Genomic DNA, 105,316 nt, shown 5'->3' on the forward strand with positions numbered 1-105,316 from the left:
TTGATCTAAAAAGATGTTTTACATTTTCGATCAGTTATTTTGTATTATATAAATTTTTCGTCTAAAAATCATTAGATCTAGGGATTCGATTTAATTATTCTCTGATTGAACTGTGTCGGTCGTATTTTATTCGATGAGATGGTGTATATTTCTGCGGCTCGCCACAGCAGTTCCAGTTATTCGGGAATACTTAACTGAGAAATGCACAGGTTTACAGTCGAACACGCTAACAAAAAGAGACGTTCATTACGGTGGGTCGTGGTTTTTGACAGATATTCCAATACGCGTTCGATAGTCGGTCCGATTTGCGGTCCGATTGGAGAGAGCAGGAGCTATCACTTCTGTACACATACAGGGTGTTTCATGTAAACGTGATTAAATTTACGGAACGCAGGATATGCTCCAAAACCATGTTCTTTTAACGATGGACATATCAAGGAAAATTATCATTTGTCTCAAAGTTTAATTTTTTCCATCATATATCTTCATAATTAATTAAGAAATTCTGAAATTAAAATTCTATTAAACTAAATTCAATGTGTAATTAATCGAGAAAGTTTTGTCTCCACGACTTCGCAAAGTTTACTTTACGGAAAGCCGTATATATATTCAGCCATATTTCCTCCTCTATCATTTATAATCGCGCGAAAATCGCCGAGGAGAAAAAAATTCCAAATTAATCGAGGAATCTGGCCGTCGTGGAAAAGCCATCCAAGGATTTTTGGAACGCTTTATATAAATATATAGAGGGAGACGCGCCCATATAGAGAGGGAGAATCGCTACCGATTCTCGGCGCTGGTTACGCGGATACGTAAACTTTATGTAAATCCAGCGCCGTCTGTCACATTTTATGCTCCGCTTTCACAGGAATTAAAATAGACTATTGAGCGTCGAATAAAAGCTAAAATTACCCCCTGGCAGCGATCCAGACGTATGGAGATAGAAAACCGGGTAAAGTTTTAGCCTACCGACACGTTTTCCCCGAAATACCGATCGCCGCGAAGCGATAAATCCGCTTCTGCGGAGGACTACGCGGAAATTAAGGGTGGCTCTTCGTTAAGGGAGGACCAATCTTCGTTCTCTTCGCGACGGAGCAACGATCGAACGTCTAATCACGCGAGCCACGAACGCTCGTTTACGTTCGAGAATCTCACACAAAGTCGCAATTAAGGGTTGTAACAAAAGGAGCAGTTTTCGATAACCGCGCTGTTGTAGAAGATCAAAGTTTTTTCAATCAAGTACAGCGAGAAGAAAAGAAGGAAATCTGTAAGGTAATAGTATATTGTGTATCAAGTGCGGAAAGTTGACAATTGATCACGAGTGCGGGGGATGGACGCACGAGCCGAAGGCGAGTAGCCGTAGGCAATGGCTTTGAATGCGGCTCATTCACTCACCGCGTCGCCGCTAGATGGCGGCGTGGGAAATCGGCCGCTTTCTGCACAGAAAACACGCACACAAAGTGCCACTTTGCCTGCACGTGTAATACAAAATGATATATACGTATGTATTTGGAATATTATTTGGACAATTGTCTTTCCACGATTTTAGAATTGAAAAAGTTCAATGGAACAATCTCGGCATTGCAGCGAAATATCGATTGTCCAAACACCCTTGTTTGTAATCATCCAATAATTATTGTACTATGCTAGAAATCCAATGATTAATATACTATATTGACTATTGATTAATACATTATTGAAAATTCCAGTCTCCATTTCTCTCTCGGGCAATCGCCCTATATATATATATATATATATATTGTGTAATATGTAATGTTTGACGTTCAATATATTAATGTTTAATGTTAAATGTACAGCTTTATTTCGAAAGTTCCTTCTACTTCGATTGCTCGTGTAGAATCGGAGCGTTCGATCGATTTACGATTAAAATTCCGATTGAAAGATGCTAAACTGAAGCGGGATTAAATCGTATGCGGAAAAATTCGCGGGAGTATATATATTTTCCATGAAAAGTCTCTCGCGCGCGTTTGAAAACTGCACAAAGGTGCGCGCACGTCAAAGTGCACACACCAGTATATAATGGATATCGCGTGTCTCTCTCTCTCTTTCTCTCTCTCTCTCTCTCTCTCTCTCTCTCTCTCTAGTAAAGAAAACCAACACAGACCCACACGAAATAGCCTGCACACATTCGCGCGCGACACGGACTTCTATTAAAATCCCATCCGAGCAATTCCGCAGTCCCGGTACCTGTCAGAGGAGACAAGGCCAATTATCGTTAAAAGCGGTTATTATCGGACGTTAGAGAAATCCGCGAGATGAGAGTGCCCCATCCCTTCTTCCTACTCATCTTCACCCTCCTACGTTTCAAAAACGACTATATATATATATATATATATATATATATATCTCAGGATGTAAAGACGCGACCTTCCACTCTCTCGCGCCCTTAAGCAATCGCGTGAAAGTCCGGAGGCTCCGGACTTCATTTTTCATTCCTTATTCAATGGTACAAACTCGAAGACCTACATGGGAGAACTCGCGCATTCCCGCATACCGTACAAATACATACACGTACACATCCACATATATACGCAGCCGAGACGCGCATTCGCAAACACGAGGGGGTAGTTCTCCCTTTCGCACCCTTTCATCGTGGAAGCTCGGGACGGCTCGGATGTGCTCGTCTCTCGCGCCGGGGCCGAGAAGAGGAAGAGAAGGAGCGAAGGAGAGGGGTGGGGGGAGGGGAGGGAGGGAGGGAAACGGGAGAGGATCCGCGAGATCGCGCGAAGAGTACAACCCTTAGGAGCGAGACGCAAAACGGGTCACTCTCTCGCCTCCTTTCAGGATTCGGCGGCTGGCTGGGATACCTACATCTGCCAAAGTTCACGGGAGGGCAATGCCTCGCCCACTTTTACGGGGGCATCATCGTCGGAGCGATGTCTTTGTGCCGTGCGGCCCGCCTTTTTACCCAAGCGCGCGGATTTTTGTTTTTCGAACCAATTTTCCGGCATCTTTGAAAGCTCGAGCGAGAGCCGGCAGAAGTAGTGGTAGGTAAAGTGAAAAATGTCAGTAAATTTTTGTTAGCGAGTGGAAAGTTGGTAGAAGAAGGACGAAGACTTAAAAGTGTTTCGAAGTTTCTCTTTCTCTCATAAAAAAAAAAAAAAGTAAATTTTTTTTTGTCAAAATTTTAAGGTACATTTGTGAAAGTGTATTTCAATATCTGAGAAATATCGTTATTATTATAAAAAATATGGATCTTAATATTCGAATTTTTGAAATAAATTTTATTTTTCTTTCAATTTGTCGTTATTTTCTAATTAATATACAACATGATACAATAATCCGGTAAAAAATTGTTTATATAAAATTATACATATAATAGCAAAATTATATATAAAATATGTCCATACATAATTAAATAAAAATGCTTTTCTTATATATAATTATGTAAATTTATAAATAATAAATAAATATTTCTTCATATATAATTTGACATGATTATATATGAATCCTAATATATTTATGTATATAAAAAGACATATTTCACATATAATTTGACGATTACATGTATATAAATATATAATTATTGATAATTCTATATAACATTTTTTCCGGGAATATAATCTATTTTTTGTCAAAATTTTAAGGTACATTTGTGTGAAAGTGTATTTCAATATCTGAGAAATATCGTTATTATTATAAAAAATATGGATCTTAATATTCGAATTTTTGAAATAAATTTTATTTTTCTTTCAATTTGTCGTTATTTTCTAATTAATATACAACATGATACAATAACCCGGTAAAAAATTGTTTATATAAAATTATACATATAATAGCAAAATTATATATAAAATATGTCCATACATAATTAGATAAAAATGCTTTTCTTATATATAATTATGTAAATTTATATATAATAAATAAATATTTCTTCATATATAATTTGACATGATTATATATGAATCCTAATATATTTATGTATATAAAAAGACATATTTCACATATAATTTGACGATTACATGTATATAAATATATAATTATTGATAATTATATATAATATTTTTTCCGGGAATATAATCTATTTTTTGTCAAAATTTTAAGGTACATTTGTGTGTGTGTGTGTGTGTGTGTGTGTGTGAAAGTGTATTTCAATATCTGAGAAATATCGTTATTATTATAAAAAATATGGATCTTAATATTTGAATTTTTGAAATAAATTTTATTTTTCTTTCAATTTGTCGTTATTTTCTAATTAATATACAACATGATACAATAACCCGGTAAAAAATTGTTTATATAAAATTATACATATAATAGCAAAATTATATATAAATATGTCCATACATAATTAGATAAAAATGCTTTTCTTATATATAATTATGTAAATTTATATATAATAAATAAATATTTCTTCATATATAATTTGACATGATTATATATGAATCCTAATATATTTATGTATATAAAAAGACATATTTCACATATAATTTGACGATTACATGTAATAAATATATAATTATTGATAATTATATATAACATTTTTTCCGGGAATATAATCTATTTTTTATCAAAATTTTAAGGTACATTTGAAAGTGCATTTCAATATTTGAGAAATATCGTTATTATTATAAAAAATATGGATCTTAATATTCGAATTTTTGAAATAAATTTTATTTTTCTTTCAATTTGTCGTTACTTTTCTAATTAATATACAACATGATACAATAACCCGGTAAAAAATTGTTTATATAAAATTAAACATATAATAGTAAAATTATATATAAATATGTCCATACATAATTAGATAAAAATGCTTTTCTTATATATAATTATGTAAATTTATATATAATAAATAAATATTTCTTCATATATAATTTGACATGATTATATATGAATCCTAATATATTTATGTATATAAAAAGACATATTTCACATATAATTTGACGATTACATGTAATAAATATATAATTATTGATAATTATATATAACATTTTTTCCGGGAATATAATCTATTTTTTATCAAAATTTTAAGGTACATTTGAAAGTGCATTTCAATATCTGAGAAATATCGTTATTATTATAAAAAATATGGATCTTAATATTCGAATTTTTGAAATAAATTTTATTTTTCTTTCAATTTGTCGTTATTTTCTAATTAATATACAACATGATACAATAATCCGGTAAAAAATTGTTTATATAAAATTATACATATAATAGCAAAATTATATATAAAATATGTCCATACATAATTAGATAAAAATGCTTTTCTTATATATAATTATGTAAATTTATATATAATAAATAAATATTTCTTCATATATAATTTGACATGATTATATATGAATCCTAATATATTTATGTATATAAAAAGACATATTTCACATATAATTTGACGATTACATGTAATAAATATATAATTATTGATAATTATATATAACATTTTTTCCGGGAATATAATCTATTTTTTATCAAAATTTTAAGGTACATTTGAAAGTGCATTTCAATATTTGAGAAATATCGTTATTATTATAAAAAATATGGATCTTAATATTCGAATTTTTGAAATAAATTTTATTTTTCTTTCAATTTGTCGTTATTTTCTAATTAATATACAACATGATACAATAACCCGGTAAAAAATTGTTTATATAAAATTAAACATATAATAGTAAAATTATATATAAAATATGTCCATACATAATTAGATAAAAATGCTTTTCTTATATATAATTATGTAAATTTATATATAATAAATAAATATTTCTTCATATATAATTTGACATGATTATATATGAATCCTAATATATTTATGTATATAAAAAGACATATTTCACATATAATTTGACGATTACATGTAATAAATATATAATTATTGATAATTATATATAACATTTTTTCCGGGAATATAATCTATTTTTTATCAAAATTTTAAGGTACATTTGAAAGTGCATTTCAATATTTGAGAAATATCGTTATTATTATAAAAAATATGGATCTTAATATTCGAATTTTTGAAATAAATTTTATTTTTCTTTCAATTTGTCGTTATTTTCTAATTAATATACAACATGATACAATAACCCGGTAAAAAATTGTTTATATAAAATTAAACATATAATAGTAAAATTATATATAAAATATGTCCATACATAATTAGATAAAAATGCTTTTCTTATATATAATTATGTAAATTTATATATAATAAATAAATATTTCTTCATATATAATTTGACATGATTATATATGAATCCTAATATATTTATGTATATAAAAAGACATATTTCACATATAATTTGACGATTACATGTAATAAATATATAATTATTGATAATTATATATAACATTTTTTCCGGGAATATAATCTATTTTTTATCAAAATTTTAAGGTACATTTGAAAGTGCATTTCAATATCTGAGAAATATCGTTATTATTATAAAAAATATGGATCTTAATATTCGAATTTTTGAAATAAATTTTATTTTTCTTTCAATTTGTCGTTATTTTCTAATTAATATACAACATGATACAATAATCCGGTAAAAAATTGTTTATATAAAATTATACATATAATAGCAAAATTATATATAAAATATGTCCATACATAATTAGATAAAAATGCTTTTCTTATATATAATTATGTAAATTTATATATAATAAATAAATATTTCTTCATATATAATTTGACATGATTATATATGAATCCTAATATATTTATGTATATAAAAATACATATTTCACATATAATTTGACGATTACATGTTAAATAAATATATAATTATTGATAATTACCTATATATAACATTTTTTCCGGGAATATAAAATAAATTGTTTGAATTCAGAATCACAGAGACCTCGAGAAGAGCAAAAGTCTGGGGAGAGAAGGATTCGTGTCTGATGAAAAAATATAGGGGTTGAAGGAAGCGCTGTTAACAGGCCGTCCTCGCGTTGGCAAGGAGACGTCCTTTCGCGCCGCCGCGATGTAATCCGATGTGACTCGGAGCCGTCTTGAATTCTCTTCGACGTGTATCGCGGCCGGAGCCTAGATGCCTCGGATGATTCCGAGCGTTGGCCAAAGCCTCGAGAAGGTTGCGGCGCGACGTCGCGCAAGCCTCTCCTCGAGAGCTTTTCCCTCCCCCTCCCACCCCCTTTTGCCACCCCTTGCCAAGCCTTCGTCAGGATAATCTCGTTGTAATCACGCAAGCGCCCGTTCCCCGTCGTTCGGAATAACCGGCGACGTTGAATAGTTGTCTTTATACAGGATAATGCCTTTAACAGGAACGACGAAAACGGGTTACGAGACCTCGAATAATAAGGCGATCGAGAATAAATGGATGAGAAAGGGAAGCTCGTTTTTTTTTTTTGTATCGCGGTAAAAAAAATACAAAAATTATGATGGAAATTAAATTTTTATTTTATGCAAATTTTTCTTAAAATAGAATGTTAAAGTATAATCGAAATTTCATATAATCTCTGATACATGTCGAAAAATTCCGCTCTCGCATTTTATCTCCAGAATAGGAAAATTTACATCACATGTCCCTCAAGTTGTGTGATTCAGGGAACGTGTCCCAGGGTTACGGGTTAATCTAATTTGCATTTTCCAAGGTTTCTTGTATTTATGGAGATGAAATTACTTAGTGTTACACATGTGACTAAATATATGATGTTCGTTGTGGGATTCCGTTTTGAAGAGATAAATCTAAATATAGAATTCTTTACACGAGAATTAATTTCATCATGATTATATGCTCCCGCTTTAATCGGATTTTAATGTTGATTCGAGACATGTTGCATATATTTTATAAATCTGTATCGTGTTTACAACATTTTCTATATAGAAAATTATATGATGTAGCGTGACGCGTAATATATAGTTGTTTTTCGATTATTTTCCAGCAAATTGCAAAATTCTAACATCTATTTAGATAATGAGAGAAATACATTATTTATATATTTTAATTTCGTATTATAAAAACTTGAAAAAGCATTATTAAATATATATATATATATATATATATAAAGATTTTTGAAATAGAATTTAAAAAATTATAAATAATTCATATTTTACAACTATAAAATCATATATTATTAATTTTTACACAACAAAAAATAAAAAAAGTTTTTTAAATTTATGACTCGAAAGATTTCTCGTTCGTGTTCTGAACAAAGCTAATTCCTATATTCGCATAAAATTCATTCGTAAATTAGAATATATTATTAATTTTTACACAACAAAAAATAAAAAAAGTTTTTTAAATTTATGACTCGAAAGATTTCTCGTTCGTGTTCTGAACAAGGCTAATTCCTATATTCGCGTAAAATTCGTTCGTAAATTAGAATATATTATTAATTGTTACACAACAAAAAATAAAAAAAGTTTTTTAAATTTATGACTCGAAAGATTTCTTGTTCGTGTTCTGAACAAAGCTAATTCCTATATTCGCGTAAAATTCATTCGTAAATTAGAATATATTATTAATTTTTACACAACAAAAAATAAAAAAAGTTTTTTAAATTTATGACTCGAAAGATTTCTCGTTCGTGTTCTGAACAAGGCTAATTCCGATATTCGCGTAAAATTCGTTCGTAAATTAGAATATATTATTAATTTTTACACAACAAAAAATAAAAAAAGTTTTTTAAATTTATGACTCGAAAGATTTCTCGTTCGTGCTCTGAACAAGGCTAATTCCTATATTCGCGTAAAATTCGTTCATAAATTAGAATATCATATAGCGTATCGTGTGATAACGCGAGATTACTCTCCGATGCTCGCTTAAAGTTCCGTTAATTAGGGTTCAGATCTCCACGCGTCATTAACGCCTGGATAATCTTCTCCTGACTCTCCCTCTCTGTCTTCTTCTACTAAACAAGCTTAATCTATCACGCATACGCGTCGAGTGTTGCATATATTTAGACCACTAGTCACTTTTAAAATGAACATGTTAAATCCACTAGTTTTAACTCTTAGGTTTTATCTCTTCTCTCTACATTTCTCCCCTCTTAATAAAATCTCTTATAGCTCTATTTTCGCCTTAGAAAGAAATTCTATTAGCTCCCTTCCTATCTGAAAAAAATCTTTATTTTATAATACGCAAGCTATGCATATTTCCCACGTTAATCTGTGCCTGAAATGATTATTTCGTATAGTATTTTTATTTATTTATTTTTTGTTAAATAACTGCATAAATAAAAATTTTAATTTATTTTTTAAATTGATTTCTAAAATTCTTGTACATATCTCTATACCTGATCGTATTTTTCAATCTCTTTGAATTTTAATTGATCAAAATCAGCTGATTTCAATTTAAATCTCATTCTTATGTACATACATATAATTATCATTTAAAGTATTCAACCATTCAACAATATATCATCTCGGCAATATTCAATCTATTATACGACGTACTTCACAATATATACATCGCGCTCTGTATCGGATTTATTACGAAGTGAGTAATGTGCTGCCATTACTTATATATTTCTCTTCTTGCGTAATATATCGAACTGTTACACTCTCCGATTCTTCTTTTGCAAGTTTGTCCCCTATATATATATATATATATCCCCTATATATATATATAGGGGATCTATATATATATATTAAAAGTCTTATCAAATCAATACGAAATTTTTCGCAAAAAGCTTCATCTTTTGTGCCGAATACAGGCTGGCGTAGAATAATAATATAACTCGCGTATATTTTTTTCCCGCCAATTTCCCTGGCGTCACGCATAGTTTCACAGTGATATAGGTCTCTGTATCGGAAGCCCTTTACGCAGAATAACACGTTATGCATAATAATTTATGTGCAACGAGAAAATCGCTTTCTCCGACGAGCTATCCGAGACCAGGGCAATCTGTCCTCTTCTCGTTTGCATTCGTCGGGGATGAGACCGCGCCACTTTTCCGGAAAGAAGCGACTTTTATTGTCGCTTGTACTTAAACGCCGACATCTCGATGTAACGATAACGTGTGTCGCTAAACGTGCCCGCGGCAAGATCCATTAGGCTTTACAACCGCCGAGCAGTAAAACTCTGAGAAAACGCCGCTCGTGTCGTTTGACAAGGAGACGAAACAGCTGACGCGTCTCGTTGGGGTGTATCTGTCACAGCGCTCTCTCTCTCTCTCTCTCTCTCTCTCTCTCGCGCTCGCTCGCTCGCTCGCTCTCTCTCTTTTCACCGAGTCCCCGAAGCACATCCGGAGAGCAACATCCGCGCGTTTAATCCTAGATATCGAGAATATCATGTCCCTCGGGAGATGAGAAAGAGCCACCCTCCGTACGTGACTCGGTGCCCGCACGAAAATGGTTTGCGTAAGGCGGAAGACGTTCCAGCGGGACAAAAAGTTGACGTTCCGGAGGCGAAACGTCGTTAACAGCAGATTACAAATTCTCTTAGCGCGATATATTGCGCGATTTTCCTTTATGTCGCGATATCTCGGTTCTTTATCCTTTCGCGGAAATTCTGAACACAGAGGGATGTGTTTTATTCTTGTTAAAACTTAACGGTCCCTGTTAAAATGTTTGTGTCAAATGTATTCATGTATTAATTTAACATATTGCTGTTGTGTTAATTGAACTTACATTTGAAATTATTAAAACAATTAAAAAGGGATGTGAAAATAATACAGCGTGCATCTATTTTCAATTTTATACAATAAACGTGTTCTGCTTTATTAGTGGCAAGATTCATTTGTTAAAATTTACGGAAAAATATGTTGAGTGGGGATGATAAAATCTAAAATTAACATATTTTTAGTTAATTTTTGCATTCAAATTAAGTATGTTAATTTTACACAAAATTTATTTTAAATTACTTCAAAGTTTTGCATGTATTTTGCTTTTATTATATATCCATATTACGTTAAATTAACACAAAAATTTCTGTGGATTGTTTGGAATGTGATATCTGTTAAATTGTAACACGCAATTGTAATCGTCGTAAGAAAGTATTGAAAAATGGGAAATTCTCCAACACCGCAGTTCAAATTTTAATTTACAACTTATAACTAATTAAAACTTTCACGTGATGAAAAATCGAATATTTCTACTCGTCCTCGGGACAGACAAATAAAGCTGCTTAAACAGAAAAATTTCATTTGCACAGAGGGCGAGTCGCTAAATATTTTCTGGAACGCGAAAGATTCAACCGGTGAAAATTCACGATTACAATTTGCCGCAGCAAAGGCTACAAAAGCGTTCATATCGGGAAAAGCGTATTTTAATTTATTTTTATCGCTACACAGAGACTACCATGTTCGAAATGTTTGCCTAGACCCGCTGGTCCAGAGTTATTGCCCGCAGCTTCCAATCGCGTCAGCGCGGCAAGAAAGCGTGCACTGAAAAAAATATTTATGTAAAATTACGATTAAGCTAGGTTTTTTTCCGATCAAGAAATATTCGATTTTTCATCACGTGAAAGTTTTAATTAGTTATAAGTTGTAAATTAAAATTTGAACTGCGGTGTTGGAGAATTTCCCATTTTTCAATACTTCCAGCATAATCATGCAATATTGATACTTACATGGAAGATTACAGATTATATGTAATTTTATATGAAATATATTCTTAAATATTTTCAAGATTAAAAATATTTCACTGAACATGTAATTACACATAGAAAATGTTAGGAATGTATAAATGCTATAAAATAATGTCATAAATAAAATAGATAAATACTTATAAAATAAAATTCTAATAAAGTAAAAATGGTAAATTTAAAATTACATATGATTTTTGCATAAAAATAGTAATTTTACTTATATTTTATACATGTATTTTTACATTAATATGTATTTTTACTTTAAAACAGATGGAAAAAAAAAATTACAATGATAAGCAAGTAACTTTTCCAGTTCTGAGCTAGTAATTTCCATGTAAAAGTACATGAATTTTTTTCAGTGTGTATCAACACAGATCCGAGATTGGATGTATAAGATGAAAATATTCTGTCCGACAGGAAAGAATAAGGGGTATATACAGGGTGTCCGGTAACTAACGGACCAATGATTAAGGGCGGATTCTCTGGCCAATTTGAAGACGATTTTTCCTTAGCAAAAATGTTGAGAAGTCAATAATTTTCGAGTTATAAGCGATTGAAAAAAATGGGTTTTTTGAAAACTAAACGTTTTGGAGTTAAAAGTCTAACATAATTACATTCTTCAGTTAATTTCAGGTAGAGTTTACTATAATAAAATTTTAATTTGAGGCTTAGTTATAAAGATACATAATGACAAATATTGGAAAGTTGTAAAAAATGATGACCTTTTTCGACATTTTCGCTGAGAAAAAATCGTTCCCAAATTGACCAAAGAATCCATTTGCAATCGTTGGTTACCAGACACCCTGTATACAAAGACAGATCTCAAACGCGAGAAATGAAGGCAGAGAAATCTACACACAGAGGGAAAAAAAATCGCGATTAAATATTTAATCCTGTCATTTGTAAACCTTTCATAGAAGACCGAAACATAATTTTCATTATTAGAACATATCAAAAATTATTCCCGACCTTGACCTTTTTCCACATTTTCGCCGAGGAAAAATCGTTCCCAAATTGACCAAAGAATCCATTTGCAATCGTTGGTTACCAGACACCCTGTATACAAAGACAGATCTCAAACGCGAGAAATGAAGGCAGAGAAATCTACACACAGAGGGAAAAAAAATCGCGATTAAATATTTAATCCTGTCATTTGTAAACCTTTCATAGAAGACCGAAACATAATTTTCATTATTAGAACATATCAAAAATTATTCCCGACCTTGACCTTTTTCCACATTTTCGCCGAGGAAAAATCGTTCCCAAATTGACCAAAGAATCCATTTGCAATCGTTGGTTACCAGACACCCTGTATACAAAGACATAATCTCAAACGCGAGAAATGAAGCAGAAATGAAGGCAGAGAGACCTACCATACACACAGAGGGAAGAAAAATCGCGATTGAATAGGGGAGGAGAAAGAGAAAGACTTTGGCGAAAAATCGAAAGAAGGGATGAACGCGGGGGAAAAGAAAGGGAGGGACGCGAACGCGCGGAGATAGAGTGGAGGAAACGGGGGATGGAAATGGGGGTTGGCGGAGAGGATCGGTCGGGTCGTGTGTTGCGGGCTGCTGCGGCTCGGGCGCGACAGTTCTGCTCCGGCCACCGGCGGTGGATTGTCGCGGGAGCCTCGGCGCGAGAGGACCAACCCTACAAGGGAGGGTAGCAGCAGGGGGTGGAGGGAGGAGGGTGGAAAAGGCGCGCGTTCTCTCTCTCTCTCTCTCTCTCTCTCGTTCTCGCGCCCGTAACCTTCTCGTCTCGCGGCCTCCGGTTGTCCTCGTTGCGACCAAAACGTGTTTCCGCGCGCGAAGAGGTGGTAGTGGTGCTGCTGCTGCTGCTGCTGCTAAACAGGGGTGGTGGTGGTGGTGGTGGACGGCGCCGAAGGACGAGAGAAGGGGACAAGGCCGGAACGCGGCTCGGAACGACCGGACCAGGGGATCAATCGGCGACGGCATGAGGAAACGCCTCGAGGCGCGCACGACTGCTGCTCTGCTGTTGCTACCGTTGCTGCTACCGTGTCATCCCTGACGGGGCCGGAAGGGTTGTCGCGACTTACGGGAGAAGGAAAGCGATGAGTTCGAACGCTGACAGTTGTCGTCTTCGGGAGCCGAGGAAGGTTTAAGCGCGTCTCGTGTCGAAAACACGGATCAAGAGGGTTCTTAAGGGAATTCTCTTAAGGGAGAAAATTCACGCGAGGCGTGTTGCATAGACAAATATATATATATATATTTCAACAATAAGTATTTATGCGCAAGCGAACGAGGAAAGACTGTCGAACCCTGATGGAATTAATGAATTGTTCCAATTGTGTAAAGGGAATTCTCTTAAGGGAGAAAATTCACGCGAGGCGTGTTGTATAGACAAATATATATATATATATATTTCAACAAAAAGTATTTATGCGCAAGCGAACGAGGAAAGACTGTCGAACCCTGATGAAATTAATGAATTGTTCCAAGATATAGATAATCTGGCTGGAGCCAGAGGAAGAGGAGACATTCTGCGTGGAGAGTCTCGCTTGGAACGCGAATTCGCGCCCTCGGCACCGTTTCTCGGTAGAGGGGCGGATTCGCCCTTTCCCTCCACCCTGTAGAGGGGGAGAAAAAGCGCGCCAGGGGTCACCAGGACGGTAACTGGGACACCGCGGGTCGACGCGATCCTAGTTTCGGGGACTGCGCGTCCCTTAACCTTTGCGGGTGCCGAACACGCGCGTCGAAGTCGAAGTTTAACCCTTTAGGAGATCACAAGGGAGAAAAGAAGGTCGAAGTCGTTCTCCAGAGACTTCGCGCAAACATTCGTTAATACTTAAATGGTGGTATCGATATAATTGGGTGATATATATATATATATATATATATATACACACAATATCGTACACGGTGAACTCCTCCATCCCTATATAAAACAAAATATATATTAATCTCGGAGCAGCGGAAAGGATCAAAGAGCGATTTAAGCTGAAACAAATCGCGTTCCAGCACCGTCCGACACGCCGGAATAAATAATAAAAATATATATATATATATATATTATATTGTATAATTCGGAGAGGCAGCCCGAATTGTTGTCGCTAAGAGTACAGGCAAAAATAATTAATGCGTTCGATAATTAATGAAAAAGATGCGTACGCACACGCATATACGGGTACACACAGACACGCACACACAGACGCGGATCTCTATTATATTAGATGTACATACATGTTGCAAATCTATTTAAATACATCATAGATGTATATATAATATATTATATATGTGTGTTGAACCTTCATAGGTCTAAATCACAACGTTGAAGCGTTACATAGTATATCACGTTACGCGATTCTCGATAATCGAATAATTCGAGACACAAAGAGAGAAAAAGAAAGAGAGAAAGAGATAAAATAAGGATTTTAGAGGAACAACACTCGCGAAGAAAGTTGTTCAAAATTGTACAACTAAAGAGAAAAAAAGAGACGAGGAAAAGTTATTTATGGTTACAAAGCAGTGAGAGTGCAAGATAGAGAGTGAAAGAGACGAAAATAAAGTACCGTGAGACTCGAGCGGTCGTCTCTGTTAACCAGGGAACCAATCGAACCAATCTTTATCGATCGATCGGACGATCGAAGAAACTGCCACGAAACATTTGCCAATTACGTTAATTAAAAAAAAAAAAAAAAAAAAAAATAGAGAAAGAGAGGAAAAAGAATAATTTACAAGATTCTCTCAAACGTCAATGCGCGCGAATTCTCGCGCGAGTCCACGGTGCTCAATTAGGCGTAATAAGTACAAAGACACGCGGGCCTGCAGAATTATTTTTTTCTTCGACCGAGGTGTGTGTGTCATCCCTCTGAAAACACATTAGTGAATAAGCGCATCGAGTCTGTCCAAATCATTCCCCCTATTCGTGGGGGTAAAAAGAAATTCCCCCCGAAAGACGATCCTAAAATCTACCTCAACAACTGTATCGGCAAACAAAATCGAGTCCCGTACACTTTCGAGCACGTATAACTTATTCCTTAAAAAAAAAAAAAAAAATCACTCGTCCAACTGAAAGTCCTAGAACTTAAAAAGAATCCTCCCCTTTCGAAGTCTCCCTATATACTTCTCTCGCATCCTGACTCTACGCGCGGGATATTAAAATCGCAGCTTCGTACAATTTTCGCGTCGTTCCCTTATTTTTCTTTCGTGAAAAAACGCCGGAGGATCTTGAAATTCCTAAGCGATGATCGGATAATGCAAGCGGCTGATCGTCGTTCGATATAGATAGTCGTTCGCGAAAGACAATCGTATATAACACGCACTATCGAAAAGGTATCTGTCTTGGTCCTCGGGATCGATATCGGATGCGGACGATCGGGCTGTCAAGTCGGCGCACGTTGTGACCGTCGCGAAGCAAGGTGGTGATATGCTCCATCTCACGCGGGTGCGCGCACGGGATAATGCTGGCGGCGAGAGATGAGATGTTAGACCGCCCGGGAGAGAAAGAGAGAAGAAACAGCTGCACCGCGCCAAGAAAGACGCACAGCCATGTCATGGGAGTCTATCTCGTCCAGGGATTACCTCGGGTGAGTTTCCGTTCTGTCGTTCGCCAATGGCGAATTTTCAATCACAAGTATATAATCATTCATTTACCCAAAGCCGGCGAATAAATGTTGGGTGTTTCAAAGGGGAATTAAAAAATTCATTTACGGCTAAGCTTATAATACACTGTGTAATTCCAGAAAATTAATCATTCATAATTCTCGTATTTTTTTCGATGTAATAAGATTACATTCTGTTTTCTTTTTTTTTTTTTTTTTTTTTTTTTTTGCATATCCGGATTTGCAATTTCAATATTTATTTGTAATAATTGCGAGAAAATAATGAAAATATATATGTCAGACGTTAAATATTTTGTTAACTTTTCTCACTTTGACTGTATTTAGTTATTTAATTGCGGTATTGTATATGCCAAATAAACAATAATTGTATATCGAAAAAATTACTGTATATGTATTTAGAATGAGTATTTACATAAAACGCTCAGAACTACTGAATGTATATTTGCTTGAAATATTAAAAGAGGTATCACATTTTTTCGAAAGAAATAAAAAATAAATTGTTGGCTTTCCGCACATATATACATTTAGAATAAAAACGAGCATGCTAAAAGCCCTCTCAGAGTTATATAATCCATTGAAGTCGAGTGTTTCTGTTCCCTTTTGCCGGGTTTAAAGTAATTTTTTTATACAAAAAATTAAAACGCAATAATATGTAATAACAAAAAGTAACATATTTCTATTTATTAACATTTAATAGCATATCTTTATTAATGGGAAAAAAAGTGTAAGAGAATTTTTTGATCAAACAAATTAATAGCATTAAGATCTAATAAAACAAATCGCTCTACTCAATAAATATAAAAAAATAATTTAAAAAATACTTTTTCGTTTATTTTCCCAAAATCATATTTGATATTTCGAGAAATTACTCAAATGGAACATGATGATATGACAATTATTTACGTTACAATGATAATTTAGATAATTACTCAAAAAAAAGTCCGCGCTTTTTGATACATTTATCAGAAGGTAATAATGTAGATCCGCTCTACATTTCAATAATGATCGTAACAATGAAGTATAATAATATTATAATTACGAGCTACCGCGGAATAGATAGGTCACGATGGACGATAATTGCCGTACAGCTCGTAACATAGTTACGCAATGTAAAAAGCAATCCATGCTTCTCGTAACAATATTCTCACATTTTATCCAACAAAAGTTTCATCACCGAATTGTAATTTGCTCCAGTAGCTGGGATTTAGTTAGATATATTCCAGATAGTATACCTCTATATTATATATATACATATATAAAATACCAAGAATAAATTCTGCGAGAAAAAAATGTCCCAAGATTAAATATAATTATATTCGTTCCACATTTTTTTTTCTCACCCAATTCTTGGATCGACGTTATTACGACATTAAGCGAGGGGATGCTTAAGGAAAGCGAAAGATGTACGATAAGGGGGTAGGTTTGCGAGAGCAGATACGCCGTGTACACGTATTTCGTTGATCGACCTCGACGCGCGGAAGAGCCAAGGGATGGTTCGATTTTCCACTTAGAATCGCAACGCCGTACCGTATCTCGTAGCTCGTAAATGGGTCAGGAAAAGAGGTCGCAGGTGCCTCGCCCACCTAGCAAACGTGGTGGGAAAGCGATAGAGTGTCGTATACTCTTCGCTCTACACGATACGCGGACTTGTATACATACATATGGAACAAGAGGGAGAGAGAGACAAGCGCGCACGCATATATGCGCGCGCACAGGCACGCGACTGTTTTGGGGAAAACTTTAACGAGGATAGGGAGTGTGTAATTTGCGACGGGAGGCGAGATTCGCCCCCACGGGACTTCCATCGAGGGTAGCCAGAGAATATAGTCAGGCACTTTTCCCTCGCAATCGTCTACTTTAATCAATCCCAACATCTCGAAGCTGGTCGGAGCAATTAATTTTCTTCCTTGATGTAAACGCTTCATCTCGCCAGGAAAAGAGTGTATGAGCTTTATTTGATAGATTCTTCGCTGAATATATTAATTTGACTTTGTCAAGCGAGTTATTGGTTGCAAAATGTATTTTTACAGACGCGGTTATTTATAGGAAAGGGCATCTCTCTTTAGAACGAGCTTGATGAACGGAAGGAATGTTGATTAAATGTTCTCGTTGAAACGCAATTGTGCTATATTTCTGAAACAATGTAAAAATATATATATGTATTTCGCTCGGTATTCCAGTTTACAAAAGAGATCCGACATAGTTGATGAAAGGGCGAGTCAGTCTCCTGTAGTAGAGAGTTTTGCGATGTATCTCGAACGGAATTGGAAAAAAAGCAAGAAATACAAGTGGATTTCAGTTTTCTCGGATATAGAGCAACGGTCGCATTGCGGTAGGACAAGAGTAGATAGGTAAGAACTCGTGATTCTATACACAGGGTGACCCAGACTTACATATCTCGTTACATCTTACCGCGAGAAACTTTTGAATACGTAATCAATTTTTTCTTATAAAGGAATAATGAAAAAATCTGTAATTTTTTTATAAGCAGTGCAAGGTTGATTTATTAAAGAAACTTAATCGTGGCTACGCAAACGGGTAATAAAAGCTTGATTGTTATATTTAATTTCTTATAAACGCACCTTTAACCAGATTACTTCAAAGCTTGGATATATCAGATAGTTAATAGGGAGCTCGCTTTGAGAGAGAAATGTGTAACGTGTTCATACAATTTCCAAGAGATTAAAGAGACTGAAAAAATGGATTTAAATATACGTGAGTGAAAACTGCTGCGGTAAAAAGGTGGATGTGTAGGATACCCTGTATATACCTAGTAACTTCTATAATGCGCAGTTTGCAAACTCAAACCTCCGGGATGGCAGCCAAAAGCGGTTTATCTCGGCGCGGTTCTCCTTCCGTTCGTCCTAGAAATAAATTAAGAGCCTGCGCATGGAACCTGCGAGAGGTCAGTTGCCCACATCCATCATCTAACATAGACGTTTGACGTGAGCTGTGAGCTTTCAAGATATTGACCAGAATGGGAACAGGATGAGAGTTTTTATCTACAGCTATGATTTAGTCATTTCGCAGAACGTCAGATTGCGTAGGATGTTGGTGGTAATCTTGGACAAATTTTCGACAATATTACTTTAAAGATTCATCGTTATTCGATATTAACGTCTTTTAGCCTGAGATGCAAAAAGGAATTTGAATATACACACAGTAAATGTAAAGAAAATAAAATAAAATAAAAATAATTAATAAAATTAAAAATTAATGAATAATTATATGTATCTTTTACAAGAAACTAAGAAATATAAATATGAAGAAAATAAAATAAAATAAAAATAATTAATAAAATTAAAAGTTAATGAATAATTATATGTATCTTTTACAAGAAATATAAATATTGAAGAAAACATATATACATTTCAAGTTTTCTTTCTATCGCGAGATAATATTAAAGTTTCTTTTTAATTTAGAACTTGTAACGTAATTTTACAAAGCACACTAATTTACTTTATATAAGCTTGTATCGTATTCTTGCGCGAATATCGAAAAGAGATTATACTGTTCCACTTTATACATACCGCAGGTATAAATCACATTCAAGCGAGAGCACAATTTTGGAATTTCTATAGAACTTAAGCGATCAATGTTGTGAAAATATCGCATCGCGCTCGGTTACGTCTTCTTTAAATTCCTCTCATCGGATTTCACGGCGAGCATGAAATTCCACGAATATTCGAATCAAGCACCCTTAAATAGATAACGATAATAATCATCGTCCGATATATAATAATATATATGCAGACAATGACTGCTTCTTATATTATTAAAATCGTGCAAATTAAAAAAATTGTATCAGTCGAAATAAATTTGATATCGGAGTATAAATTACGAGCATTATAATTTCATATATTTGATATTTTTCAACGAAATAAAATATCACTATGCGTAGTCATTCCATAAAATTTATGAAAATAATTAATACACTTTTAAGCGAATTTTAAAGGAATATATGAAAGCTGCATGAAATTGATTCCTCTCGTCATGCGTCACTGGTATCAGACATGAACGGGCTCGAGTGATTAAAGCGTCGAGCGGCTAATATAATTGCGCGATTTAGCTCACAAATAAAGGATTAATATAGATTATGCCAATATATACATTGAATAGCGCGGATTATCGAATGTTTGCAGCGGATCGGCGAGTCATCAGCTCTCGGCGACCGCGCTGCTGGGGAGCCCTGATGGATCGAGACATCCACTCGACGTCTGCGAGTTTACCGAAGAGGATTACCGCCACCAAAATGGCAATGGTAGTAATGGCCATTACCAAAATGGCAGATCGGGCACTGGTATATGGGAATGTCTCATAGGCTGCAGGAGACGGCTCGATCAACAATTAGCCCGAAGGAGGGTAAGTATCCCACAACATGCATATATCCGCTCTTCCTAAGCCTCTTGGGAGGCATAGGAGGATCTTCGAAAGCAGTTGGTTTCAATTTAACAGAGATCATGCGTTCGGTACTTGAGAATCTTATTATCAATAAACAATTCTAAACAGTTATATATTCATTATATGTATTAATTAATCTTAATGTTGATTTATAGCAATTTACAAATGGGGGGTAACAACATGAGAAAAATAGAAAACATATTTTTCTTAATTTATTAGGATGTTGATCGATGAAATAAAATATTGGAGATGAGACAGATATAATGTCGCGGCAACTTATTACGTTCAAAGATATTTTACTGCACGCTTCTCACTTCTATTCAGGTATTAATTTATTAATAAAGCTCTCACTTGGAAAGGCGCGTGCCAAGTATTATCTCGAAATCGCGATCATAATTTTAGACAAACATCGCGCTTAGAAGCGAAATTGGCCGGGCGCCACAACAACACTTACCACGTAATATTAATGGTCCTACAAATTAATTTAATCAACCAATTCTTTAAACCGTTCCCTCGCGGGCGCCGAACGCGGTTTAACGTTCCCAAAGCAATCGGAGGGTCGTATATTAGTGTGTCAAACGAGAGCAACAGTATCTTGGTGGTTCACTTGGCCTTTCAAAGTAACCACCGGTTAGGAATGACGGTTGGCTGCATAACGAAGCATATTTCGCGGACGAGGAACAAGCTTTATCGGTCACTGTCAAGTTCACGATGTGCATGCGGTAGTTCTGGTCACGCTATCCACCACTAAAACCTACTGCACTAGGTGTTTATCGTTTCCGGTGAGAAACTTATGACTTCGCGTTACACATCCGACAGTTTATATCCACGACATTCTCTTTAAGCGATGACAGACGTAATTTGTGCTCCCGTCTTCGCCGACTCGAACGACGACAACTCAACCGAGTTTCGATTTTAACGAGAGATGATTGAAAGGAACACAGAACTTGTGCATTGTTGATTTGTAGAAGAGACTCTACATCTTTTCTCTCTTTTATTTTTTTCCGAAATATGTATATAACTGCGAGAAAGATTAATATTGGCGTATTTATTTTTCAATTATTGAAAAAATTGCTAGCTCCTATTATAATGAATTGTATTGGACAGATATGACTTAACGTGAAGGAATAATCGAGGCTGAGTCCTATTTTCTCGACTATAGTATTATATGTTAACGAGCATAAAGACTGGGGTTTATTCACACGCAATCTCGCATGCAACGTTAAGTTTTCGTTGACACAATATTATTAATACCATTGCTCTCAATATTTCTTAATGCTTTCCCTCGCAGGAAATTATCTTACTCTGTTATGATAATAACTTCATTATGATAAGTATGTATAATAAGCAGACGGTGCATCATAAATATTCTCGTCTCATTAGAATTCTAAAAAAAGTAAAAATTGTCTCGCTTACACGCATCTGGGTACATTTTTACGTCCCTTAAGAGGCTATTTATATTTTATCATAGAATTTAATCTACTACATACACACATACATACACAACAGGGACAAAGTTCATGGGCGAATCGATACGACCTTCTACCTCTGCATCGTATTATCTACGTTAAGGCTTATTGCTGCGTAACAAAGACCACAACATGTAATGTAACTTCTTCCTAGTAGAATCATCTATCATTTAAGGCCCGTTTCACAAGACACATAATAAAACCATTACGACAACATTTATCCAGCACAAACAAATTTATTCGGTACACAAGCAATAATTTTAAGTAAATGGAATTAAAAATGCAAAATTATTCATATACATGTTTTAAACGCTGCATCTCTCAACTACGTAAAAAATAATTTATTGTTAGTGCTTTTCAATTTTACGAATTATTACGCAATGTCATTTAATATTAGATCGTTAAATCAAATAGTGATTTAAAAAGAAAGTTCGTGGAATTGAATCACTTATTTATGTGATCCATTTAAAATCCGCTTAATTTGTAATATCTCTCTGACTTTGTGGAAAGAAAATGCGAAATTAATATTTTAGCTTGAAAAAATAATTACAAAGCTATGAAAACCAAATTATATTCAAATTTTGCAAAATTTCATACAACGAGCTTTACATGTATGTACACACATACAATATATAACTATCATTTTATAATTATCGTCTATTAAAATATTGTTATATTATATTAATAGCGCGCAATTTCCTCTTTGACTCGCACACGCGCTTATGGACATTGCATTTTCGCTCGAGAGAGCCTGAGATTAATTCAATTTCAAGGCTGATTGTGTCGTAAAGTCCACGGTTGATTACGAGAAGAAAACCGTGGGATATTGAATAATAAATAGTCCAGGATGCAAGGGCGTGTGCGATCGGCGGAAATTCAAGGACTCGCGAAGATAACGAGATGACACATTTCAAGCACGAATCATTTTAAAGAAGAGCGATAAATGTGATTGATTAAAAATTTATTCGAGATTATAATTAAAGAAAGACTTATTTAAAGGAAGACTTACGTCAAGTCGTCGCGTCGTAAACACAATTTATTATACACGCGCGATAAATTAGACACAGTATTAAGTGCGAATCGAATCCGTGCTATTTCGTGTGTCTCAGGTGGAACAGGGTTTGAAATTGTATCGGGCTCATAAACAGCAGGCCGCGGTTAGAAAGTGGAGAGGTGCCCTGAAGAGCATCAGACACCGCGAGGATAAATTCGCCCTCCTCGGATATCTGTACCAGGCGTACATGGATTGGGGCAAATACAGGTAGATTGTACATAATTTAGCTGTAATATACGTGTGCCAGAGACTGTGCTTCTTTTTCTTCGTCGCAATTGTTCGCGTGTGTATTAAATTAAAGTGAAACAAGTCGAGAGTTACCCTGTGCGCGTTATTAAAAGTAATCTAGAGAAAAGTAGGACGGAACGAGGTAAACGGGTCAAGTCATGTGTACTTGTTTAACTTCGCTAAAGAAATATTACACAAGTGTATTACAAGTGTATGAATTGAAGATTAATATCTATATTTAAGAATAGTGACAAGCATTCGAATTTTCTCGTTTAAATTTATTAAATTTGATCGTATAAGGACTCGAGAATTGGTTCGTATATTATTGCTCGGTAGAAGAAACTCTTCAAAGAAATCTTGAAAATTTTAAATACTTTGAAGGTCTGGAATATGACCTAGATAATCATTCCTTATATACATACATATATGTGAATAATATTTTCTCTGAAATGTTCAAGATTCTGGATAAAGTCAAGAGAAAAAATATATATATTGTTTTATGCGAAAAAACAAGATCTTATTTTTTACTAAATTTATCTCTTCTTTTATATTTTTCATTATATTCTTTCTTCCAAAGAACTCTTTACATCGTATCTAAAACTGATGAGGCAATTTATTTTCTAATTTTGCAACACTTTAAAAGATTTTTATAATTTGTAGATTAAACGTAAACCAAATAGAATCATATATTTAAAAAAATGTCTATTTTAAAAATTCCATTAAACATTTGAGAGAAAAATATGAATTTTTTATATAACATTTTATATTATATTACTAGATTGTACGAATAATATTGATTTTTACAATTTTAAAATCATTCAAGAGAGATCTTCAAGATTTTTTCAAAAAATATCTGAATAATTTAAGATATTCGTTATACATACATATATGTGTATATTCAAAGTGATTTTACGTGATTCCATCGTTTTCCACATCTTATCAAAACAAAATGAAATGTTAGCTTATGCAGTTTTTTCATCTTCACACACATTTCTCTAAAAAAATATTTCTCTTTTCGATAATAATTCCGCGATTTTTGCATCGCCGCGATTTCTCTCCCTTCAGGGACAGCATCGAATTCGGGAACAAGCAATTATGCATCTCGGAGGAGCTGGATTCACCGAACATGCGGGCGGAAGCATATTTGAACCTGGCCAGGGCACACGAGAGATTAGGCGCTCTGGACAGAGCGTTAGATTACGCTCGGCACAGGTTTGAGAGCCTCCTTAATTCATTACACAGCTTATGTAAATGACGTCATATAAAACCTCAAAGCGGAAAGAATATTATAGATCGAATGCACGCGTACGCGCGATTAATATTTTTTTCGCTATATATGAAATATATCGGTAATTTAATTAATAAATTAGAAAAATACAAATCGGAATATGTCCAATCATCGTATCAATTTTCTAAAAATTTGTCATTTGAAGAAAAATAAAAATAGGTATCAATTTCGAATCGATTAGGCTGAAATGTAACGTCCCTTTGTGTTGACGATAATTTTATGGACTACTTTTATTGACACTCTGTTGTATATGTGTGCATGTGCATTAATATTCATGATTTTGCATTCTCGCAGCTTGTATAACGAGTGCGATCAGTGCGCCACTGCTGGATTAGTTCACTTAACCGTAGGCAGAGTCCACTTGGAGTTAGCGGGATTCTGTAAAGCCCTGGAAGCGTTTCAAAGAGCCCACAAAATCGCCCACTCCATTCAAGATCCCTCTTTAGAGCTTCAGGTAATTAGGTCCCTTTGTCTGTTGTTTTTCTTTCTTACAACGAGTATAAGCACGCAGTATCGTGATGTTTTATTAATTAGGAGACGGAACATAAGAAAAACAATTAAGAGGGACAATGTTGTATCCACGAGATGTATTTTTCGTTTTGCCTTCTACCTCATTCAATTAATCGCCTAATCCCAAAGCGACTCCTTCACTAGACGCAGTCGATCGCTTAATCGCTTAATCTCAAACCCATTTGTTCGCTTGATACTGTCGGGAGATTTATTCGAAAAAAAAAAAACCATTTTTTCCCGCGATTATATATTCATATCCCAAGAATTTAAAACCATATGGAAAATTATTTTTCCCTACAAAATGGATGACTTTTCTCTATCTCGCATCTCTAGCCTTTCTAAATGTTTTATTTATTTGTTCCACATCAATTACGTTTCGTTTCATTTTCAGGTGTATGTCGGCCTGTCGGAACTCTTCTGCAGATTACAGGATGCGGACAAGAGTGCGAGATACGCCGCGAGAGCTTACGATCTCTCGAGAAGTTTACAACTGGGAGATCTGAATTCGCGTCATCACCGAGCGGCGTTATTACAAATGGCCGCGGCGCTTCGAAAAAAGGGAGAATTAGGCGACGCTCACGATTACTGCTCGGTAAAGTTTCAGTTGAGAGAGATATATGTAAAGGCGGGAAAAAAGTTGGTCGCTTTGGTCAAAGCGAGATTTAAGTAAAGCGAAATGTCTTCCCGTGACATTTTTTTTCCTTTTAAAGATACTGCCAATCTTTCCTCGAACGTACATTTTTAATCTCTCGCGATTTTTTCCTTCTTAATTACGCGACTTTATTTCCACTTCGTCAAACATCCCTTCGAATATTTCCAAGAAAGCTTCTCGTAATTGTGTAAGAAATAAAAATATCAAAGATGTTTCATCGAAGAAAATTGCAATGACTAATCAAGACATCACAATATTAAGATTTAACAGAGTATATAAATTATTATTTATCACTTTGTGCATATGGGAAGATTTTTTCTTTTAAAGATATTGCCAATGTTTTCTCGTACGTTCATCTTTAATCTTTCGCGATTTTTCCTTCTTAATTACGCGACTTTATTTCCGCTTCGTCGAACATCCCTTCGATTATTTCCGAGCAAAATGCTCGTAATTGCGTAAAAAGTAAAAATAAAATGTATCAAAGACATTTCATCGAAGAAAGTTGCAATTAATCGAGATACCACAATATTAAGATTTAACAGAGTATATAAATTATTATTTGCTTTTTTTCTTTTAAATATATTGCCAATCTTTCCTCGAACGTACATCTTTAATTTCTCGCGATTTTTTTCTTCTTAATTAAGCGACTTTATTTCCACTTTGTCAAGCATCCCTTCGAATATTTCCGAGAAAAATGCTCGTAATTGCGTAAAAAATAAAAATAGAATTTATCAGACATTTCATCGAAGAAAGTTGCAATGATTAATCGAAGTACTACAGTATTATGATCTAACAGAGTGTATAAATTATTATTTATCATGTTGTGCACAGGAAGCTACGCGGTTGTCATTAGTTTCTGGCGATCAAGCCAGTTACGCCCGAAGCATCCGTATTATGGGAGACATTTATAGAAAGAAATCTGATATAAATGTAAGTAATTATATATCCACGAATAGGTTGAATTGTCTTGCGCCTCTTGCTTAGCTTCTATATAATTTTTTTTTCTATAATCTTTCATATTTTTATACCATTACCTATTAATTATCGCACGTTAAAATAGAATTTTGAGGTGTATATAAAATTCAATGCAATTCTCATATAAATTTATTCTAAAAGCGCGATTGATGGTGACGTTTGATGGCGAGAAAAACTTTCTCTCCCTTTTTCTCTTTTTTTTTCTTTGATATATTCATATAAAGACTTAAAACCGCATATGAATCGTATAATTGGAAATAAAGCTAATATATTTACTTGCATATTGTGCCGTTTGTAGAGATAAATCTTTTTTTATCAACGTTCGCGGCAAGCATTATATATTAAATACCGATACTATCAAAACCATTCACAGCCTTATTGTATCTTCTAACATTGTTACGTACGGGTATTGTCATCGGCGATGAAAAAAAAAACGTGATAACTGAAGCGTTCCTTTGCATGTCACGCATGTTACAAAAGCGATTTTAACGTCGTGTCACGCTTGGAACGCATGCCGCTTTCATTTTATTTCGCTACGAAACCCTTTACAAATTCTGTTAAAAAGTGAGCAAAAGTTATTTATAAAATCTGTCCATTTATTTTAAAATGGAAGCAAAATTTTGAGAAAAGTGATAATTCCTTTATTAAATTTTAAAATGTGTTTTTTAAAAATAAGAATATATATATATATATATATATATATATATATATAATATCACTTCATAACTTTCATCAGTTTTCAATTCAAATATATTTTCTCATTTACGCAAATTGTTAACGATAAAAATATTCAATTTATAGTTTCGCGTTTATTAGAATTTAACTATATTTAGAAATTTATATATTAAACAAGGTAAAAAATATGTTTTTATAAACAAAAATAAAATCAATAATAGATAATAAATAACTACATGAAGGTTATATAATCTTTTACCACAGACACATTTGGGACTGTAAATTTTAATTAAATTTAAACTAAGAATATATAGCAAATTTCAATAAAAGCGAAATGTTTGTAATCAATCTAATAATTTATGAAATTATACATTATCGTGTTTACATATGTATGCACGTCATATATATATACATAGATATTAAATTTATATTTGCTCCGGCACATATTTGCGTAGATGACAAAATGATATTGTATCGCATGTCAAAGATATTTCGAAATAGAGCAGACGACCCGTTTGCGTATGCGTATATACAATTTTCTCTTAGAATTTACCCTGAAAATCATGGTATAATCGTGGGATAATAAGATGTTGGAAGAATTTTACAAGAGTTTCTCTGATTAATATTTACCACAATAAAAAATATTAATATGTACATAGTAAATTTTACACTATGTACACAGTAAAATTAATCGAGTATATCTTATTGTAATATAGATATTAATATTTTTATTGTGGTAAATATTAATCAGAGAAACTCTTATAAAATTCTTCCAGTGCCTTTTATATATATTGTCCCACGATTACCATGATTTTCAGGGTAAATTCTAAGAGAAAATTTTCTCTGTGATACATATTATATAACATCCTCATTTGCTAGCTGCACGGATGCACGTGTTACTGCGCTTCAGCAGGCGCGATAGAGTAAAGGAATACGCTTGTCGAACTTAAAATCTTTTAGTCTTTTAGTTGGCGATCGCGCGATGCACACACAATTAGCCTTTAGTTCATGCATCGCGCACGCCGGCCCGTACGTCACGTTAGAACGATAACATCGGTGAGATAAAGATGGACATATTGCAGAAAGCCTTTCGGCAGTACGAGAGCGCGATGGGCTCGGCCGCGGCAACCGGAGATCGGTTGTGCCAGATGGAGGCGATGGACGGTGCAGCGAGATGCCTGGAGGCTCTCAGGCTGCAGCACAAGATATGCAACTGCCGGCCCCTCGAGTTCAATACCAGACTCCTGGAAGTGGCAGGATCAGTTGGCGCTAAGGTAAACCTGCCAATACAGATTCGCTGCCCGTGTTTCAGAGAAAAAAACAAGAGAGAGAGAGAGTGTGTGAGTGGAGTGACGGGAGAGACGAGAAAGGGAGAATGAGCCCCGGAAAAGCGCGATGTACTGTGAAATCAATTTCCATTCTTCCGTCAGACTTGGAAATTTCTCTTTTTCTTTTCTCTCCGGTCTCCGAGAGATCGCAACGAAACTTGAAGTAAACGCGAAAAAGTTCTTCGCTCGTTGAGTATGTCGCGAGAATTGGAACGTACTGTCAAATGAACAAAGCTGAGTTTTTTTATTTTAAGAATTGACTTGGATCTCTAACGTAACATGCACATCTATCTGGTATCAACTCGTCACCCGATTATTTTAATCGAATAAAAAAATAGATAAAGTATAACGTCTAGTAACAAATTGTGGAAATTGTGTAATCTTTGATATACTATCTATCATCAGTTTGTCGTGCTTCTTTTGAATAAATATTAAATCGCGATGATATTTTAAAAAATTTTTAATGTTATTTGCCTAAAAAAAGAGAGAGAGAGAAAGATAAAAAGAAAAGAAATAATTAATATAATATACTGTTATATTATAATTGTAATATGATATAATATTGTAATAATATTATTATATATATTAAATATTACATATTATATTAAATTATTATATTATATCACAATTATTAAATTATGTTATATTATAATGTATAAGCTATCTCTTCTTTTCTAATATCACTTTACCCGCGATAATCCGTATAAGATATATACATTTAAAATCAAATTACGGAGACAATATAATTAAGGATCTAATTGTTTATAGCTCTTGGTGCGGACAGTCAGGTCCAGACTATCGCGGATTTACGGATCTTTGGGAGATGAAGAACAAAAAGGACACCACGAGAGATTAGCTATCGCGATGGAGGAAGATCTGGAGTTGCGATGTGGAAGCTGTAACGAGCCTTTTGGCCTGGAAGCTGATTCCCTGGAGGCATTACCCTGCTCTCACATATTACACGCTCGGTAGGATACTTCGGAGATCTCGAAAATTATTTTTTTATTTTTTTCAGAACAGTAAATGAAATTAAAACGCTTGAAAAAATTTTTTTCGAATAATATTTCTCCTTATTTTTCGGCGTAAAACGTTTGCAGATGCGCGTACGATATTTTGAAGAGACGCGACAAGAAGAAGAAACGTTTATGTCCCGACTGCCACAAATCTGTCAGTTCACGGCTGTACCTGCATTGCGAGGATCCACACGGCATGAATACGTTAAATCATAGTTCCTTGAGCCTGGCGTCGTTGAGGGCCAGCAGCCTAGCAACACTTGAGGACTGTCACGCGACGAGTAGCGTTTAAAATAACACACAGTGGGATTTCTCGTTTATTTTAACGCGTTGGTATCCGCATGCGATTAGAGATAATTTTAAGGATCATAATTCGGATGGTAAAAAAAAGTCAACGGAAAGTAGTACGATGCAAAAAGATTTAATGGCAATAAAAAAGTGCACGCCTCGATCTACATTGTCGAATATATTATATATTTTCCTCCCTTTTCCAGAGCAAATCTCATGCATAAAATAATATAATTGAAAAAATTGGAATCGACATTATTTTACCGATTTCTTATCATTCTATAAGACGATGAATTATTATTTGTTTTTTACCTAGACAACATCATGTTCAAAATTGGCATCTTTAATAAGATATTATTTTAATTAAGATATCTTTTGGATATAAATTATAAAGATTTCTTATTGATGTCTTATGTATTTTATTTAGTTTTTGTTATTAATTATTGCGTTATATAGTTATTTGTTATTATTATATATATGTGAAATGTTATTATACATAAAAATAAAAGTTTTCGCGTGTTTCTCTAAACAAATAGATATAGAAATTAAATCATCGTACAGATTATTTAATATATATAATTGATTAATTATATATATATATATATATATATATATATATATATATATATTGATATATTTTTTAATAAAAAAATCCTAACTATTATATAAGACGCGGTTTTCTGCGATTATATCTTCAAAATCTTTTAGTTGCACTTTCTGAAAATCATTTATATATATAATCAAGAGTAATAATATATCGTTGAAATATGTAATACATATTTCTTTCTGTCTACATGTATCGAGAATGTTACATATAATCATTTATTTTATTTAAAAAAAAAAAATATTTGTTATTGCAAAATACTGGTTTTACTATATAAATCTAAAAAAATATAAATTTATAACGTTGAAGAAGGATAAATATTATAATTGAAAATAAAACAAAAGCGGTGCTAAACGAGATTGTTGACAATATGAAGATATTAACACCGCGTGCATATGACAATTAAGTGACAGATAAGGACCACGTGCGGACCAGTAGCGAACACGTGGTATATGACAGTTCGCAGTTCACGAGATACCTTTCACTATCGAATCTGTTCGCGAATGCGAATTAAATGCACTTTAGGCGAATTACACATACACACCTTTCCCGAACAACCACGACGTCCGATGATTTGATTCGTTCATGTATACCCGCCTTAAGCCGTGACTGACGTTAGCCGCCACCAGGAGTTACGGCATGGCCGCCATGGCAGCTGATGCTCGTCGTAGCACTTGACGTTTAATCAGAACATGTCATTTTGCAGATTTCATTTTCACAAATGGCAGACTCGTTTTTCGGTTTCGATACCACGCTCGGAGTAAGTATGACCCTTGTGATCCCGCGGATGCGATTCGCGTCCGCTGTGACGACATTCCGGGTTCCAACGAGGTACGCGAGCGTGAATCCCTTTCCCGATAAACAGTCGCGTCGCGGCATATCTGTACCTCTCGCGAAAGATTAAAGTTTTCGATCCACGAAGATCCGTCGTCTTATCCGGCGACGTTGTTCGAGGCGATGCGGTTGTTGGCTCTCGTCTACGTTCTTTTTCCCCGAAAATAATGAAATTATCACGCAAGTGACCAAGCGGGGTTACCTCGGGTTAACCTCATTTCTATTTCCCTTGCCCTAAAGGTCATTAACATCGAGCACGCCAATTCTCAATCGAAACTGCTGAATGAACGTACGCGTTGCGCTTTAATTAATCGAGTACAATTTGCCTAAACATCTCGCATTATGTAGGAAACATCGTTTCCAGATGTAGCTTTTACCCACTTACAGTTTTCTTATCAAAGATATTTTTAACGATTTAGTTTCTTATATAAATAAAATTGAGGTAGAGATAAGTTTGTGATTTCTCTGTTAACAATTATTGTTTATTCGGTATTATCAGGATAACAATTTAGAGGATGGACTGGATTGTCCATTGGAGGAAGAGGAGCTCGAAGAAGAGGAGTATGACGCCTTGAATGACGAAACATTTGGTCCTGACGCAACTATCGGTGATTGGGAGGAAGATCATGAGAAGCTTGCCGAAATTACAGAATCAAATCGCCCACATAATCAGAATGCAACAAACAAAAAGGTATGTTGCAGCATTCAAGATATATAGTTCTTCACTATATTATAATACACAAAATTTTGAGAATTATGGAAGAGCCTAATGACCACAGATTAGATTTAATTCTACAATGTCATCAACAAACAACTTTATAGCATATCCAAAGTATATTGTATATTGTTATATACAATCTGTAGCTTTAAACAAATAGACAATTTCATATATCTTATATGTCTTCTACATTTCTTTACAGAATATTTCTAATATAGATATCGAGGATAATTTGTCACATTTGGTATTGGATAAAGAAGGAATAGTTCCACGACCTGGTGTATGGGGTAGCCCTTTGAATCTATCCCCTCCTAAGGTTCAACCACGGTTATCTTTGCCAACTCTGAAAAATGCATGTACTGTGGAAGAACTGGAAAGGGGGCTTGTTGCAAATAAGCCACCTCCAGGTCTCAGTAAACCACAAGCGCAACAACAGCAGAGGAAGTCCGAAGGATCACTTCTCTTTGAGGCCCTATCATTAAATGAGAAATTTCAGGTCAATGGCCTACCTCCGGCACGTTTCCCACCGGGGTTAGGCTTACCTGGGGCCCATCCTCTAGTTATGCCCAACATAAGAGTACCGCATCCTCAGTTGATACAACCTCCTAGACTATTAGGCTTAATTAGTAAGTATAATATTTACCATTCTTTAGTATATACCTATATAATGCTATAGTACATATTAATATATACATATATGTGTGTGCATATTATTATATTTGTATAAAATATGAGTCAAATAAATATTTAGTTAGAAAATTTTTGAAATTAGGTATCTTCAATCATATTTAATTATATAGCTTTATAATTTGTTTGAATTAATTTCTAAATTATATTATTCTGGTATTAAAAGACGTATATTTTACATATTTCTATTATCTCTATATATCTGCTTTAATTTGCTATATAATTGTTTGTATCAGTATAAAATATTACTTTATAATATTTTATAATATTTTACACAAATGCACACACATAAAATAAAGAATGATAAATAGTTGTGATGAAATGAATGCAATGAAATATTTATTAGAAAGTACTAATGTTGGAAAATTTATTGATAATAATACTTTTATTTACTAGATCAACCAGGCAATATGTTACGATATCCTCTACCACCGCATTTAATGCTATCACAACCAGTACCAAGGCAAGCCCTTCATGGCTCCTATAATTTTCCCGTAAGTTTCTCTTTTTCAATAAATATGCAAATACATTATTGCAATTAAATTATTGTTGCATTAAAATATTTTGTAAATAATTTCATTGCAGCAACCACCACATCCTAATTTAGGAGGCCCACAATTTCTTCGGCCAGATCACATGATGCCTGCATTTCCTAATAACCAAGCTAATCATCAACAACACCAACATTCTTATTCGCATTCAGGAAATCAGAGAAACCAAAACAGATCTTACTATCATAACGACCAACAAGCTGGACATCAACCATTTTTTAAGAACAATCAATATCCTCATCGCAATCATGACAGACCTAATCAGAGACACTATCATCAACATTATTCTCATGGCATGAACGGTAATGCTTCGGGAGAGTATGAACACGCAGGAAAACTTGCTATAAAACCTCATGAGAAGCAATGGTTAATCAATATACAATTGTTACAACTTAATACAATTCAACCATATGTTGATGATCACTATTATATTGTATTCTGTGATAAACGGAATAAACGACATGCAAATCAAGAACAAAAGGATAAAAAACACCATAATAATGGATATCATAGGGATCATAGGTATGTGTTTTTCTTTTTTCTTTGTAGAATTATATTATGAGATATTATGAGATATAAAAATATAGCACATAGCTTATATTTTTATATAGATTTTCCATATGTCATTCATATTATTTAGATTTGTTTTTACATATTTTTATGATAGTATCATTGCAAAATGTATTTTGATCTAAACAATCTACATGTTAATTATAATTATAATAAATTGGAAAGGTTCTGATATATAAATACAAATTTAGGATAGAAACAGAGTTACACACACTGATAAGAGCCAGCTGCAGAAATTAAGCTCAACAAGCTTGTTATTAACTACTTCTATAACAAGTGCGCCTAATTTCTGCATCTAGTTTTTATTAACTTATTTTCATCCTGAATTTATATTTAATTACAATAGTCTTTCTATTTTCATAGAGATTGGGAGCCAATATCTCAAGCTCCTTCAAGATCAGCATACACACCGGCTCAATTTGAGAATTCATTAGGCAAACTACATTGCAGTAGTGTAACGGCACCGCGAAAACTTATTGATATGGATGTCGTGTCAAATAACGATTCTCAGTCTAATCCTCAATCACAACAAAAGGATACTAAAAAAACACGCCAATTACTCCTTGAAATCGAAAGGGTACTAAACTTTTAACTGTGATAAAATAAAAAATATTTTACATTCTGTATTAAAAAAAAAACATTATTCTTTAGCTGTATACACTGCTATTCAAACTCGAGGATATAAGCAATCCTCTTGCTTCAATTCCTGAGCCACAACAGCAGCAGGAAGGAGAAGCTGAGACAAATACAACCAAAACCGAACCAGAATTAATTTGCATGACATTGTCATGTTTACAGCAATTAATACAAGATGATAAATTAGCTAGTATGCTAAGTATTCGAAAAGGAAAGGTAAATTGATATACATATAAATATATGTGATAGTTGCTGCAATGTTGTAATAAATATATTACAGTATTTGTATGTGTATACACACATACACATACCTATGCATATATGTATATATTTGTATGTTACAGACATTATTACTGCGTTTTTTACCTCATCTGAATGTGACAGAATATAATAAGCAGTTAAGAGAATTGTGGACTGCGATATTTAAAGGATTAGCCGTAATAGGCCGTAGAGATTGTCATTTATTAACGGACTTTTACTCTGAATTTCGGAGATGGCTTAATGCTGTGAAAGATTTTGATACAGTACTGCGATTAGCAAGAGCGTTATCGGACTCGGCTACTCATCCCGTTAAAAACAACAGTTTAACTTTTGCTCTTATGAATAAGGTTACTCAATTAATTATTACGTGTTATAATAGTCACGAATCTTTCTTAATAATCTTAATATTGATACATGTAGTGCAAATACATTATACAGATTTCTGTGTGTATGTATATGCAATGTGTGTATAATGTAAACTAATGTTTTACTATATTTTTTTCAGTTCGGCGTATCTGCGATAGCAGCAATGCTCGAGCAAGCAGAACAATTATGCGCCACAAACGATTCCCTGCCTTCTGAATGGTCAACTTTCATAGAAACGATAGTTGAGATAATTGGTGACTCATTGCCATCCTGCGTTACACCTTGTCAACCGATTGCTGCAAATACGCTCAATAAACATCTGAATCGGATTTCCAGTTTAAAGATAGAAAGGTATACAACGCTAGCGCGCTTATTGACTGATACCAATTCTTTACGATAGTCTAACATTATAAAAGTTACATTTGGCAGTTTTTTTTTAATTTTTCTTTTCTTTTAACGTATGAAAAAAATATATATAAATTATGCTAAAAAAAAATACATACAGACAAATATTTTAATATAATTACTAATGTTATCGCGAAATATTCACTGTGTATCATAATATTTCTAAATAGATGCCATGATTTTACAAAGTAGATTAAGTATCTGACGAGAAATATTAAAAAAAAAAAATTTATATATATAAATAGAAATTCTGAGCATTCTGGTGCACAATGAAGTTTCTTACTTGTATAATATATATCATCTTTCATTGTATATTTTGTACACATTAATCAGTTTTAAAATGAACTGATAATCGGTAGCATCGGAAGAAGTCATATAATATCAGAAAAAAATAAACGTGCATCAGAGAGATATAGTAGAGTTGCATGCCAATAATCATTTTAGAATGATTTTTTAAAATTATATAGTATTCTTGATTCTACTCTGTGTAAAATTGGTATCTAATATATTACGTAAAGCAATTGAAATAATCATCTTGATTTATTTTATTAATAATGCATTGATTTATTTGTCATCATTTTCATCACAGAGACAAATCAAGATGGTAATTTCGAAAATGCGTTTACTGTATAAAACTGCACATCCTATCTTTCCATGTTAATTTCATATTTTTTTTAATTAACACATATTGAAGCATTTTTATAATATATATTTTATACATCTATAAAAAAGCAGAGTATAGTAAGTTCCTTTGCCATCTAAATTATTAGTTATAACACAAATGTATCTAATTTACTTGTGGGACATATAGCTTTTTTTAAAGAATTTTAAATTTTCTAACTAGAAATATGTAGATAGTTTTATACGCATTAAAAATAGTTATTTTTCTTTATTCCTCCAGAAACTAAATTATTTTTTCAATTACTTATTTTATTATCTGTAAAAAAACACATTAGTGCTTATATTAACAGCCTTGTGTAAAACTTATGCTTTTAAATGTATTTTTTAAAGTTCAGTTTTATGTTTGTACTGCAATTAATAAATATATATGTATGGATGTGTATTATTCATGGAAGATGAGGCATGGGATGTGTACGTTTCTACTCCTATTTATATAAAAAGCAAAATGTACGTTATTACGCATCGTTATGAATGAAATTAATAGCGCTAAAAGAGAAAAAAAGTTGCTATCAGTGTACAGATGACATATTTTGGAAATAATGACAGATAATCATTTACATTGCACTGTTAAGATATAATTACAGAGACGAGATTCAGACAACAATTGCATAAGTTAGTTATCAGCAGTAAAACTGTAATAGTCTTTTTATAAAAGTTTGTATTATATATTAAGTACCAAAATTAAATTCCTATCGGTTTCGACATCAGAAGCATGTGATAACATGAACTTTAATCTAGTTATAAAAGACGTTATAGTCTCATCAGTTTAGGAAGTGTGATCTTTTTTTTTTCTCTTGGATATGATAGTTGCTGTTAGGTCAATGGCGACTTTGTGATTATGTAATGAGAGGAAAAAAGAAAGGTAGAGGCGATCCTGTAATTGCAATGTGTGTTTTTTGGCAGTACCGTAAGAATTTTAAAAATAATCTAAAGTATATGACGACATGGCCTTTAGAGTATTAAATAAGGTAATTACTTTTTATCGCAATTTAACTATGATCTTGTTTGTGTACTTCTAGCTTGTACATAGAGGGATATTGATGCGTGAATGACTGGATACATTTTGTAATCAAAGAAATGCAGAAATATTTCGGTTTCTGCCATGTCGCATGACGTAATATTATATTTTGCAAAAAACGATTTTTAAAGTTAGCGTTCTTGTTATTACTTTGTAGTTTTAACGAGTATAATAATTTATGTAATAATTTATCGGAGCGATATTTTTGAATAGCATTGATGCTTTGTGAAGAAGAAATTATTGAAATTCATAAATAATTATTAAACATTGCAGTTTTAATTTTGCACAATGTAAAAACATAATTCGTATCATTTTTCAATTACAAATATTTTGTTGCATCAACCTTTTATAATAAGACATTATTTCAATCTATTCGGCCACTACAATTAAAATATTAAATTGAGATACATTTCAATTTTATTTGTTACATTTACATAAATTAAGTTATATTAGAATATGAATAGCTGTTTATAATAACAGTTTATAATTACAGTTTTATTTCAGTACGATGATTAGCTGTATGATTTAACTGATATATATAATAAACAACGTTATGATTTTTTCCATTGCTATTATTAATTACATTACACAAATATAACTTTTGCAATTATAAATTATATGATATTGAAATGACAAGTTTTGAAGCTATATACTCATTAATATATAATTCAAAAGTTATTCAAAAATTAATTAATATATAGTTTTGCTAATAAACGTTTTTATTATTTTGTAATAAGCTGGCAAAGAGAAATAAAATTTATGTTTTTACATAAGCAATGCTAAGAATCTAAGGGGTATATGATGAATCCCGTTAGTTTGTAGAAGTTGACGCATGTCAGAAAAGTCCTAAAGTTACATTACATTCTTCTTACTACGTAACTGGGCTTGCAGTTTCTGAGAATAAACTTAGTTGTAGACGCATGTTTATTAATTTTTTTGCAATTTCGAATTGCTACGAATTTTTAAATAATTTTAAGATTGATAGAAAAACATATGTTTTAGATTTATTTTATAAACGCTTAAATTTCACTATCAATTCATATGTTAGCATGAAAAAAAGATTGAATCTTTTGTTAAGCGCTACTAAAGATATACATATTTGAAAGCAATATGCTCTTATCCCCCATTCAGATTAACAGTCGAAAACAGTAGAAATTCTTTTTCCATTGTCATTATTTATTGCAATAACTGATGTGTATTGCTTTACAGTTTTTTTCGTTATTGTTCAATTGTTGCGGAAGTTTAATGTTACATTGCTGTTGCTAATACACTAATTGTATCAAAAATTTATACTAGCACAGCATAACAATAAAATGGATATTCAATTTGTATAGCGACAAAAGAATTTTGTTGTTTATAATACCGTACATTTTAATACTAAAGTAGATACATATTTGTTTCTCCTTAATATGCATACGGATACGTATACAAATAAGAATATTATCGCGATATTGTAACGATTTGTAAGTGATGTTCTATATTTTTTGTTTCTCACTGTCATCGAAATCGAAACTTTTGCCAATGGAAAAGAACATGCAAACATGTCTTCTTGTAAAATAGATAAAGTGATTAAAGCGAAAAAATTGTGAGGTTTAATTTTTGATTAAAAATATATTTTTATAGAGATGCTACGTTTATTATGTTTAAACGAAACATGTAATGGAGTGCTATAAAAGTCGAGATCGTTAAATTAACTTAAAAGATCCTACATAGTTTATTATCTATATTACCTATATATTATGTACCCCGTGATACGCGCCTGTACATTAAAAGAAAAAAAATTGATTGTAAATTTATAACACAATCTGTGAGGATATATAACTGTAGCTGTTGTGGATGTACAGAATTGATCTAATTTGAAATCAAAGTCTTAAATAAATGTTTTGCATCCTACTTATATGTAAATAATTTTTATACTTTTTATACTTTTTTATAGAAAAAAACCTTTAGATAAATTTTTTTATAACATATCCAATTTCTATTCAAAATATATGAAGATATACGAGTTTTTCAAAAAAATTCGAATTCGAAAATTATTTTCTATTGAAATATTTAATAATCGGAGCTACGGTCGCGCGAAGTTTACTTGTAGAATTTGTCGTACTATCGGTAGGATATATTGCACATTTGGCATAATATTGAACGAGAACTCCATCCTTTTTGACTTTGCCAAAACTTTACAATATTATGTATCTTTGGAGGGGCGGACTTTAATTACAGATTCGTGTTTCACACAAAATATATTACTCAAAACTTAAGTAAAAATTGACGAGACTCACCGATACGATGCGCCGCAGCAGAGTTGTAAACTATAAATATAAAAATACACGGAATTATATATAGTGAAATTAAAGAATAATTGATATTTTTCGAAAAATAAAATTATTACAAAATAATATAGTAATAATATAATCACCATATATAATTGTCCCGACGTTGCCCGATGCCGCCCCGAGTCTCCTTCTCTCGTAGAAGCTTCGAAACACTTGCACTCGCGTTACTTTTTTCGTTCGCGACGCGCGGCGGCGTCCGGATTTTAGTCATCACATTTTCGACACGTTTCGGTAAAATACGAGAATCACGAGAGCTTTTCGCGCGCGACCGATGCTCCGTTTTCGCGTCGCTGCTTTTTTCAAGGCCCTTTTATCGAAGGACATCCTAGGAGTCGCCGTATTTCCAAATTGACACACTACTGCGAGAAAATTTTAACGAGCAGCGCACGATATCGATATAAAAGAATAGCAATATGGCGCGATCGTACACCGTAGTCGACCTGCGATTTTTACGCGATAAATTACGAGGCTAATTCGTCGCGGAACGACACGATGACGCGACCGGAAACGCGCAATCGCCAACTTAGAACACGATCGACAATGTTGAAAAATTCGAAAATTTTTGTACTAAAGGTGCCCGGTACTTTTCGCGATCCGTCCCCGTAAACTCGCGCGCGCGAATTGTTGGCGGCTCCAGTCGCCACTGTGACGTCACGCGTCACGTGACAACGCGCTTTCGAGAGGACAACAAAATCCTCGCTCTCCGATTGGTCGACCAAATTTTGTCCACCAATCGGAGAGCGAGGATCTCTGTCCTGATTGGTCAATCGCGCCAGGTGAATATATTTCGAACACAATCTGATATGCTGCTGCTCTCTAGTGCACTTTCGACTTGTTCGCGGTTACATTCGCACGTTCATTTTCAGGCCGATCCGCGAGAGTACGAGCAGAGAGAAAGATGAGAGCGGCCAGGCCGGCGTTTTGGCTGTTACCGTTTTTACGGGACTGCTTGAAGCGCCCCTCGCACCCGTTTTTAATATCGGAACTAACTGCACACCCATTTTCTGGCAGGGTCGATAAAGTTTGTATTTGGTGCGAGTCCGTGCTACGCCCATAATTTTCGTGTTAACACAGTATCACGTATTCATTCTGTATATGTGCGATCTTTTCTCTTTATTTATATATATATATATATATATATGTATTTATATAATTTGTATAAAAACTAAAATATAATTATTAAAATATATATATATATATGTATATGTGTAATGAAATATATAAATCTTATTTTAATTAAAATAAAAAGAACGATTAATTGTTCGACCACCTGGATTTTGGAATGTAATTTTTAATATATATTATATTATATTTAATATTTATCGCCGCTTCTATTAATATGAAGTGCAATGTCAACGTGCAATAATGTACAATTATTTAAAGTTTCCATGCCTAATGTATCATGCCGGTATAAAAGAACGTCAAGTAGCATGCGTAGCCGAGCAACTAAGATGACGAGCTGAAATCGTGGACATTTCAAGTTCAAACCCCTGCCTTTTTCAGATTTTTTTTTCACTTTTTTCAAATAAGTTATTATGTGTATAAATGTGTAATAATCAATATATCATTATTTGATAATTTTTTTTGTAATGGAACAAAATAAATTATTTTTTAATTCTGCAAGGAATTTAATTATTAATGCAAACGCCCACACACATAATTTAGATATTCAATTTTTTTTAGTTCAAATGTTTCTTGCAATCTGTATACGACAATCAGTCCACTCGCTGTGCCACAGATTGCATCGCATAATACGCTCAGAGTTATAATACGATAGAGATCGCTTTACGCTGTTTTTCCTTGAAATAAATAAATTTTACGTGTTGTGTACGCGTGTTTAGTATATTTGTTTCTTTCATATTAATTTTAACTATAATTAGTTTTTTAATTAAGATTATTTTAGTGTTAGTTGTTTATTTGTTAGTGTCCTGTTTTCTTTAATTTCGCATTTTTTAATTTTCTTTTTTTTTTGGTGTTGGTGCTAATTATTATTTTTATTTTACAATGTCGAGTAAACACCGGTTTTACGATAAATGTGTGTATTTAAATTGCACAAATATTAGGACAAAAGATGGAAAACGTTTATTTCGATTTCCATTACAAACGGGTGCGAGACATGATTTATGGTTACGCAATAGTGGTGAGTTTATAAAATTGATTTACTTATTTATATCAATATATAATATATATTGATATGATATATGAAACAAATATATATATATATTCTTTGTTTTTTTTAATAAAATATGTCAGATATTATGTATGTTTACGTATGGATTACGTTGAAGTGTTTCTTTGCCGCGTTTTTCTGATCTCGCCGAACGGTTCGCGAATCCTGTGCGAATAAAAAACGATGCGCGTGTGTGTGTGCGTGCGATTGTGATGATCAGTTTCAGTTCGTCTTCAACGCTTGACGAGAGAAGAGGTCCCGAACTGCTGTAAGTTTATAAAAACATATTTTTGTATAACACATTAGAACGATTTTATATTATTTTTTTTGTCTAGAAAACGTTATATTAATAACCGTTATGAAAACGATCTCGACGACGGTCGTCACCGGCATCGTCGCCGTCGTCAAGATCGTTTTTATAACGGTTATTAATATAACGTTTTCTAGACAAAAAAAATAATATAAAATCGTTCTAATGTGTTATACAAAAATATGTTTTTATAAACTTACAGCAGTTCGGGACCTCTTCTCTCGTCAAGCGTTGAAGACGAACTGAAACTGATCATCACAATCGCACGCACACACACACGCGCATCGTTTTTTATTCGCACAGGATTCGCGAACCGTTCGGCGAGATCAGAAAAACGCGGCAAAGAAACACTTCAACGTAATCCATACGTAAACATACATAATATCTGACATATTTTATTAAAAAAAACAAAGAATATATATATATATTTGTTTCATATATCATATCAATATATATTATATATTGATATAAATAAGTAAATCAATTTTATAAACTCACCACTATTGCGTAACCATAAATCATGTCTCGCACCCGTTTGTAATGGAAATCGAAATAAACGTTTTCCATCTTTTGTCCTAATATTTGTGCAATTTAAATACACACATTTATCGTAAAACCGGTGTTTACTCGACATTGTAAAATAAAAATAATAATTAGCACCAACACCAAAAAAAAAAGAAAATTAAAAAATGCGAAATTAAAGAAAACAGGACACTAACAAATAAACAACTAACACTAAAATAATCTTAATTAAAAAACTAATTATAGTTAAAATTAATATGAAAGAAACAAATATACTAAACACGCGTACACAACACGTAAAATTTATTTATTTCAAGGAAAAACAGCGTAAAGCGATCTCTATCGTATTATAACTCTGAGCGTATTATGCGATGCAATCTGTGGCACAGCGAGTGGACTGATTGTCGTATACAGATTGCAAGAAACATTTGAACTAAAAAAAATTGAATATCTAAATTATGTGTGTGGGCGTTTGCATTAATAATTAAATTCCTTGCAGAATTAAAAAATAATTTATTTTGTTCCATTACAAAAAAAATTATCAAATAATGATATATTGATTATTACACATTTATACACATAATAACTTATTTGAAAAAAGTGAAAAAAAAATCTGAAAAAGGCAGGGGTTTGAACTTGAAATGTCCACGATTTCAGCTCGTCATCTTAGTTGCTCGGCTACGCATGCTACTTGACGTTCTTTTATACCGGCATGATACATTAGGCATGGAAACTTTAAATAATTGTACATTATTGCACGTTGACATTGCACTTCATATTAATAGAAGCGGCAATAAATATTAAATATAATATAATATATATTAAAAATTACATTCCAAAATCCAGGTGGTCGAACAATTAATCGTTCTTTTTATTTTAATTAAAATAAGATTTATATATTTCATTACACATATACATATATATATATATTTTAATAATTATATTTTAGTTTTTATACAAATTATATAAATACATATATATATATATATATATATATATATATAAATAAAGAGAAAAGATCGCACATATACAGAATGAATACGTGATACTGTGTTAACACGAAAATTATGGGCGTAGCACGGACTCGCACCAAATACAAACTTTATCGACCCTGCCAGAAAATGGGTGTGCAGTTAGTTCCGATATTAAAAACGGGTGCGAGGGGCGCTTCAAGCAGTCCCGTAAAAACGGTAACAGCCAAAACGCCGGCCTGGCCGCTCTCATCTTTCTCTCTGGTACGAGTGTAAATATATGAATTAGTGTCTTTACGTAATTAATAATTGTTATATTATCGTATCAATCCGATCGCGATGAAAGTCGCGATGGCAGGCGGGAGATTGATTTCGTCGACCGCGGGCATCTCGCTGAATTTCACTTTCTTCCTCGCATTCTTGACGTGACGTCACAGCTTCGAGCTCGTCCCGCCAAAAGTTCGCGCGCGCGAGTTTACGAGGGCGGATCGCGAAAATTACTGGGCGCCTTCGCCGCGAAATTTCCGGAGTTTTTCGACGTTGTCGATCGTATTCTAAGTGGATAAATTAACGGAATTTTCGATCGTACTTTCGTGTCCTCGTATCGAAGTATATCATTCCGCGCCGAATTAATTTATAATTTGCGTAAAATTCGATTAGACTACGGTCGGAGCAACTATATGGTGATTATTTTATTTATTTTTATTACACTACTATTATTTTGTAATAATTTTATATTTCGAAAAATATATTTTTTAATTTTACTATATAATTCCATGTATTTTTATATTTGTAGTTTACAATTCATCTGCTGCTGACGCGCATCGAATCGGTGAGTTTCGTCATTTTTTATTTAAATTTTGAGTAATAATAAAACATGAATCTGCGTAAATTAAAATCCCCCCAAGATACATAATATTGTAAAGTCAAAATGGATGGACTTCTCATTCAATATATGCCCAAATGTGCAATATATATCCCATCGATAGTGGGAAGTGCGACAAATTCTACAAGTAAACTTCGCGCGACCGTAGCTCAAAAAAATAATATTCTCTCCAATTTTTTTTAAAATCGCATATCTTCGTATATTTTGAATAGAAATAGAATATGTTAAAAAAAAAAAAAATTATATCGTAAAAAATAACAGAATTAAATATTTTGTGTGCTTCCAACAATTAATTATTAAATCGAAATAATAATCGTGATCATACAGCAGAGGAGTCGCGATTTGTCATATGACATTGAGCAGCAAGTTCAAGGTTTCGCGATTATTCCCGGAATAGTTACGAGACTTTGTCCACGCGGAGCTGCGAGTCTCTTAATAATATACTTTATTGATGGTCTTGCGCTTTACTGCGAGACTCGTGTTGATCGCGTCGCGTTAAATAACCTCGCGAGTGTTTCCACTGTGGTGTTTCTAACCTCAAACATGGCCGACTCGGAGCAAGACCCGGGAGACCGGGTCGACGGCGATAACCAGAAAAACGACAAAATGTTCACCCTGAAAAAGTGGAACGCCGTGGCAATGTGGAGCTGGGACGTGGAATGCGACACTTGTGCCATTTGCAGAGTTCAAGTTATGGGTGAGTTTTGATTAATTCAAAGTCTCTCTAATTTACTTCTATTTTCGTTTTTCCCACGAAATTATACGTTTTCCCCGAGGAAAATGTTATGTATCAGTTGTAACGTTGTAATGAATTGTTACGTTGACATTTCGCACGATGACAATATTTGTGCCTGTTTATTGCAAAATGTTTGAAACTTGAGTGTCTCACATGCTGTTTTGGACCTTGTATCCATTTGTTTTTGATACAAAGCATGAATTTATATCATTTTATATATGTTTCGATACATATTTATCATTGATGACTTGTCATTGAGATACAAAGAGAATATTAGTGTATTTACACAGTTATTTACCACTCATGCGGCAATATTTATGATTTGAATTGCGCATGATTTTTAGGTGGATATTATTTTGTGTTGTCAGATCATAGTTAAGAGATTACTAATTATTTAAAAATATTGCATACAATTTACATCAGTAGAAAATTAAAATGAATTAAAATTAGGATTAAGAATCTGAAGATACTTTTTGTTTATTGCAAAATATTTGAAATTTGAATATCTCACATGCTGTTTTAGACTTTTAATCCATTTGCTTTCATTCGATACAAAGTATGACTTAATTTATATCATTTTATATATGTTTCAATACATATTTATCATTGACAACTAGTCATTGAGGTAGAAAGAGAATATTAGAATATTTAATGTCATTTACTACTCACACGACAATATTCATGGTTTGAATTGCGCATAATTTCTAGATGGATATTATTTTGTGTTAGATTATTATTAAGAAATTAATTATTTAAAAATTAAAATAAATTAAAATTAGGATTAAGAATCTGAAGTTGCTTTTTTTCATTAAAAAGATACTATAGTAGATAAAATAGTTTTGTATTTTCAACGATGCTGTCACATAGTATTACATTACTCATTGTCATTTACCACTCAAACGACAATATTCATGATTGCTTAGTCTAGATGGCTGTTCTTACATCATTATATATATATATAAATTATTAACAATTTTAAAATCTTGCATATATTTGACATCGATAGAAAATTAAAATAAATTAAAATGAAAATTAATCTGAAGATACTTTTTTCCTATTAAAGATACCAGTAGATAAAATACTATATAAAATAGCTTTGTATTCTTAACGATGATATTACATAGTATTATAGTATTTTCATATTTTATACTCTTATTAATATCTATATTTACTTATATTAAAATAATATTGCTTGAAATGTTAAAACATTATACAAAAAGAAAAGGGAAGGTGTATAAAGTAAAAGTGACAGTTTTACATAAACGTATTTATATATAGTTAATCTTAAAATTATATCATATAATAACTTACAAATTACGTGTAAACTTAACATGAGTATTAAATTATCAAAAATATTTCACCATCTTCATTGTGCTTTGGCAAATATCTTATAAATAAGCGGCAGAGAAATATCACCTACATATAGCAATATAGAAATATAAAGAGGAAATATGAGAAACTAAGAAGTACAGCGATTGATCATTGGTACAAAGAGGGGGAAGAAATATAATGTAACCGAATTTTTTGATATCAGGACAAGGCATCGCACACTTATTGCTTTATACAATATTAGACTGAGTCATACATTAAATCGCACAATAGGAATGATCTTTTGTTCGAACTTTTAAAATATAATTTCTCGTAGCATTCTGCATAAACAACACTTATTTTAACGTTATTTAACATGTGGACAAAAAAATTATTTTTAAAGTTTCACAAATTCTCTTTTACGCTCCTGTCTATAAACTAAATGAGATTCGCTGCTAATGGAATTTTTTGTCCTCGATTTGGACATGCACAGCTACAAGCACGCTTGCGATCACAAATTTAACGCTTCTTTAAGTCGTTAATTGTCGATTATGATATGCTGAAATTTTAATATTACGTGTCAAAACACACTGTGAGTGTACCCAGTCGAATTTAAAATACAAGATATACACACTGGATATAATTTCTAGAACGTTTTATAATTATAATTAATTATAATTGCAATTAATTGCAATTAATTATAATTACAATTAATTATTATAATTACAATTAAATTTACAATTAAAACTATTACTTATCGAACTATTTTATGCAGATAAAAATTTGAAAAAATTTTAAAAATTATCTGAATTTTTAAAATGTTCTTTAGAATAAAATTTTTCAAATGTCTCTTTTATACTTTGATTTCTGACTTCTAAAAATGTTTTGTCATGAAATCAGATATTTAATAGTAATACTTAAATTTTTTTAATTTAATGCTCTTGATTGACGTAATGCTTTAGCACGCGACTTGTTGAAAACATAATTCTCTCTTTATACAATTAAGCGATAAATTAATAATAAAAATATATATTAATAATTTAGACAATATATACAAATTCATTGCTATCGATATCCTTTATATAAAAATTCGCTAGCGAATTTTCTTCCGATTACATTATTTGACCGGGAACACTCGCTAAGTATCGAAGCGCAGTTTTACACCTCAACTTGGGAACATTGGCAAATTTCGACGGGTTTTACGTCCGTCTGAGGCTCACCTCTTACATTACACTATTTTACATAATTTCCTTAAGATCTTTATCACAACTACGATATTACGCTCTTCTACTTTTTCTTAATTCCTTGCTTTAGAGAATATAAAATATATATCTGCTTGTCTTATGATACATACGTACATTTACAATCCTATTCACACATTATTACAACGATCGGGCTCCGAGTATCATTCGTTTAATATAAAGATTACAATAATACATGATCATGGGCTGAGAATCACTCCGTTTTTTAGGTTCAACCTCTCTTCAATATTGATTAGCTTCAATCGTTCTTTGATTGTCTCTCCCTTTCTCCCTCTAAATATATATTTTATCTAATTTCGACGAAAGAAAGACACGCGTCGAGCCACGATTAAAGTTAACGATTTTCGTACACGGATACATAACATTACTATCTAATGGCGCAAAAAAGATCTCCTGTTATTTACAATCATTTTCAAGGGAGATGACGAGCGCGGAAAAAGACGCTCAGGAACGATTGGTTTTTGAAAATTTTGCGCGGGAATATTTAACCTTTACTTGAAGGACGTATAATACATATAAGTACAGATTATGCTTTTCGTAAAATTCAAAGTACACTTGGCATTTAATCCCCTCCCTGTAAAAAGGTGTCGCAGCTTCACGCGCGAACCGCGTTAAAGAAAAAAAACGCGAGATCCTATCTGACCGTATACAGCATAACATTAACCTGAGGTAGGTCCTTTAGGACTGTCGTAGTAATAAAAATTACAATTGCAACTACACACCTAGTCAACAGCTGATAGCCGCGCGTATCGCATGTCATTCATTTTTCTCGACGAGGAACATCCATTTACACCCCCACGAGAGATTTAAAGATTAATCATTCAATAATAGCCTGGAAATTTGTATCAAGACCGATAACCCTCGCTCTCATTTCTCGTACTTGGACTGAATAATGTATTGACACTATATTCCGATCACATATCTCAAATATATCTTAATCAATAGAATCTGAACGGAATCCATCAAAGTTGCGTTTTTTATGAGGCTAGATTGAAGAGGCAGATGAACGAAGTCGATCGTAAAAATTAATCACTTGGAAAATTCGTCGAAGAATTATTTTATACAACCGACTATCTTGATTTCTTCAAGCTCTTGAGAGATCTCTGCTAAAATTCTTCGCTCAGTTCGCCCTTCAACCCTTCCAAATAAAAGAGCCTTACGAAAAAAATGCTTCGTCCATCTGTGTTCCTGCACATTCGTTTTTCCTTCTATTTTTTCTTATCGACTATCTCTTCGCGTTTGCCCAAATTCGTCGCGATAGACAGACTTCGCAAGAACGAACCAAAAATCTCGAAAGTAAGAACAAAGTAAGAAGAGCCGAGAGGGAGAGAGCAGATACGTTCCCCTCTTAGCACGGAAGAGAAGAAGCGCATCTTCGAAAACCTAGGACTTCCCTTTAAGGGAAAGCGTAAATCCTTAGGAAGGACGTCGTAGGAAGTTCTTCTCGCTTCGACGAGCCCGCTCGTCTTCGACGGGACCAGCAGGCTTGTCTGCCGCGACCTTCGGACTTTCCGCGGCTAGCACGACATCGGCATCGGCTTCAAATTCGCCACCGAGCTCATTCTCCTGGTCTTTCCGGTGAACCTCTTCTCGATCTCCTCGAGCGACCTGCCTCGCGTTTCCGGCACGCAGATAATCACGAAGACGAAACCTACGGCGACGATGACGCCGAAGAGCCAGAAGGTACCGTGTGCTCCGATCAGTTCTATTACGTCCTCGAAGGTCTTCGTCACGATGAACGTGCACATCCAGTTGAAGCCGGTCGCGATGCTCGCGGCCGAGCCGCGGATCTTGGCGGGCAGGATTTCGCCCATCATCAACCAGGGTATTGGTCCCAAACCCAGGGAGAAACCCACTACGTATACGATCAGACTGACCAGCGGCAGCCAGCCAATGTTGGTCACGTCCACGCCCGATGACTTGGCGTAGAAGAAGCCACCGAGAGCGAAGAGAGTCACGGCCATCGAGACCGCGCTTATGTACATCAGCATCTTCCTGCCAAGCCTGTCGATCACCGCCGCCGCGACGAAGGTGGATATGAAGTTCACTATGCCGATGATTATGGTCGACAAGTTCTCGTCGATCGTGCTACCAGCGTCCTGAGAACAATCGTTTGTGCATACGTTACTCATTGAATTCTATATGTGTCTATATATATTTTTTTTTACAAAATTCAGAGATTTAGTACACTGGAAAAAAATTGTTACATTAACAAAAATTCTGTTTGAAATTAGACGAAACAGAATTACTGGTTGAATCTACCAGAATTCCTTTTAACGCGACAAATATCTTGCTTGCACAAACAACTGATTTGTTGTGCAAACAAGATGGTTGTAGCATTAAAAGGAATTCTGGTTGATTCAATTAGTAATTCTGTTTCGTTCATTTTTGAACAGAATTTTTGTTAATGCGACAAAGTTTTTTTTTCAGTCCAGCACTCTCAGGGTGTCTAGCGTTCAGGGAAATCTGGAAAACCAGGCATTATCAAGGAATTTTATAAATCTAGAATTGTCAGGGAAAAGTCAGGAAATTTTATTATTTATCTGGATTTTTTTCACATTATTCTACATTTATCTCAATAATTTGAAATTTTTTATTAAATAAAAACTTTTCCTTATTGATTAAAAATCGATTCTACAGCATGTTCGTTTATTTATATTTTCATTGTCGTTATTTTATTTCAATGTGTTTAATGGAGATGCAACTAAAAAATTTGATATAATATAAATGAAAAAAGTGATTATTTAAATATAATAGTTTATAGTGACATGTTTGATTATCGTAAAATTTTTGTTTTTTTAACTTCCGAACTTTTTCATTGTTGACTAAAATCTCAAGGATTTCATGATTTAACATTTAATTGATTTATCATATATATATATATATGCAAATTATATTTTTGCAAGAAATAATACTAAAAATTCAGAGAAAAATGAATTTCTGGTCTTATGGAAGATCTGAAAAAGTCAGGGAATTTTTTTCATTGAATCTGCTGGACAGCCTGACTCTCGTGCGATTAAAAAATATTACGCAGTTGAAAAGTTGTCGAGATATAAATAATATAACAGAGACATACCTTGAAAATCTGCACCGTGTAGAATATTACTGCATTGATGCCGGACATCTGTTGGAACAACATCATGCCGAGGGAGATGAGAAGCGGCTTGAGATTGTTTCTCTTCAATAATTCCGAGAATGTGCCCTGCGGAGAAGTTCGTTCGGTTTCGAGGTATTCTTGATGTACTTTCTCGATCATGGACAATTCCTCGGTTATATCCGCGTTCTTGCCGCGCAGCCATTGAAGGGATTTTCGCGACATCTTCGCTTTTCCCTTCGAGATGTACCATCTTGGTGTCTCCGGGATCATGAACATGAGTATCAAAAATGGTATCGGCATAGTCGCTCCTATTAGAGCCAGGTTTCTCCAATTCATATACATGCCCGCCATGAAGCATAGCAATATTCCTGCGTATCGAAATTTTTATAAGGTTTCCCATAAGGGTAATAATTTCTTTACAAAGTATGTCAAATATAACGCTGTTACGATCGAGTAGGTCGATTGAATTTCATGTTAATTTCTCTATTCAATTACTTTTTAGTTGACAAATAATATATATTCAATTTATAATATATAAATCATTTATATAATATATTTACATACATATATAATGTATTATATATTGTATAATTATTTTATATATTATGTATAAATATATTTAATATTTTTATATGTATAAATATATAATTTATACATAATAAATATTTACATATAAAAATATTAAATATATTTCATATTTATCGATATTATTTCTCTAATTAACACGTGTGAAATTGATACATTAATTTCTATACACATAAAAAATGAATTAACGAATGTTTAAATCGGTTAAGTGACACCTTTATATCCTAAGTCAACTTGAAAATTACATCATTAGCTGTTACTTACCGGTGTTACCGAAAGCGGTGGGCATCAAGCCGAGTGTACCGCGTACTTCCGGTTGTATCGTTTCACCCAAGTATACCGGTAGCGCCAAGGAACCGACGCCTACGCCGAATCCGCATAACGCTCGTCCAACCAATACCATCGAGACATTCTGAGCCATTGAGATTAAAATCCACGCTGTAACATATACGAATGTCATAATGTAATGAAAAAGAACTCTGTACAACAAATTTAAATAAGTTTATACGTTGAATTGAGGAAGTTCTCGTTTTACAATATTATCTTGTTTACATATATTAGCTCGCGTTCACTGTATCTATATTATAAAATTCGGTAATCTTACCTCCGATAAACGGAAACGCCGTGGCCGTAATTGTGTTTCTCCTTCCGATGTATTCGATAAGGGGTCCACCGGCGATGCCACCGAAAAGCGCGCTTAGCGGCATAATTGATCCAATCCACATACTCTGCAATACATTGAATTTGAAATTCAATATATCTTTTGTAAAAGTTTTTTTTTTTCATTTATTTATCCCTTTATTTTTTGCAATTAAAAAAATTTTTTTTAATTGTCTTAATTTTTTTTAGATTTTGTCAATAAGCCATTATTTTTTAATTCAAGTAAATATCAAACTAGAATAAATGTAAATAATTATTAATAATATTCTATAATTTATATCTATATCTATATTAATCTATAATAAAATTAGAATCTTTTGTAAAAGTTTATTTTTTTTTATTTATTTATCCCTTTATTTTTTTACAATTAAAAAAATTTTTTTAATTGTCTTAATTTTTTTTAGATTTTTTGTCAATAAGCCATTATTTTTTAATTCAAGTAAATATCAAACTAGAATAAATGTAAATAATTAATAATAATATTCTATAATTTATATCTATATCTATATTAATCTATAATAAAATTAGAATCTGTTTTGAACGTAAAATATTTTGCACATCATGTATAATAATTGTCGAAATATATTCACAATTACATGCATAGAGAAAAGCAAGTCCAAAACTTCTGAGAAAGGTCGATTGTACATGTCATATATGCTGCAGATATCGTGGTGATCTTGGTTTAAATTCATCTTTCAAATTACAATCGCGTACGCTGGAATGTAATCCTGACATAGTTTTGTTCGTCGCAGGTCCTTGGAATATAAATAAGGTCGAGAAGCCGGATAATATTCAAGGAAAAGAATCGCGAAGGGCGAACGACGATTATTTTGGTTGCTTATTCGGACGGTTGTGTGCGCCGTGCGTTTTAATTAAATTTTATTCCGCGCAACACGCGCAGAGAAAACGAATTACGAAATCTCTGCCTCGTGCTTGATTAGATCGTTAAATGCAGAGTAATTGATGCAATAATTGCTAGGACAAAATAATTGGTGATTTTAATAAAACATTTTTTCTTCAAGCATAATTGATGAGAGTGTCTTGTATATGTTTGAATTATTGAGTTGAAATTTATATAATAATGCTATAGATACATGCAGAAATATTATTTTTTATGTTTTTACAAAATGTTTTTCGCTATCTTCCTTCCTCAATATAGACTTATAGATAATATAAATTTTTCTTTACTTTATCGAGAGACCGTCATTAATCGCATAAATTTTGAATTGACAACTAAATTTTAAATAAATAAATTTTTAATATTTATAAATGTATAAAAATATAATTTATAAATATTTATTTATAAATTATATTTATAATATATTTATAATAAATATATATAGTATATTAAATGTACGTAGTACAGTATACGACTAAATAATTTTCAATTATCGGAGTGCATAGAATATTCTGCATAAAGAATGCATTAATTAAAATACTTAAACTGAAAATAATCTGAACACAAACATAGGATATATCTTTCCCGACAAAATGATCTCAATATATTGTTTGAGGGGATAAAAAATCGTCTTACAAAAATGTTTCGTTTCTACTTGAATCTTCAAGTATGTAAGCGAGCATCGATATATATATATATATATATATATATATATATGCATCTTCTGCATCGCGACTCGGCTTGAATGCGCCTTTCAAGCACGCGGAAGCGCATTGTTCACGCTCGCTTATATGTGTATCTTGAATGAATTTCCGGCGTGAAACGTCACGAAGCCGCCTTACAAAGTAGCCAATCGCTTTCGCGATCATTAGGGCATATCGGTTCCATAACCAATACCGGTCGTAATCGGGTCATCGTGCCCCTGACCTCGTGCCGATGACGCACTCGAGAGGTTAAACCTTTCAATTATCCATTGACCCTTCGAATGTGACGAAGGCCGTACCTTTTCAATCGTTCGCGGAGAGATCGCGATATAATTGATAACGTGACGTATTACGCCGCTTTAATCACACGTTCGCGTCATTCTTTGGTCACTTCTACTTTGCACCCGATGTCAATACAATGTGTCGCCCATAAACAATTCCTTTAATCTTTTTTCCTCAACATCGTAATCGAAATCTAATCAAACAATTTGCAATATGAAATACGACACATTATATGACACTTTGAGATACATAGTATTTGTGCAATATTTGTGATGTAAAGGAAGACGATGTTAACGTGCATATATCTTTGATTGATAGCTTTTTCAATATGGATAGAATAGAATAAAATTTATAGAAATAGAAAATATCGTTATATAAATCGATACAAGTGAATATTAAATTTAAATATGCATAGTAAAGATTAAATTTTGAAAAAAAATGCCTCGCAGATTTTAGTTTTAAAATTCCACAAGATACGGGAATCGCGAACACATGCTATCGTTTCTTTTATTAAATAAATCCGCGTACAATCGACAGTGGATGTTCAAACAAACGTGCTTGAAATCTGGTAACCGTACTCGATTCGAATTCTTGTGCCAGAGCATCCGAGACACGATGATACATTTTATCCCATCACGTAAAGAATGTTCGCTCAAAGATACATATACATAACACGTCTTCGTAGACTCGAAATCCTCAAGAGATTACGCGAACGCGCAGGATGCGTGATTGATAAACGCGCGATAATTTTTTGCGACATGGATTTTCATCTGGATCGATCTCGAAATATCTCGTACTCACCATATGTTTAGTAACCTCGAAGTCCGTCGTGCTATTGTCGCGCATAGATACCAGCGCCGGTGATGTATACGAACTCGCAAAACCGATCTGCATAGAACCCAGTGATACCGATAACGCAGCCAATACCTGAAAATAAATATGTCATTCAAAATTATGAATTACGATCAAACGTGAAATTTCACTCTTTAGATATGTATTTTTTTTATACGTTGCAATTGGGGATCATCAAATTCAACAAATTCAGTTGATGTGATAAGGCAAACTGTCAAAAATAGATGTCGGAATAAATCCAGTTCTGTTAGATATCACAAGAAATCTTGATCTAATTTTATATTTACAGGAAATGTTCCGAAATTCGTGAATTAAAATTTGACAGCAAGAAAGGTCCATAAAAAACAAATTAAAAATTATTTACCATTTTTCCTTCCAAATAATAGTTTTTGAGATAAAAAGATTTTAACGAGTTTTCAATTGCCTCATTACAGATTATGATTAAACAGACGCCTGTCCGTGAATTACACGTCGATAGTGTTAACGACCATTTAATCGTAATATAATTAAGCAGTTTTATACATTTTTATCTCAAAAATTACTGTTTGGAATGAAAAATGACAAATACTTTTTTTCAAAAACTTTCTTGCTATGGTATTTTGATTCGCGCGAATGTTGGGACACTGTATTATATACATATAATTATTATATTATAATTAATATATATAACTTTTTATATACAGTTAATTATATATAATATATATATATTTTTTTTTATACTATTCTATATTTATTTTGTATATATACAAATACACATGAATTATATACAGCATTATTTGATGAATATATTGTGTTGTGTGCTGTCTCTGTTCATTGAGAATCTATTTGAGACGTCTGAGAATCGAGATCGGACGCAATAATTTAATTGATATTCGATCAATTGTACGATTTGCGTCATTGAAGCCGCACCAAAAAATGTTTTCGGATCATGAAAAATATCATCTTACTCTCTCTCTTTCACAGTTCTTATAACTAATTGATCTTTATTTGGAATATTGTTCTTTAGTTGGATTATTTGTGCAATATAAAATTTCAAATAAAAATATTTAGTAAAATGCAGTAAAATAATATATTAAATAAAATTAAAATATTGTGAATAATTTTTTTTTTATCGATTTCGTAATTTCCGAGAAAAATGATTTTAAAAACATGAAAGACGATTTATAGTGGCTGGTATCACATAATGAGTAAATTGTTATATAAACAAGTCCTATAAGGTTAGACATAATACGTTTAATTAGTGCAACAACCTACACACACACACATACACTATTTCGATATGGAAAATAATTTTTCTTAAAAATCACAAGCAAGTAGTCGAAATAATTATACATATATTTTTTATTAATTTTCACACAACGAAAAATGTGTACACACACATCTACATTTTTACCCAATCGTAGTATTAGATCAACGATTTATAATTTTATCGCACGATCCTCTCTGCAAACGAAGTAATTTTCAATCTATTTATATTTTTCGGAGTAAATATATATTTTCGTCTGAATTTTTAAAATATTCAAAAAAATTGGAAAAAATACTTTAGAAAATCTCGAAAATCTTTAAATAGAATTGAAATGAATAATCTCGATGTAATCGGTTTTGTTACCTGAGTAAACGTGCATTTCGCTACCGGCGCGCTTTCCGGTATCTCGATGTTTACATGGGTGTCCGCTCGCAGGAGGAGCTTCATGATCGCGGAATAGATCGAAGATCAAGGCAACGAAGGAGACCTATTGAAAAACCGTTTACACATATCCGATCGAAAACTTGATTATTTTTATCTCGATCGACGAGATCCGACCCTGTATCGCGATTCTGTAACCTTTAACCGCGGTGTCTCATGAATATCATCGTTATAAAAGTTACAGAATCGTAATACTATTTTTTACGCAAAACAACCGATAACGATTCTCTCTAATTATGACGCGAAAATGATTGCAAAAATTTTTAAATTATTTATCTCGTCGTCGAAATTTTCATTTTCGATCGGAATCTGTAGATAGGAAGCCGCGACGATTTTAACAAACGCGTGGAAAAAAAATCGACCGATCCTTCCGCAGGATCGGCCGATTTTCAGGATGAGAGACGAGAAGTTTACTTTCGATTCTCCCGATATATCGATCCGACTTAATCCGAACGACCCGGGGTATCGATCACTGACGCGACAATGCAAGTTTTTTTCGATGTCACGATATAATATAAGCTATTGACACTCGTAAACCGATCCGCCGGGTCGGTTTCCGTCTTATATAGGGAACGATGCTGGGGGGTCTATCCCTTCCCTTTGCGATTCGTCTCCTTCATAGAACGCTATACTACTCCATAATATAATGATCGTATCAACTTTGTGTCTTTGAAGCGGTACGTGGCTTCAATTTTAAATAGATAAGGAAAGGGCCATCAGATGTTTATGACATTTTGTCTAATTATATAGTAATTTTGTAAGAAAAACAGTAAACACACGCACTTCGTTCAATAAAAATATGGTAAAAAAAGTGTATTTTTCTATTTTTTATATATGAGATAACTAATTCTATATAAAGATGATTAAAATATAATACAATAGTTATAAGATAATTAATAAAATATTTCGTGAATCACGAAAAGAGATAACATATGTATATATAATATTATATTTATATTTACAAAGTTGATCTACGTATAATTTTGGGAAATTTACATAAATTTATTTTAAATGTTTAAAATAAAAGCAATAAATACTACTCGGAAATTTTGACGGATTGCAAGAATATCAAAATATTATATACGAATTCTTTAATTCAATCTAAAATTTAGAATATGTAATTATAATACGGTATATAATTATCGTTTAATCAAGAGATGCACGAGTTCTAACGTGCTTACACAAAATTTCTAGAAACATAAGTTTTTGGAGATATACAATAAATGATTTTTTTTTAATTTTCCATATTCTGCGGATAAATATCGAGCACCTAAAAATTATTTCTTACGCCGTTTTATGCTGATACGCAATTGCCTCATTAAGTCTTTGTAAAAGAACCGGATGCAACGATATACTATAACCATACGTGCCTTAAATATCTAATAAGAATGCAGTTGCTTACGTGTTTGTTAATAAAAAGATAATTTCTTACATAAATGTTTCACGGCGTAGGACATTATTTTATTGGAATAATTTTTTTATCATTACTTCAACTTTTTTTCTCAGAAAGACGTGATATAAAATTTGATTTTTATCAAGTACAAATAATTTAAAGAGATAAAAAAATATTTCTGCAGAAATTGACTGAAAATAAATAAAAAAAACTCTCTAACGACTAAATATGTATTATAATTGAATCAAATATATAACAGCTGCTGGTTAAAAAAATTATTATGTAATGGAGTTTAATGGAATCTAAGAGCTTTGATTATACATTATACATATATTATCTTAGAAAAATCAAGACAATTCTTATTTTATCTTTTCGTGATTCACGAAATATTTTATTAGTTATCTTATATATAAAAAATAAGAAAATATTTTTTTTATCATATTTTTTTAAATGGAATCTAAGAGCTTTGATTATACATTATGATAGACGTTAATTTTTTTATTGTGGCGATATCTTTAATGTATGAAATCTCTATTTCATTTATCTAAGCACATCATTGATATAGATTGAAATTTACGTTCGCGTAAATTTCAATGTGATAATTCGATAATAATGCAATTGAGAAATTCTGGCGCCGCCCATGGAGACGCCGACCATGAATGTCACACGCAACACATAAGAAAAATAGTCTTTAGTTATTGCGTTATGCAAGATCGTGCAATATTGTATGTAGGGCTGCGTCTGCTCTCCATTTATGTCTTTTGTTCTCGCGTGCGATTGTTCTTGTTTCGCCGTGTTCACGTAATAATACACGCGCAGATCCGCAGGCGCACATTGATAGGGCAAATTTATTTAATATGACAAGTTGTTTTCGTTCGCAAATGTCTTGATACTCTTGTTGTTATTTCGGAATTTATTCTTTTTATTATAAGAATTATTTATGAATATTTTTTATTTCAATATTCATCAGAATTATTTATGAATATTTTCTTGAAAAGGCATCCTATTTTTTGAAATAATATGTTATATTAATTTTTGTTTAATACAAAATTATTCAACGAAATTTATTTAATATGACAAGTTGTTTTCGTTCGCAAATGTCTTGATACTCTTGTTGTTATTTCGGAATTTATTCTTTTTATTATAAGAATTATTTATGAATATTTTTTATTTCAATATTTATCAGAATTATTTATGAATATTTTCTTGAAAAGGCATTCTATTTTTTGAAATAATATGTTATATTAATTTTTGTTTAATACAAAATTATTCAACGAAATTTTAAATGCAATTTCAGTAGTAAATGAATAAGATGTTGTATAATATGATATTTTTTATTTACTTATTTAAGCATTATTTATTATATAAAAAGTGATTTCAAGAATTCAAATAATTTAATATTATTTTTTTCAGTTTAAATAGTAATTGTGAAAATTTTGCTTATTACAATTTATTGAAATAAAAGGAGACGATATATTCCATAGTGAATTTCGCATATATATGTTTATTTTTAATTGATTAAAATTCTCGGAGTTTTTTAAATTAGAATTTTAGACGAAGATTATTATAATTATAGATAGTATAGTGTATTAATATATCGCAATATAATGCGAGTTTCATAAAACGAATCGATGTCGCATCTGGCGGACTGCGCGTATGGTTATACTACTTGTAGGACTCGTGCATCCTTAAGTACGCATCGTTTAGCATTTTACTCTCGAAATTACCGAAAGGTAAAAGGAAGATGAAGAAGTTTTTTAAGTAAACGTGAATATAAAGTTAAATCGCGTTGATTGTATAAAAGAAATAAATACGTGAATTATTAATTTCTCGATTGCATGCATAGATAATCATGATATACAAAGAACGTGTAAAATTCTATCATAATTAACTAGTATCATAATTCTATTATAATTAACTAGTTGCATAACTTGAGATTATTTATTATAAGAATTATTAATGAATATTTTTTATTTCAATATTCATCAAAATTATTTATGAATATTTTCTTGAAAAGACATCCTGTTTTTTTGAAATAATATGTTATATTAATTTTTGTTTAATACAAAATTATTCAACGAAATTTTAAATACAATTTTAAATGCAATTTCAGTAGTAAATGAATAAGATGTATATAATATGAAACCATATAATTTTTATAATATAAATTAAATCGATAAAATTCTTTCGATTTATAACTTTTTAAAGTTAGAATTAGATATAGATATAAATCGAATTTTATTTACTTTTTGTGTGTGTGTGTATTTTTATTTATTCTACGTATCGTTTCAATGTCAGATAAATAATAAAAGAATATCAAAGCTTTTTAAGCGATATTGAAAACAATAGTCGGTTTAGTTTTCGGATATATCAAGACTTTTTAGTTAAAAATTAATAGCAAATAAATATATTATCGAGGTAATCAAAATAATTATCTTACAAATCAAATGATTCATGTAATTCGCCATTTTTTATTTCTTTTTCGAGTATCCCAATTAAAGTTTTTCATATCGATAATATTCTGTACCTTCTCAATTGAATATCATATTTCAAAGCAGAAAGAGAGAGAGATAATTTATTATTCAACCACATGATTTTACCATCAATTTACTAATAAGATAATCAAAGATATCCGCTCCTTTGAAATAATGGAGAAATTCCAAATAAAAACTGCTGTGCAGAAAAATAAAACAACTTACCTGAGTGGCGAATCGCATAGAGGATCGCTGCTTGGGGCTCTTCTTGTATTCCATGGAAGGTAATCGGATCACCTCCTGCACGTCCTTCGGTGGTTTAACGATCTCTTGGGAGTCCATGAGGATCTTGACGTCTGGACTTTGCTCGCTCGGTAGCAACGGATCGAGCTGCTTGTAATCGACGTCCTGATTCTTATCGAGTGGATTGTAGATCCTCGACCTGCTTAGGGTCTTCTGATGATTGTTCCTTAGATTCTCGGCATAATAATGATTTGTACTTGACGTTTTGCCGGTATCGCCGGTGTACTTCTTCTCGGCGATGAGGGCGGTTTGGCTGTTGAAGGGGCTGGCGTTTGTCACGAGGGTTGTGTTGGATGAACAGTCCAGGGCGGATCCAGAACTGGACGGTGTAGGTCTGATGACCGGGGACACTCTTGTGCTGTATTTGGGTAGAACGCTGCGCTCCTGCAACCAGAGTTATCGGCCTTTAATTATTTTTCTCAACGAGACATTCAAAGAATCTCTCGCTTCGATTTTTTAAATTGACAGAATTATCCAAAGTATCGTATTCACAATTGAAAGAAAAACCTAACGGTGCAGAGGTGCAAATCCAGCTAACTGCGATGAAAATCGTGATTATTTTTGTGAAATAATTGTAAAAATAAATTTATAAAAATTGATCGCGATCGGGAGCGCAATTTTAGACTTGTTTATTTTCGAAGTTGTTAGGAAATATGGTATATTTGAAAAATAGTTTTTGTAAAGATGGAAAGAACATGCGGGTTAGAACCAGAAAGATGCGGAAGAAAGGGGTCGAACTGGACGCAACTGGTCTTGAACTGTTTGCTCCTCTTTGCGATAAGATCCCATGTGCATAATAAACAGCACTGACAAAGAGATAAACAAAGAATACCGCGCGTTGTAAAAAATAATTATAGAAAATTGAAAAATATATCATTCAAATTACTTTGACCAAAAACGCACATTTTTTTTTTTTTTTTTACGAAATTTTATATTAGGAGATTTCCTTTTTTCAAATATATTACTTACATTTTTAAATATTAAATTTGACAAGGATTTTAAGAATTTTTTAATAAAATCTAATATTAAAGATTTGCTGGCTCGCGTTAAAGAATTGTATTTTCGAGCTTCTAAGGAATTTCATTTTCCTCGACACATTGATACTTCTCACAGAAATATATCACTTGGAAATTTTCAAAATCACTGGTTATTTTCGCGAGAGAGAGAGAAAGATTCCATCGTGCTTTAAGGACGAGGTCCATGAAAGGATCAGCGGAAGGAGTCGTTTGATCGAACTTTGATGAAAACCGTACACTTAAAAAAAAGTTACCACGAGAATCACGAGAGAAAGACGCGAAAAACGAAGGTAAATGAGGCGAGGAAAATCGCGTTACCTATCGCTAAGGAACGTCCGTTTGTTTGCTTCTTCGCTGTTCACTCAAAGGGATGAAACAAAGTTGGACTATTTATACCGTTTTTGATTATCGGGAATTGCGTTAGAGAGGGAGCTAAATCTTACGCGAGAGGAAGAAAAACAGAGGGCGATTAACGCGCTTGTAAACAGACGGAGCGAGAAGGAAGAAAAGAACGTTATAACGATTATATATTGTATATGAGTGTGTGTTGTGTATCAAATGAACCAATGACGAAAAGCGAGTGACACAGCGAGCAGTGTGATGTTCACCCGGAGATTAGATGACTTTTTACCCCTGAGAACTGATAACCCGTCTTGAACTTAAGCTGGCCATGCTGCTTTCGCAAATGTGTTGTCTCTCCTTCGAGTATTACGTGTCGAGAAAAGGCCGTCCGAAATAATCAATGCTTTCAGATAATGAACGATCAATCGAATCGCCGGAGATGAACTTTTATGCGCGAACTTTTTTTTCGCGAAAAATATCAGTCTCGATTTTTCTATTCTGCACACAATTGGTTTTTTCATCTTTCTCTCTCTATTTTTCTATATGTTCGTCTCTTTCTAATAACGTTCTAATATATAGTATTTATTTTTCTAACATAAAGATTATCTTCAATGCAGGTGAAAGTGAATTCTATCGATTTAACGAGAATAAAGTTTGAAGTCACGATGTCGTCTCTTATTTACGAAAGCGACTTAAATTTGATTCATATAACTTCCATACATTTTTTAAAGGATTTTCTTAGTCTTCGATCATAGAAAAGGAAAATTTCTTTACTTATAATTTTCTTTTAAAAAAATTTTGTTCGTTTCTTCTACTCCATAATAATTTTAATACTCGAGTTTAAACTGCAATGTTCAATTTTCAGTGCAATTTTATTCGCGACAATGCATTGTAAATTAATAATCAGTGCGTTAGGAAGATATACTTTAACTATAAGCTTTCGTTTCTGTTTATTCTATTTTATTTCACGGCGCTTAATTATTATCGTTCATGTGTTGCATAGAACAAAGCGATCGGAGAAATATAAAAACTGAACTGTTTTTTATTCAGTCACTTGAATCATATAATAAATTATCGCGACGCGGTGCTTTTTATCGGAGACTGGTTGGCGTAACCATTGTGTCGAAAAATCGTCTGTTTATCCCGTCTTTTATCACGTGTCTCCTACATGCGAGGTAAAGTTCATGCACGATGTTACGATATGGTCTCTGACGTCTTGGGGAGAAAACTCGGACGTTTGACGTAATTTATGCCAGTTTGTTCCTGTTACGCGCTGACTTGTGTTCCGATCCTTTGCGCTGGGAGAAAAAATTTTGACATACTTATTTATCGAAATACGAAAAATCACAACGAATCTTATCGCCCGTTTTAATTACGTAATATGCCGATAATTCGCGATGCTGTAGAATCTTCTTAGTTAGACTCGAGACGATGATGAGCTTTTGTGTGATAAGTGGACGACATTTCTGACATAAACCAATTGAGATAATGAAATTGTCATGTTTAGTGAGAGATATCTGACGGTTTTATGAAGATGTTTAGTCCTTAAAAAAAATTATATAAATATGTGTCGCTACTTAAACATGAAAAAATTGATAACTTGTTCAGTAGAATACTTCGATAATTCTTCTCTCTTTTGAGACGAAGAAGAAAAGATAAGAAATATCTGAAGATTGGTAGTTTTTGTATAATCTAATTATTACGTGATGATTTAATTGAACGTTGTGTTCCTGGGGAATTATTTTCGACGCGGAAGTACAGTTCTTCGACCTAATCGATCATCAGACATAACCATTCCTTGAAAGACTTTCGCTTTTGTAACGATGGAAATATCCAAGACGACTTCCGCGTTTATCTGGAATTTCTGTCTTTTTTCTATTTGCATCAAAGGTCATTTTTATCATGACAATAATGATAAAGTGCGCATACGAACAATTAAAAATCTATTTTTTTTTTAATATTAGATAACGTATATAATGCTATTAAGCCCATTAAATCTACTCAAATTAATGTCAGGAAAGAATTATACGCTATTACTTAATAAAAGTATTTAGTATAATCTGTGAAATTGCTGTGAATATTTTTAAATAAATAAATAAATAAAACAATTTAAACAATATAAACAATTTAAATAAATAACAATATATGTATAATAATACATATAATATAAATAAGTTTTCTAAAGCACGCACGTTTTAACAGCCTATGCTCTACACGTATTTTTAATCGCGATTAATCGATTAAACGATAATAACAAGGTTCTGATTTTTAACGTTGTTGATCAAGGGATAATTCCTGTTTTCGCATCAAATATTGGCTAAGATTTTACGCGATCATGATTTTGCAGTTTAATATAAACTTTCGGATCGATTAATACATTTCTTAGGAAAAATGCTTTTAAGAAATGTGCATCACAAATAATGTATTGCATTAGAAAAAGAGAATTATTTTTGCGGAAATTAAAATTGAGGCATTATCATGAAATTATTTAACATTATCAATTAGTCATTCATAGTTTATCAGTTAAATGTCCATTATATTATAGTTCTAATACATGTAAAGCCTTAATCTAATTCTTTCTAATTCGATTATACGTCAACAGAAATTATCTATAATTGTTTATATATTGGATTCATTCATTTATTTCTACGGAAGGTCTAATGGAAGTTTTGCGAAGGAGAGAGAGATTCCATGTAATGTTATTGTAATTTTATATTTTCAGAAAACGAGTTGAAAAATTCTCGTTTTTCTAGATAAGTCAATAAATAATTATGACTTATTGATATCATTTTTTAAAATAACGTTCTTAAGATTTTCTATTTTATCTTTTTTGTTCAAATCAAAGGAAAAATTAAAAGAATAATGAGAAAAAAAATAATATGTAACTTATTATATTTATACAGTGAAAAAAATTTATTAATTTGACTAAACCTTTCTCTCAACTAAATATTATTTTGTTAATTGGACATATAAAAATATTTAAATTAAATTAAATGCTAATATATATTCAATTAACAAAATAGTAATCTAGTTGAAGGATTTAGTCAAGTTAACAAATTTGTTTTAAATGTAAAATATATATAATATATATAATATACTTTTTAATACGCGTACACGAAGAGAAAAAGTTAGCTTCAATTTGCTACCCGTGTCCATCAGATTCACTTTTCTAGCTACCAATAAAAATAATGTAATTTGTCCCGATCGTGTAATTCCATCATGTAATTCTCGTCACGCGATCGAGCGACTGATTCGGGTTACAAACAGGAGGAACGAATTTCGCAATACATTGAAATGTATTGTTACGTCGCACATGTACGTAATTGAATCGCGAGCATGGTAATTGAAATGCAAAAATTGATGACCAGCAGATCACAAATTCCGAATCAGTGGAAACAAACGCGTATTTTTTAGATTTATTATATATTGTGTTTGCAAATATGTATTTGCTCCATTTCTGACGAATTGATGTTTTTGTAACAAAAATTTTATTATTCTGATTCCTACAACACGTTTTGAAACTCTATAAACATATATTATATTACATTCAGTTTTCACATTTATATTTCTCTATTTGGCGAATTAAAAATTAAATTAATAATACCGGAAATAATTCCATCAACACATATACACACGCAATTGAAAAATTTCTTCTATCGGACATTTACATGCAGTAGATGAAAAATTGTTCAGGCAACACGAACATTCTTAGCACACGTGTTGAACAGGAGTCTATAAACTAGATGATATCTTTGAAATTTTGTTTAGACGTCTCTCTGAATAATGTGCTACATTATCAAGTTCAATGTCAGAGATTTTTCTGCATATAAATTACGGCGGAAAATTTTCCTCGGTTTCAATAACCTTGAAAGCGAATTTTCAACCGCGTTATGCAAGTCTCGGAGTGCTTGCGAAGTTAGATCATTTTCTAAATGACATTTCTTTCTAAATCAGTTGCGCGGCCCACGCGAAATATTCTTAGTGCTTCTCAATGTGGAGCCTCTCGTCCAAATGATGCTATTTTTGCTGTGCGTGGATGCCTGCCAAGGAGTAGTACATTTTCGTCTTATGTTAGTGGATGCTTCGTCATTTTGTTCTCGGGGTGTTCACGAATGTGCATTCTTCTCCTCGGTGCAGAATAATGTTGAGCGATCTTCGCGCCTCTTATCAGGACTCGTAATATAAGATTTATCGGAGAATAATAGCACTTACGATTAATTGCGACAATAATATTCGCGGTGACAGCGTTATTCAAAAATGGAAATTATTAAAAAATCACATTATATGTGTATATTATAAAATCACACGAATTTATAATTTACATGTAATTTTTTATCATAAAATTTGTTAAAAGCTGATAATTCTATTATTAGGGAATATTATATTAATTCTAACTCGATTAGCACCGCCGCGATTTTATAGATAATTTTATTGGAATCAATTTTGATTTTGGAAATAAAAAAATGTCTATTGGCTATGAACAGATTACGATCAAAGTTATACTAAACTTTTAAAATAAATTCTTAAAATGATATTTTTTTATAGAAGATAAAATTGGTAGTGACAACTGTGCATATTATCGGAGCAAAATTGCGTTAAAAAGTGCTGGTGCGAATGCTTATTTAAAAATTATGTACATATAAAGCTAGACGAGATTTATGCATATATTACAATATGTATAAACCTAATGAAATATGTATATATATGTACATACATTTGTTCTCCGGAATTTAAAATTAAAAATTTTATTATTTATGTGAATTTTGTTACGTTGAATATTAAATATGAATATCATAAACATATTAATAAATTAGAATAGGTAAATGTTATTCGTAAATAATAAAAATATCTTCACAATGAATTTCGTGTACATATATTAATATTAAGTATTAATATAAATCGCACAAATATATATGTGTGAACGTATGATTTATATTAATATTTATAAAACAAAATTCATCAATTAAATATATATATATATTTTATATAATAATTAATTTGATATAAATTACAATAAATCAATATTATTCACGAATAATAAAAATAAAGCGCGACATTTATCGCGATTTCTTAAATATGTAACTTTCAAGCAAGGAAAAATTATTTATCAGTTCCGAGATTTTTCTCAATTAAAATAGCGATGATAATTAAAATGATTTATAGAAGAATTTTAATTAAATTATTATATTTTATATATATATCATATCGCGTATAAATGTTTTATATTACGTGTGTGTCAGGTGTATCTGCGATCGCTTTCCGGAAATAGCGATTTTTTGGCAAACAAACAAATATAACAGTCGACGGGATTCATGTGCTGCATGAATAGTAAAGCGTGAGAGCGAAATATATGCACGAAATATGCAACATGCACTCTGTGACGCATTTGTGTAAGGTGCACCGTGTCATCTCGTTGAGTCGAAACGCACGTGTATATGCTTTCAAGTTAATGCAAAAGCGCATTAAGATAACCGTATATACGATAATTATTATTTGTTCTGATAAAACATCTGTCAACAACAGCTGTTACGGAGAATAGAGATTTCGTAATTAAATTGTTTCCAGATGATATAGAAAATATTACGTTTAAATGCGTCGTGCATTTATTAAATTAATAATAATATATATATATATATATTAATATACATTTAATATATATTTAAATCTACATTTTTATCCACCCATCAACTTAATTTCGAATTAAAGATCATGATTTCTGTTAACATCCGTGATTCCGTTCATTGTCGCGACTCTGACCAAGTAAAAGGTGTTTCGACCCGACGATGTTCTCTCTCCTAAAATAGCTCGTTAACGAAGATTTCGAAGGAAAACGAATGCAACGAGCAACAAGTGTCGAGATTCGTGCGGACGAGATCTTTCGTGTTTCACCGTAAACTTTCTCATCTCTTGTCAGATTCCCTGCCAAGAATCGCAATTGTTTTGCGTTTTAATTGAACGTAACAATGTAAAAAATTTGTTTCGGTATTTTCTTCATTTAATTTGAACGTTTAATTCAATCAATTAACAAAAAAATTATTATCTTTTCGATTTCTCCTTATTATAATAAAAACGTTATAGATTAATGAAATATTTGATTAAAAATATTAAATATACAATATTCTACGTTGATTTTAAATTTCATTATTTTATTTTTTAAAAATTCTATTCATTTAAATTCAATTCCAGGGTGTCTAGCGATCAGGGAAATCTGGAAAACGAATTGTCAGGGAAAAGTCAGGAAATTTTACTATTTGTCTGGATTTTTTCACATTATTCTACATTTGTCTCAATAATTTGAAATTTTTTATTAAATAAATATAAACTTTTTCTTTTTAAAAATCGATTCATCTACAGCGTGTTCATTAATTTATATTTTCATCGTCGTGTTATTTTATTTCAATGTGTTTCATAGAGACAAAATTAAAAAATTCGATGTAATATAAATAAAAAAGGTTATTTAAATATAGTTTATAATGACATGTTTGTTTCGATTATCGCGTGCATAATGCAGATTGTATAATTGATGAAAATTTTTGTGTCTTAACGATTTCATGATTTAACATTTAATTGATTTATCATATAGATATATACAAATTATATATTTGTAAAAAAAGAAAATATTAAAAAATCAGGGAAAAAATTAATTTTTGGTCAGGGAATTTTTTTTTCATCGAGTCTGCTGGACATCCTGATATTATAAGCAAGTCTGAAAATTATTTTAAATTCCATTCTCTCGTCCGCACGATGCGATTACAAACAATTCCCTCCCCTTTTTCCCCCTTTTCGCAATGAGGATTGATTGATGAGCATTCCAAAAAAAAAAGTCGTCCAGTGATTTTTTAGAGCAATTGTTGACGTACCGGCGACGTGGATTCCTGCTGATGCATTTTCAATGCTGCGTCCGTGACAATTAACGTGGAGATAAGTCGACTGCGATTTCCGCGTCTTCCTGGCCGAAATATATTATTTCGCATTGAGAGAGAAGAACAGACAGCGAGATGCGATAGTGGCGATAGATACATAAAACGATATCTCGTCTGTCATTATTCGACGATATACGACCGACTTTATCGAGACGCGAGAAAATCCTGTTGCATTTATCATTTCCTAATATGTATTATTCGCGCACGCGGAATATAGCAGTGCAATTCGTATCCGGGTGTTTCCGAACGAGCAAAATGACCGAAACGTCATCGAGAGGGAAACGAAAGTTTATCCGATAAAAGCGTTCGTGTGTCTCGAACGCGAAAATCATTTTATGTCAAACGCTATTTTATATAATATTCACGGAAATCGATGAGTTGGTAGTCTTATGAGGTATCAATTTTGTGGATTATTTATTAGTTTCTTTCTCCCTCTTTTCTTGAGACTATTCATTTTTCAAGACGCAACCGCCGTATTATTATTGACTTTCCTCTATTCTAATTATTCATATACTCTTCGATCGTGGACGAAGCATTCTTATCTGCAGAATATCTAAAATAAAGGAAGAACAAATGGAGTTGTTTGGAAATTTCAAGCTAGATGTGTCTAAAATCGACTGTTAAACAGATTGTCATTATTTAATATTTAAATTATTTTTATCATGCATTGCGGAAAAAATGTGACGTTGTCAATTAACCAATTTATATACCGCAGGTATATCTATTTTTTCACTTTGATTCCATGGTTTTGTAACGCATCCGAATTCGCGTTCGCCTTCTTCCTCATAAAACAGCAACCCGTCTTGCGTTTGAGCAAACACTCGAGGTTTCTTGCCGATAGATCGACAAGGAAGACTAGATATGAATATGCATTCGCGCTTTGTCGGTAATAACGCAACTCCCGAATTTTAGCTGACTGTCCATCGGTATCCGGGAGTACACAATTAATTAATTCATTAATTAAAATCGAGCCTAATTAATCGAGATTTATCAAGATTTATGCTCATATTGCATCTTTTCTTCCGACAAATTTTTTCAGAAAAACGCACGCTTCAAAGACGAAGATTATTACAAGTTTTTGCGACGTCGCATTAAAAAAATATCCAAAATTTATTAGAAAGAAAAATTTTATCAAAGATTTTTTTTATGTCGGAAATTAAAAAATATATAATTTTAAAGGACATGATAAAAATCTCTTGCACTTTTTTGCTCGGTCTTTCGTATAAAGTGTGTCTCCTCGGACAATGAATATTTATACAAACGAAGCTGAGCGTTCATATGCAAATGAAAAATTTTGTATCCGTAAACTTGATTATTCACGATGCGCGATGTAGGTATTTTTATGGGATTTTTCTTCTCGTCGTCCTTGATATTTCCCAGATGCGTATATAGACATGTGGTATAGAAATGAAATTTATGCGGTGTGTATAAATATTATCTTAATTCTGGTCTACCTTGAACCACACCGAACATATACGCATATTTTATATATATATACAGGGTGTCCGGTAACTAACGGACCAATGATTAAGGGCGGATTTTCTGGCCAATTTGGAGACGATTTTTCCTTAGCAAAAATGTTGAGAAGTCAATAATTTTCGAGTTATAAGCGATTAAAAAAAATGGGTTTTTTGAAAACTAAACGTTTTGGAGTTAAAAGTCTAACATAATTACATTCTTCAGTTAATTTCAGGTAGAGTTTACTATAATAAAATTTTAATTTGAGGCTTAGTTATAAAGATACATAATGACAAATATTGGAAAGTTGTAAAAAATGATGATCTTTTTCGACATTTTCGCTGAGGAAAAATTGTTTTCAAATTGACCAAAGAATCCATTTCTAATCGTTGGTCCGTTAGTTACCGGACACCCTGTATATATATCGGTCGATAGTATAGTAGTGGCGATTAGACGCAATGTGTTTGAAAGTCGATAACATTTTCTAGTCGCGACACGGGAACGGGATCCGAGCAGTTTCGAGAGTTAATGACAAAGTCGGATTTTCATCATCAAAAATGGTTTATTGATGCTTTCCATCGGCGTTACAAAAGTATGAGATGAAGGTGAAAGATTCTCGAAGAGAAAGAAAATATCGATGTTTCATATATAATGTATTTTTTTTTTTTTTTTTTTTTTTGACACTTTGTTATGCACAATTTATGTCTTTTATATCGAGATTAGAACTGATAAAGATTGTCGAAATTAAATGTGCATAATAAGAAATGCAATCTTTTTTGTACTCTGTTTTTGCAGAAACATTGCTTTTTAAGTTAGCCAAAAATTAGCAATAATTCGTATGAAATATTTTGTATTTCAAAATATGTTCCAATCGTTAAATTGATTATTACTTATGATTCTGTTATCGTAGAAAAAATGAAAAAGACGTGAGAAAAAAGTATAATTTTTTCGAATATTTCTTGATATTATTCTTTTTTTTTCTCTCTCTTGTTACTATATCGATACTTTTCCGATATAAGTGCGATACATTTCTTCCGATAAGTCAGGTATCGATATTTTTCTTTCGATACTGTATCCTTAGGTAGATAAGCACCGAGCCATCTGGAAGGTGATCTATGAACACAATGACAGGTTATTCAATCCCAGAAAGAGTTTGAGATGAACGACGATTGGAATATAAACTTGATGATTGCTACAACAAGAACAGAACTGGGCAATTATTATTAGAAATAAACAATATACTTCAAACTTTTTTTATTTCGATTACGAAAACAAAAAGTAATGTTATTGGCAATTCGTTTGATTTAATATCTCTTGATATTATTCTAAAGACAATTATTTTAATTTATTATCTCAATAATAAAATTTTAATCAAAATTTTATTATTCTAAAAGTTTTTAATTTATTAATAATTATATGATTTCGTTGAAAAAATAAAATTATTTATAATATTATATATTTGACAGTAAATGGATTAAATACGAAAATATTACTTGATTAGAAAGAATGAAATAATTTAGAAATAGATCATTTTTTGGTCAATTTCATATAAATTAATATATGTATATCTAAATATAAAATTATGCTATAATCACACAAATAAGAAATGTAAGCTATATATGCAAAAATCAATAAATATTCTATTTACATATAAAGCCCAGGACTGATCGACAGGTTTCACCTAAGATTCAATCGAAATTTTTCAACTCGTTGAAACGCACAAGATTTTCTCGAAAATCAGTCAGATTTGAATTTAGACAGGTCCTGGCGCGTTTTATCTTTCCTGGTGAAACGTGATGAGAATTTTGTCATCTATTTTTAAACCGCGTGATTTAATTTAACAATTTTGCTGACAAAAAACCAAGTTTATCACTCGGTTTTACTTCAAACGCAAGAAATCTATGACGCTTTCTTTTTCCTACATTTTTTCTCGTCTCTTATCAAAATTATTCGCGTCGTCGCCTAACATGCTTTCGGAAATTTCCTCCGTCATCATGTACATACAATATTACGTAACGAAGTGCGTATCTCATGCACGTCCCCATATGTAAACACCCCGGGAATGACTATGACACTATACCATCACGATTTTTTTTCACCGATAAAATTTCAATGGTTTTTATTTTTTTAGTCGTTTCTCGACGATCTGGCCGAACTGCGATTAAGTAGCTTTTATTAAGTCTCCAAAGTTAGTCTAACAGATCTCTCGAGAATTATCCCTCTTCGTGCGACAGAATTGCTCTATGATTATCGAGATTCTTGGATTAGTCGAAATTTTGGACCGACAATTTTTACATTATTTAACATCTATGCATTATTTTTGTCTCGAATTTTTTCAACGAAAGGGAAGACAGGAATTTGATACCTTGTTTCTCGAATAATTTATTTATCGGTTCCGTTCGACTCTGGCTTCCGATATATGCACCAGTTTTACCTATATTATGCGCGCGCATGTTATGCGATCGATATTTCCGCGAGGAAACAATTTAACCTTCTGCAACAGCTCTCGTATGTCAAGAGAGATGTCACGTTGTTGATCATCATTTTCCGCGATCATCGATGAAAATCACCGAAAAGTAGCTTTTATTAAGTATCCAAAATTAGTCTGACAGATCTCTCGAGAATTATTCCTCTTCGTGTGACAGAATTGCTCTATGATTATCGAGATTCTTGGATTAGTCGAAATTTTGGACCGACAATTTTTACATTATTCAACATCTATCCATGCATTTTTGTCTCGAATTTTTTCAACGAAAGGAATTTGATGAATGTCGATATCTTCCTCAAGAAAGTCCCCATCTGGCTTCGAAAGTCAGATTCGAAAAATCTATAACGTCATAAAATCTCGGACGTTTTCTCGAAACATGTATAATAATATTGTAACGCGATATCGTGATCGGGAAAATCATTAGACCGTGACTCTCAACATGCCGATACGGCATGCGAATCTCGCTCATTTAAATATAGAGCCTTCCAAGTGATTTAATCAGGAATTACAGGCACGAAACAATAAAAACGGCGCAAAAAAATTAGCAGGAGGGAAAGGAATCGTTTGAATAGAAAATAAAATAAATCAATCGTCCTATATATACATCATCATTTCGCTGTCGCAGTTTTCATGGATTGATCGTATAATTTTAATTAGAAATATTCAATTAAAATTCAAAGTTTCTTAAACATTTTTTTAAATTAATGTATTAATTTAATAATATATTTTCTGTGTTAGATGAGCCTTTAATGTATAAACTAATGCAAATAGGACTCATCTCTTTTATACCCCACAATTGACTGATGATTTAAAATTTGCGAATCGCGTAAAAGGTAGGATTGGGTAAGTTAATGATTTTTTAAAACTATATAAGTTAAGTTAAAATTAGTTGCTTATAAAATTAATTTTGTTAAGTTAAAAGTTTTATGAACAAAAAATTAACTCAGTTAAATTAACTAAAGTTAAATCACAAAAGTTAATTTTTAAAAATATTATTTATACTAAATTAGAATTTTGTTTGTTAATTCTTTTGAAATATATAATAAGATAACAGATGACAAAGAAATTTTGATTTTTATATAGAAATATATTTTATGGTAATTACAATTGATGACAAATGAACATAAAAATTAATAATACTTTAATTTAAAAATAATACATTTATAACTTATAAAAAGACAATAATGGTATTCAGAGATAAAAAATGTAACTTGGGAAAAAAAGTTCATAAGTTTAAGGTGAAAAATAAAACTAGTTGAAGTTAAAAATTAATACATTTTAAATTAACTAAGCTAAGTTAAAAGTTATTAACTTTTTTTTAACTTAACTAATTAACTAGTTATTACCCTGGTAAAGGGACAATATCCATGTAAAAAGCTAGGGGAAAAAAAGGATTAAAGGAAAGAGAGCTGCTAATAACGGAGAGAAATAAGAAACGGGAAAAGAGAGTTCGCGAGGCCGGAAAGCCGTAAGAAAAAAAGCATGCCTTAAAGGCGGCAGACGCCTGCCTGCCGCCGGTGCAGTGGAAATTTCCACAGGTTTAAGGGTGGGGAAGGTGGTAGACGGAGAATGGGAAAGAGAGAGAGAGAAAGATCTGTCTATATCTATATATATATATATGAACGAGGGTGATCGTCGAACGGGAGGTGGAAAGCAGCGGCCGGCTTCTGGCTAACCAGACAGCGATCTGGAGCGAAAACCTAGAGAGAAACCGCCTCACGCTCGGGGTGGTAAAAAAGTGGAAGGGGAGAAATTATTCCACGCTCGGGGGTGGCTAGTCTTACCTTCGTTCTCGCGAAGGGCGCCAGGCACAGGGGCCATGGCTGCATCATCTGCCTCCTCTGGGAGCCAGGCATCCTTCTGGTGCGTAGGGGTGCGTTGATGACGTCGATGACAGGGGATGGTTCGGCGATCCACGTCCTCGCACTTTTTCTCGTGGAAATATTCTCGTTCGTCGACCGGTTTGTTGTTCCGGTCCCTCGTGGGCGACGCCGATGAAAACCCGGAGAGGTCGCGCCAACTCTTTTTCTCTCTCTCTCGATGCGCGACCTGCGGCTCGTGCAGTGCGCGTCGAGATCGCTCGACGGACGCGTGAGTGCACAGGCGATGATATACGCAGGTGCGTGAAGAATATATATGCGTGAGAGTGCGCGAGAGTGCAGGCGCGCGCGCGCGCGCGCGCTTTACGTCAAAGCTAGATCACACGTGGTCGTGTTGTGACAGCGCTAGGATTCCCCAGCTGACGCGGTTTGACAGCTCGTCCTCCAGTCGTTGCTCCAGTCGCGCTTTCACTGCTCCCCCGATCGATCGCGGTCGATGCGTTCTATATCACGTAGGTGGACTCTTTTTTGTGTTACGCACCCTGAAAAGAACGCGGGGGATGAAAGAATGTGACGGGTCGTCTCGGAGTATTTATTCCGGTGCTTTCGCCGGTCATCAGCTGTTCGTCGCCACGTCGTGCTCCGTTTTTTTTCGTGACTCGTTCGAGGGAAAAGAGGCTCCCAACACACAGATTTCTTCTCTTTTTCACTGCCTTATCTCGATATGCGATGTCTCCTTTGCTTAGTTTGCGATGACGCCAAACTCCTGATGATCTGGTCCCGGGTTCAAGGATCTCTGCTTTCTCTCTCTCTCTCCTTGTCGTTTCGGTACCGGATTTGTTGTAGTTCTCGTCGTCTTACGAGTAGGTCGGCATGGAAAAGTCTGCTGTGTTACGTGTGTTTTGGGGAACTTTGCTAATCGGTTCGGGGGGTTTGTCTCTTTTATATACACGTCGCTGCGAGCTGAGGCGCCGCCTTCTCGCTCTCGCGAGCGAACGGTGGGGATGGACGTCGCGGCGCGGCGGGATCAAAGGGGTAGAAGAGGGAGAGGGAGGGGAAGGGAGAAACGCGGCGCAGTCGCGAAATTATCGCGGCACGGTGAGACACACAACGTGTGTTACGTACCGGCGAACGCAATACTCGGAGATCCGCCAAGAACGAAGCGCCCCAGGTTCTTGCGTCAGCATTCGACACAACCCGGAGGGTTGCGTATTCGATCGATAGCTTGCACTCTCGCTCAAAAGTTCAGCTTTTTGCGTCAACTCACTGACGCGCGATGTTTTCTCACATTTCTACGATTTTTTTTTTTTTTTTTTTTTTTTTTTTTTTTTTTGCGAATCTATACTTGAAGAGAAAAATATATATGTATTTTTTTGAGTTGAGTAATAGTTAATTAGTTAAAAGTTAATAACTTTTAACTTAGCTTAGTTAATTTTAAATGTATTAATTTTTAACTTCAACTAGTTATTTTTTACCTTAAACTTATTAAGTATTGTTTTTTTTATAAGTTATAAACGTATTATTTTTAAATTAAAGTATTATTAATTTTTATGTCCGTTTGTCATCAATTGTAATTATCAAAAAATATATTTTTATATAAAAATCAAAATTTCTTTGTTATTTGTTATAATTAAATTTTCATAATTTAACTTTAACTGAGTCAAGTTTTTGTTCGTGCAACTTTTAACTTTATTAAATTAATTTTATAAGCAATTAACTTCAACTTAAATTAGTTTTAAAAAATCATTAGCTCACCCAACCCTGGTATTTTTTAATTAATGCGAATAAAACGAATCTTGATGCATTTTCTCATCAACTGACTTGTTTGACAGTTGTCAAACAACTTTGAATCCACTTTTGTTAGTAATCCTTAACTTGTCAATCTGATCAGTTTTTGTTGAACGAGAATCTTGATGGATTAATTTTTAATTTCTGATTTTATCTTGTCATTTTTTGAATGATATGTTTCTTTGCCGGCATGATAAAAATAAAAATTTTACATGAAGGATGTAACGTGTTTTAATATTTTAATAATATAAAAAAAATCAATTTTTTTATCATATTATCATTAGAAATAATTTAGAAAAATATGATGCGATGTGAATATTTTTTTTCACTGAAAAATTTTCCATATTCTGAATATTGAATATGTCGCTGTTAATATATCTCTTTACTCCGACAATATCACAATGGAACAGATTTGCTAAAAAGAATATTTTTTATCTCCTTTTCTGCGAACATCTGTGTTTGCATTAGAAACGCGTCATAAAGCACATTTCAAAGTATTACATACAGAGTGCTATATTTTCGTTTCTTCATACTTTTCGAGATACCATAAAAAAATACCCATATATGTGTAAAGAGAAATTAAAACAGATTTGCACATTATATATTTATAATTTAATATATTCAAGTAATGAAGAGAATTTTGTTTTACGAAATTGCAATTAATATTTGATACGTCAAATGCTACAAGGAATCGAATTTTATCTGCTTACATGTAGACATATTTTAAAATTTTGTTCTCCATAATAAAGATTTCTAAAAAAATAAAGACTGGAAATTTATTCTCCGACAAACATTCTTACTACTATATTATTCAGCAAAAATACATGACAAGTATTTCCATAATAATAAAAAAATAATTTTTACTCGGGTCTACATGTTTTTCATCAATTGACAATGAAATTGTAGTTATATAATACGCGTTATTCGATTTTACATTTTGCATGATATAATTTAATGAAATAAACCATACTTGTTTTTCTGACCTAATCTAAATCTATTCCGAACATTAATTAATATTATATTATCTATATCTATAGATGCTCATTTTTTTAAATATGCGTGTAAAATACGCATACATTTTCCAGAATATTAGTAAGAAGCAATAAATTTCAAAATAAATTCAAAAATAAAACATTTACAACACAGATTCTCCTTAGTAATTTATTTATTCGCGCATTTATTGATTCGTAACGATATATTCTTGAGGCAACCTTGAAAGACTACATGAAGACTTCACGGTATAAGCTTGCTAAAAAAATTATGCTTGGATGAATAATAGTCAAAGAATGAAAAATATCGAAAAGATGGTATTTGAAGAAAACGTCGTGTGCGATTACTATATAATAGGTCTGAAATATGAGTTGTTTGGTTTGTGAACATAATTGGTTACTGATTAGTGGATTGCGTCACGAAACGCAACAACCGGTGAACAACCGACGAAGCCGAGCGACATTCGTCGCCTCTTCCGTCCCGGAATGTCCGGTCGAGATAGGTAGGTTCAGACGGCGCAGTCTCGGTCGTCTCATCCATGGAAAGTTCGAGACGTTCGACCTCGTTGAGCTGTGTTCGCAGCAGCCAGTCCTGTCTTTCCTCCGCCTGCTGGTCTCACATTCGCAGACACAAGAGACTCGAATTTCTTTCCTCCTACATCTCTAATGATCAGTGTTGTGCTTATTGTTAGATGATTTTAAAATTCATTAGATAAACATGAGATAAAAATATATGTACCTAAATTCATCTTAGATAAGATGAAGATGATTTTGTTTTCAATATAGCTAGATAAAAATATGAATTAAATTAGAATTTTGTGTTTGTTAATTCTTTTAAAATTTACAATAACAAATAACAAAGAAATTTTGATTTTTATATAGAAATTTTTTTTTTTTTTTGTATTTACAATTGAACATAAAATGACACATGAACATAAAAATTAATAATACTTTAATTGTTAGATGATTTTAAAATTCATTAGATAAACATGAGATAAAAATATGTACCTAAATTCATCTTAGATAAGATGAAGATGATTTTGTTTTCAATATAGCTAGATAAAAATATGAATTAAATTAGAATTTTGTGTTTGTTAATTCTTTTAAAATTTACAATAACAAATAACAAAGAAATTTTGATTTTTATATAGAATTTTTTTTTTTTTTTTGTATTTACAATTGAACATAAAATGACAAATGAACATAAAAATTAATAATACTTAATTGTTAGATGATTTTAAAATTAATTAAATAAAGATGAGATAAAAATATGTACTTAAATTTATCTTAGATAAGATGAAGATGATTTTGTTTTCAATATATCTTGATAAAATATGAAATTATATATGACGATTCATCTAGGTAATTAATTTATAATTTTCTAGATAATTTTTAAAACTGCTTATGTGAACGCAGTTATAAAAAAAGGTATATTATAAATAGAAATATAAAAATATATTTATATTTTTATTTATAAATTTTCAGTGTTTTTTATATGCTATGACTTTAAATCAAATTAAACACAGTTATAAAAAAAATGTAAATTATAAATGGGAATATAAAAATATATTCATATTTTTATTTATAAATTTTCAGTATTTTTTATGCGCTATGACTTTAAATCAAATTATCTGAACATAATTACAAATTATTCTAGATAATTTAGTAAAGATAATACTTTTTTTCATCCAAGATGCACAGATATAGATAATACATATTTTTATTATCTATATAAAGATAAGATGACGCCAAAGTTTCATCTAGATGATCATCTATATAATTTTATTTAGACAACAGCAAATACTGCTGATGATTCTTTTACTCAGCATGCATTGAAAGTCCCAAATCGAACAATGGATGAACAATTCCTTCAATATTCGTTTTAATGGCTCGATGTTCAACATCGTTCATCATTAATGTATCAATTTTTTATATCCTTTCAGTTATTCCAATTAGTTATTCGATATTTTGTATTATGTAACAGAAGAGTAAAAAAGTCTTACGAAAGAAAAGGAATCTTTTTATGTGCTTGTGAATTACAAAGTATATTCTATATTTCGTTCGGGAGATTTGGAATTAAAGTTATAAGAAAGGACGATTTTAACTGTCATGTTTATTATATTACAACCATATATGTGTATATGTGTTAGAAAAATTTTTTCCACTTAAAATGAAATATATTGTTAAACTTTTTAATTTTTTAAAGAAGAAATCTATTGATAAAAATTGATGAAAAGATGTGAAAGGAAGGCATTTTATTTTTTGACAAAATGATTAGATAAGAATTATATTATTTTTTATATTATTAAATGTAAATCCTATATTAAAATTCATAAATTAAAATAATGGAATCTCTCTCTCTCTCTCTCTTTTTCTTTTAACATGATGGATAATATAATTAAATAAATATAAATAAATTATGTTTGCTATTACATATATACCTATATATATTTTGCAGAAGAAATTGAAATAGCATTTCGATAATTTTTCTTGCAAAACAAATTTTATATAAAAATATAGTCTCTATTTTTTTATTATTTATTATTCTTAGTCTGATTTTTTTATATTTTAATTTCGCGACTTTCGAGCGCGCAGAAATCATTTTCATATTATTAATGTCATTGAAGTTGAATTGGCACTCTTCTTTTGCCACAAATTATCGAGAATTCTCGGTACATTTATTTGCGCCGAATATTGAACTTTCTACAATGAATTATCGCGTTAATCGGCGATTTTGAAAGGTGTCTTCTTTTTCTAACGAGAGGACGTATAAAAATTTCTTTGTGGTTAGAATTCGCGACCGCGAATCTGACTGGTAGAAGAAGACTATGATTGCGCTTTTTTTGCGGATGTTTTAAATTTCGCACACGATTGGGATACGCTGATAATAGTATTTGGTAATTTATCAGCTAGTAGAAATGATCAGCTTATTTTCACCGGGAATATTATACGTTAATCTGTTGTCGACCAAGAATACACGGTCGTTAATCATACGATCATCAGCAACTATTTGAGGTAACTTTATGACCTGCGGGAATCCTTTGCAGGAAGAAAGTGATTGGCTTAGAACCGATATATGTGTAAATCATTTATACGCCGTCTGCAAACTAGCTGTAACATTAATTAGTTATTCGTAGCTTCGCACATTATTTCTTCCGCTAAAAACGAAAAATTACTTCTATCATGTATACATACAGAATCATTATTACACACGAGAAAAAAATATTCGTCCTGTAAAATATTGAAAATTAATAAATGCATAAACTTTATTAAAATGTTCACAAGAATATTTTGCGTTCATTAATTCTATTATTTAAAATTTATTTTATTATTTTATATTATTTAAAATTGATTTTATTATTTTATATTATTTATAATTTATTTTATTATTTTATATTATTTAAAATTTATTTTATTAAATTTATTTTATTATTTTATTATAAAATTTATCTTATTATATTTATTTATGTAGATTTATAAGTAGGATTTATTTATCGATGCAACCATGTGCGAGCAATTCGAGGTATTCGTTCCTGTGACATTTTATATTAATAAGGACGAGAACTCTCAAGTGTGAGAGCGCCGGTCAAAGGTCTTCAAACGACACTTGCAACCCCATCAGCTGAACTTGGAACGATTCCATTCAAAGACTATGTCTCACTTTAATCAATTCCGTTTACGATTTGCCCTGTACATATTACACCGCGAAACGTTGCGCATTGAATACGATATGCTTTGTTCAACACGTTTCGTTCAAATCGTTGAATTATTAAAATCTCTACAGAAGAGAACTTTGTTTTGCGAAATTACAATTAATATTTTATACACAATCTAAAATGCTATACAAGGGATATCATTTTATTTGTGTACGTGCAAGCATATTTGGGCAGAAAATTTTGTTCTCTATTATAAAAATGAGGATTGAAAAATTTATACTCCGATAAATATTCTTACTATTATATTATTCAAAAAATATACATGAGAAATATATATTTTTGTTATAATACATAATATAATTTTTGTCTCACAGAACGACTTATCACATCAGATCTCATTGTCAAATTTGACAATTGTAGAACTTATATTTTATTTAAATAATTTTATTAGAGATTCAGTATAGATATTTTAAATAGGATTTGAAACGTAATTTCAATTTCTAAATATATTATAAAATGTCCTTCGGCTCATTTATATTTCTAATTTAGCCCATTTTACCTCTATTCTAATTCTAAAATAACATTAAAACGTTTTCTGAACGACATCGATTTATCAATACAATAAAGTTTAAAATAAAATACTATTGAGGCAACGCGCGATTAATTAAATATATTATTTTTGATCAAAGAAATCGCGGTTAGAGAAAAAGTGTATTCAGTATAAATAAAAATAAACAATAATGCGTCTGATAAAATTTTGACGAGAAAAACATAATATATGAAAATATTAAACTGACGTAAATAGACAACCTCGTATTCATCAGTCATTATTTTTGAAAAAAATTGCTTATACTGGGACGTTAGAAATTATATTAAAAAACAAGATAAGCAGTTGTGTGAATATGTAAATTGTTATAACATTGATAAGCATTGAAACATGCGAATATTTGTCGAAATATTTAGAAAAATCTTACCATTTCCGCGAGATAATTCCAGTCCAAATAAAACGGAATTTGTGTCTCAAGATTCGATCACAGAAATATGAAATAATTCGTGATAATTGTGTGAAAAAATTCCCTTATCAGCGAGGAACGAACAGACATAGACTATCTCACGATTGTCACTGCCGTGTTCTATGCAAAGCACACATTGTGTAAAGCACACTTTTAAAGTAACTACGGCACATCTCGCGATAAGCTATTCATATTCATTCGTTTTTCCATTTCCCGCTTTAAAGCGCATTTGCGTCTGCTTAGAATAAAGCGTAAAAAGAGATAGATGGAACGAGAATTTTTAGGAAAATTCCACAATTTTAACTCTATTTCGACAAGCATGCATACACATTATTTTACTGCATTTGTTTGTCAGTCCAAAATATTCTTTCATGCTTTGCTACGTATTTTTCCTTGTCATATTTTTTTCTAATTTTCTTATCACAATTATCGTATCTTTTCTACATTTGAGCATACATACAATATTTTCCTAATTAAGTTTTTATAAATATATATTTTTTGCTATACCATATTTTTGTTATACCATATTTTATTATAATAACAAAATAATGATTCGCGTTAATTTGAGAACAAAAGGTGACGTTTATCAAACATTCCTTTAGAAATAAGGCAGCCAAACTTTCCGATCACGCGTGATTTTGCACCCCTTTAAGCACGAACGGAATATTCTGCTCTTCACTCTTCTATTTGAAGTAGTTGAAGCGAAAACACGATAGTAATCTTTTCTAACAACTTTAAATGACGTAGTACTCTGCGGGTACCTTTCCTATGTTGCTCCTCTATGTCGCGAAGGCGAAGGTCATAAATAAGCGCGTGCATAACCCGGAAATGCGTATAGAAACATTTGAACTTGACATTGGCAGAGAATCAACACACATATATTTCTTTTCATATTAATATCATTATCTGTAGATCACTCATAGAATTGGAATGGATTGATTTGACGTGTAAGCAATATTATATTAAAATATGACATACATGCAGCTGTTTAATTTGTATAAGTAAAATTTCAATGGAAAGCTTGACAAGTTAGCATGTTAACTATACGTTTGACATTAAATAGTGACCGCCGTCATTTGTTTAATGTGAATCTACAGATGGGAATGTGCAGATGGGAATTAATGTGCGCGATTAGAATCTTGCGAGCCAAGATTGCGAGAAAATATTCCTATTCAAGAATTACATGTATCGAATCGTAAAAAAATTACTAACGACATAAAAATAGATAGAGTCGACATTTTTTTTTTTTTTTTTTTTTTTTTTTTGTGATGGAATTAATTGTCGATTTTTCTTAGGCAAATTGTCAATTTGAAATTTTCGTTTATTAAAACATTAAAATATTATGATAATTCGATATAAAATAAAATATATAGAAAATGTAGTGTAATGCATATTAATAAAAATTCATATTTTTCTCGAATATCTCTGTAAAATATATTAAATTCGCGAAACATGATACGCAACAAAATGTAAAACGTACATATGTACATTTAACAAGTGTATTTTTCGCTCGTATTTGTCGTTCATATTTGCGCGTAATTACCTTCGCATATGTCATAAAGTGTTAGAAGTTAGAACCTCGCCTGCATATTGAGCGGAATTATTGAATAAACGCAAAACATTGTTGAATATGCGCAGTCTGCGTGGTGCTGAGTAACGTGAGTTAATTGAATATTAATTGCGCAAACTTATCTTTTTTATATGCTGCCTCTCTTTCTATTCCTTATTATAGCAGCGAGATTGTCCGCAATCATGATTGCTATATGATGAATTTTGATTCAATTCATTATTCAAGATATCACAAAGTAGCAAGACGGCTTTTAATAAGTCGCAGTTGGAAGAGATCAAATCTCGTATTGTATAACAAATTCCTTCTTCTATTCTACGAAGGAACAAAGTTGAAATTCATAGCGCACAATACGTGTCAAACAAATGGTCTTTGAAAGAATGTTCCTATGTGAAAAAAAATATCGGATTCCTTTTTTTCTCTCGCTCGCTATTTACTCCTAAATCACTCAATATTCTCAATATATTACGATTATCGCAATATTTTGCTTTAGTAAGAATAGATCAGAAAATGTGGTATAATAATGAAAAAGTTAAAATAAATAAAAAATATAAATTTTTTTGTAATTAATATGTTATTAATTTTTAAAGTTTTTTTGAAAATAAATTTTTTTTTTAAACAAAATATAAAAAATTCTGTTGTATACATTTTCGATTTATTTTTACACGAAGAATAACCTTTGAGATGACCCGAGGATTCTCTATTTTATATTCATTTGAAAGTAAAAATTTAACAAGACTGCATTTTTCCATATTTTTTAAGCTTTAATATTAAATATCTTACTAATATAACGTCAAATAAAAATTTTTCTAATTGGAGCCTACTCGATATTAAAGTGTTTCAAAAACACAAGAAATTTTAAATTTTGAAAGATTATTAGTCAGTGGTCTAATTATATATTATTATCAAGGTTGGGTAATAACTAGTTAATTAGTTAAAAGTTAAAAAAAAGTCGAAAAGTTAATAACTTTTAACTTAGCTCAGTTAATTTAAAAAGTAATAATTTTTAATTTTAACTATTTTTGACCTTAAACTTATTAACTTTTTTCCTAAGTTAAATTTATTTTATCTCTGAATACCATTATTGTTTTTTTTATAAGTTATAAATGTATTATTTTTAAATAAAAGTATAGGTATATATTATTAATTTTAAAGTTCATTCGTCTTCAATTGTAATTACCAAAAAATATATTTCTGTATAAAAATCAAAATTATTTCTTTGTTATTTGTTATTATAAATTTTAAAAGAATTAACAAACAAAATTCTAATTTAATATAAATGTTTCTAAAAATTAACTTTTGATTTAACTTCAGTTAATTTAATCTTAACTTTAACGGAGTTAATTTTTTATTCATGCAACTTTTAACTTAACTGAATTAATTTTATAAGCAACTAATTTTAACTTAACTTAGTTTAAAAAAATCATTAACTTATCCAACCCTGATTATTATATATCTAATTATTATACATCTATATATTTAATGACAAGTCTAATCATAATTTCCGGTTCACACCTACTCATAAATATCTGCATTGCATTATCGCGCATACTTCAAGTTTACGGTCGTGCGCGATTATTATTGCGAGATATTTCTTTCAAAAGAGCCGCGACACACGCCTCTATCTTTATCTAGCGCGAAGTAACGTCGCGCCTTATCAATATGGTAACCGTGAACTTGACCCCTTTCATTCTTGTATTGTTCCCCGATGAGAGAAGAAGATACTTCATAGTTTTCATTTCTTTTTTTTTTTTTATACGAACGACTCGCACGTGTCGGACATATCGTTTCGCGATCGTGTGTGAACATCTTCTCCTCCTTTTTTCTCTCTCTTTATTCAGTCGATTGTATCACGGCCGAATCATGGATTGATCGGGGTTAATTGACGAATTTGTGTGTTAGTGTCGAAAAGAAGCATCCGTCAAAATTTTGACAGGTCGTCTGACAGCGAACAGCTGACGTAAATCAGCTGATGACGGAATATACTTGATTCTGAGGTAGAACTAAAGTTTTGAAAGGTGAAATGCGATTCCATCGGCATAGTTCGATCGTGCTTCTCATCGGAATAATAAGGGGGTTCTTCAGTTAAGAGATTCCTCTGTCAATTATATTTTTTTCTTTGTGCGTGTTATGCAATCGATTTCGTAACTCGTGGAAGGATTTTCCGCGAGAATTAAAGCAATTTTTTGCCCGTTTATTCACGTCTGGTTGATACTGCGACGAATCGACGAAACAAAGACGATAATTGTATGTGTTTGCGGAAAAGGTGACTGGATTATTAACGCAATTAAGCTCCAATTCGTTGTTTCCCCTTCAGCTTGAAAATTTGAACTGTTTTAAATACCCAAGAACAATAATCACTTATGTGAAAATAACATTCAGTTAGATATATTTGTTACATTTTTTCCATTTATTCCACACAATTTTCTTTCGATACAATTACCGAATTGATCATCCTGATAATGACGATTCGAATATGATCTTCAAAAAGTTCCTCCCTTTTTTTGATAAAAATATAGTGTACACAAAACACAAATTCACAGAAAGAATTTTCTCTTAGAATACGAATATACTCCGAAAATTATGGGGCAATATGGTATTGGAAAAATTTTATTAGAGGTTCTCTAATTAATATTTCCACCACAATGAAAAATATTAATATCCACCACAATAAGATATAAAATATATTTTAAAATCATGATGATCGTGGAATATAATAATGAAAAAATTTTACGAATTTCTCTGATTAATATCTACCACAATAAAAAATATTAATATGTACATAGTTAAATTAATAGAACGTAAAATTTTTTCATTACTATATTCCACGATCATCATGATTTTCAGAGTAAATTGTAAGAGAAAATCCTCTCCGTGTAATATAAACGAAGAAACTGTGTTTGCAAATAGTTTCCAGGTTTTTTGCGATCAATCGTAATTGGACTATGATATTATCGAGTTTAAAAGGCTAATCTGACTCTCGGCTGAAGTCTATTAATAGCACGCGGCAATTAATTAAGCCGAGCCGGAACCTCGACGAGCTGTTCTCGAACGTTCAGACAATTAATACGCACAAAGCATCGCCATTCCGTAATTACGTGATTATACCACGTGCGTATTCCTCCGCAAATAGGAATATACCTTATCGCGCCTGTCTCGATGAGTTATATTTCCAGCAAAGAGAGAGAGAGAGAGAGGTCGTTCTTTTGATTTATATATCTCAATCCCGAATCTATTTCCGATCGTTCCGTTCACGAACGAAACATCCGCCATCGCCGTGAAAACGGAGCAAAATTACGTTTTTCAAACTGTGAACGTACGCAGTGCAGGGTTTTATTTCTATTTTCTGCACCGGAGAATTTATTTCCCGATGAACTTGAAAAGATATCGCAGCTTGGCGATAACGCGACTACTTTCCGGGAGTCACGTTTGATAACAAAGTACAATGAGCCAAAAATATACATGAAAGAGAACAATAAATACCCGTGGTTTTTTTACGCTAAATATACAATTCTAAATTGTCACATCACAATTTTTTTGAAAAATGTATTTTTAGTATGTGATGCTGTTGACAAATTTCATCATAATCCAGCATAAAAAAACTATGACAAATTTTTTGTTTCTCATATTCGAAAAAAAAATAATTTTTTATTAAGTTATGTAAATGAATAATATATCATATCACGAATAATAATGTATTTTATAATGACATATTTAAGATATATGACATTTATTGGAATAAATTTCGTCGTAATTCAAATTCAGAATCGTAAGTATTCAATATAAAAAAAAATATGGAAAATTATTACCTTTTTCTCATATTAAAAAAAAATGTTTTTTATTAAACTACGTAAATGAATATATCATATTACGAATAATAACGTATTTTATCGCGTCATCATATTTATGATATATGACGTTTTGAAGCGTCGTAATTAAAATTCAGAATCGTATTCGACGTAAAAAATAACTGAGGATGGAAAATTATTACTTTTGTTTCATGTTCGGAAAAAAATATCTTTTGTTGAACTGCGTAATTGATGACATATTGCGAATATATATGTATATGGCTATTCATCTAGATAATTTCCAAACAATATTTTTAAGACTGCTTATGTGAACAGTTATTAAAAAATGTAAATTAGAAAAGGAATAAAAAAATATATTCATATTTTTATTTATAAGTTTTTATCATTTACTGCTTAAATATATGGTTTTCAAATAAATTAATTTTATATATTTTTATATTATGTGCAATGATTCTAAACCAAATTTATTTACCAAGTAATGTATCCCGTCAAGATTTTCACGCGATTTCGTTCGACTATAATCATTACGTCGGTAACAATATCATGCGAATTAAAGGATCACGCAAGAGTGAGCGCTTAATGAACGGAATCATACAACGATGTGTCGCGAACGCTGGCCTCCATTGCGACAATCACACATTGTAGTTGATGCAAATACCTTCGGAGGGAAAATGCACACCGCATAATTTCAATGTCGTCTGTAAACTTTGGGTTTCTACAATTGCTAATCACGATGAATTGACTACAATTGTTTAATGCTAACGTAACGTCCGTGAATACATTTTAATCGAATATCGAATGTGTATATATGCAAAATATTTTATTTCTTCCATGAATTATAATTTGGATTTTCCATTTGTATAATACTGGCTTGTATATTCAGTGTTTGCTGTTATCTAAATAAAATTACATAGATGATCATCTAGGTGAAACTTTGGCATCATCTTATCTTTATATAGATAATAAAAATATGTATTATCTACATCTACATCTTAGATGAAAAAAGTGTTATCTTTACTAAATTATCTAGAACAATGTTTAGATAATTTGGTTTAGAATCATTGCACATGATATAAAAATATATAAAATTGCTATATTTGAAAAGCATATATTTAAGCAGTAAGCGATAAAAACTTATAAATAAAAATATGAATATATTTTTCTATTCCTTTTATAATTTACATTTTTTAATAACTGTTCACATAAGCAGTCTTAAAAATATATATAATTTTATCTTTTATCTAGATATGTTCAAAACAAAATCATTTTCATCTTATCTAAGATGAATTTACATATTTTTATCTCATCTTTAGATAAAAAATCTAGCTAATTTTAAAATCATCTAAGCACAACACTGCTTATATTTTAAATAAATGATGATCGGTTAAATATAAAAAATGAGAAAATGTACAAATGTGTTAGGTTCGTCATGCAATTTCCTGCATCTTAAGAATTTATTGCACACGAAATGCTTGGTAAAATTATATAAGTTAAAAGGTCTCGCGTGCACGAATACATAGGGCCCAATAGATTGTTAATGAAACAAAATATTCCGCATGCAATCTGATTTAATCAAAATTTATTGACGCTTGTTACGTCACGTGATTGAAGTAGATTCACCATGACGCAATACGCTACTTACGACGAAAGCAACAATGTAAGATTTAATAATATTGATATAAGCATGGAAAATTTTCCACAACGCTGTAGGATACATGAATTAATCGACAAGAATCTATATAGGATCTATTAATGTAATCGTCTAAAAATAACGCGATTAAAATTTCAAGAATGTTTTTTTACTTGGCTCATTTTTTGTATAAACATAAAATTTAATTGGGAAGATATAAATATGGAATTATATTATACTCCACGTGTTTTTGCAATTTTAATACTTCCAAACTTAAAAATAACTCGCGTAAAAAAATTTCTGAATTCTGATCAGTTTTTTCTATAAAAATTTATAAAAATCACGAGTGCATGTTAAATAAAATGCAAATTTTCGCATCAATTGTTGTTTCGATTCTAGATCAAAAACTTGTATAAAAATGTGATTTCTTTTTGATAATATTATCAAAACGATATATCTAAATCGAAATTTATGCCCTATTTGGGAAAATCTTGAAAATTTGCTGGAATAGAAATTCCTCTCTACACTGAAAAAATTTTTTAACTTGACTAAACCTTTCAAATAAATATTACTTTGTTATTTTGTTGGACATATAAAATATTTAAATTAAATATAACATATTAAATCTAACAAAACATATATTTGACTTAAATATCAATATACGTTTAATTAACAAAATAAGTAATTTAATTGAAAGGTTTAGCAAGTTAACAAATTTTTTTTAGTGTAGTCACAAAATCCGTAGATTTGATCAAAAATTCCAATAATTTAAAAAATTTTTTTAAAATGCATTTATATTGAAAATAAAAATTGGATTAAATATCAAAGCATTTGAAAGAGGATCCCCCGATTGTTCGATGCAATAATAGGAAAATTGCAAAAAATAATGATTGTTTTCTCGCGGAATTTTCTCTGACGTCAACAAATTTATCAAGATTGTCACCTATCTTTCCTATCTAAAATCTCAAAACGCGCATCCTCAGGGTATCTAGCAGTCTTAAATCTGGAAAACCGGGCATTATCAGGGAATTTTATAAATCTGAAATTGTCAGGGAAAAGTGAGGAAATTTTACTATTTATCTGGATTTTTTCATATTAGTCTATATTTGTCTCAATAATTTGAAATTTTTATTAAATAAATACAAACTTTTCCTTGACTCCCAGTACGCTAATTTTCTGTGTTATTAAAAATAGATTCATCTACAGCATGTTCGTTAATTTATATTTTTATCGTCGTGTTATTTTTTTTCAATGTGTTTGATAGAGACAAAATTAAAAAATTTGATATAAATAAAAAAGATGATTATTTCAATAGTTTATAGTGATATGTTTGTTTCGATTATCGTATACATAATGAATTTTTGTTTTAACTTCCGAACCTTTCCATTGTTGACAAAAATATCTCAAGGATTTTATGATTTATCATTTAATTAATTTATCACATAGATATATTTATCATATAGATGTGCAAATTATATATTTGTAAAAAATAATAGGTACTAAAAAGTCAGAGAAAAAATGAATTTCTGGTCTTGAAAGATCCGAAAAAGTGAGGGAATTTTTTTCAGTGAGTCTGCTGCCACTGTAAAAAAATATGTAATATATTACACAAAAATATGTAAAAATTACATAAATAATAAGTGCAAAATTACACGATAAATAATAGAAATGTTTATTATTTATCATGTAATTTTACATATTTTTGTGTAATATATTACATATTTTTTTACAGTGGCAGCAGACTCACTGAAAAAAATTCCCTCACTTTTTCAGATTTTCCAAGACCAGAAATTCATTGTTTCTCTGACTTTTTAGTATTATTTTTCACAAATATATAATTTGCATATCTATATGATAAATATATCTATGTGATAAATTAATTAAATATTAAATATGTAAAATTACATAAAAATAATAAGTGCAAAATTACACGATAAATAATAGAAATGTTCATTATTTATCATGTAATTTTACATGTATTATTTATGTAATTTTACATATTTTTTTACAGTATGGATCCTAATCCAAAAATCTTCACGACTCCCCCAGCCGTCCAGAGTTTGACGATCGCGAGAAACTTATCGCGGTGATCGTCCTCGCTCGCGATGACGGCATCCTCGTCGCAGTTAATTGGCCCAATGGTTCGCCAGGGTTCGGGGGCACGTCCAAGGCACGCGATCCCCCGGAGGGGGTCAACGAGAAACCGTCGCCCTTCTCTCTCGCGATCACCCCCCAACGATATCGAGAATTAATCGACGAGGCATCGGCGGACGGCGAGATAACGACGGAAATTTCTCGCTCGTCAATCGACGCTTTGATTGGGTCGCATCGACGCAAGTGCGCTCCCGGGATATGCACTGCACGAGAGGGCAGACCAAGTAAAGGCAGGTCGTGGTTTTTTTCCTTTCTTTAAAGGAAATTTCTTTCACCGAAAACCTCCCTGTTTTTTAAATATCAAAGGGTCATATATATGTAAAAAAAATCTCTAAACGTAGAAATGACGAATATTTTTATAATCGAATAATTCGTAGAGATAAAAGACATTTTTGCGATTTTTCGGATCCATAGAAAGCAAGGATAATAATGCAAAAAAAAATAATATAATTTGTAACAGCTCTTTAAAAATTAATATACATATAAAAGGCAATAAGAGCTAATTAAGTTCTGTTATTAATATTTATTTGTGGAAAAAAAATTTTAAACATAAAATATTAGACAAAAAAGTACGAAGGAACTCCTTTCTTTAAAGGAAATTTCTTTCACCGAAAACCTCCCTGTTTTTTAAATATCAAAGGGTCATATATGTAAAAAAAATCCCTCAACGTAGAAATGACGAATATTTTTATAATCGAATAATTCGTAGAGATAAAAGACTAGATTTTTGCGATTTTTTGGATCCATAGAAAGCAAAGATAATGATGCAAAAAAAAGTAATATAATTTGTAACAGCTCTTTAAAAATTAATATACATATAAAAGGCAATAAGAGCTAATTAAGTTCTGTTATTCATATTTATTTGCGGAAAAAAAATTTTAAACATAAAATATTAGACAAAAAAGTTCGAAGGAACTCCTTTCTTTAAAGGAAATTTCTTTCACCGAAAACCTCTCTGCTTCTTAAATATCAAAGGGTCATATATGTAAAAAAAAATCTCAACGTAGAAATGACGAATATTTTTATAATCGAATAATTCGTAGAGATAAAAGACATTTTTGCGATTTTTCGGATCCATAGAAAGCAAAGATAATAATTCAAAAAAAAGTAATATAATTTGTAACAGCTCTTTGAAAATTAATATACATATAAAAGGCAATAAGAGCTAATTAAGTTCTGTTATTAATATTTATTTGTGGAAAAAAAATTTTAAACATAAAATATTAGACAAAAAAGTTCGAAGGAACTCCTTTCTTTAAAGGAAATTTCTTTCACCGAAAACCTCCCTGCTTCTTAAATATCAAAGGGTCATATATGTAAAAAAAAATCTCAACGTAGAAATGACGAATATTTTTATAATCGAATAATTCGTAGAGATAAAAGACATTTTTGCGATTTTTCGAATCCATAGAAAGCAAAGATAATAATTCAAAAAAAAGTAATATAATTTGTAACAGCTCTTTAAAAATTAATATACATATAAAAGGCAATAAGAGCTAATTAAGTTCTGTTATTAATATTTATTTGTGGAAAAAAATTTTAAACATAAAATATTAGACAAAAAAGTTCGAAAGAACTCCTTTCTTCAAAGGAAATTTCTTTCACCGAAAACCTCTCTGCTTCTTAAATATCAAAGGGTCATATATGTAAAAAAAATCTCTCAACGTAGAAATGACGAATATTTTTATAATCGAATAATTTGTAGAGATAAAAGACATTTTTGCGATTTTTCGGATCCATAGAAAGCAAAGATAATAATGCAAAAAAAAGTAATATAATTTGTAACAGCTCTTTAAAAATTAATATACATATAAAAGGCAATAAGAGCTAATTAAGTTCTGTTATTAATATTTATTTGTGGAAAAAAAATTTTAAACATAAAATATTAGACAAAAAAGTTCGAAGGAACTCCTTTCTTTAAAGGAAATTTCTTTCACCGAAAACCTCCCTGTTTTTTAAATATCAAAGGGTCATATATGTAAAAAAAATCCCTCAACGTAGAAATAACGAATATTTTTATAATCGAATAATTCGTAGAGATAAAAGACATTTTTGCGATTTTTCGGATCCATAGAAAGCAAAGATAATAATTAAAAAAAAAGTAATATAATTTGTAACAGCTCTTTAAAAATTAATATACATATAAAAGGCAATAAGAGCTAATTAAGTTCTGTTATTAATATTTATTTGTGGAAAAAAATTTTAAACATAAAATATTAGACAAAAAAGTTCGAAATTTTTTTCCACAAATATTAATAACAGAACTTAATTAGCTCTTATTGCCTTTTATATGTATAAAAAAAAATAATATTAATATGTAGCACACAGACATTGTTAAACCGCATACACTCCCATTAAAAAATGCATTTTTTTCATCAGCTGGCAAGCTGTTTTGACGACTCCAACTGGAAGTAGTATAATATATGAACTTCATGATGTGCGTGTTTCGTCTATCATCAACGAGCATGGACGTGTTTCTCTGTACTTTATACACTGGACCGACGCGACGTATATCAGATCGGTGAATTAATAATCATACGTGATAATTATGCGGTCGGGTCCGTTAGATAAGCTCGTGGAATTCTACTGGACACTTTATACAGTCGCCACGTCAGACGATACTTGATATCCGCTTTAACAGCAGGTACGAGAGGTAGGAGAGACTCGGTTTATACATATGTATTTTTCGTCATACGAGCGATAGAGCAAGAAAAAAATTGAATTTGCAATTTATAAATAAATAATTAAGCTCTCTGAAATATATATATACATATATATATATATGAATTCGGCTCTCTATTTTTATTTCCTTTTCTTTAAGCTATGACCCTCTATTGTGCCTTATTATACTATACTATTATTACTAATACTATTATTTATAATAATAGTAATATTATTGTTATCATTATTATTATATATTAATAATTTATATTAATAATAATACTAATATTATTATTATTATTATTATTATATATTTTATTATTATTATTATTATTATATATTATTATATATTAATAATTTATATTAATAATAATACTAATATTATTATTATTATTATATATTATTAATATATTAATTAAATATAATAAATTTAATATTAATAATAATATTTATAGTATATGGATTTTTCTAATTTATTAGAACGATCTAATATTTCTTATTTATTATGTATATATTTTTAACGATGGAAGAGACAAATAAAAAACAACGCATTGTTCCGTGCTATTTCCGTCGTCCAAGTTATCGGCGTTTCACGTTTCACGTTGCGGCTGTGTTTATCCACATGTTCATATTTATCGAACATATTCAATATACAGACAGGGAGAGCTAGAAATAAATTGCCGAGTCGCATCGCACGATTGTCCACTATGCAAAAAGAGATAAAAAAATGGTCTCGCGCACGTGTAGACGTCTCAGGCGCGTGATGCACGTCTCTTTAATTCTCGAGATTTTGATGAGAGAGGCGTCTCCCCATCGTTTTTTCCCCGGTATTCTTCCGTTCATCGCGGAATGCTCGCGATTGCGCTGCGCTTTCGCTGAGCGAGCACGGAAATGATTTCGATAAGGGATGAACGTGACACCGACCAGGCGAGAAGCACACGTAGACGTAATAATGTCAAATCACGGAGATCGGCACGTAATTATCAAAATATACGACGCATCGCAGAAATGCACTTGTGTATGTAGGTACTTGCTCCTTTTATTTTGTTTTGTTATGCGCGAGGGGTCTTTATACGGCATTTTCAAGAGATGAACAAGTTTTCTCTAAAGAAACGCGCGCGTGCAAAATTGTACATGTGCGAAACGCGAGTAATAAGATAGGCAGTTTTGTTTTCTTCTGAAATTTCAAACATCTCTCTATATATATTCGTGACAGAATTTCATGTCAGGAGAAGAGATGATACTCTTTTCGAGAGAGAGAGAGAGAGAGAAAAAGGGGAGGAATAAAAATAAAAAAGAGATATTTAAGAATGTCGCATTTTTATCTTCTATTATTTTTGTTGAGACGAATAAAATGAGTGGTCGAAAAAATTAACATATTTCATACCAATAAATCTAGTCATTTTTTTGGACTATAATGTATAGAAATTTGAATAATTTTGCATTTTTTTCTATTAAAAATAAAATTTTGTCTATTTTTCTCTTCTCTCTTCTTCCTCATTTCTCTACGTTAAAATATATTTTATTTTTTTTTTTTTACTAACAATGTAATGAATTTATTATTTATTTACTAATTCATATTTTTTGGTATTAAAAAAGCTTTCAAAACTATAGAGTAAAACATTTGTATGATTGCAAGAATAAGGCAAGTTTGAACGTACGTGACGTACGTGCGATAACACAGTTAAATAGACTTAATGTTATCATCGCAATTTCGGTTCATTTATCGCGTTTGCCGATCGCAAGCTATTTTTAATCTCATTAATCGGCGGAGTGTCGGCTCTTTTGGGAAATTTATCTCACAAAATTTATCGCTATATAACTAGTGTCGAAAGAGTCCACAAAATTTTTTTAAAAGCTACCACATATTTTCTTCATCCTTTTTACTTAAAAATTAAAAATTAGCAATTTTCAATTATTGCCACACATGATTTTAACAGACACATTTTATGATTTTTTATTATTTTATTTTGCGCCATATATTTATATTTTATATATTTTCAAGAAACGACGTGTTTGTTAAGACACTGTATGTTTAAGAAATAATTTCGAGAATTATTCAATATGATTTTAATAGTTATTTATGCAATTTTATTACTTTATTGTAATTAAATGATTCTGTCTAAATTACGATTTTTTGGCAAAAGCAAAACTAATTTTCCCCTAATAAAGCGATCTTTTCGCTCATGAAAAACTTTAACTTCAAACGATTTTTATAAATGTTTATTGCTCACAGTATTTGCGAATTTAATGCCAAAAGCATATGTAACAGCTTGCAGACTTATTCTATTGATCTAATTGTTTGGAAAGTTTTCTGGTACTTTTCCTATAAAATATATTCATATATATTATTTGTATTTATATTTTCTCCTAGGATAAAAATATAAATACAATAAAAATAAGATACAAGGAGCAACTTTCTCCTTAGAATATAAATAGATATAAATAAATACAAAAAAATATCAATAAAAATATATATAAAATTCAAAATATTTTAAATCTCTCAGATTAATTGGATTAATCAAATATACATATAGACATTAGAGAAAATCGTATAAAAAATAAGAGAGAGAGAGAGATAGAGTTAAAGAGGCGATCTGTTCTGACCCAGTTTTCTTCGTCGACTCTCGTGCGAAATTTTTTGTCACGCTGAACTTTCCTGTCTCGGCGAACGCTAATCGCTAATTTCGCTGTTCTTGGATTTTCAGACGCCTGTCTGCGATGCCAGGCGGAGAGCAAGAAGGAAGTTTACGGACGACAGGATTGCGTGGTCGTCTGGGGCGAGTGCAACCACTCGTTCCATTATTGCTGCATGTCGCTCTGGGTCAAACAGAACAATCGTTGCCCGCTGTGCCAGCAGGAATGGTCTATCCAACGAATGGGAAAGTAATCCTTCGCGTCCAGGATTATCCTGCCGTCGAGAAAAGCACGCGTTCTCTCTGTCGGTCTTTGGATTCGTTTTTCGAAAGCCTCCGATGGAACTTGGTAATGATATATATAATGTGTTTTATACGAGGGTGTTATTTTATAGTGATATACATACACGGAAAATAATTATTATTATTCATAATGTTTAATTCAAAATTATTATATTCTTAATATGAGGAAATGTAATGTAATGGTTTTTGAAGAATTTGTAGATTATAAAAATATGAGAGAGAGAGAGAGGGAGTTATTATAAAAAGGCATGTTATTTTTATCGTTTTATGATTAATGCAATTAGATATGACTCTTTATTCAAATAATAATTATTGACTGCAGGTTTTATTACGCTTGTATTAACGAGTAGGCTTTTGGAAAATTTGTATTCAATTTTTTCTTATTTGGAAATTATATTTAAAATAAATTTAAAATATATAATTATATTTCAAATAAAATTCGAATAAAATTATAAAAAAAAATTTAAACATTTATATTGTATATGGTAAATTCAAATTAATAAAAGTGATTCTTAAAACATTCTTACGTTTCAAATTTCTCGTGTAATGTACTTATATAATTCCCCTCTTGCATGTGATTAATATTTATAAAACATAACTAAAGGTAAAAAGTATGACAAGAAAAAATTTTTAAATCTATTTTTAATCAACGTCAATTCTGCTGAGAGACAAAAAAATCGCATATAATAATGATAATTAAATTATGAGAATAATATAACAGAATTATTAATTAGCAGAGAATGACTTTGTTTTATATTAATATATTATATATTTGTTTGTATAATTTAGTTTTGAAAATTTTTGTAGTTTATGAATTGTATAAAAGCGATTTTTATATACTGCAAAATTATCTGAAGAAGACGACAGATGACAGATGAGACATGATAATGATTCATCGATCGTGAAATATTCGGAAGCATTGTAAATAAACTGAATTACGTGATGGATCAAAGATTATTTTACAGGTGTCAAAGTACAAAGTACGTCGCGCGATTTCAGAATCAAAGATCGGCATAATTATCTCGAAATCGCTGTTATCAAACAGTACATTGTCTAATTTTATTTTCTGCAGACGTCATGGAAAATGCGAATTATCGAAATGGACATTTTATGAAAATATTATCAATGTTGATTTTATAATACGAATTTTTTAAACCAACTCCTTATCCCATTCTCTCTTTTCAGCTCCACAACAAGAATTAAAATGATTATAAAAGAACGAGAATCAAAATGGAAGAAATTATTTTCGATTTATTAATTAGTTAAATTATGGATAATTTTATTTTGATTATTTGTCAATTGATGATTAACGACATTTGTTCTCTTTGAAAAATACGCAGATACATGTTCCTTCATCAAAGTATATTTTTAATTTACCTTTCCAAGGTATTAATTTTTGGTTTTTAAATTCAGATCGCCGAAAGTTCAAAATAAAAATTTATCAGAGAGTTTTATTTTTTTTTTTAAATCGCACTCGCGTAAGTATTCCTATGAAAGTAGGAGGAAAAAATTTATAAAGCATATAGGAAAAAAATTCAGTGAAATCTTATTGCGATAATCAGACATAATGAGACATAAGATGGAGGAAAGTGTGTTTTCACTGAAGGTTAATGAAATACACACTTCGGTGAAATCTCGTACCATTACTTAAATCAGGTTCATTGATTCAATTTAAGAGAGTGTAGCAACTAATTGAATTAAGCGATGGCGAAGGCTTGCTAGCGCTTTTCAATTTACGGGATCAACTACGAAATAGAACAATGATCGTTTATATTAACAGGCGTATCGTAACTAGACATCCTTGACGACGCCAATTTATTCTTGATCTTATCCGATAATAAAAATTTATGGTTCCGGCGCCGACGTCTCTTGATAGAAAGCGACGAGGGTCAACAAGCTAGAAGCACCATTGCGACCTCTCTTTTCATTTCAATTTCGAATGTAGAATCGATTCTGTCCGGCTCACAATTGTCTGATTGTGAGTAGAGATTCTTTAAACCTATATAGACTTTGTCAATTATTTCACCAGAATATTTCATATTTTTATCGATTTAACAATCAATCAAAAGAGAGGTCGTAATGGTACTTCTAGCTTGTTGACCACCGTCGCTTTTTTGAAAAAATTGATGTAACCATACACCTTACACTTGTTTTGAAAATCTCTATATTTTAGTGTAAATTAGAATTTATATTAAAAAAAAATTCACATGAGAGCTAATGATAATAAACTGGATAATTATAATTTCATACATTCTGTTATATACTATATATGTGCATTTATATATTATATGTTATATGTATAATATTATATACATATATGTATAATGATATACAAGGTATATTTCTAAATAAGTGCGAAAAATTTTAAGGGATGGTTCTTTGTCGAAAATTGAAGGATTTTTTGTAATCATAAATTCTTGTATTCCTCCCTGAAAAGTTACACTTTTTTAAAGGGGAGGTAAAAATTAAGTATTTTTTTCTTCAAAATTATTAACTTTACGAAAAAAATAAAACACATAAAAAAGTTTCTAAAGGAATTAAACTTTCCAACGCATATTTTTAAATGATCATATTCCAGTTCGTTAAAAAGTTCTGATAAAAAATTAAATAGGGGTTGTTAGTTTCATCCCCTTATAACGATAAAAAATGAATGATAATATCTATCAAGTTTCATTTTTTTAATTTGTCTGAAATTGAGAAAAAACATAACTTAATTTTTACTTCCCTTTTTAGAAAAGTGTAACTCAGAAGGGAATATAAGAGTATGTTTCTATAAGAAACCCTCCTTAATTTTTGACAAAGAATCATTAACTAAAATTGTAATTAAAAAAATTAGATTGACTTATTTTTCGAAGACACAAGTATTTTTTTTTTCAAATGTCTCCCAAATGTATTTTTCAAATTTTGTTTTTGTAAACCGTAACTCAAAGTTTAGAATCACTCGATATTTCTATTTCTATCGCATATTCTAATTTTGTTCTTTTTTAAAAATGCAATATATAATAATTTCCTTCTGAATAGAAACTCATCGAAAGATTTGAGATGACGTTACGCTACTCTGCGTGAAATAAATTTCATCTTAAAATCAAACGCAAATAATCTTCACGCAATATTATGTCGAGATTCGTAATCGCGCGATCGTTTTTTTTTTATTAGATTCTGCGAAAGCTGAGACAAACGTACGAAGAACATTCCTCGCGTGCTACGTAAAATGACAGATATCGCGTACGAAATGACATCATGAAATTTGTGGCCTCTGTCGGCCGCGCGAATTTATTAATCACGCGATCGAGAAAATCCTTCGCAGCCAAAATTTGATCGCGTGAGTTCCTTTTTATGAACTAACTAAATTTAGAAATTTTAACATGTAAGGCGGCTGATGTAAGTGTTGCAATCTTCCGCGAAACGATAGTCAAATGAGCGACGGTGTTGAATGTCTGTGTGTGTATATGTGTATGTATGTGTGTGTATAAAAGGCGCCGACTCGCCTCTTCAACGCGATTGGTCCGGCCTCCGGACGAGCCTCCGCGACAAAACATCGCGCGAGTGACGATGACCTTCAAACGATCCGCCGCGCGAGTAACGTTATGCGCGACATAACTCGCGCGAGTTGATTAGCGTTGTTGCGCAACACAAGGATAATTTTTGTGCCGATAAATCAAATTTTTAGCGCTTACTCACTTGGAGGCACGTACAGGTACAGTCGGAGTAAGCAAAGTTGCCCGTAAAATTGGCACTTTTTTTTTAAAAAAAAAAGAGTTCCTTATTAATTCCATCTCACATTATTCGATCAAGAATTAGAAACCATCCATAATTATTTATTAAGAAAAATTGATCAGAGATTTTCTGTATTTTATTCTACGTTTTATTTTTTTAATCGCACTCGTAAGTATTCCTACGAAAGTAGGAGGAAAATATTTATAAAGCACACATAGGAAAAGGTTAAAAATTTATTTCGAAAATTAAATCGATCGTGAACGTGACAGTTTTGCAAAAATGGGTTCAAGCAAGAACCAATTTTTAGAAGATATTTTTTTAAGTATGACGAATTCTTCATTCGAGCAGAACTCCTTTTGTTAAAAAAATATGCAATGATGTTAAATCACCGAACGTATCTCGAGCACAAATTTGCACTTATTTCTAGAGACACAAATGAAAATTAAATGTATAATAATATGAAATTTTATTCATACAAGTTACCCGTGAACAATACTGGAGAACACAGCGATTCCAACACGCGGCCGTCGATTTGAAGTGATTTTCGCGGTAACTGCAAAAGTTGGAGGCGCGATTACTACTTATATATTTTTTTCGAAAATCACCGTTTACTTGTAATATCCGTGGAAAAGAGATTATCGGGAGAACATTGTATTAATCGATTTAAATCTTACATAAAACCTCCCGCATGCTATGCTTGTTCGTTATTAATGTTTCAACTCTTCCGGAAGATCCAAGGTCGCTTATGCAACGGTTCCGTTCGTTCGATTCGCGTCGATATATCGTCGTCGACGATATATTTTAATCGCGAGTCATCTATGATCGTCACGCGACCAAGAGGTCAAGAACAAGAATGATACGTCATCAAGAGAGAAAAAAATAGATGTATACTTGGGGTCTCGTGAGTCTGAGTTGATTAACTTTCAGCTACTTCTTTCATCAATTGTGTTCTTTCGCGGTTGCCGATTCGTGGCTCGCTATCTAAATTTTTTAAGTACCAGAATCAACATCTCTCTTGAACTAAATCAGTGAAAACGTCACTGATTAAAGCAATGATACGTAAGAGTGATTCACTGATTTCAGTGGAAATACACTTTACTCCTCTGTTCTACTGATTAGAGCAATAAAAGTTCTTTGAAATATCATGCATCTATATATATATCTGTTTTTTGCAAGATGTAGATTTTTTAAAACTTTTCCCATTTATTTTAGATTGCTATTTTAAAATCCCACGGACTCACGTTCAATAATTCAAATCATAAATTATTTTAAAATGTAATAACTTTGCAAAAAACGAACAAAACTCTTGGTTAAACTTCTTATAAATTTATTTCGTATATCTGATATTGTAATATAAAAATGCATTGAAATAACACACTGATTTCAATCCAGAGGTTGCATCGATGGAAACAAAAAATGTATTTGTACATCGATAAAATTTTTTGCCAGAGTATATTGTTTATCTCGCTCGTATATTGGATTGACAGGTCGCCTTTGACAGATCATTTACTTTGCAAATCGGCAGCGCACACGTGTCAAAGTCATATGTGACGTTTCTTCAGCATACGAAAATATTGTCACAGGGTGTTTCCAAAACAATGTATTCTAGGGATCAAAATTAGAAAGAAAATTCCTATAAGCATGGGTCGAAAAATAAAAATTAGCGTATCTCCCTCTCCTGGAACAAGGCCCCTAAAATCTCGAACATAGTTTTAGAAACACCCTGTACAGCTGCACCGTGTTTAGGACCGGTTTCACATCAATGTCGGTTAATTATAACCCGGTCTGTAGCTAAATCTCTCTCTCCTGTCGGAGACAAACTTAGGCAGTTAATCAACATTGCTGAAAAACCGGTCCTGTTATAATGCAAGGTAACTTTCGCGAATAAGAAGAAACGTTTCAAAGTAGAAGAGCTTCGCTGGGATAATACGAATACAGATAACGATCTTGAGTCTCGGTTAATTCCGGATAATTTGCTTCGACGGATCATTTTGTATGAGACTAACGACGATCACAATCTTGTATAACGATGCAAAAGTAATAATAATCCCGGTGCTATAATAAGCGCACGTAAACTTGTCTCTATCGATGAAAAATTATACTAATTTACAATTTAGTCGCAGTTATTTCGAAAATTTTCGAGATTGCGAGACTTGATGCCGGTTTGCTAATTTTATTGCGTCCACTCGTTAATGCGTGATATACTAACATATATACGCATATCATTATAACAGGGTTGGGTAATAACTTGTTATTTAGTTAAAAGTTTAAAAGTTAATAAAAAATTTTAACTTAATTTATTAGTTAATTTAAAATGTATTAATTTGTAATTTTAACTAGTTATTTTTGACCTTAAACTTATTAACTTTTTTCCCAAGTTAAGTTTTTTTTATCTCTGAATACCATTATTGTTTTTTTATGAGTTATATATTTTTAAACAAAAGTATTATTAATTTTTTTGTTCATTTGTCATCAATTGTAATTACCAAAATATATTTCTATATAAAAATCAAAATTTCTTTGTTATTTGTTATTATATATCTTAAACGAATTAACAAACAAAATTCTAATTTAATATAAATAATATTTTTAAAAATTAACTTTTGATCTAACTGCAGTTAATTTAATCTTAACTTTAACTGAGTTAATTTTTTGTTCCATAAAATTTTCAACTTAACTAAATTAATTTTATAAGCAACTAACTTAATTCAAAAAGTAATAATAAAATATGTCAGTATGTTATTATTATTTTTTGAATTAAGTTAGTTGCTTATAAAATTAATTTAGTTAAGTTAACAATTTTAAGGAACAAAAAATCAACTCAGTTAAAGTTAAGATTAAATTAATTGCAGTTAAATCAAAAGTTAATTTTTAACAGACGTCTGTTTAAAACTTTGCAATGTACTAGACGTGTTGTCAACTTGACACTATATGTTCTCCGTTTTGACATCTCAGGAATAATTATTGATTGCAATTCACTTGAAGAGAACCAAAAACTATGGTCGAAACGTAGTGAGTTTTGTTTAATAAATTATTTGCCAGTACGGTTGAGAGAAGATTGTGTATTTTTGATTTTTTAATTCTATCTGGCGGTCTTGACATATTTTATTATTATTTTTTTAATTAAGTTAGTTGCTTATAAAATTAATTTAGTTAAGTTAACAATTTTATGGAACAAAAAATTAACTCAGTTAAGTTAAGATTAAATTAACTGCAGTTAAATCAAAAGTTAATTTTTAACATACGTCTGTTTAAAACTTTGCAATGTACTAGACGTGTTGTCAACTTGACACTATATGTTCTCCGTTTTGACATCTCAGGAATAATTATTGATTGCAATTCACTTGAAGAGAACCAAAAACTACGGTCGAAACGTAGTGAGTTTTGTTTAATAAATTATTTGCCAGTACGGTTGAGAGGAGATTGTGTATTTTTTAATTCAAAAAAGTCACTTATCCAACCCTGATATAAACGCATATAATAACAAGATCTCTTTCGTGTTTCTTGCCGCCGAGAGAAATATGACATAGCGAACGACGCCTCGAGGAGGGCAAGAAACATTGGCGAGGCTCTCTGATGAAAGGCGCTAAATGATGCTGACGCAAATATACGTGGAAACTTTCCGCACGTACGTAGGTAGGAGAAAGGTCCTTTGTCTCTCTACTGTTCATTCGGGGAAGAAGAGGGCGAAGCGAAATTTCTATAAAATGCAATTTCAGTCTGCATCTGTCATTGATCCGTCATTTGCCACAAAAATACGCGAACCTCTCTTTCCTTCTCTCGCGAATAAATAAATGTGCGACATTTTATAAATAGCTCGAAAATTCCTAAACAGAGAGATAGCTAGGTCCAGATCGAGCGAAAAATATGCAAGTTTATTGATATAAAAAATATTTATGTATGATTAATAATTTTATAAAAATTTTTTATTTAATTAATAATTGTATATAAAATTATACATTATATATATATATATATATATATATAAATTTTTTAATTTAAAGATAATAGGAAATGTAATAATTAATGCTCTTTTATACTTGTTCGCACGTTCATATAAATATGGATATAAAATTCATAAAAAAATTTATTTTATTTACTTCAGCTAGTATTATATGGATATTTATTTCAATGCTTATATAATCTGTGTGTTAATATCTTTATTTTTCTATACATGTATGATTTGCTTTATGATGCAAGTAAAAAAACAACCGCTGTGTCTTATATATTGTTTGTCTACTTTAATTACATAAAAGTATTATCTAAATAGTTAGTAAATCCGCAAAGTTTCATAATTTATTTAAATTTTTTGCGGCTTTTATTTATTTATCTTTCAACTTATTCCAAAATTTCCAATTAATATATACTGAATGTACCTACATATTTAGTTCAATACTGCTAAGTGAATCATTTATTTGAAACAAATAAAAAAAATATTGTTTTGAAAAGGATTTTTTTATATCAAATAAATATTAGCTTCAAATAAATGATTCATTTGGCAGTATTGAAATAAATACTTATTCGAATAAAATAATTTATTTCCAGTGTACGCCTATAGATACATATCTACTACTGAGAAAACCATATAATAGACTCTCTTTAATAAAAT

The 105,316-nt window shown here is 31.7% G+C and overlaps 4 protein-coding genes across 6 annotated transcripts; 3 read left to right on the forward strand and 1 right to left on the reverse strand.

Moving 5' to 3' along the window:
- The first annotated feature begins 13,091 nt into the window (after positions 1-13,091).
- Positions 13,092-30,140, forward strand: LOC114938673 (43 kDa receptor-associated protein of the synapse homolog). Of its 2 annotated transcripts, none has more exons than XM_029312692.2 (10): positions 13,092-16,056; positions 20,235-20,454; positions 23,072-23,223; positions 24,310-24,456; positions 24,827-24,986; positions 25,434-25,634; positions 26,526-26,624; positions 28,412-28,618; positions 29,441-29,640; positions 29,770-30,140. In XM_029312692.2, the coding sequence occupies exons 1-10, from the start codon at positions 16,019-16,021 to the stop codon at positions 29,975-29,977; spliced, it is 1,632 nt and encodes a 543-aa protein (XP_029168525.1). In that variant the 5' UTR covers positions 13,092-16,018; the 3' UTR covers positions 29,978-30,140. The 2 variants fall into 2 exon arrangements, with proteins under 2 accessions (XP_029168525.1, XP_029168526.1); XM_029312693.2 differs by having other exon boundaries at positions 28,427-28,618.
- A 1,069-nt stretch (positions 30,141-31,209) lies between these two features.
- Positions 31,210-39,197, forward strand: Patr-1 (Protein associated with topo II related - 1). The gene is made up of 9 exons (XM_029312720.2): positions 31,210-31,337; positions 31,911-32,102; positions 32,332-32,755; positions 33,213-33,310; positions 33,402-33,889; positions 34,301-34,514; positions 34,589-34,789; positions 34,918-35,181; positions 35,340-39,197. The coding sequence occupies exons 1-9, from the start codon at positions 31,299-31,301 to the stop codon at positions 35,598-35,600; spliced, it is 2,181 nt and encodes a 726-aa protein (XP_029168553.2). The 5' UTR covers positions 31,210-31,298; the 3' UTR covers positions 35,601-39,197.
- Positions 39,198-44,805: 5,608 nt separating this feature from the next.
- On the forward strand, positions 44,806-97,510 carry LOC114938746 (Regulator of cullins 2). The gene is made up of 2 exons (XM_029312810.2): positions 44,806-45,193; positions 96,760-97,510. The coding sequence occupies exons 1-2, from the start codon at positions 45,040-45,042 to the stop codon at positions 96,939-96,941; spliced, it is 336 nt and encodes a 111-aa protein (XP_029168643.1). The 5' UTR covers positions 44,806-45,039; the 3' UTR covers positions 96,942-97,510.
- On the reverse strand, positions 46,057-75,901 carry Tret1 (trehalose transporter 1). Of its 2 annotated transcripts, none has more exons than XM_029312808.2 (7): positions 74,749-75,901; positions 60,660-61,121; positions 54,830-54,955; positions 52,089-52,212; positions 51,749-51,922; positions 50,879-51,267; positions 46,057-49,901 (listed from the first exon to the last, which is right to left on the reverse strand). In XM_029312808.2, the coding sequence occupies exons 1-7, from the start codon at positions 74,818-74,820 to the stop codon at positions 49,320-49,322; spliced, it is 1,929 nt and encodes a 642-aa protein (XP_029168641.1). In that variant the 5' UTR covers positions 74,821-75,901; the 3' UTR covers positions 46,057-49,319. The 2 variants fall into 2 exon arrangements, with proteins under 2 accessions (XP_029168641.1, XP_029168640.1); XM_029312807.2 differs by lacking the exon at positions 74,749-75,901 and adding an exon at positions 68,956-69,020.
- Positions 97,511-105,316: the final 7,806 nt, after the last annotated feature.

This window comes from Nylanderia fulva, unplaced genomic scaffold, assembly GCF_048542155.1.
Source record: "Nylanderia fulva isolate GAGA-0341 unplaced genomic scaffold, ASM4854215v1 Scaffold48, whole genome shotgun sequence".
Classification (NCBI taxonomy): Eukaryota; Metazoa; Arthropoda; class Insecta; order Hymenoptera; family Formicidae; genus Nylanderia; species Nylanderia fulva.

Bases quoted from the DNA above. Each gene is read 5' to 3' on its own strand.
- LOC114938673 (XM_029312692.2), top strand. From the start codon at position 16,019: ATGTCATGGGAGTCTATCTCGTCCAGGGATTACCTCGG. The intron at 24,987-25,433 runs GTAATTAGGTCC...TTTCATTTTCAG, and splicing joins ATCCCTCTTTAGAGCTTCAG to GTGTATGTCGGCCTGTCGGA. The intron at 28,619-29,440 runs GTAAACCTGCCA...AATTGTTTATAG, and splicing joins CAGGATCAGTTGGCGCTAAG to CTCTTGGTGCGGACAGTCAG.
- Patr-1 (XM_029312720.2), top strand. From the start codon at position 31,299: ATGGCAGACTCGTTTTTCGGTTTCGATACCACGCTCGGA. The intron at 31,338-31,910 runs GTAAGTATGACC...CGGTATTATCAG, and splicing joins GTTTCGATACCACGCTCGGA to GATAACAATTTAGAGGATGG. The intron at 34,515-34,588 runs GTACTAAACTTT...ATTATTCTTTAG, and splicing joins TACTCCTTGAAATCGAAAGG to CTGTATACACTGCTATTCAA.
- LOC114938746 (XM_029312810.2), top strand. From the start codon at position 45,040: ATGGCCGACTCGGAGCAAGACCCGGGAGACCGGGTCGACGGCGATAAC. The intron at 45,194-96,759 runs GTGAGTTTTGAT...TTGGATTTTCAG, and splicing joins TTGCAGAGTTCAAGTTATGG to ACGCCTGTCTGCGATGCCAG.
- Tret1 (XM_029312808.2), bottom strand. From the start codon at position 74,820: ATGCCTGGCTCCCAGAGGAGGCAGATGATGCAGCCATGGCCCCTGTGC. The intron at 51,923-52,088 runs GTAAGATTACCG...TATATGTTACAG, and splicing joins GGCGTTTCCGTTTATCGGAG to CGTGGATTTTAATCTCAATG. The intron at 49,902-50,878 runs GTATGTCTCTGT...GATTGTTCTCAG, and splicing joins ACACGGTGCAGATTTTCAAG to GACGCTGGTAGCACGATCGA.